The 113,836-nt window shown below is 37.9% G+C and overlaps 2 protein-coding genes and 2 pseudogenes across 4 annotated transcripts in view; 3 read left to right on the top strand and 1 right to left on the bottom strand.

Annotated features, from left to right (window-relative positions):
* Positions 1–8,609, top strand: part of LOC111150137 (G protein-coupled receptor 15) — a 9,097-nt gene extending 488 nt beyond the window's left edge. The window contains exon 2 of one of the 2 annotated variants that reach the window (XM_022507528.1): positions 7,445–8,609. In XM_022507528.1, the coding sequence (XP_022363236.1) occupies positions 7,495–8,415 (921 nt within the window). In that variant the 5' untranslated portion in view covers positions 7,445–7,494 and the 3' untranslated portion in view covers positions 8,416–8,609. Of the gene's footprint in view, positions 1–7,332 lie in introns of those variants that run through there. The other variant, XM_022507519.1, reaches the window with a different exon arrangement.
* A 43,831-nt stretch (positions 8,610–52,440) lies between these two features.
* LOC111148926 (coproporphyrinogen oxidase) lies at positions 52,441–66,288 on the bottom strand. Its single transcript, XM_022505729.1, has 7 exons — positions 65,757–66,288; positions 63,166–63,309; positions 62,804–62,914; positions 61,260–61,401; positions 58,824–59,042; positions 55,543–55,647; positions 52,441–54,456 (listed from the first exon to the last, which is right to left on the bottom strand). The coding sequence occupies exons 1-7, from the start codon at positions 66,286–66,288 to the stop codon at positions 54,369–54,371; spliced, it is 1,341 nt and encodes a 446-aa protein (XP_022361437.1). The 3' UTR covers positions 52,441–54,368.
* Positions 66,289–66,452: 164 nt separating this feature from the next.
* On the top strand, positions 66,453–97,277 carry LOC111146536 (annotated as a pseudogene).
* Positions 97,278–105,272: 7,995 nt separating this feature from the next.
* LOC111148196 lies at positions 105,273–106,355 on the top strand (annotated as a pseudogene). The gene has a single exon (XR_002640678.1). The product of XR_002640678.1 is annotated as an ATP synthase subunit gamma, mitochondrial-like (transcript).
* The last annotated feature ends 7,481 nt before the right edge of the window (positions 106,356–113,836 follow it).

The raw sequence follows: 113,836 nt of genomic DNA, 5'->3' as shown, positions 1-113,836 counted from the left end.
TTTTTTTTTTTTTACGGCAAGTGATACTAATTTTCTATTTATTGTGCTTAAAGTTTCATTTTAAAATCAATTTCAGTTAGTTAACCTATTATAATAATACTGAGGCTACAAGACATGTCAAAAAACATGAATTAAAAAAATCGTTTATGGAGTATGGAAAAGACTGAATTTGGGGAACATGGCCTTGAGCAAATAAGGTCACTGACAGCCTCAGAATTCGCAGATGGCCATGTGTTCACAGCAGTAACAGAATGACTCTAAGCCTTCAAGTATCACACAGAAATTCATTGATAGAAAACAGAGACATTTTTGCACACATGTGGATGCATGAACATAGCCTAGGACTAGTAAATGATAGGTTTCTCAACAGAGACCTACAGAGACCGCTAGCTCAAGGACTAGAAAAGCTCTCAAACTCTATGCCATCCCCAAATTGGAATTGGAATTTAGCTCAAAGTTGATATTAAGTTTTTACCACTCTGACAGATTGAAGGCATGGTATCTGTTTTTCTGTAGTTCTATGTCTTTTGCCTCAGTTGGCAAATGGATATTCATATCCAGTGCATAAATAAAATAAAGTAATAGCCAAAACAATATTCAAATATGACTGGATTTTCATGTAGAATACCTGATCAGAGGAGAACTTTGCCAGGCACCAACTAGAGAAACTGGTGGAAATACACAGACAAATTATTAAATTTACTAATACAATAATTACATATTATAATATATAATAATTATAAATTATTAATGTGCAATTTGACTCCTAAATTCATTCATGCAGCAGGAAATATCTTTATCCATTGGCCTTCTTTAGAAATCCCCTACCTCCAGAACTACCTCTGTGATGAAGTCACATGGTAAACAAACCCAGGTAAAAGGGAAGTCTGAAAGAGGAAGACAGCACCTTAATTCATAGTCAAGGAAGCTGAGGACAGAGTGAATAACTGACTTATCAAGCTTGAATAATAGGGTGCATTGACTAGTTTTGTTACATTGGACAACTTAGTTAACCTCTTAAATCTCGGATTTCTTTTCTCCAAAATATGTATGTTGAAAATATTTCCTATTCCAATTGACCACAGTGAGGATTAAATGAAAAAATGCACATAAAATGTCCAGCCCGGGGCCTGTGGCATATATTAAACAATCATTAAACTTTAGTATTTGCAAATATCTGTTGAATATCGATAATGTTTGGCTAGGGTCACTATAAACAGCATCTAAAAGCCTCTGATTCCCCTAGAAGCTGGAAGTAAGCCATTTATAGAGGTTGGTGTCCTGCTTTCTTCAGCAGGTTATCGAACCTCTGAACTAACTGCAGTTGACCAGGAAAGACTTGCAACAACCAGATTCCCAGACTGGCTTCAGAGGATGCATAAATCTTCATGACTCAGGAGGTCGGTGTTTCTCGGGAAACCTGTAAAGGAGGATGCCGCTTGGCATGCATCAAGTCTGCATAATGCATAGAAAACGCTCAAGACATATTTCACTTACAATTAGCATGGACTTGGACATGTCTGTGTGTTTGAGGTTGTGACAGTCTTGCCCACTCAGCACAGAGGGCGTGAACTGCCTCGTGACACCAGTACCACTTCTCATTTATCTCTGCATTGTGCATGTTTTCTATTTTGGGTGCTTGCTTGTGGTGTGGGCAAAACAAATCCTTAAAAATTAATGGAGTTAAATTCTGCTTCCTTTCCTTACTCTGCTCCTCGGGAAACAGTAGCTGGTCTGACACATTTTCACAAGTGTTAAGGATGATTTAGTGCAACCAAGTACAGATTATGAAATTTAGATTTAAAAATAAACTTGAACTAGATCTCTGGCTTAATTTGTTAATTATGGTTCTAGTTTCACCAGGAAGGTGTTAAATAAATCCAATAACTGAAAATCTAAATATGCAGGTATTGTAACTTGTTTATGTTATGTGTTTATGTGATGACTCCTTGTGTGAGAATTCCCTTCAATAACAAATTCCCTTATATACTTAAATATTATTTTTAATCACACCTTTTTTAGAAACTGAAAATTATCTTAAGAAAGATATATCTACATTATGTCTTTCTCCTGCAATTTTATCCTGGTTGTTTCCTTATAAACTTTGGAATGCAAAAAGGAGAAAAATAGAAATATATGCAAGCTGTGGGTTCCAATCAACAGCCTTCCTCAGGAAATGTCTCAATCTTTGAATTTCCTTGTGCTGATTCACTTTAGGACAATTGCGAAATTAAAGAAAAGGCAGATAGAAAAGTGCATCTAGAATGGCTTTCCTTTTAGCAATTCCTGTCAAATTCTGCACAGAGTAGTGAACTATAGTTTTTTAGATGTCCATGCTTCTGAAGGACAGTGAATTGACCAAATGTAGGTGAGAAGTTTAAATCATCCTCTATTTTAATATCATCAATGTGAGTCTTTAGCAAGTGACTCTTTCTGAGTCCCAGTGTTCTCGTTCATAAAATGGATATACTGGATGATCAGTAATATCACTTGAAACTCTAAAATTTTCTGATTCATAATTCCGGAAGAAGAATAACGTAACTCCAAAATGGGGTTGTCATAGAGCCACATGTTTAAGTTTCACTAGGAGATTCATGTATTCTATACCTCCAGCCTAGACAATGTACGAAAAGACAGAGAGAGTGGGAAATGCAGATGGATAAGGAAAACAAGGAAGTCTCTATGCTTCTGATTAGAAAAGATACAGCAACCCGGCCTTTGCTGTTCCAATGATAAACACTAATCATGGAAAATGGAAGCTGTCTAGGAAGTTTGTGAAAAGAAACCATTGGAAATAACTCAAGATTCAAGCATAATTCAGTCCAGATCTACAAATATTAATTGGCTCTCTGTCATATGCCAGACATTGTGCTGGATACGGGGAACACCAATGTAAATAAGCACAATTTTTGTGATGCACAACCTAAATCCAGATTATATCAACTGTTACAAAGAAGCCTAAAGTGTATGTGCCTAAAATAGGAACAGCACTTTTGTTTATGTCAATGTGGGGGACCAAAGGAAATAATCTAAGTGAAGTGGGGGAAGACCCTGGTAACAGCAAATAAATGCCATTTAGTCCTGCATGATATATTATTTTATATTACACAACAGTCACTAAGTGACTGTCCAAATAAAAAAAACAGACTCTTAGAAGATAAACAGATCTCTTAAACTGGTCTGTTTAAATGCTTATACCCTTTATGATACTCTAGTAAGAAATGGACAAGAGAATATTTCAAACGAATATATGATCACTCTGACCAATAAGATCAATGAAAAACAAATACTTTGCTTCATAATCTTTGTCACTTATTCAGGAACATATCAGTAGAGCATATGCATAGAGATTTCTTTCTGCTATGCTCTTTGCTCTATAATCTGATTAATCCCTACCTAATATGTGGGGAAAAGCAGAAGTAATATGCAATAATGCCAGTTATGGTTGGCTGTACTCACACAAAACCTTTAGCCAACTTGTGAAGCACAGTCTGCAAGTAACCACTAAGGCCGTGTGACAGATAATATATTCCCTTGAGCGGGTATCTCAGTGAACGACACCTTGCTCTTTCCCCATCTTCAACACTTGACCCAATTCTGCACGAATCTCAGGAATTGAAATGCAAAACAGGGAGGGCCCAGAAGTCTAAGTTAATTCTGAAAATTTTGTGAGAACCAGACTAGAAAATTGCTAAGAAGTTCAAGTTTAGGGGCACCTGGGTGGTTCAGAGGGTTAAGCCTCTGCCTTCGGCTCAGGTCATGATCTCGGGGTCCTGGGATCGAGCCCCGCATCGAGCTCTCTGCTCTGCGAGAAGCCTGCTTCCCCCCTTTCTTTCTGCCTGCCTCTCTGCCTACTTGTGATGTCTCTTTCTCTGTGTCAAATAAATAAATAAAATAAATAAAATCTTTAAAAAAAAGTTCAAGTTTATTTTTTATTTATAAATATATAATATTTATAATACATCATTCGTGTCATATATAGAGTTCAGTAATTCATCAGTCACATATAACACCCAGTGCTCATCCCATCATGTACCCCCCCTTAATGTCCATCACCCGATTACCCCATCCCTCCCACTAGAAGTTCAAGTTTAGAGATGATTTGAAGAAAAGCCAAAATAATAATGAAGCATAACATATAAAGTTGGTTAAGATATATAAATTAGAGCAGTGATTCTAAACTTTAGTGTAAGAATCATCTTGGAGGCTTATTAAATATAATGTCTTGGAGTCCACGGCAAATGATTCTGACTCAGTAGATCTGAGACAGGGTTCAGAAAGCTACAATTTGGGAGTCACCCCTGGTGATTCTAATGGGGGAAATGTGGCCTGGCATCAACTAGTTCAAAACAATGGCTTTGAGAATCCAAAAAACACTTCAGTTGGTAATTCCTATGCTAGAAACAATGCAGAGATAATGGATGGTCTCTCCCTTCAAGGGGCTCATGATCAGCTTAGGAGGTCAGACATCAAAACAATTAACCACGTGAAATGAGGTAATAAGAACTTAATAAGCAGTATTGTAAAAGTTCTTAAAGAACACAAAGGTGGAAGCAATTATCCCTGCCAGGGATGGAAAACATAACATATAAAGTTGAATATAAAGTATATATATGTACTTGTATGTAAAATAAGGAAGGTTAAGCATTTTTTTCTGGAAAAACAATTATTAAAAGTGAGCATGTGTGTTGTCATTCAGTTATTAATATTTACATCTTATTTTTTTTTTATCATCGCCTTGTTCTTGCTGACTTTTCGTAGGCTTATAATATCCAGTGTTGTTTCTGAATTTTGGTCTTGTCGACTTGCTTATTTGTTGTTAGTATCCTCATGTTTATTTAAAAAAAAAAAAAAACATTCAAAGTTCTAAAATGACCGTTGCACTAAGCTTATTTGGAACGATGACTTCCCCTACTTTATCTAGTTGGCTTTTATTGTGGGTTCTGTCTTATAATAGCTTTGCACACGGAGTTATTAAAAGCCCAGGACTATGCTATTTGTTCTGTTTTTGCTTCAAAACACTTAATCTGTTTTCTGACTTGGGTCCTAGGATAGTTTTGATACATGGTACATACTCTCACATTGCAACATTCTACCATTAACTATCATATTCCAAAGTAACTGTATTTATGATAAAGCAAAACATTTGGTCTATAGCTGCTTCAAAGTTTAGTGAAGAAGTCAGATTTATTTGAGATAGTTTACACCAAGCCAACAACTTTTGAATGCTGAAAGAAAATTTAAGGCTGACAGAATAAATATAGGCCAGACGTTTTCCTCCAGCGTATGAGCATAAACTTTTTTCCATTTTTTAACACATTTATGTGGAATTCTGGAGACACGAGAAAAATAGATATAGATATAGAGAGACATATATAGATGTAGTGTTTCAATAGTCTATGTTTACCCCATCAATCCTTGTCAAGTAAATATTGTCCTACTTCAAACTATTTGACAAAATGAATTTATTCTATTAACTATGTAAGGCTTACTCAGTGGGAAAGATTTCTATCCCAGAAATGTCAAAGCATTAATTAGTTTCTCTCATCTGCAGCCTATACTTAGGGAAGGATACGCCCCCCCTGAACAACACAGAGCTGGCAGGGACACAAAAGGAGGCAGAGCCAAGTCATAAATCAAAATCCAAGTGACTTTCTGGGACTGCCCCCAGATCAGGGGAGTCCTCATCCTTCCCTGCCCTACACACACTCACACATCTGAGACTGCGGTAACATTAGACACATCAGGAAAAAGAGCAGAATCACTCTTTTCAATATATTAATTATGGGATAAATAAAAATTCAGTAGAAAGGACTTACATGCTTATCAATGGTGTTTTTATCCACTGGCATACATTTTTCTATGCAATAGTGGTATCAACCTGAAACTGGAACTTTGGCAAAGAAATGAGGTGGAGGGAAAGAGAGAAGGAAAGAGCCTTGAGCTACGTTGGCCAGTAAAAATTGTAAGTGAATGGAGTCAGTTTCAGAATTTATATTTCACCATAGTTTTCCATGTAGAAAAAGGAATACGTGAGAGAAAAATAGGATAGGATCCTTCTGATGTTAGCCTGTTTCTCAAGTGTTTTGAAGCAACCCCAAATCTTTCTTTTATCATCCCTGTACCAGCAACTCCTTTATAATGTCACTTACTAGAGGTCTGTCTCTTGCTAGGTCAGTAATCCCCAATGTGAAGCTCACTGATGTGTGAAGGTACTTTAAAAAAAAGTCATAGTTCAAGAGCTAAAAAATCACTGCTACGATGTGTGAAGAAGAGAAGATCAGAAGGGACCTAGAGTCTGCTGAAGGATAACTATTTGAAGATTAGTAGTGAGCAAGTCTCCTAATCAAGGATTTTAAATCTAATAAAAGGAACTTCATTGGTTGAATTACAATAGCAGATAAGAGTGTAAAAATTGCAATTTTTAAACCTGTGCCTGTCAACTACGTAACTAACAAAAATGCCTACAGTTGAACCGAAGGAATACATACTTGCTAATTATACTGGATCATGAAACCCAGAGTTTTCCTAATTACTTCAAATAAACTAGCATTTCCAAAGCACCTACGATGTGTAAGGTACTGTGCTAATGGCTGTGGAAAATTTTTACACATTATAACAACAACAGCACAAGATATATTCCCAGTTTCTGGAGGACTTTTTAAACTTATTGAACAAAACAATATTAATTATGCATGAACCAAAAGAGCCAAATAAGTGTAAAGTATCTCATACCCTAATTGGAATCATTATGTTTGCTGCAGATGTGGATGTGTATGATTTAGGGAATTATTAATTCACTCTTTCTGCAGTGAAGAACTATTTTCCTCGCTTCGATGTAAATAAAAGGAGGATCTTTGTCACCATCACCTTTAAAAATCTAAAAGAAAGTACCTTGTGTGTGTAACAGAAAGTTAGATCAAAAGGACTGTCAGTGTCAGAAAAGCGAAGGATATGTTTAAAGTAGGTAGGAGGAAAACAGTTAATGTGTTTTTTTAATATCTGGATTTAGAGAAAAAAACAATATCTTCAAGACAGAAGTCAAAAAGCACCCCAGTCTCCTGGGCAAATGCAAATAAAGAAAACCACAACCACAACCACCAAACACCAATCAGGGTGGTGTTCCTTGTAGGCCCTTTCTGAGGATTGGTAGAAACTGCATTTTTTTCATCTCTGTTTTTATGCTTGTCCCAAGATCTTTTAAGGGGTGGGGTGGTGTGGGTGGTGGGGAAGAGGCAGCCGGTAGATAAAAGAAGCCACCTGTGATTTTGAAAATGTATATAAAAACTTCCTAGATAAAGAAATACCAGATTTGCCAGCCAATCTTTAGCAATGGGCCCAGAAGCAACCTCGGTTTATTTGGATTATTTCTACGCTACCAGCAAAAATCCTGATCTTGAGGACACCCACTCCCATGTTTCTTATATGTCGATCTTCCTTCCAGTCTTTTACACAGCTGTGTTCCTGACTGGAGTGTTGGGGAACCTCATCCTCATGAGCGCCTTGCATTTCAAACGGGGCAGCCGAAGACTGATTGACATCTTCATCATCAACCTGGCTGTGTCTGACTTCATTTTTCTTGTCACATTGCCTCTCTGGGTGGATAAAGAAGCTTCTCTAGGACTGTGGAGGACAGGCTCCTTCCTGTGCAAAGGCAGCTCCTACATGATCTCAGTCAACATGCACTGCAGTGTCTTCTTGCTCACCTGCATGAGTGTTGACCGCTACCTGGCCATCATGTGTCCAGCCATATCCAGGAAATTCAGGAGGAGAGACTGTGCATATGGAGTGTGTGCCAGCGTCTGGTTTATCTCCTGCCTGTTGGGTTTGCCTACTCTTCTGTCCAGGGAACTCACCCTGATTGATGATAAGCCATACTGTGCAGAGAAGAGGGCTACATCCACGAAACTGACTTGGGCCCTGGTGGCCTTAATTTTTACCTTCTTCGTCCCTTTGGTGAGCATTGTGACCTGCTACTGTTGCATAACAACGAAACTGTGTGCGCATTACCAACAGGCGGGAAAACATAGCAGAAAGCTGCGGAAATCCATAAAGATCATCTTTATTGTTGTGGCAGCCTTTGTCTTCTCCTGGCTGCCCTTCAATACTTTCAAGCTCCTGGCCATTGTCTCTGGGCTGCAACAAGAAGTCTACTTTTCATCAGCTTTTCTCCAGCTGGGCATGGAGGTGAGTGGGCCTCTGGCATTTGCCAACAGCTGCATCAACCCTTTCATTTACTATATCTTTGACAGCTACATCCGCCGGGCCATCGTGCACTGCTTGTGCCCTTGCGTGAAGAACTATGACTTTGGGAGCACCACAGAGACATCAGATAGTCACCTCACTAAGGTTTTCTCCAACTTCATTCATGCAGAGGATTTTGCCAGAAGAAGGAAGAGGTCTGTATCACTCTAAAACGGACTGTGACATTTCAATCTCTGTTCATAGACTGGAGAGTTAATTGGTGTCAGCAACAAAGAAAGAGGAAAAGTATTGCTGATACCATTCATAGTGCTTCATAAATACAAGAAGAGTTTATTTTTAAAGAGATGACTGAAAAGTCCCTGTGTTCATGGGTATGATTGTGTCATACGCTGGTTTGGGGGTTTGGGTTTTTTGTTTTTGCTTTTATTTTTCTTTTTGTTTTGGCTGAGTGGACTTCTTTGACTGTTGCCAATCAAGTTCACAAGGCAAAATACAACTCCTATGGTCCTTGAACTCTGACAGAAAGGTTCTGCTTGGATCAGTTCCTTTCTTCATGATTGCTTACGTACGTTCAGGACTTTTCCTCTCTCAAGAACCGTGGTACCTTGATCCACCCCACCCTTCATATTGGGCTCCAATTGGACTACATCTGAATGATTCTGCCCACTTTCATCTAGTGAGAAAAGTGGTAACAATGCAGGTAGCAAAACTTATACCTGTGCCCTGTAATTAATTGTTACTGAGTAATAAATTAAGAGTCTAGCCTTAATCTTTACAAGTTTGTTATAGTGATTCTTCACTGTTTTCCAATGTTATCTTTCACCTTTTGCCATTCACAATAACTTAGGAGTGGCAAAAAACTCGTGGGGGTAAATCATTCTGTATTGTATTTATGAATCAGGACTTATCACATGCTCTTTAGAATATCTTAACAAGGGAGCATCAGGCAAAGTTTGACCTTTGTTTTCCTTGTAAGGTATATTGGTAAAAATATATCTCATTATGATAGAACAGTAACTATTTTTCAATAGAGTTTTACTATGTTCTTTGTTTTCATTGACTTCATAAATTAGGATATGACTTTGCTTTAATTACATGTTTTTAATTACCCAGTTATTTAGTTATCAAATGAAAATGTTACTGCTAATATAATTGGAGATCATCAAATGCTTAGCTACAGCATCATGTGGATTATCGTTTTGTCTTTTAATTAAAATTATTAGTGCTACACATTCCCTGTGGCATCATTTGTGTGGTGTATATAATTTTTTGACTTGATTCAGTAATATAGGAAGATAGGATGCTCTGTATTCAGCTGAAGTTAAAAATCCATAATGAAGATACTACTGATATTTTATCTATATACACATTTTTCCAAGCCCGGAGACTTTCCTGAACTCTTTCACCTAAGAAATATTTATTAAGTCTACTTGTACCTGTATTCCTTTTAAAGACTTTGAAGTGAAAAACATGTAATTAGCAGCAACCACAAAAGGGTTTGCTGCAGAAAACATACTATTGTAAACATCTTTTGATTCAAGAGAAAATGGGTTATGTTTTGACCTTCAGTGGTGACTCAAATGAATTACTATGTACCTCTAAATATTAGGTTTGAATATCAGAGAAAGCTTAGAATCTTTTCAGAGATCAAGTAATTCAAGCTCATCCTATGTATCTTTCACATTAAGAGAAATCTCAAATATTGGGCATATTCTTATAATCTATTTGGAAGTTAAAAATATAGTTTTTGGTTTTATAAATCAGTTAATTTGTTAATTTCTCTTAAACTTTTATCAAATAAAAATATAATTTCCTTATATATGTATAATATCATATTAATTTCATCAACACATTACTATTGATATTATAACAGTCTTTTAATACTTTTTCATAAATACAGAAAAAAGGACTATAAATCATAAGAAAGAAGTTTTCTTGGAAAACTTCAAAACTGAATTCAAAACAATTAAATATATCTCCAAATGTTAAATAAAAACAAAATACAGAAGGTAGAAGACATCTGCTTTTTATTTTTTATTTTTTTTTAAAGATTTTATTTATTTATTTGACAGAGAGAGATCACAGTAGACAGAGAGGCAGGCAGAGAGAGAGAGAGAGAGAGAGAGAGAGAGAGGGAAGCAGGCTCCCTGCTGAGCAGAGAGCCCGATGCGGGACTCGATCCCAGGACCCTGAGATCATGACCTGAGCCGAAGGCAGCGGCTTAACCCACTGAGCCACCCAGGCGCCCCAACATCTGCTTTTTCAAAACAAATCAGCAAAAGCACTATAACCAATCAGGAAAATAAGTGTCCTTGAGAAATGCTACTTTAAAAAAATAGCTCAATCAATCAGGTAAAGTGTTAGGAAAAGAAAAAAAAAAATGGGTTATTAGAAATGTTGGGTCACTGAACAAATGATTTTAATCTTTCATATCTAAGGGTAGTTGGTAATATCTAAGTCTATAGAATTCTCAAGGATATTATAAGACTCATAAATATAAAAGTTTTTTAAAATCTTGAGTTAAAAATTATTATATAAAGCTATTGGGTTTCTAAAGTGTTGCTTTAAATTTTTCAAACTAAAAGGGCTCCTGGACATCTCAGTTGGTTGAGTGTCTGCCTTCGGCTCAGGTCATGATCCTAGGGGTCCTGGGATCAAGTCCAGGTTGGGCTTCCTGCTCAGAGGGGAGCTCTCTTCTCCCTCTGCCCCCTCTTACCCATCCCCGTGTCCCCTGCTTCTGTGTGCACACTCTCTCTCTCTCTCAAATAAATAAATAAAATCTTCAAAATAAAATTAAATAAAGTTTCCAAACTGGAATATCAAGTGACAATCACTCTCATTTAACAAAGATTAAGAATCTGCCTTACTTCTGTTTCATCCCTTTAGTTTTTTCTGGGAATATATAAAATAACATGGAAGAAAAATATATTATTATACTTCTTAATATCTTAAGTAGATACGCTAATTTTGTACATTAGAAAATCTTGCATATTGTATATTCATAATGTTCCAATGATGGAAGGAGAAATGGACATAACTTTACAGATAGAATAACTCCGATAGTAAAAAGTTCGAAACTTGATAAAGTTGGTATGTCATACATGAATTCCTCTGGTAGGAAATGTAATTTGCATTATAATAGCCTTAAAAGGTTTATTATAAATTATATGATTATAATTTATAAATCATTGTAAATCATATATTATAAAATACATGGTTGTAATTTATATTATAAATTACATATATCTCATTTTACAGATTTTTAAGCCATAATATTTCCACATTTTTAATACAAATTTATTTATATGCATATATACATACAGATACATGTAGAAACATAGCTTATCAAGATTTTTATTCTCTCGAATTACTCTGAGGGCTACTTGGTGGTAATTTCATGTCACTATTAAAACAAATCAATACACATTGCCATGAATTTTTCTAGAAAGTTAATCTGACAGCCTAACAATAGTGCCTTGCGAGTTATATCTAAAGTTAGGAAAACAAAACAAACCTTAATAAGAGTAAATATATGAGGAAATCACTGCAGAGTCATTTATTGTCATTTGTCTAAGTGGTCCAAATCCAGGACTTTAACAACAAATATAAAAGCACAGTCATCTCCCAAGCATTTCTCAAGCAATTTTTCTTGAACTTACCACAGAAAAGCTCTCCACGAAAGTCTGTACGAGAGGTCATCAAATAACTTATAATTAATTTTAAAATCGACGTACTCAAGGCGCACACAGTCACAAGCACACATTTACTCCATTTGGGCCATCCTGAGAGACCAACCAACCTGACGCTTCTGGAAGGCCCATGATTTGCGCACTGTAACAAGTCAAAATCACCTCTGAGTGAGAGTAACACTAGTGAGAGTAACGGTCTTAAAAGGAAATCTATGTGCGTGACTGAAGGTGGAATATTACTAGGGGTCACAAGTTAGTTTTTAAATAGATGCAGAAATGTACAGGATGGTGGTGAGCTGAGTGAAAGAACTCCTCTATGATTCATCTCAACTCCTTCAATCATTCTCTATACCCCCTGGCAATCTCAAAAGTGAGAAATGACTTGTCAGTCGTGCGTGCCACAATGAACAGTAAGCATCAGTTTTCCTGCAGAGTTCATTCAGAGAAGTTAAGCCATATTAAAATAATAACAAATTTTCCTGCAAAAGAGCCACTGGTATAGCCAGGGAGCGAGATGATGGCATTCAGTACCAGACAGAAGTGCCAGGAAAAAAAGCAGGAGGATAATTCCAACCATCCGAGTATCTGTAAACGGTTATTGGATTTTGCCTTCCACAGAGATTGGTATGGATAAGACTGTCTGTTGCAAATGCTGCATCTTATTTTAAATTCTTTCCTTTGAGTCAGACTTTGTTTTTATCAAGTCTATGAGTAAACAGTTATGACTAGACTTTACGTAAGTGTACAGGGAAAAACTGTAGTACTGCTTACCTGATTGTACACTGCAGATATAAAAATCCACCTGAGAATGAGCTAACTCTTATCGCTTCTTGTTGTCTTTGTCATTTGCTTAGTAGAGTTACATTTCTGAAGTATAAAAATGGGAATTGCATCCTAAGACTGCATCCTGCAGCACTGAAAAGAAAACAAACAAACCTACTTTTAAATACCCATTGTGCCAAATTGTTAATGAAGTGAAGGCTCTTATGACGAGTTAAGTCACAGTAAAATATAAACTCACATGAAATGTCTATTTACTAATCTCCAAGTAGGGGGAAGTATTCTGTTAGTTGACTGATCTTATTAAATTAAAAGGTTCTTGGTTTAAGTATGTGAGTAACAACTTTCTAATATCCAAAGGTAACTTTTAAATTACCGTGGAACTTTTTAAATTTGACTATATGTTATTAAGTTAAATTATGGTTAACTTAGGCAAGTCGCCGATTTAAAGAATTTATGATACAATGTTCATAATATTTTTATAATGCTCTACAGACCTAGTAAAAGATATCATCAATTTGACATCATTCAGAGACTCTCTTATTTGCTACTTGATTTACTAATTAGCTAGTTTCCTATCACTGCCATGTTAATAAGTGTTAGGCTTCATATACGAGTACTTCATATGTCAACACTGATGGGACAAGACATTTTTATCTGCTGGCTCCTATGAGTTCTGATTGGAAAGATTCCACTTCCGTATTACCAATAGTTCTAAATGAAATATGAATGGTTCTCCCTGCTAGAATACTTTATGATCTATACTGTATAAATTCACTCTTCCATTTGCTCTTAATCATATACAAGGCAGAAGACATAAATATTCTTGTGATGTTCTTAGATCAAATAGAATGTTATGCATCAAACAATATGTGACTAAAGACTATTTTTAATTTTTAAAAAATTTCCTGTGGGAGAGTCTTCAACAAGCAGCTTTGCTCTTTTCCTTTCTGGAGGAAATCAAGTATTTAAGAACTTTGTATTACAAAACCTTTACAAATCTCTAAATTTGCAAATTCTAGAATAGCATACCATTTACTTCATATAAATTTAAGACAGCATAAACTGTTCAGAGCTACGGTATGACGTGTAAAACATAAAGCAGAATTGAAAGGTCAATTCTGCATGTTTGACCTCACCCACCAGGTCATTTATTGCTCATCACATCATAGGTCAGTGGTTTAAATTTATGGCTTTTATGCCATAGACTTGTGGAGTTCCTTTAAAATAGTCAATAACTCAAAAATTACTCTGTTCTTGCAAAGTGTCTGTTGTACACAATGTACTATGATAGCCCAAAATTTGTTGTTATAACTGAGGGATTCATAAATGTGCCTAGAGCTGTCACTTACAATACTCCTCTCTCTTTCTCTCTCTCTCTCTCTCATACACACACACACGCAAATACACAAACACATGCTGTACAAATGCAGTTGATAAGTACCTATTGAATCTTGTTGCTAATATTGTCTAAAGTACTTGACAGAGTGCAAGAAAGAAGAAAATAAAGAGAAGAAAACATATAGTAAATAGGAAATATAAAGAAAAATGGATTATGTAAATATATCAACAATCCAAATGAAATTATAAATGGATTATAATTCCCTGTTAAAAGGTGCAATAAATAGCCTGTTCCCACAGTCATGTACTATATACATACATAACTAATAGACTATAGGATTTAAAGAGGTAACAGTAGAACTTGTTTCTTCATGAAATTCATAATCCCCACAGTTACCTGTTTTTTTGAACCAAGGAATGAAGTACTGACACCCAAGAGGAGCTTGTTAGACCAGGGGAAAAAAAAAAAGGTGAAGTCAAATTGCTTTCTTTGATCTTTTCCAGTGTTTAGGGAAAGGCCCATGAACAGTCTTATATAAGTTACTTCATGTAACTGCCATTTTGTATATGGTTGTTTCTAAAAGAGTGTCACATTTCCTTAAAGAAATGTTCATATTGGTATCCCCAAATAAAAATACCTTTGTTGTTTTTAAAGGCTCTCAGGTATAAATGATTATTTTAAACACGAGAATGCATATTAAATATTATTATGTTTAAAATTTATTTTCAAATGACAAACTAAAATAAGATATGCAAAGTAGATAACTGTACAAATCTTGCCCAAAGACATTGATTTAATGAGATGCCCTCTCACTTACCCTTCCTTTTAGACCAAAAACAAAACTGACAACTCAGGGGGAGAAGTGGCAACTGAGAAATGAAACTTGACCCATGGTTTCACGTTTAAAGCAAAAGGAAAAAAGAAAAAAAAAAAGAAAAAAAACAGATTCAGGCCAGTGAAAGGTAGATGGAGGTGGCTACTCTATTTTAATGAAAAAGATGTCATTCAGTGCAGACCTGACTCATGTGCATTAATAAAAATGTTTAAAATTAGAAAATTAGTAAAGAATTGGAAAAAAGTAAATGCAAAGCTGCATAACTTATACAGTGTTTAGGATTATAAAAAACAGCAATTTCAATTCTATAATTCAAACATAGAAAAAAATACTACCAATAAACCTATGAAAATATTTAGCATGATAATTAAAGACAGCCAAATTAGAATAACAAAATACAGTTTTTACCTAGTCAATTGGCAAAGACTTAAATGTTAAGTACTGAGTTGACCAGGTTTGGAGGTGTGAGGTATGGGTAAGATTCCCTGGACTGTCGACGGAGTATAAGTTGACTAAGCTAGAGAAAATTTAGAAACATGCGTAAAAAGCAATTCTGCTTCTAGGATTTTCATGTAATCATGGAATATAATTGTGTATGTAATTATGGCTCTGTGCAAAAATATATGTGCATGCATTTTTATTTCAGCATTGTCTGCAAAAGTAGAAAAGTGAAAATAACCTAAATGTCCACTGAGAATTGACTGAATAATTAAGGTTCTTATACATCCTTATAATGGAAGACTACATAGCCTTTAAAAGTACTGTACCATGTACTGACATGAAAAAGATCTTCATAATAAATTAAATGAAATTAAGTTAAAAAAAAAAGAGCAGGCTACAAAACAGTACTTACAGAATAATCACATGGTTGCAACTATATCATTTACATTAGAATACAGCAATTTCAGAACCCTATAGAGCAAAATGTTAGCTTCGTTCCTCACTATGTAGTAAGGTAAAGGGGGATTTTTATTTGTGTTATTCCTTGTATTTTCTAAAAAGAATATGCATTAATTTTGCAGTAAGAAAATAAAGCTGAAGTGTGCCTGGGTGGCTCAGGTGGTTAAGCAACTGCCTTTGGCTCAGGTCATGATCCTGGAGTCCCAGGATCGAGTCCCGAATTGGGTACCCAGCTCCACTGAGAGTTTGCTTCTTCCTCTGACCTTCTCCCCTCTCATGCTCTCTCTCACTCTCTCTCAAATAAATAAAGAAAATCTTTAATAAATAAATAAATAAATAATAAAAATAAAGCTGAATTTAGTTCAAGGGTTTTTTTGTTTGTTTGTTTTGTTTTTATTTATTTGAGAGAGAAAGAGAGCACGAGAAGGGGAGAGGGGCAGAGGAGAAAGCAGACGCTCCACTGAGCAGGGAGCCTGATGCGGGGCTCAATCCCAGGAACCTGGGATTATGACCTGAGCCAAAGGCAGATGCCCAACCATCTAAGCCACCCAGGCACCCCTAGTTCAAGTTTTTTAAATGAAGTACACAAGTAAAAATAGTAGCTAAAAGTAAAACACTAATTCTGCATCAATGGTCCTCCAATTCTTCACTGTACTGTATTTCTGATTTCTGAGTGAGTATAACCCCTACATTGGCCTTGAAACTTTCCCTAATAATTTAATGATTCTTTTCAACAGGGCCTTTCTGTTACCTGTACAAGTACCTGATTCCTTAAGAGTAACAATTTCAGAGTTGTAATACATTTAAAATTTTTAAATGGTGATCAAGGCTTGACCATTCCAACATTCATTCCCCGTTTCCCAGTGCCCTCCCATAGCACAGCAGAACTGCGACCTGCCTATGGAGTCACTGGTGGTCTGTCCCCTGGCTAAGGAGAAGGGAAGAGACATTCTTCATTCGTGTATATCTATATCCTTGTTCCAAATCAGGCCCTCATGATTGTTGAACTAAGTTGACCATTCTAGGAATATCACACCTTTGGCTAACATTAAGATAAAGAATTTTTACAAATATTAAATATTCCAGTTTTTAATATTACTTCTTTTGCTTCTAATATGTTGTAACTATGAGGGCCTGGAAACCTGTACCCAGTTACACTTCATTTAGGAACACACATCTTGCCATTCTCCTTTAACTTTTTAGGTCATTCTAGTTGTATTATGATTAGAGAAATAAGTGGTATAGTAATTTTTACTTAATTCCTACTCAGTTCTTTCTCTCTGGACATTGATTTCCTATTTAAGTGGAAAACTTTTCTTTGGTGCAAATCCAATGCTATTTGTAATAAAAAAAAATAGTGATTAGCAGTTATAATCATGCAATAGTCAAGAGTTCCTCCAGCCATTGCCAGGATACTGTAAGCCTTTTCACAAACTCCAAGCCTATATTTCATATTAGACAGTAACTAATGTATATGACTCTGCACTTTTGAGATGAAATGAGGAAATGGGTCAAGTAATTGGAAGATAAACTCTATAAAAACTAAGAAAATGCCAGAGCAGTTAATAGTCTCTTTCTGGCACTACCTGGGAAGAGCAGAGCTAACTTAACTCAAACACCATGATATAAAACATTTAAATCATTAGCTTATAATATTCATCATGATATAGCTATGACCACAGGGAGAGTGATATAGCATTGTGGCTAAAGAACACAGATCCAAATTTGCTATCTATTCTCTATAAAGGTGAGCAAGTTTCTTAGCATTCCTGTGTCTATTTCTCTCCATAAAATGAGGACAGTTATACTTGCCTTAGATGATGTCTACTCTAATTAATTAAAGTGAGAATGTAAGGAATTTGGCACAGTATCTGGTACACATTAAGAGCTGGATGAGGGGTGCCTGGGTGGCTCAGTCGGTTAAGTGTCTGCCTTCCACTCGGGTTATGATTCCAGGATCCATCCCCATGGGCTCCCTGCTCAGCGGGGACTCGGCTTCTCCCTCTGCACGACCCCCCGACTCGTGCTTTCTTTCTCTCTTGCTCTCTCTCAAATAAATAAAACCTGAAGAAAAAAAAAAAGAGCTTGATAAATGACCATTGAGAAACAGCACCATTTTATAGATGAAGGAAATTGGATTCAAAGAAATCAGATTTCACATCATTCTTAATGAACTGTACCAAAAACAAAACTTTGATTTCAATGAAACCCAGGGCTACCTATGTGATTGCAAAACTTATGCTTTTTCCACTTCATATTTTTTTCCCCTCTGATTCCCAGATTCTTTAATGGATTCTGTTAATACCACAACCTTCCCTTGTTTTAGTTTATTCTTTCTATCTTTAATTACTTTCCAAATTCAAACTCTATTTCCTATTTTTTTCTAATGCAAATATCTCAAATCACCAAACCCTTTACCTATTTATGGCTAACATAATGAAGATACTGTTCAAGGGAAGAGGAAGTCCACTTTATTGAAAATACAATCTCAAAAGAATATTTTCTTGTAACACATTTCCCTGAATGTGATCCCTTAATTGTGATTCATCAGAAATGACATCTTCTGGGGCGCCTGGGTGGCTCAGTGGGTTAAGCGTCTGCCTTCAGCTCAGACCAGGATCCTAGGGTCCCAGGGTCCAGCATCAGGCTTCTTACTCAGTGGAGAGGCTGCCTCTCCCTCTGTCTGCCTCTCCCCCAGCTTGTTTTCTCTGTCTCTCTCTTAAAATAAATAAAATCTTAAAAAAGCAAGCAAGCAAGAAAGAAAGGAAAGAAAAGAAAATGACATCTTCTATCCCTTCCAGTGGTCACTAAAAATCTGATATAGACAATCCAACATATGCTGCATGTAAGGAAGGGACAGCTGTTTCTTTTTCTCCCTCTCACACCCAACCCCACATTAAAGGACAGTAGCATCTAAGACAGTGACCTCACAGGAAAACATTTTCTTTTTTTACAGAGCATACACATACTAGGTAAGAATTATAGTCTCACATACTAGGTAAGAATTATAGTCTCATATTCTTTTTCAAACTTTTTCTAGCCACTGATTTCTTATGATATTCCCAAAGCAAGAAGAAAAGAGAAATCCAGTGCCAAAGTCCCACCATAGACTGTGTGTCTATGGACTATGTCCCCAGAACTAGTATCAGACGCTGAAAGGTTCACCATCTGATGAAATGCTGTTTGTTATGACAAGAAGCTGCACTCGCTGCTCTACGTGCAGAAAAATAGATAAGACTTGTCCTCCAGAAACCTCATTTATACTTTTTAGAAAACATGTATAAATTTGCATAAATGACTCCTGAATATTAGTAAGGATTTCCAAGTGGAGCTTTAAAAAAGAAAGGGGTTTTTCAAATTAGGAACATTATATGCTGCCCCAAACATGTAAAATCTTGATTTAAAATTTATTTTAAATAAGAAATAATATTTACTTTAAATAAGAAATAGTATTTTTCCATGCAGCATTTTTAAGAGGGTCAGTTAAGAATGTTCTGAAGTAAGATAACAATAAGGTCAGTAATCCAATGACCACAATCTAGGAGAAAGGAGACATAATTTCTTAAGAATGAGAGAGCATAGTATTCAAGTATTAAACCTGCTATTTATTTTATAAGTATACATGTTTTTTGAGAATAATTATCTCAGCTTGCTTTATTTTGGAAATATATTAAAACGTTAACAATAGTTGTTTTAGGTAGTAGAATCAAGGACAATTTTATTTTTATTTTTAAATATTTTTATGCATGCTTCTAATGAATATGAATTTCTTAAACTGTAAAATAAAGGATGCTGAAATAAATGTCATATGTGGTATAAAGCATGCATTAATGTTTCAGCCCAATTTTGTCTCTTCCTCTAAAGTCAAAGCAGGATTTTTTTTAAAATATCATGTTCAATTTTAAATTTAATATCCATAACTTTGGGATTTTTTAACTTTGGACAAAGCCTTAATAAAACTCAACCAAATCATATTTGTTCTCATATCAAGTGCAGCAAGTCATTGTTCAAAGCTTTCAATTTACTTTTACATTAAATTCGCTTGCTCATTAAGTCAAAGGTGAGCTAGTTTGTGTGTATAGATGCAGTTTTTTAATCTTATTTTAAAATACCTCAACTTTCCAATTAAGTGCAAATTAGAATTGATTGGATAATAGTTGACTATGAGCTTTACCATTTAGTCCAAATGATCTATTTTAAAGTATTTGCAAACAACATACTTCTCAAAAAGTGTAAATATTTCCAACTGAAAGATTTCTAAAATATAAGAAACTAATTTCTTAAATTGAGCAATCAATGAGGGAAAATGTTGACTTTTAAAGCTTTTCTCTGTCACTTCGACTCTCCTGGAAACTTTTCTAGCTTTCAGGATGCCTAAACATTGTTCACTAAGCACTCAAGGAAAGAAAACCACTGGCTTGACATCCATTTTCCATTGTAACAGTACAGCTCTGTTACCAAAAAAAATGCACAGGGCAGATGAGTTGTAACAAGTATCTGCAGTTCTTGGGGTGCCTGGGTGGCTCAGTCAGTTAAGCATCTGCCTTCAGTTCATGCCGTGATCCCAGGGTCTTGGGATCCAGGCCAGCCTGAGGCTCCCTGCTCAGCAGGGAGTCTGCTTATTCCCTCTTCCTCTGCCCCTCCCACGAACTCATGCTCTCACTCATTCTCTCTCTCAAATAAATAAGCAAAATTAAAAAAAAAAAAAGTATCTACAGTTCTCATTTCAATGATTTTTAAAAACAGAGATTAAAGAACAAGACCTATGTTTACGGAGTATTCATTTAGTACCAAGGAACTGCTGAATAGTTCGCATATGTTATTATGCTTAATCCAACCTGTGAGAAAACCTATCCAGTCCTCCTTCCTTTTCTTTTTCTTTTTCCGCAGTGGTCAGAGCTCTTTTTCAATCTGAACCTTTCTCCCCAGCTTCTCTACCTTCTTCTCTCAATAAATGTCTTTCACACTCCATGGGGTCTGCTTCTCTGCAAACTTGAACTAACATATAAAGAAAAAAATTCTGAGAGAAAATATGAATTTCTAGGGTTAAAGAAGCCTTTCGGAAAACAGTTTCTTTCAGACATGTCAAAGATGGAGCATGTTGTACAGTATAATAACAAATGTTTTGTGCATTTTTATACTGTTAAAGTCATATGTTAAGCAGAGAATTATAAATATGTGCCTCTGAGAAGTATTTTGATTAGCTGTCTTAAGAAAAGTCCTCGATGACACCTCAGGTAATAGGTTATAATTCTCAGCTTTATAGTGATGGCTGTTATTGTAGTCATCGTTAGAGTTTATCTATTTGCACTTTTCTACTCTTTTCAACCTTTCACCCACATACCTAGAAAATTAAAATGAAGAATGCCTTCAAATAATGGAGTATAAAAAAACATGGTGTGATGTAGTAGAAAACATAAAGGCTTTAGAATCAGCAAAATATGAGTTGGAAACCACAACAACAAACCACTAAAGAAGTCTGTGTAAACTTGAACAAGTTATTAACATTCTCTGGCTCAGTTTTCTCACCTGTAAAATGTGGGTAACGTTGTTCCTTGGCGGTTATTGAAAACTAAATGAGCAAACTTACGTAGGTGATGGGAGTAATTTTTGTTTTGTTTTTAAATTCTGTATGAATCCTGTATGCCCAAACGCAGTTACATATATTTCAAAAACAAATTTTAATTTAAAATAATTTAACTGTGGAGACTTAAGGTTTATCAAGTTGCTGTTAGAGTATATATTAACTATATGTAACATTAAAGATAAGGCAGACTATATACATAAATGAATATGTTTGGATATGTACATATCCAAACATGAAGATACGTTTGAATATGTATATAGCCAAAGATGCAGACCCAATAAAACAGGGTCCTCATTCATGGTTAATAAATTTATTACAGTGTCTGGGTGGCAAATTTTATAAATTATATTTGAGAACTATTTTGTTCAAAACATTATAATACATTTATTATTTATGTCTAGCTAGGCCTGTAAGAGAAAACACCTCTAAAGGGATAAGATGATCAGTCCTTACTCCTGTGGCTTATGTGTTTTCTTGGAAGTCTCTAAGGTTTTTCAACTGGATTAATCAATGCAGATGTGTGCATGCCTATAACTCTATCAGAAATTATGTATAAAGAAGGAGAGAAGGACCTATGGATCTACCAAATCAGGATAGCTTTTTGCTCTGAAGATAGGAGAAAATATTGGCTATAGTCAAAAAGTTCTCTCTTAGAAAATCAAAACCTTTCTTGGCTTTGACATTTTGATGACTTAAAATACAGAAAAAAATCTACAAAAATAGATCTGCAAATATTTTAAATGCTCCTCAGACTGAAAATTGAAAATATCACAAACATTTTATGCATATCTCTATGTAGAAAAAAAATAGGAAATACGTAATAATATTCTTCCCACCTGTAATTCTGGTGCCGACAAACAACACTACCTTCTGGAATAATTAACTCTGTTTGGGGACAAGGGATGGGTGGGGAGGTAGAAGGGACAAGGAAGAGGATGGGAAATAGGGAAAAGATTTGTCACTGTTACTGATTTTCCATTTATTTTAGGAAAAAATTTATTTCCCTGTGTTTTTATGTATCTGAGAAGACTAGACAATTGAGGACCTAAGAAGTTGAGAAGCCTTCTCAGGGAGTGAGAAAGCAGGCAGGCAAAGCCCTTGAGAAAAATTCATGTTCTCCAAATTGCACATCAGCTCTGCCCTGTGGGCCTTGACCCAGTGGGAGAGGAAATGGCCTGTGGCTTCTACTCCCTCTACCCCTCCACCCTTCGGTAACCCTACTAATAGTGGCCATGAATGAATTACTTCAGCCACTGAACCATCTTAATGTGAAAGCATGGCTTCCATCTTAACTCTAGCCATTTCTCTGCTTTCTGTTAAGGTCAAAACAACATTAATGGTTTTTAACATGTTAAATGGTTGTTCCCCCCCCTTGTTTTACTGTAAAACATAGAAAATGAAAAACAAGAGAAAGACCCTCATGGTCTTTAGAAATAGTGCATTCGAAAATTTCAGCATAAAGATCTAGTTAAATTCAGACTTAATTCAGTTAAATTTAATGTGCCAAGTTTAAATGCAAATTTGGTTCTCTGCATTTAAAGATACATAACTGTTTACTATGTTCTATTTAATGCAGACATATCACAATGTGCATGATAGATAAAATTAAAGGCTTATTTATATAAATTTTATAGAATACAGCACAAACATTGCTGTCAAAGGAGTTGTAAAATCATCTAATTTAACCCACTCATTTTTCAAATAAGGAATTAAGTGAAGAATTTTATTCATAATCCTAATTTTCTTTTTAATTTTTTTAAAAAATCATTGAACTAGGTGTGTCTGGGTGGCTCAGTCGTTAAGCATCTGCTTTCAGATCAGGTCATGATCCCAGGTCCTGGGTTCGAGCCCCGAGTCAGGCTCTCTGATCAGCAGGGAGCCTGCTTCTCCATCTCCCTCTGCCACTCCTCCTCCTTGTTCTATCTTTCTCTCTCTCTCTCTAATAAGTAAATGAATTTTTTAAAAAAATAATTGAGCTAGTATACATGGGTACAATTATAAATGCTGTTAAATTAAGACAATGTTGTATTTCTGTTTCAGCTGTTAAATAGCTACTGCTCTGAGTCCTCTGGGTGCCCACCTATCATAGCCTTCTGTCACCTTCCTCAGGAGCTCCTGGACCCTTCAATATCAAGCAACTAAAGGGTTAAAGTCACTCTGCAAGCAAGAGGCCTTTGGGCACCAGCCTCCCTCCTAATGAGAGGAGAGTATCTTTTCAGACTGGCTGGTGCCCAAGAGGGTACAGACTGTTGACAGTTTTTGTTTGTTTGTTTTGTTTTTTTAAGATTTTATTTATTTGATAGAGACAGCGAGAGAGGTAACACAAGCATGGGGAGTGGGAGAGGGAGAAGCAGGCTCCCCGCGGAGCAGGGAACCCTTTGGGGGGCTGGATCCCAGGACCCTGGGATCATGACCTGAGCTGAAGGCAGATGCCCAACAACTGAGCCACCCAGGTGCCCTGACTGTTGACAGCTGTGAGTATCACCCCTGCATGCAGTCAATGGTAGCAACACAAATTCCCAGCTGTATTGGACATTTGTTGTTTGACCCAGCATCCATTCTCACACTCCACCCCCCTCCCTGGCAATCATCTATCTGTTCTTTCCCACACAGCTCCTATGTTTTGGTAAAATTAGAACCCACTCTCAGCCCCCTGGAAAAGCCTGGATAAACTTCAGGGTCTCGGTAACTTCCATCCTCTGGCTACAGGAAGCACAGGGCCAGCAGGCGACCGTCCCACCAGGCTATCCAGAATGCCAGGACAACACTGCTCTCTCCCTTCCCAGGCCCTGTTGAAATTTGTAACCACCTTATTAAGAGCAAGGGACCCAGTCTTGGAATAAAATTAACATTGTTGACAGTAAAGAGATAAGACAGAAAAACAAAGCAACACAAAACAGAAGAAACTGTGTCCTTAGTGGCATGGCTGAGCTGCTAGTTCAACCAATCCTGAAGTCCTCCCTAATTTGGACTTTCCAGTCACCTGAACCTAAGCATTTCTTTTGTTGTATAAAGCCCTTCTGAATTGGGTTGTTGTTTTTTTAATCTGAAAGCTTATGGGACCTCATATGCTAATACCGTGGCCTCCCATCTAAGTTTAGCTAAAATTCTCCAGGACAGCCCTTTTGTTAAATTATACCACAAAGTTACAAAACAAAGCAGAATTTCTCAAAATGTGTTCTGAAGAATGGTTTAAAATAAAAAATGCAAGAAACAAGTGTTGGCTAGTGTATGGAGACAAAAGAAACTTCTTGCACTGTTGGTGGGAATGTAAATTGGTGCAGTCACTGTGGAAAACTGTATGGAGGTCCCTCAAACAATAGAACTCTATGACTTAGCAATTACACTACTAGTCATTTGCCCCCAAAATACAAAAACACTAATTCAAAGGGATACACGCACCCCTATGTTTATAAAAACATTATTTGCCATGGCAAACTATGGAAGCAGTCCAAGTATTCATCAACAGATGAATGAATAAAGACTATATATATATATATATATATATATGTGTGTGTGTGTGTGTGTGTGTGTGTGTATACATATATATATCAAATATTACTTGGCCATAGAAAGGATGAGATTTTGTCATTTTCAATAACATGGTTGGAGTTAGAGCATATTATTCTGAACAAAATAAGTCAGTCAGAGAAAAACAAATATCATATGATCTTACTCATATGTGAAATTTAAGAAACAAAACAAATGAGCAAAGAAAAAAAAAGAAAGTGACAAACCAAAAAACAGCCTCTTAACTATAGAGAACAAACCGATGTTTACTAGAGGGGGGAGGTCTGTGGGGGATGGGAGAAATAAGGGATGGAGATTAAAGAATACATTTATCATGATGAAATAAACTAAAATAAAATACAATGATTAAAAAAAAAGTATCCTGAAGAGCACAACTTCCAAGAGAAGTTGATAGTTACGGTCCTGGAGAGGAACAGCTCAACACACAAAGTCAAGAAGGTAGACCTGAATCATCTAACCAAGAAGATTTGTGATATACTCAAAATACAATTTAATTTTTTTTAATTTTTTTTTATTTTATTTATTTGTTTGACAGACAGATTACAAGTAGGCAGAGAGGCAGGCAGAGAGAGAGAGAGGAGGAAGCAGGCTCCCTGCAGGGAGCCTGATACGGGGTTTGATCCCAGGACCCCGGGACCATGACCTGAGCCGAAGGTAGAGGCTTTAACCCACTGAGCCACCCAGGTGCCCCACAATTTAATTTTTTATTCTCATTCAATTCTTTTCAAATTTATTTAGTAGTACAATAATTCCCTGCCCATGCTTACTGACCTTAGCAGATCTATTGACTTTTCTACTTACTCTTTGGGGAAGATCTTTAAATCTCTTTAAATAGTTTTAATTCAGAAAACAGAACAACTTCTGTTCTTTCCTGCCCCTCACCATTCACCTACTCACCAGCTGCTAGGGGAAAGGTGGGGAGGGAGTAAGTTTGCCAGATTTCGTAGATAAAAACATAGGATGCCTAGTTAATTTAAATTTTAGATGAATAACAAGTAATTTTTAATATAAGTATGTCCCAAATATTGGATAGGATATACTTATAATAAAAATTGTTCAACATTCATCTGCAATTCTAAATTAACTGAACATCTTGTATTTTATCTGGCTGCCCTAGGTGAGCACAGGAAAAAGAGGTGAGGAGGTTTATAGTGCTTACTTTCCTGAGTGACTTCACGTTCCTTGGGCATGGCAGATGGTGAAGGTGACTCATATGTGCCAATTTGGAGGGTTCTTTGGACATCGCATCCAAGGAGATCTCTCTAGCATCAACTGTCAAGACGTAAGGGGTACTCCTCATTCCCTCCTGACATCCATCCCAGTTAGCCCCTAGTCCACCAGCTGTGGGGCCCCACAGTGATTACCACCCTCTGCATTGTCTTATGGGAAGCAGTGAGACATCTTTGCCCCTTTGCAGCAGGAAGCTCCCAGATTGGCCACCAAAATGCTAATAAGTCAACTTTTGCATCAACCTCAGTCTGCAGTGTCCCTGACATACGGGAACACACATTTATCTCTTAACTAGTCCCACTGAAGCCACTGGGCTTGGTGTAAGAGGCAGCAACTTTCCCAAGGGTTAAAAGTGGGGACCCCATGGCACAGTGACCAGCCTTTCCCAAGAAAATCTCACAAAAACCTCTCAATTCTCTGAAAGGATCCAAGAATTGTGGAATAGGTCCCCAGATATTATGCTTGTAGCGTCTGCACATGGTGACTTAGCAACTCACTTGGGAATTTAGCATTTATTTTATCTTGATGCCTAGCTGAAATTTCAATTTTACATTCTGTTATATAGGTTTCTTTTCTGGGAAAATTCTCACAACTTTTAATATAGCATACATTATGAGTCTACATGAAGCGGTGGTAGTTTGCAGTAGTTCCCAAATGTATTTAATTACATAAACTTTTTTTCCTTTTTTTTCTTTTTTTCGGGAGATTTGAACAAAATGGGTGTTCTGTGGCACAGACTTTGGAATGTATTGTTCTAGAATATTTTTTGTTTGGTGATTGAAAACAAGTTTAAGAGGTCTGAGTCCAGATTTTAATTCTGGCTCTGCCACTTAGCGTATAAATTTAGGCTCTGTGCCTCAGTTTCTTTAATTAATTAAAGAGAATGGTATCTACCTCTCTGAGTTGTTGTGGAAGTGAAATTAGTCAAAACATGGCAAATAAGTTGGAACAGTGCTTGGCACAGAACATGTACTCAATAACTTCAGCTGCTATTAGTAGTAATAGCATTGGTAGCGGTCAAAGTAGGAGTCGTGGGGCTGCTTAGGTGATCATTATGAAACGGCAGTCTTAAACACATTGGGACACCGTGTTGGTTTGCAAATCCACCTGTTTCTACTTTTACAGATTTGAAAAGCAAATGTTTCCGTACACTGGAATATAGCTAAGTGAATCAAAATGCCCCAGGAGTCCTTTAAATAATACCATAATTTTTTAATCCTCTCATGTTTAGGAACAAAAAACTTTTTTGAAATGTTGGACTTCATTTTCACAGAGTTAGAAGATTCTATAATTGGGAATTACCCTTGCTGTTATCATTAGGTAATTTTTAGAGAAAGGAGAGAACTTCCTCTCAAAGAAAAAAGAACATCCTTAGCAACTTTGGGTAAAAATAATAACAGCAAAACACAGAGTGGTCTAGTTCATAACCAAACTTCTAAAACATGCAACCATTTCTGCCATGTGATTTTTCATCACTCGCAGCTCTGCCTGAAGCCCCCGACCCCCGACTGAGAGAACCAGCCACGCACACCACTGTCGTTGCTTTTTGAGCAATGTCTCCCTTTCATGTGAAACTCAGCGAGGGTAGAGGGAAAACACCAAAAACACAAGCCCCAAAAGCACACACCCCAGGACCACTTGCTGGAGACGTATGGTTGTGTCCTAACTTGCTGTAAGCAGCACACGCCAAGCCAGGGGGGACGCTAGAGACGCCGGGGAGAAGTCACAGTCAGGATGTTTGGTTCTGAGTAGCACGGAAAGCTTGAGTAGCCATGTAGATATTTCATTCCCAATATTAACAGACTGTATTCTTATGGGATGAACTGTGCCCCTGCCCCCAAATAAAAAAGGGTGTGTTGAAGTCCTAACTGCTAGACCCTTAGAATGTGACCTTATTTGAAGACAGGGATTTCCCAGAGGTAATCAAGTTAAAATGAGGTCCTTAGAGTGGGCTCTACTCCAACAGGACTGATGCTCTTATCCAATGGGGAAATCTGGACACAGACATACACAGAGGGAACATGATGGGAAGAGAGGGAGAAGATGGCATTTACAAGCTACCAGAAATTGGAAGAGAGAACAGAGCAAATCCTTCCTTAGAGGCTTTAGGGCAAGCATGGCCCTGCTGACACTTAGCTCTCAGACTTCTGTCCCCCAGAATTATGAGAGGACACATTTCCATTGTCCTAAGCCATGCAGTGCAGAGCACAGCTGCAGCAGCTCTGGGAAACTAATAAATTATCTGAAAGTAGATCTCTCCCAACATGCCAATTCCTAAAAGCTGCCGTCCTATCCTTCTTCCTGCCCACTTTCAATAGCTCCTCGAAATCCAGGAGCTCTCCAATGACGGTAGAAATTCTACATAGGAGAAGCCCACATCATGAAGATACAGAGGAGATGAGATTAAACTGACGAGAATGCTGTTTTCTTATTCTCAATTTTTATTTCAAATGGTTAAGAAACCATCTCTTTTACTGAAGGGGTAACAGGTATATTCTTCTGAGGTTGCCACATTTAAAAAGAAAACATTTGTGTTAGAGGCCAACCAAGTTGCATTAAGAATACAGACACACCTGGAAATGCTGCTAGTTTGTTTCCAAACACTGAAACAGCATGGATGGCAATAGAGCCAAATATATTTCTGGTTTCTCAGTGCATGTACAAGTTACGTTTACACTACACTGTAGTTTATTAAGTGCTCAATATGTCTAAAAAAAACAAGGTACATAACCAGAATAAGAAAATAATTCATTACTAAAAAAAATGTGAAACATCATCTCAACTTTCAGTGATGCATAATCACCAATCACAAATCATGATAACCCATACAATAATAATGAAAAACTTTGAAATGTTGCGAGAATTACCAAGACGTGACACAGAGACATGAAGTGAACAAATGCTTTTGGAAAACAGCGCTGAGAGAGACTTGCTTGCCACAGAGTTGTCAGAAACCTTCAAATTGTAAAAAGAAAATGCAGTATCTGTGAAGCACAATAAAATGGCACACAATGAAATGAAGTGTGCCTGTAAATTTTAATTTTAATAGATAAACCCTGGGATTCAGCCAATGATAGAAAAGCTGCAGCACTTACTGGCTCTACTCCATTCCCTATAACTAGCAGGGGGAAGCCTGAGCCCAGCTCAGCCCTGCCCATGCCAGCCCGTGAGCCACCCCAGTGCCCTCATGTAGGGGGCACAACTGAAACAAAGTTGGGGGAGGAGGAAGTGGGCTAATTAGCTCATGTATGCCCTGACCACTGACTATTTGCTGAAAATGTCTTCCCTATTAAAAAAAAAAAAATGACAGAAATTTTTGTTGGCTCAATCACCATAAGCTTCCTGGTAAAGCATATGCTTCAAAGCATACCTTAGAAAATGTTCACAGGACTTAAAAACGTTTTCCCTTTTTTCTATTGTTCTCTTTCTTCATCCTTCCTGCAAAACACCCTATGGAGGCCTTTACTCCTCAGGTCTCTAATCTGAATAGTGGCACATCAAGTCCAAAGTTTCTGGAGAGAAAGATTAGACAAATGAAAATAGAGCTAGAAATTTCATGGGATTGGACACCCCCAATAAACACTAGCTATGGGGCTTGGCATGAGGACCTTCTCCATCTGGTTACGGAGACCTATTTCTCTGCATGAAGGGAGGAAGTTGTACTGCATGGCTTCAAATGACCCTTGCAACATGAAAATCCTATGACTTTGATTCTCTATTCACAAGAGAGGAGGGTATGGATCCTGTAATCTTCTATCTCTGGTTAATATTAAAAAGAACAAAAAGAAGAAGTATCACTGAAAACATGGAAACATTACTGAAGCACAGTAGAGGGGTTTTATGGTAGATGCCTATGGCAAGTGTTACAGCGTCAGATGATCCTATAGGGAAATAGAGAAGTAAGTCTTGCAACTGGAAAAGACCAAGCCATTCCCAGGCTGTGGGCAAGCAGAGACCTCGGCCCCCTTTCTGTGCTTCATGTTCCACCATTTCTGAGTCCAAAGCCCCAAAGAGATCAGGGGAAGATCTTTGTCTCTCCCTGTCTTTTTCTCTGTCTCACTCTCAGATTATACAAACTCTTACTTCACATTGAAGATACCTCTTCTATTCTCTCATTTTATCAGTAATAAAGATAATAATTCAGGACGTCTTAATAAATAATTCAAGGCGGCTTAATAAAGAGGGTTAATAAAGGATAGCACAGTAGCCCGAGATTGGTAACAGCAGAGCTTGAATCTGTGTTCAAAAGGAAGTAGAGGGGGAGCAAGCAACCGCCACACTGAAAGAGGAGTCGTGCCCCACCCGCAAGCATCACTGAAGGGGGCTGCCGACTTGAAGCAACCCCACAGACAAGGAGCCAAAGGAATGAATACCCTTGAAACCAATACAAGGCATTTGAAAAACATTTCAGGCCTTGCTAGTTAAAGTACTTCCTGAAATAATTCCCACAATGTCCCCGATCAGGTAAAACTGTATCCTTACAGAGGAAAAAGCCAGAGGCAGAAAATTGTTGTGCCAATGCATTCTCTAAGCAATGCAGAATTTTTGGTGGGATAGATGTAAATCTGGAATGCTTCCTTACGCCCAGAATAAGCACTTCTAGAGAGAACAAGGTTGTCCAAAAAAAAAAAAAAAGAAAAAAAGGTCTAAAATTTTGCTACTTGTCATTCTTTGTAATTAAATATACAAGAGACTGGGTTTTGTTTGGATACACTCAGTGTGAATCCAGGGAACCAGTGACCACACTCCTATACTTAACACTGGGGGAAGTCACTCTGGAGCCCTCTCTTAGATGTCCAGCATTTGTTTCAGAAGGCCATTGGAATCACACTTCTACGATCTTATCCTAAAGCTATTTCAATCTGAGAATCTTATACTATGTCCTGTTTTAATCCCGTGTCCCCTCCATGTTGGATCTATTTTAATTACATTCCAATGCCCCAAAGCATAAGCCAAATAAATTCTCTACAATGTCTCATCAGGGGTAGCCCATAATATTGCAAATGTTTTCCACTTTTCGCTCCCATACTCACAAGAGATGTGACTAATCAACTGTTTCTAGTTCCTGGAAATTGTGAAATATGGTAGTGTCTCTGTCAACAAATTCTCTTGTTAACCAAAGGAATTATCTTCTGTATCCTTCTTCTTTTAGTCCCTCCAGGCCTTTCCAAATGGTGTTCATATATACTACAAAACCTTATTAGAGTCTATTGCAGTAAGTCATTACCACATAATAATTGCTCATTCCCCTGCAATTAACCTTCAGTTGGCATTGCTTATAAATTATGCTCCTCTTTCTTATCTGCTCCTATTGATCTTGTAACATCCCTGGTGTTAAGGAGTAATCATAACTAATTAACATTTAACCTCACGGTGGCCATGCTATAAATACTCTGGTCAACAGTTTGTTTTCTTAAAGGTTTGTCATATACAACCTAAACCAGAATTCCTCCATTTCTGAATGAAACCGGAATTTAACTGAGGCAGGGAGAACATCAGTTAGGGGGATATAACATTTCCTCTCTGTCTTATGCTTTAAGATAAATCAAATGAAATCCTGGAATATCAAGTTGGGAGAAAAAAAAAAACTTTCTTGATGCTGAAGACAGGTAATTTTTAAGATAATGCAAGACACTTAAAGAACTTGTCATATCCAATAAGGAATATAAAAGAAGATTAGCTTCAAGGGAATATAGATAATTATAAGATAGTTTACTTCTCAGTCCATTCATTTGCTCAACAAATATTTAGCATCACCAAGCCAAATATTTGCCAGTTGTTGGCAACTGGCATTGTTCACAGGCTCTTCCCAAACTTTAGATGTTGCCCGGAGGGTAACTACCAGGTCATCCCACCTACTACCCCTGGATCGGTCTGAAACAGGTGGGATTAAGGAGGATGGATCATAGATCCGGCCCACTTTGTCATTTCCTACAGTCTTTCAGCATTTTTATTATAGATATTGATTTATTCCAATGCATAAGAATAATACTACCTAATCCAAACCCTTCGATCAGAGTGATTATAAGAACATGTATAAATAGACAAAAATACACATTCCAACCGAAGTCCCGTTTGTTCATCTGATTAGAATTTTATTTTATTTTTCTAAAGACAGATGTTTTGGTCAAATAGTTGACTTTTTCTATCCTGTGTATGGGGTTAAATCAGCTTCTCTAATATCAAAGTTTCCTTTCACACCAACTTTATTCACTGTCCTGCTGCCCAAAGTCCTTGTGTCTAATGATACCAGGCTGACACTACCCATTCTGATAACACACTGAATTCTTGCCAACAAGAAAGAATGCTCATGGGATGCAATGAATAGTTAGGGACTAAACCATTTTAAAACGTTATTGGTTTGCTTACTTTCTAGAGGATATACATACAGGAACAATAATAAAAGTTCAGAGGAGCCAAAATCTTTCTTCCCCCTTTCACCACATAAATTACCTCCTCCTTTACAAACAAGTGGTTATTTACAAAGCTGGTTCAAAAGTAGTTTAAACTTATGATTCATTTTGAATTTCTCAGCCACATATTTTGTTTTTCCCCAATTATTTAAGAATTATTTTACTGCACGTATCATTCCAAGTAATTCAACATTGTTGTGATTTTTTTAAAAACATAGAAAAACAAGGGGGGAAAAACATGGTACTCGTTTTGAAAATGTCATTAAAATCAAATTTATCTCAGGAAGAAAAGGAAACCAAGAATGCAGCTTAAGCAAAAGATTTTTCTAGTGTTGTACTTGTTGACTCGGAGGTGACTGATGATTAGGAGAATAAACGCACCCACCCTTTTCTGCTATTCAAAATACATAAACATGTATCTTTACACATAAACATGCAGAATCTTACCTTAAAGGGGACCATCAAGGCTACTCTATCTCTGCTCTTTTATTCCAACTAAAGATCATTCCTTGGTGTTTTTAAAAAGTTAAATGAAATCCGGAAAGCCAAATAGAGACAAATAGAGGGAGGAAAAAAAAAAAAAAGAGGAAACCAGATGTGCACTTGTATTTCAGGAAGAAGGGTTTCTGAAGGCTTTTTGTGAAACATCTTTGGTCTAGCGAAGGTGGAGTTTGCCCTGAGCATCGCGTGCCATTCTTGAAGGGCCCTGGGGCTGACTCATTTGCTCTATCATTTCTTGCGAAAATGAGAGGTGAGAGCTATCACTGGAGAGCAAAGGGTGACTTGGTGACTGATCTCTTTACTAAAATGAGTAAAGCAATCACACGCGATGTTCAGAGTCTCCCCGCTCCCAGAGAAACTGAGCAGCTTTAGAGAAAGGAAGTTATTTCTATCTAAGAAGACAGGTGGCAACTAAAAATACAAATGAAGAAAAGAAGAATAAACATCTTTTTCAGATATGTATCAGCAGTTACAAATAATGAGTGTTACTCCAGTTCTCTTCTTAACTGCATATTGCAAGTTAAAATAGAATTGATTATCGTGTTAGTAAAGTTGTCTTTTTAAAGTTCTCTGCGTTTCTAAATGTGTCACTTCACTTTTAACTGTCCAAAGAACCCTTTAAAGTTTACTTCCTCTAAAACAGGAGCAATTTTAATAGAACGTTGGGGCAAAAGCCATACACCCACCCAAAGTGTTGAGGAAGGAGCATGGGAGCAGTGCGTGGAGGGAGGTAGGAAGTAATAAATGCCCTAAGAGAAGTCATGGGACGGTCAGAGTTCCTTCCCTCCTGGGGCAAAGGGGCTGGACTTTTGATTGAGCTGAATTTCAGGGACAGACTCTAATGCCTTTTCCTGTGGATCTAGGGAGGAAACAGTAACTACAACAACAACAACCCTTGTGAAGCACTTAACTTGAGTGGAAGGAGGGAGAGACAGACACTTTTCTAAATACTTCACAAGCCTATCTATTTTAGTCCTTCAAACAATCTGGAGAAGTAAATATTGTTATCCCAATTTTAGAGATGAGGAAGTTGAGACACAGGGTTTAAGAAGGAGAGTAAAACTGATGAAATCAAGGCAGACTGATCCGTTTGCCATTTTGGAGTCTAGATGTTTCTAAAGCAGATCTACGTTCTATGTGACTGGACAGCATTTTTGTATTACTTCAATTAATGAAGCATGTTCTCTTATATGATCTCAATTTATCTTCATTAAAGCACTGATAGGGGTGCACGGTGGCCCAGTTGGTTAAGTGACTGACTCTTGGTTTCAGCTCAGGTTGTGATCTCAGGGTTGGGAGACAGAGCCCCGCTTTGGGCTTCGCACTCCGCAGGGAGTCTTCTTAAGGCTCTCTCCCTCCCTCTGCCTCTCCCCCACCACCATGCTCACTCTCTCCAAAATAAGTAAATAAATCTTAAAAACAAAACAAAAAGCACCGATAGGATGCTCTTGCTGTTAAGCTTCTTACTCAGGTAAGAAAAACGAGTCTTGGGAACACTCATCCAGGAAATGATAAAGCCTCAACTAGAACACAAATCCTGTGCCTTTAATTCTTCAGCTTTTTCAGTTTTACCTCCTGCCTTTCATCTCTGCTCCCCCTCCTTTCCTTATGATTCATGAGAAGACTGTGATGTCTGTAAATTCTCACATCCACCTGCGGTCAGAACTGAAGTGTTAGTCCATCAGCTCTACAGCTTTGTTCCCTGTTAAAACATGGAAACCCTTAAGAGAAGGGGCACCTCAAATCTTTCATTTGCACTTCAGTGTGACAAAGGGTCTGAGACCAGGTTTTCTTTAATAAACTTTACTTTTTAGAGCAGTTTTGGGTTCACAGGAAAATTGAAGGGGTGGTACAGAGGTTTCCCACACACCCCTGAATGAATGGGTTTGCCCCACACATGCACAGCCTTCCCCATCATCATCAATTTGATGAATGTACAGTAATGCATCATTACCACCCAAAATTCATTGTTTATGCTAGGAATCACTCTTGGTGTTGCATATTTTGGGGGTTTGGATGAATGCATAATGACATGTGTCCACTATTACTTTATCACACAGAGTCGTTTCACTGCCTTAAAAATCCTTTATGTTCTGCCTATTCATCCCTACCTCCACCCTAACTCCTGGTGACCACTGATCTTTTTATTTACGTTTCTAAATGTAAATAGTTTTTTCAGTTTGGGGGGTGCCTGGGTGGCTCAGTGGGTTGGGCCTCTGCCTTTGGCTCAGGTCATGATCTCAGGGTCCTGGGATGGAGCCCTGGATCTGGCTCTCTGCTCAGCAGGGAGCCTGCTTCCCCCTCTCTCTCTGCCTGACTCTCTGCCTACTTGTGATCTCTGTCTGTTAAATAAATAAATAATAAAAAATCTTTAAAATCATTTTTTGATGGGGGTAGATGAATATTAGAACAACAAACAAAAAAAAAACATAGAAGATGAAGGCATTTCATTCCTAAGGTATATGGGGTGATGTGGGTTGGGGAACTGAATATCGAAAGATAAACTCTAGCAACTTTTTACAATTGAGTTAAGAGACACAACTCTCTGCCCCAGCCATCCCTACATCTTGCTGAAGGCTCAGCTCATGGATTTCAAACATTTTTAACAGTGAAAACCTATGTTGAAATAAAAGCTTACATTTGTGTCTATATATATATACATATATATATACACATATACATGTGTGTGTATATATATATGTATATATATATATATATATATAATATTAACTAAAAATGTAATTGGTAAAATTTTATGTTAAAATGAAAATTTAGTTACTTCAATGAAAGTTATAGTCTTATACACACCTCAGCATCTACTTCTGCTGGCAGCCTCCAATCTATTCGTTTAAAATTTTTCTTTAGTTGTATGGCATTGAAAAAATCTAATTTATAATAATAAATAATATACAAATAGTTCCTTAAAAGAACTCACCTAGCTGTCTTGGACTACTTCCAATAAACTGAATCAAAACTTCTTGAGGGCACTACTTTCTTTCATTCCCTCGTATAAATATTAAAGTCTGACATGTATCTAAGACATAAAGTTAGCATTAACACTATCTATATAAAAATATCAAAATGCAACCAAGTTATGTGCTCAATTGCTTTTATCTGAGTGTTGACATATGACAAAAACATTCACCAAAAGGTATTCTTGGGTCTTGCCGGGAACACGATCACACAACCATTATGATGGTATATGTTTAGTGGTGTGCCTTTATAAGCTTAAATTTTGCAAGTGTCAAGCTATAAGGTTTTCTAAATCGATCACTTATCTATAAAAGCAATCTCTGAACAGAGCTACGGTAAATGCTGGAAGAGAAGACTATTGAAGAGGACTAGCCTTGCCGGATAGTCTAAGATATTATAAAACTCTAGTAATTAAACTATTTGTGTGTTGGAATAGATAGACAATCAATAAAAGAGAGAAGGTACAGAAATAGACCCAAATATATGTAAGAGATATGAATATGATAAAGTTGAGCACTTCAGTACAAAAAAAAGTGAATTTACCATTTTTGGGGGGGAAAAGCCATATGGAAAACAACAAAAAAAGAACCTGGATCTCTCTCATCCCTTATGTCAAACTACATTTCTGGTGCAGGGATGTGCTAGACCTGCCATATACCAACTCACAGGAGCCAATTGTGGGCATCTTTTCCTAGTTCACTCTGTGTTCGGTTCACATTGATAGCTTATAATTGGGCATGGTGGGAGTGTTTACACTTCAGTAATTGGCAAATACTACAAATCAGGACTCTTGCTGTTGTTTTTGTTTTGAGACCTAATTTTCCAGTCGCCTCTTGGTAGAAAAAAATATATACATGATATGAACCAGAAGATAATATGAAGACTTCTTTTAGTAATTTTAGAGGTGATAAAGATTTTTACAAAATCCAAAATATTTTTTAAAAGATACCCTACAAAGACTAAAAATCTTCTTCTCGGAAAAAGCTCTACAAGTAATGTTAAAATTAAAATGTCAAAATGGGGGGAAATATGTACACATATAAAAAGAGGGCTAATTTTTCTTATACAAAGAGCTCTAACAAATTAATGGGAAGAAGCTGAGCAATTTAATATAAAGGTGAGTAAAAGACAGCAGTTGATAGTTAACAGAAATATAACAGGCTAATAAATCTATGAAAAACATGCTCTACCTCATCCATAAGTAAGAAATCCAAATTGAAAAAAAAAATACGTTTTTAAATTTATAAAATGGCAAAAATCTAGTGTAGGCTGTGATGCTGGGGTGGATGTCAGGAAACCACTCATTCATTGCTGTTGTAGGTCATTATTAAATTAAACTTAACATTATTAAGTGAAATTTACAATTCACATTCTTTCCACCTCAGTAATTCTAAAACTAGGAATTTGTTGTATAAGCTTTCATGTTTTCACAAAAATGAGCAGACCAAGATGATTGTTATGGAACTGTTTGTGTTGTAGTTATCTATTACTGCATAAGAAATTACCCCACGACTTAAAAGCTTCAAGTCATAATAAACCTCATTATCTTATACAGTTTATGTGTCTCAGGAGAGGTTCTCAGGCGAGACTGTAGGCGAGGTGTGGGTGGAGGCATCTGAAGGTCTGACTGAGGCTGGGAGATCAGGTTCCAGTGTGACTCACTCATATGGCTGACAAGCTGAAGGATGCGCCGTTCCTCACCCCACAGACTTCTCAGTCAGCGGAAGGCTGGAGGGTCCCCATGACATGGTAACTGGCTTCTACCAGACAGAGCGACCCAAAGGAGAGCAAGGCAGAAGTCCCAATGCTTTTTTATGACCTAATCCTAGAAGTTCCACATCACTGTATCCATATTTCCTTCTTGTTACACAGATCAGCCCCATTCAGTGAGGGATGGGGATTCCCAAGGGCAATTAAAGGGCACATGAGACTCACTGGAGGGCATCCTTTGAGGTTGGCTACCGCAGTCTAAAGTAACAATGACAAAAAAAGGAATCTCAGTATCCATTAACAAATAAGGTGCTGGTTAAATAAATTTCTTAAATGAAATGTTGTAGAGCCTTTGGAAAGAAGGCAGCAGAAGCATCCTATATGTGCTGCCACAGAAAACATGACCCAAATTTGGAGCATACGTTTATATGTTTATAGTAAGAATCCCTGAGTATTCTCATAAAAATAGGCATATATGCATAATTGCATAATGATATACATAAGAGTATACCATTTCTGCAACAACTTATAAGGAATTTTATTAGTGGGTGGAATTGAAGGTGATAGTGGTTAGGGATATGCAACTTTTTGTTTTATGCTGTATACCTATGCGGGTGAGGTTTGAGAAAAATGTTACTATGCACATATATTACATTTATAATTTTTAAAGCTAGTTTAAAAATATGCTTCATAAAAAAAATATGCTTCATAGATATTTATAGGACAGATAAAGAAAGGGGGATATTATTTTAGCCAAGCTCAGACTTCCTCCTTACTCTAGCTCCTGCTCAGAGCTGCAAGGAGAAACTTAAGAGGATTTTCTGAATTGGAAGATTGAGTGCTATGAAGTCTCCCTAATCTCCAGGTCTCTAGACTCTGCAAAACCGGATTCACATGGGACGGGAGTTATCCCAAAGTGAAAAGCCACAGTGGTGGATTTCCCCCTATTCTGAGGCCACAGAGTCCTATGGAGGGTCTGGCAGCTGAAAACGTGCAGGAATGGCAGGATTCACAGTGGGGAGCAGTTACACAGGGTCACTCAACCACCACAGAAAGCCTCTCGACACTGCAGTGTGATTTAAACTCAGCTCCCCTGGATTTCCAAGGCATCCGCTACCAGGAGAATGGGGAATGTGAACATCGTTCCTGGAAGATCCTCAGGGATAGCAAGAGTGATCACTTAATGATGGATTATCAGGCTGGGGATGTGGGCCCAGCTCAGTGTATTACAAGGTCAAGTTTGTATTACAAACTTCTATGACAAATCCAAGAAGACCTCCGCTGGGTTGAGGAAGAGGACAGTTGAGGACTGTCTACAGCAAGCATGAGCAAGCTAGAGTTATAGGTTTTTAAGGTCTCCTCCTAATAGTTCGTATCAAAATGCCACAAATACAATGATAATAACTATGTAAAGATGCAGCTGACATTTATTGAATGCTGATTATTCATTTACTAATTATGCCCATTTTACAGATTAAAATGAGAATAGGAGAAGCTAAGCAATCTTCCCAGGGATATTAAATAACATTTTTTTTTGAAATTTCAGTTTTAACAAATAATTCAAAACAAATAATTAAAAAAAATAATAAAATTTGAATCAAACATTTTAAAAACTCCCAAAGCACTTCTGCCTAAGAAATCAGAAAACCACTGCTTTGCTGATCCAACATTTGAACCAGTGAGTAGAATTTACAGAAGGATAAATTTCTTTTCAGTATAAAGTATAAACGTATTCATAATTAAACTGTCAATCATGGAAGGACATTGCCTGAGATAGTAAACTTCCCATCACTGGAAATGTTCAAGGGAAATTGCGACTGCCACCTGTTAGGTGCATAGTAGAGAAGTGTGAACAGCGTATCCTGGGGTTCCTTTCACATCTAGTCTCTAATGTTGCTGTGAGAATAGAGGCTTCCATTCTGTTATCCTTCAGGTTGAACTGAGTTGAAGCTGCTGACTGCAGAAGGCATAATTAAGTGTGTCTCCTAGATTGTGGGGTTTTAGTAATAGTGAACAGATATAAAGTACTTAATTATGTGTTTTGTGCTGTTTTAAGTGTGTTACATATATTAACATAAGTAATCCTTTCAACCACCCTAATGAGACAAGTATTATTTACACCGAATTATCTAAGGTCCAAACCTCAATATCTTGCTACCAAATCCATGCTCTTCCATACTGTGATATTGTGATGAGATAGCCGCAATTATAGGACCCTACCGGAGGAGAAGAGTTTAGCTAAAATACTGCAGATAAATGAATAAACAGACACAGGAAGTGGTTTGTTGCATAATAGGGAGTTTCTGTCCATGTTTCTAGTTATGTCTCCAAAGCACAGGTTGATACTTTGAAAAAAAATCAGTGCCAGAAAAGCCTCCGTATCATTAACATTCTTCGTTTCTGAATTGAGTACAAGTCGGCTTAATCTAAAATGTTTAATTTAATGAAGAAAAAAAAACATACGGAGAAAACCATAAAAATAACATTAGCAGAGCGTAAATTCCCTGGCCTTTTTTTTTTTTCTTTATTTTTTCCATAATGATAGGCTTTGTTTTCACTGAAGAACTACCACGCACAGTTACAGGTCCCTTATTGAATGCAAATCATGATGACTTGCTGAAAGGTACCCAGCTGTCAGGGGAAGTCTTGACTCCAAAGGAGCTTTCCTAACTCAGACAACCTGTGGCTGGGAATACTTACCCGACCCCCACACCTCAGCTTTACTCATACTTGCAATGCGGATAATGGTATCCGTCTCATAGGAATATTTCTAATATTGAATACATTAACTCATATAATTTTAGAACAGTGCCAGCCACGTAGTAAATCCCCAGTTAGGGTAGCTATTAATATTAGCTAGTGTGAGGAGGAATAGAGCATTTAAGTGTAAATCTAAATTTGCAAAAAGGTAAATGATACTGCTAAGCAGTGAATGAGAATCAGAAAAGAGTTACAGATATCAAATATTCCTGGGTTCAACGTGGGGTGAGATGGATATGGTGGGGGCACTAGGGCCGACTGTAAGGGGTACGAGGCTTTTGCGGGACCAGGGAGCAAATTCTTCTGGCCATCTTTGATGTGGCATACTTTCAAATACTGTCCCCAGTCTGTGATGTGCACTTGGCCATAAAGGAACAAAACAGAAAAATAAAGAAGAGAATTAAAATGTTAAATAATACATGGGAAACAGTGCTAAAAAAAAGAATTAGATACACAGAGGTAACATGTTACTTCCTTCCCCCAATAAATATATATATTAAAATGTGTTTAATATTTTGATAGATGTTAAGTACCTATCACTGAATTGTTTTCCACTTTTCCAGATAAATTTCTCCATTGGATGTCTCAAATTTCTTATTTTATTTTATTTATTTGTTTGTCGGAGAGAAGGGGAGGCACACAATCAGGGGAAGAAGCAGGCAGAGAGAGGAAGAAGCAGGTTCTCCCCGCCGGACCCGGTTCCAGGACCGTGGGATCATGACCTGAGCCAAAGCTGGACGCTTAATGGACTGAGGCACCCAGGCATCCCTCAAATTTTTTAGCTTTAAAAGTAATGATTATTTCTTACATTGACCAGAACAAGTGAAAAGCAGTTTAATTTTGATTTTTAAATTAAATTAATTTTTTTTTTCACGCCAAAAGGGTTTTTTATTTAAGACCCCACAGACTGAAGCCCTGGAATTGGTAAGGTCACTTTTGATGGCCACTGCTGCCCGGCCAGGTGGAAAGCTCCCGGCAGGTAGCACAGGTGTTTATGTGTAAGGCAGAAAAATCCAGCTTTCCCCATACAGGAAAACATACAGGTACATTTATAATTCCTACCTGGAGGGGAGTAAGCATAATGCAAATAACTGAACTTTTCTTCCTGACAAGTTTCATCTACTCCTTACTTTTAAAGTGAGCCTGGTGGTGGGTACTAAGGAGGGCACATATTGCATGGAGCAATGGGTGTTGAACATAAACAACGAAACTTGGAACATTGCATCAAGAACTAATGATGTATTTTATGGTGACTAACATAGCACAATAAATAAATAAATAAATAAATAAATAAATAAATAAATAAATCTAGTGACAATAAATAAATAAAGTGACCACTACCCATTTGTCCATTTTTCTGATCGCTTGTTTTAATGTCTTCGGGATGATTTTAACTGATTTACTAAATACCTAATGTTCAGACAACACTTACGAGGTTACAGAACTCTTTCTCACACATTATCTCACAGTAATTTGGAGAAGTTCACATTACTCATTCTAGTTTCCAAATGAGGTAACTTAAGAGAAGAGTCTGTGTGACTTTCCCTAGATCACAGAGGGATGACTGGTCCATCTGCTGCTGGATAGAATGGGAATATTGTAAAACATTTCAGAAATGATCAGTATGCATTTAAGGGACCCCTGGTGTCTGGTTGAAAAAGGAAAATTTGGGGGAAGGACAGACGATACAGACTTATATTTGAGTCTCTGCCTATATTTTTTTGTGTGTGTTGCCCTCTATTGGTCTTACTTTCATTTCATTTTTGTTTTTGTTTTCCCTCTGAAAGAAAACTAGAGGATTATTTTTCCTCACAAGCTTCACAACCCTGCCGGGGAGAGCAACTAATTCCCACTACTTCCTGAGTGTGGCCTGGGGCCCCTATTCAGAGAAACAAGAGAGAGAATGATAGCACAAGATGCCCCTCCAGCAGCAGAGACACATCTGAAGGCTGGGTCCCAGGAAGCTTTTCCCAGAACTGTCCCATTGCTTCATCCTCATTGGGACTAAAGTCAATTGTTAAAGCCACAACCCTGTGTACTGTCTTCATGAGCACCTAGAAAATATGGCCTGGATTAGCAAAGCTACTTCCTACTGTGAAATGCTTTAACAGAAGTGGTGGTTCAAGACAGGCCTGGAGCAACATAAAGAGTTTTTTCAAGAGAGAGGGGGGCAGGGCCATTGGAGGACAGGTTATCAGGAGCCCAAGATGCCCCAAGAGCCTACTGATAAGCGGTTCTTGGCCACCAAAAAAGGTGAGAAGTTGCACCCAATCCTAGAAATATGAACTTGTGGCCTGATGGCACCTTTGGAGTCTCTTTAGTTTTAGTGTAAGATGTAAGAAAAAAAAGGATGAAGAGAAGTTTCAAAGATTAGGAAAAATGGAAAGGGAGCACATACAGAGGAAAAGAAAGGTAAGTGGAGGGTAAAGGCAAAGGTAAAAGATAAAGGTAAAGAGAGGGCTTTAGCAGTGTGACACTTTGTTTTATATGTCAACTTGGCTGTGCTACTGTGCCCAGATAGGTGGTCAAAAATTATTCTTGATGTTTCTGTGAGGGTATTTTTCAATAAGATTAACATTGAAATCAGTGAACTTTGAGCAAAGCAGATTGCCTTCCGTGATGTGGGTGGGCCTTCTCCAATCTTCTGAAGGCCCAAAGAGAACAAAATACCCACCGGCCCCAAGCAAGAGGAAAATCTGCAGTCGTTGGCCTTTGTTTGGACTTGTAACTGTAGCATTGTCTCCTTCCTAGGTCTCCAGTCTGTGGGATTAAGATTTTGGACTTGCCAGCCTCCATAACCACATGAGGCTATTCCTTAAAATAGATCTCTGTGTACATATATATACCTTGATGGATGGAAATATATCTATATCTATACCTATCTATCTATCTATCCATCCCACATACATCCTACTGGTTTGATTTCTCTGGCAACCCCTGACTAATACAAGTGAGTTGTAATCCTCAGACTACAAGAAAGAAAATTAAAGCTGGTGAACAAAAACCAGGGATCCAACTTAAGAAGACAAACTGTGGCTCTGGCAACATACAGTTACAGAATGCAGTCTTGCCTTCTTAATTTTTTAGCATTAGTGCTAACTTTCTTACTTCTAATTGAATTCATCCCATCCTATATTATGTGTGATTATAAATCACCTTAATTCTTTTTTAGGATACATTAGAAGTATCATAAGTAAACAGATTGTCATTATTTGAAGCAATTATGTAAGGCTAGATTTTGATTTCCACATATAAGGAAGGGATACATGAATTATCCAAATCAAAGAAGAAATGATGAAGAGATACAGGTGATAAATCCCCAGAACTTAAAAAGATGTTCAATGAAAGCCCAAGTGTGTGTGCAAGGGAAAATATTGTAATAACAGAAAAGAAAGTATTGAAATTAATCCAGAGGATAAAACATCAAGTCACAGAGATACGATAATGAACTAAAAACTCTACATTAAAAAAAATAAAAGATGAGTTACAAAAAAGGGAAAATGAGTTTGTTTTGGGATATCCACCTACATTTTTACGAGATTTATGTAAGTAAAAATATTTTATAATGAGAGAAAATTGAAGGGTTCAAGGAAAAGACATATGTGTAGAGAAGACAGTGTCAAACAATGAAAACATTTGCTATGTTGTCTTTGTACATACGCATTTCAAATGTGTATACTCTAACATATTTTTCTGAATTGATAATAACTGATGTACAATTTCATCCTATGCCAATAAGAGGAGTCTGAGGCATATATGGCTTTATGTAAAATGATAGCAAGGCACTGAAAAATTATGAGGAACAAATAACAGTGAAAGAATGTCCCACCGCAGAAGTATAATAAGAATGAGAGGACTCTACCCCAACTGTTCACATAAGAACCTGGCCAGGGTGTAAACCTAACCATGAATCAACACTGAAAAAAAGCCTAAAGACTTCGGGAAGATGTGTTCTTCAGCTTCTAACTCATTTTTCCTCAACAGAAAATATCCTTCAATCTCATCTCTTTGCTCACCTGTGCTGTATCTCATACCAGTCTGACCATGAAGTAACAATATTGTGGTGGCTTCCCACAGATTGTGTGACCATCTGGGGAGGAGGCCAGATATTTTCTCTAATACTTGGGTTGGCTTATCCCCTCCACAGAGCTTCCTCTAATTTGGTGGGAATCAAAGGGGAGCATGAAGGGTTGTGGGTTTTTGTTCTTTAATTGGGTAACTTTCCTTTCATTTCCCCATTCTAAGGATTGCCAAGGAAACCATGTTGAGGTTTTGCAGCCATTGGTAACAGGTCCTTCAAGTGTCACTAAAATATAATTTGAAGAAAACAAGAAGGAAAGCTATAAAATCTGGAATTTTTTTAAGTTTCTTTCTTTACAAACACAATATGCTCAAGTTTCTCTACAACTCATGAGATGTCTCTGTGGTTGAACCAGAAAGCTATTGCCTTTAGAAAACATAACCCAGAAACTGTGGTCAACTTGGTAGTCGGTCATTAATTTCAGTGTAACTGCTAAACGCCCAAGCTAAAACCCTAAAGAGGTCACATATCTGGGTCATTGTCCAGCACCCACCCTCTGAAATAACCTTCCCCATATACCTTGTTGGGTGTGAAAGCTGTGACTATACAGTTTGAATTTTACGAACAGTGGTTTTACTTACTAGCATGTATAGAAAAGATACTTGAGTGCTGCACAGAAAGTTCTACAAATCCTGAAGAGTTATTAGAATCTGTGAGATAATTCTTTCTTCTACCACATCTGATCTCTTAAAGAACTATTTAGAACATAACATGAATTTATCTTAACAGGGAGGGTAAAAACAGGAAGAGCTCTTTAAAAACATTAAGTAATGACAACTCATGATAAAAAATTAATGTAACAGAATGGAAAGTTCTTTCTGATAAGAAACACCTACATGATGGAAAAATACGCATGAAGAAAATAATGTTTTGGGGCACCTGGGTGGCTCAGTCATTAAGTGTCTGCCTTCAGCTCCGGTCATGATCCCAGAGTCCTGGGATCAAGCCTTGCATCAGGCTCCCCACTCAGTTGGAAGCCTGCTTCTCCCTCTCCCACTACCCCTGCTTGTGTTCCCTCTTTCACTGTTTCTCTCTCTGTCAAATAAATAAAATCTTTTTAAAAATTTAAAAAAAAAAGAAAAAAGAAAATGATGTCTTGAGACCCTAAAAAATCCATGTTTTTTTAAATATTTGTATTAGTCAAATAAATGCCTGCAGTTAAAAAAAATCAAATATAAATAAGGCTTATAATGAAAAGCAACCATTTTCTATCCCATTTCTATTTACCCCAGTCCTGCTCTCCAAAAGCAATGACTTTTAAATCTTTTAGGTCCATCTTCTTTTACCTCCATATTTCTAAATAATAAATTTAATCTCTTACCTGTATGAAGACATTAATACTAGAGGTCTGTTGGTTTGTTGTCTCTGCTTATTTCTATCTCTCTCTTTCTCATATTTGGAGATTTTCCCAAAAGTCTGATGATTCATTCCTCTAAAGAGGCACTAAAAACTGGGTTGGGTGCTCTGGGGGTGAAGAGATGGGTGTGCAGAAATGGGGGCATGCAAAGGAAAGAGCTAATAATTTTGTGGTAAAACGCCAAAGCTCCCACTGGTATTTTTTTTTTTTTTCCTTTAGATCTGTTCCAGAAAATAGTTTTCTAGAAAACGGCCCTTGAATATCCTGCCCAGCTGGAAGCCGAACTCCCTTGGAGAAAGAGAGTGAGCAATGGTTTTGAGTCCGCAGTTAGTAGCCCACTTTCCAAAAACCCATTTTCAGCCCCAGCCTGTCCCCTGCCTTTGAAAGTCTTCAATACTAGGGAGAAATGCTTACAACATAAAATTAAAGGGGAAATATCAGTATACAAAATTATATACCCAGTATGATTTACCTATATTCAAACATGCATGAAATAACTAGAGAGAAATACACCAAAATGTTGAGTAGTTTTGACTATTTCTGAGTAGTGTATAAAATGTGATGGTTATTTGCTTCTTGATACTTTTGTTTATTTTCCAAAATGTCCACCAAGTATAGACATTAATTTAAATATTAGGGAAAAAAATATTCAGTTTTTTTAAAAAACACATTATCAAGATGTGAACAAGAAATCCCACCAAATTGCATGTTGATATCAGAGTAAAAAGTTTCTCAGCTCCTAGCTTAAAAGATTTACAACTAAATTTTTAATATTTCTTTACATTTAGAAAATCTGAGTAGTATGCTAAGAAATATTCTACGGATATGTTGAAATATTGAAATGGCCATTTGAGAACTTGGAAGCCCTGTTAAGTCCTGACTCTATCTTTCTCCCCATTCCCCACTCACAATTTGTGTAGTCATTGGGTTTTCATTAGTTTTATCACCTAAAAACAGCCTAGGTGAAAATCACAGCCTGGGGAGTATACGCAATAGTATCGTAATAATGTTACATGGTGAAAGATGGGGACTATGCTTTGTGTTGAGCACTAAATAACGTACAGAACTATTGAATCAGTGTGCTGTACACCTGAAACTAACATTGTATGTCAACTACACTTCAATAATAAAAAAAAGTCTACAGTCTAGCTTTGTAGCTTCTGAATTTTATACAAATGAAATCATACCATATGTCTTAATCTACAGGGTTGTTTTTTTTCTTTTTTCGCTCCATATTATGTTTGTGGGTTTTGTGGGTAATTCTGGTATTTATATTTCTATTCTAGTGAATACCTGTATTATTACATCTTTATTTAGCACCTTAGTTCTTCATTTCTTTAGACGGTATCCATTAGTTTCCTCTAAAATCAGTGAGAAATTAGCATATTTACATTTCCTCCCCTTTAACTCCAGCCGGAAGTTAAGCAGTATCGTTTGTAAGTTTTCTTCTTTTGATTTATCCATATAGTCTGCTTTCTGATTTCTCCACATTCATTTTTAGTCCTTAAAAGTAAAATTGTACACCATTTATATGGACAAGCAAATTTTGAAATTTTTTGATCATGTGCTACTAACTTTGTACCCTTGAAATATCCTTGCTTATTTGTAAATTAAATATATGCATCAATGTACTCATTTATTATGGACAAATGATTAGACACAAAAGTAGAACTTTTGAAAGGATAAAAATGTTATCCTTCTTCACTAAATTCCCATGCACATACCCTGGAGTAGAGACACTCTCCTGATTTAGATGAACAGTCTTCAGTCCTTTCAGGGTAACGTATCCTTTTAGGAGTCAAATTAGCATTACGAACTCTAAGAAAAATGCACACATTTCAACGTGATGTCAGGCAAATCACAACTCAGGAACTTCCTAGGAATTCAACGTTATTGGGATTACTGACATTGCCCACTCCAGAATCTCTGTAATGAAGAGGAAAATGAAACATAGTGGGGCCATTTGTCAAGATATAAGCACGATAGTCAGAATAACCCTGCTTGATTAAACATGTAATAACGTGTTTAGTTAATCTCTCCAACAGTACCATAGTTGAACGAAGGAGAGATCCCAAGCAGTTCTCTTCTCTCCTTCCTCCCTCTCCCTTTCTGTCATGTCTTCCCTCTCTCATGTCCCTCCTCTTCCCCTCCCTTGTCTCACCCTCCTTGTTCACTTCTCATTTTCTCTTCCCTCTCCTCCTGCCTTTCAAAAAGCCCCCAAAACCCAGGATTAGATTTTCTTCAACAAATGTGCTCCACCTACTGGTACCTTAAAGAGTTTCATATTTAAACACAATTTGAGAAACTAGAAACACTATCAGATATGTAGATGGAAATGATTTTATTACCTAACTTTTAATACCTCAGAAGATCTTGGTAATTTATGGACTAAGATCCTTTCTAAAAATCTAAACTTAATACCTGATTTATCAAACATATTCATACAGAGCATGTGTTATTTTAATATCCTCTCATGTAGAAGCTCAGCTATTGTAATGTTTTGGGTTTTGGGTTTTTTTTTTTTTAATTTTTATTTATTTGAGAGAGAGAGAAATCACAAGTAGGCAGAAGTAGGCAGAGAGAGGGGGGAAAGCTGGCTCCCTACCGAGCTGAGAGCCCGAAATGGGGCTTGATCCCAGGACCCCGAGATCATGACCTGAGCCGAAGGCAGAGGCTTAACCCTCTGAGCCACCCAGGCACCCCAGCTATTGTAATGTTTTAAAACTTATCACAATCATATCCAACTTGTCTCTTTAAAAAAAAAAAAAAAAGATTTATTTATTTATTTTAGAGAGGGAGAATGTGAGCAGGGAGAGGGGCAAAAGAAGTGGGAAAGGGACGGAATCTCAAACAGCCCCTTTGCTGAACATGGAGTTGGATGAGGGGTTCAGTCCCAGGACCCTGAGATCACGAGCTGACCTGAAATCAAGAGTTGGTTGCATAATGGACTCAGGCTCCCAGGCACCTCCCCCAACTTGTCCCTTTTGATGTCCTGCTTCTCTATTCCATTGGCTCAGGGAGATGCTTCTCATCCTCCTTCTCTGACCCCTCTTCCCAAGCTAATTTTTCTGCCCCCAGTTCAGTCTCTGACTTTCCTTTCTTACTACACTGCATGAACATCCTTGCATGACTCACCTTCTTTCACTTGTTCAGTTATTGCCTTTACACCAATAATTGGTAAATATTTGTTTCTAGATTGAACTTCTCTCCTGAGCCTTAGACTCACATCTCTAAATACCAGCTTGCAGGCACGTCAAGCTCATCCAAACTGTTCTCCTCTCTTTTGTTCAGGACATCGAGCCTTGTCCACTTATCCACTGCGATTGAACAAGTCACCCCAAATTTAATGACCTAAAACAGCAACCATTTTATTATGTTCACAGCTTCTCTGAGTCAAAGATTATGACACAGCAGGGCTGGCTTGTCTCTGCTCCACATACAAGGGCGTCAGCTGAGAAGACTATCTTGCTGTTAAAAGATATTGTATTTGCCTCACATTACCAAAACGGTGGAGGAGGAGAGGGAGGTAAAGATGAAAAGAGGTTCTTGTTCTTTGTTTCCTAGAAACATTCACATTATTTTTAAGTATCACATTCATGTTCAATAGCATATAAGATCAAGTTCATAACAAAGAATAAAAACTACTTCCTGCAGAAGTTAATCTGTACTGATATAATTTAAAATGTTCTTTTGAACACACTTAAAAATTTTTAAGATTTTATTTACTTGTCAGAGAGAGAGAATATGTACTGAAATCTTTATCTTAATTTTTAAATATTTCATGTATTTGTCAGAGAGAGAGAGCACAAGCAGGGGGAGCAGCAGGAAGAAGGAGAAGCAGGCTCCCTGCTGAGCAGGAAGCCCCATGAGGAACTCCTTCCCAGACCCTGGGATCATAATCTGAGCCAAAGGCAGACACTTAACCAACTGAGCCACCCAAGCATCCCTCTACTGAAGTTTTTAAAGAAACTACAACTTTAGCTATAAGCAACTGATAAGTTAGCTTGAAATTTTGCATATTAAACTTATTTGAAGGATGTAAAACAGCAGACATGGAACATTCTGAAAGCCTCAGGCTGCCTCATTAAATCAGAAAAGGAAAGCAACTTGACCAACCTGCATTTTTAATTTATAGATGCATTATTCCCTTGCTGTTAAACAGGCATCCAACTGGTGCAACTTTATTTATAAACTTTAGTTTGATACTTCCCCCCATTCATAAGCAAATGTGTCCATGACAGAGTTGATGTTGCAACTCTAAAGGAGGACAAAGCCAATCTGCTTTCCCCGATGACTGTATTTCTGTCAACTCCTTGAAACCATGATGGATTAAACTGTGTCAATTTCTAAATTCAAGCATACTTTGAAGTATGAATGGAATTAATAGGTGAAGCATTCTTTATTTTTTTTTATTTTTTTTTATTAACATATATTATTAGCCCCAAGGGTACAGGTCTGTGAATCTCAAGGTTTACACTTCACAGCACTCACCATAGCACATACCTTCCCCAATGTCCATAATAATAGGTGAAGCATTCTTTAAAATGCTGATTACTGATTCATGAGTTTAACTTCCAGACTCAAAACCAAGTACATTGACTGGAAGGTGAAATGTAGTTTAATTACCTTGCTCTGCTGGTCTGCTAGTGTGTATCTGGTATTAACCGACCCTTAGAAACAGGTCTGTGAGGTTTTTTCCTTGTATAGCCTATGACTTGGTTTCAGGTAACAATACTAGATTTAGTCAACTATTTGTAAATGTCTAAGCTTCACTAGCTTAAAGGTGTTAATTTAGGTTTATTATGAAATTGGAATTTTACAAGTATGTTTCTTTAGGAAGGAGGATCAACTTTTTAAAATGTGGAATTTCAAATACACAGTACTTATGTCAGGGATAATACAATACAACCCTGAAAACCATTTCTAAACAGGTTTTAAGAGATGTATACTCTCTTAAGGGGAACTTCTGTCTTCACAGACTAGGAATAAGACAGTTATATAGAAAGCCAAACAATACTAAGCTTGATCACACAATATACTGCAGAACAGTGTTGGAAGACACAAGGGTTAACAAGTCATTCACAAGAGAGCTGGCATTATAAATAAAGACCCACCTTGGGTATTCTGGAGTAACCGTAGTGTACATTAAATGATTAAGTACATACAGACTGTGATGAGAGCAATACAAAAGATGAACGTGCAGAGGGATAGAAGAGATTGACTCCAAGGAGCGTTTCTTGGAAATCTGAACTGGGCATGGAAGGATGGACAGAAGCATAAGAGATTCTAAGCAGAGGTGGCAGCAGCCTGACCACAGGCCGGATGGGAGAGGGTTAGGAAATGTTCAGCAACATGATGAGTGGTGGTCATGAGGTCTGAATGTAGAAGGAAGGGCAGAAAAGCAAGGGCAGAGTCAAATGGTAGACTGCTTTGAATGTTGGGTTGAGTTTAGCATCTTTTCTGTAGAAGGGGGGATTCTTAGAATACTTGAGGAGGGCAGTGATAATGGGAATTAGGGAAGTTCTTCTGAAGGAGAGAATGGAGTCAAAATGACCAGAAACAGGTAGGACATTGAAGAAGTCCAAGTAAGAGGGAATGTGGGACCAAGGTAGAGTGGTGGCAATGGACAGAAGATTGGGAAATCAAGAAACATTGCAAAGGTATACTCAACAGGATCTGACTAGGGCCATGAAAGAGGGAAAGAATCGGATTTATTTTGTGGTTCTGGGATCTATTTCCCTTCCCTTTGAATCTGGAGCTGGTCTTAGTGATTCACTGGGAACCAATGAAGTTTGGAGGAAGTGATACTACATAACCTCTCTGGGACTACATCAGAAGGCAACCGTGACACCTCTGCCTTGTTTGCTGGAATACGTGTTCTGAGCCACCTGAAGGCACTGTGGTCCACAGTCCTGAGTCCCGAGCTGAACCTAGCCTCCGAGTTGTCCTAGCCTGGGCATAGAGGTGTCAGATGATTCCTGGCTTGATGAACTGTAACAGGAAAAGACACATAGAAGGATAAACCATAAAGGAACAGATTATTAGGCCTTCTTATATGGCGCTCTTTAGCATACAGAAGTTTTTATCTCATTTAACACTCAGCTGTGTGGGTGGGTAAGCTGAGTACAGTGATAATATAAAGCAGTGGTTAGAAATTTGCTCCAAAGCATTAAATGCTATCCCCCAAATCCCCACCCCTATGACCACTAATATGCATGTATAAGACACGGGCAGTAAGGTGTTCAGGACATTAGGAGGTATACCCTGGGCGTCTAGTAGACTCAGAATAAACATCAATATGAATTTAAAAGAGAAATTCATTCTGAGTAAGAGTAGAATGATCTTTTCTCCAATAGTTATTCAACTCTTTTCTTTTTCCCCATAGTTCTCACCTGAAAGAGAAATACATGGTTACTGAGAGTATGAAAAACTGATACTCTGAAATTCTGAAATTTCATCTCAGTCCAATGCCCAGACCTGACAGCCCTAAACACAATTAAATATACTAGCAGAACTATAAACCAAGAGACTTTTTATTGTAAAAACTGAGGTTTATTTGAACATTTGTTCCTATATGCCTGTATTTTTTCATTTAATCAGCTTTATTGAAGTATAAATGACATATACAATAAAATTCCATGATTTTAAGTGCCAAGGTCAAAGAGTTTTGATATATGTAAACAATCTGGTAACCACCACCACAATCAATATATAGAATATTTCTATCCCCTCAAAATATTCTTTCATTTCCTTCCACAATCAATTCCCAGTCCTAGCCCTAGCAACCACAGACTTGCTTTCTCTTATTTGAATTTTGGCTTTTCTAGGTTTTCACATAGCATAGTCATACAGGAAGTCCTCTTTTGTGTTTGGCTTCTTTCACTTGGCATAATGCCATTTTGCTATTTGCCCAAGTACTTGTTCCTTTTCACTAATAAGTAGTATTTTCACATACTAATATATCATCACCTGTTTATCCATTCATCTGTTAATGGGCATTTCTGTTGTTTCTAAGTTTCAGCTACTGTCAGTAAAGCTGCTATGGAAATCTGAGTGCAAAACTTATATTTTTTGTGGGTAAAATGCCTAGAAATGAGGAACGATGGTTTTAGTCCTAAAAAATATTTATTTTCTCTATATCAATTATCCTTTAAAAAATGAAAAATACAAACATTTCTTAGCCATATTTCATAATAAAATTTACCAGCAGATCTATGGTAAGACAGTTGAAGAGTTCATACATTTTCCAGCCCTAAAGAGTCACACACAATCACATACATTTAACATATTCCAAGATAAGGCTTAATAATATGTAGGAAGATACTAATCCTTACAAACTTCAATATATTATATCAAATAAAATACACTCAAAATAATAAAATAAAGAAATACATTCACACTATTATGTGAACAAAGAAGCCACACTAAGGATTCTGTTGTGATTTTTCTCTTAAGGGTAAAGAGCTGCAGAATCTCTAATTTAACGAGAGAACAATTTTAATTAGTCCACCTTCCAAAGAAATACATTTATAAAATGCCTACATGCTTCTCACACTAGTTATGTTGACTTTAATTAATGAAGGAAAATATTTCTCATTTGCCAAATGAGAAATATTTCCTAACCCTGGATTGTTCTTAGTCTAAACTTCCATATAGAAAAGTCTGGAATAGGAAATTTTAAATATCAGACTCCAAGGTTATAAGCTTTCACATTCAAAAGTGCAGAGAATCCAACATTAAGAAATTATAGTTCTTCAAAAATCAGAACCACATCTTAGAAGCCCCTTAGTTAAGCAACAGGGATGTCACTTCAGAGTTAACAACTACAGGGAATCATTGAATTGTAACACATGCAGAGATTAAGAAAGCTTCAAGTGTTCCTAAATATCATTATAAAATGAACATTTTACAATATTATGATCTCTAGAGAAAGACATATAAAGATTATGATCAACGAAACTGCAGTCACAACAAAATAAAAATTTTACCTTCCTTTCAAGCTGATTTCTAAAACATATTAAGCCTTAACCTCACTGAATTAATGAAAATAAAATTTATCCAACAGATTTTTGTGGCAGACACTAAAACTTTAACAAATACATGAAACGAAAATAGCATGAGAAGTTTCCTGACACAAACTATAATTAGATTCCCTTAGCTCAACACTGGGAAACTCAATTTCATATTTTGTAAACGAGTCATATGAAATGATTCTAAAAGTATAAATGAGTTTTATATCAACCAATTGACGCTGACAAGCTGCCACATCACCACCTGTCACCCGCAGCTTCCAATGGAAACTTGTAGTACTTGAAATACACGTCAGCATCTGCCAAGGAAGCAGGCTGTGGAGTGGAGACTGGAGCTCTAAGACACAGGTTACGAACCACCACACAGTGGCAAGGCCGCCAGCCCAGGGAACGGGGCACACAGTCTGTGTCCTCCCCAAGCCCCGGGAAGGCCGCTCGTGTGCATCAGCGCACCCAGTCTCTCGGATGGCGCAGAACTTCCAGAATTTCTGCTTCTTTGGAGTTCTCTGGGGGTGAATGCATGTATTCCCACCTACAAAGGTCCAAAACAAAAGCAAAACATGTAATAATAAAAACTATAATGAACAATACACATGCCTCTACTTAAAACAGATGAAAAATGAAATTCTAAGAGTAAAAAATGTCTTATACCTCCTTGTCTCCAATGCACCTAATATGCCTTTTACCCACTAGCCTTTTTAAAAATAGGTGCTGCTATAACAAATAACATGGAGGACAAGGGGAGATGGAGAGGAGAAGGGAGTTGAGGGAAATTGGAAGGGGAGGTGAACCATGAGAGACTATGGACTCTGAAAAACAACCTGAGGGTCTTATAAAACAAGCACATAATTTTTCTTTTTTTATGGTCTTTTCTATTTCAGTCTGGGCACACATCATTTTCACTTTCTTACAGCCAAAAAGTCAACCTAACTGCACCAACATAAATATATCTGTCTTTAAAACTCCCCCCATAGGGGTGCCTGGGTGGCTCAGTCAGTTAAGCATCTGACTCTTGATCTCAGTTCAGGTCTTGATTTCAGGGTTGTGAGTTCAAGGCCTCTGTTGGGCTCCATGCTGGGCTAGGAGCCTACTAAAAAAACTCCCCCACCCCGGCCACAGATCCAATTAACCTTTATGGAAGCTCACCACAGCAACATACAGAGCAAAAAGAGAATGCCAAGCACCGGCAATAATCCCTCATCTTTCAAACAAGCTTGATACTTCATACTGGACAGTAAGACTTTTCCTCACAAATGCTAACAATTTCTAACAAAATTAAGTTGAAAAACCTGATATGCTCAAATAAATTTCCTTTGCCCATAAATCTTCCTAGAAAATCACCAAGTAGGCAAGGATGTCACCATCCACTGTATCTTCTCACTCCCTCTATCCTTTTCCAGCTGTTACCTACAAAGCCATGTCAATCATCCAGTCATTCATTCTTTAACAATAACAAAAAAAATTAAAATTACTTTCCTTATTTGACTGTGACTTTATTATAAAATCAGCGAAGTCAAAACCAATGAAATCTTAGGTAAGACATCTGCCGTGTTCACATTCATGTTTTGTAGGGGTTAGTAGACCGAGTGGAGGGATAATTATGATGGGTTACTCTTACCGAGCAGTTAGAGGTAAAGACATCAAGATGCTTTCAATCCTGGATCCTGGAGTGAAGAGGCCAAACTTTGTACCCCGATCATATAGCAGGTTAAATTCTACATACCTGACATAAAGACAACATTAAAGGCAAGTTGAATAAAATATTTCCTAAGATTAGCCCATAATGAATACTCCAAGGGGGAGTGGGGGGATCCTTCCTGCCCACTGCCCCCACCCCCAATCAGCTGGAACAGGCACAGGGAACACCAGTCTACAGCCAGTTGAGTCTTCTCCATCTGGACACACATAAATAAAAGGGTATTCTACCCAACAAACAATAGGATATAGATTCGGCCCCAACACAGGGCAGTTAGCAAAACAAGGTTATGTTGTCCAATAAATAAACAGAATGGACACAAAGCTGAGGATTTTAAGGCACAGAAACAATTAAGAAAAAGAAATGGCACCCTTTATCAGGATAGAACAGTTCTTTCTGTCCTTCCCCTGTAGTCTGAGATGTTTCAGAAGACTTCATTTCACCACCTGTAATTTCCACATGCTAAGATATAAAACTTTCGTTATTGAAAGGCAACTAAGCTAATGGCCATCTATTCATAATTACTAATATATTCTAGATATTTCCTTTTCTTAAAGTAGTTAATAGCACTGATAAGCAGTCATACAATTCAGTCTTCCTGCAGATTAGTGGCAATCATGATAATAAGCAGTGGCTGAACTGCAGTGCTCAATTTTATTCTGCTAAGAAAAATATCCTTAGCATCAATTAAAACTTGGTTCAAATATATTTGTTTTCCATTAACTGCCCCAGCGTCAGATCTAAACTCTGTCTAGCTTAAAAATCTCTGCCTTTAACATCATGGGATCTTTTGTAAAAGGTTGTTTAAACTTCAAAGATAATTTTTACTACTCAACTAAAATTAGAATGACCCATAAAGCTGAAAATTCAATGAACAGTCCCCCTTTTAGACCATTTCCCAGCTCATTCAGAAACTATTCTCTCGGTCTAAACTTCCCTCACATAGTCTTGTTTACCCACTGATTCATCTTTCATCACACCTGGTGAAAGATATCCTCTAGAATCGCACAGCACTTGAATTTTTAGAAAACACCCTTCTGTGTGCAAACTTGCCAAAATCCCTGAGAAAATTTAAATAAATGATATCCATGGATCCCTTTCTAGTCCTCTGTATTGATTCATCACAAATTGAATTTTGTGTATTAGTAACTATTTAAGACCTTCTTATACCTGTTCCAAAAGATAATACAAAGCAAAACTTCTCAATTTCTTCCTGAGACCATAGGAAAGAATTTCAGCCTCAGCCATCTTTTTACCCCTGATGCTGCCTTTCTAAAACATATTTAAGGGATGGCTGTGATTCTCCAGTTCGTATGGATATCTCTTTCAAAGGCCCTTGTATGGAACTCCCTGAATAAAATTTTCTTTAAGGATCCCTGTACCGCTTTCCTTTTCTGAGTGAAGAATGCCTCTCTGACTCCTACCAGGTTTTACTTAGATCTGATCTTCCTGTTCCTTCTCATACATTTATCCTCTCCGAGGTGCCTGCAAACCATGAACCTTAGTCATTCCCTTCAATTTAACAGATGCCTAAATTTTATCCTGTTTCCCTTTCCTAAAATACAACAAAGGGACAATAAGTTAAAGATCTTTAGTTTCTGGGGTGCCTGACTGGCTTACTTGGTAGAGCATGCGATTCTTGATCTAGTGGTTGTGAGTTTGAGCCCCACGTTGGCTGTAGAGAGTACTAACATACATGCTCTATACACACACACAATACATAAATACATAGGATCCATCAATCCATCACTCAATCAGGGAATCTCCTATTTGGGGTGGAAGGAATGCAGCCAAGTTTAACCTGTGAAGGGTACAGGTAGGATAACGAGTGCCGTGTGTAAGAAGGTAAAGACAATGCTGACAACAGTAGTGAAGAACTGCGGTTATCTGAAGTCCCAGAGTTTAATGCCATCTTAAGGCCCAGAGATAAGGGTGGGAGAAGGAGGTTCTCTGTGAGAAACAGTCATAAAAACCAAAACCAATACAAAAAACAAACACCAAAGAGAACACAAAACATGATTCTGCTGTCTAAGAAGTCTTAAGGTTTCACCTAATTCATATTCACAAAACCTGTCAGCTTTGCATATAAAATCCTACGCAACACTAGGAACACTGCCCTTTCTAGAGTTTTTTTTTTTTTTAATATAAATTTTCACTGGATATTTTTTTACTTTATTGACATATAACTGTTATATTAGTTTCAGGTGTACAACATAATGATTCAACAATGCTGTACATCACTTCATGCTCATCACCGAAAGTGGACTCTTAATCCCCTTCAGCCTATTTCACCCATCCCCCACACCTCCCCAATGGTAACCACGAGTTTGTTCTCTGTATTTGAGTCTAGGTTTGTTTGTTTGTTTCTGGCTCAGTAGGTAAAACATGAGACTCTTGAACCAGGGGTTGTGAGTTTGAGCCCCACTTCAGGTTTAGAGAGTTCTAACATACATACATACACACATATACACAGTAAGTAAACTCTTATTTCGGGCAGAAGGAAGTGTCTAACATATTGGCCGGCACACAGTAAGGACTTCATAAATAGTTAACATTGTCATTAAGTATAAATAATTTCTGAAGTGATTATGTCCATTATAATGACTTCCATGAAATCTTAAAGATGGATGGAAAAGCGTGGGATTCCAAATTTATAAAGCAGCAAAAACATTAAATAATGCCCATATCTTGGCATAAGGCTGGAAGGCACTGCTAGAAGACTAAAAGAAATCAGCCCAATTAAATCAGCAAGTACCACAACATGGCTGCTATGAGTCTCTAATGTACAGACAGATGAAATAAATTTTGCTTTTTTTTTTTAAAGGTTTTCCTTTATTTGAGAGAGAGAGCATGGGGGTGGGGGGAGCGGGGAAAAGGCAGAGGGAGCTGGAGAAGCAGACTCCCCACTGAGCGGGGAGCCCAATGCAGGGCTCGATGCCAGGACCCGGAGATCATGACCGAGCCCAAGACACACGCTTACCCACCTAGGAGCCCCAACTTTGCTCTTTTTACAATACTATTTTGCACAATTTTTAACATTCATTTAATATTCATCTAGTTATACAAAGCAGCTCAGGATAGTATTAACACAACTCTAAGAAAATATCTGCCCAAGACAACACACCACCCACAATTACTCCAACTGCCCCACTTCCCCCACCAGTTATGCAATGAGATGATCTAGTCTCCTGCTGCTCACTCACCGTCCTCTCCGGAGCTGCTGCCACAGCTTCTCCTGGGGCGTGAATGAGTCATCATGGTGCTTTTTCACAAGAGGAATGTAAGAAGGAACAACGGCCTGGGCGCAGCTCTGTACAAAGCGAAACACTTCCTCCTTGGATGGAGAGTCAAGGTCATCAAAAAAGATGCCCCCAATGCCCCTCCTCTCCCCACGATGGACGATAAAGAAGTAATCATCACACCTGGAAAACACAGCAAGGCCATAACAAGGATCAAAGGGGGGAAAAAAAGGACATGAGAATCAATGTGAGCATTTCAGCTTAGAGTGCTATCCTTGACTAAGGCCAACACGGTGTCCTTACTTTCTGTCCAACTATGAAAATAAAACTACGGTTTTAGACAGATTTCCTACAATTAGCACCCATGTAGAAAATGCTTATGCTTTTATCTGCAAAGCAAGTAAGGAATTTAACACATGTCTATAGAAAGGACTCTAAAAACTTTAATGAAAAAGGAACAAAGAGCCCAGTATTAATAGTATATTTCTTAAAACAAGGGGATATTGCTGCCCTTGGCAACACTGGTGCTTTTGCAAGAGGCAAGATGGGAATCCTCTACCAAGAACACCAACCAGGTCTGTGTCTGGGCACTGACCCTTCAGCTCTTCAGCAGTTCTTTATTCACCAAGAAAAGGTATTGTAAATAATCTCTAAGGTCCCTTTCAGCAATAAAATGGGAAGGCTCTAGAACATGCAGGACTGAGGGAGGGGTTGGTGGAAGGAGATGTTCAGAGAACACCTAGAGACATAGGAAAGGTTCCCTGTGAACCAGCACATCAAACTAGCCATCTGGTCTTGAGTCTTCCCCCTCTCTGTGCCTACTAGCGCAGGTTTCTAAAATGCTAGATTTGTAAGAATAGTTTACATTGTAGAAATAGCTTGTTAGAGGATCTCTAGAAGAATAAGGATATGTAAAGAGAAAAACCTGTGCAAGCAAAAATAAAAGTTATTCAAAAGGTTCTATTAAAAATTGCCTTAATAAAAAATATAGCCTTAATAGCTTAAAATTAAAAAAAAAAAAAGGCAGCAGCTGCAAATCCCTAGAGCTGATGCACTGGCCTAATTCACCTTGACTGTGACTTGTTACTTTCCTTCACATGCGCATTTTATTAACACAGTTTAAGGACATCCTGAGCAAGGCTGTGAAGTTAGCTTTAACCAAATCACACTGTTTCAAAAAAGCTCCATGAAATTACAAAATTAAGAAATGTGCTAAATACTTATACTGGAAACTTCTCTTTAATTAGTCTGGTTCCTAAATATCACAGTAACTAATGTCCCTCAGATGGAGTCATCTCAATAATAGCAGTAAGAGAAAACAAACAAAAAAAGACAATGTCACCCATACCAGTCCTCTTCCTGGAAGGATCCTGATTTGTGAGAGAAAAAAAAAAACCATCCTCACACATCCAAGCTTTCATGTCTATATAGTTTTCAGTGGTAATATCAATCAGGAGAATGGGTCTTTCCTTTTAAAGCTGAACTCCAAATCTTACATAAATTATCAAGATTCCACAGTTATTAGCTCTAAAAGCAAAGCAAAACCATCTCCCCCCCCCCCCAAAAAACACCAAAACCTCTACTGTCTTTCCTTTTTTAAGAATGCCAATTAGCTCTAAGCAGAGTTGGGTACTTTACTCTTATTCCAAACAACTATGCCTAGACTCCATTTCACATCTACCAAATATCCTGGATCTCCTCACAACTCATTTGTTTCCCTCTCCTTTATCATTAGAGTTTCTTTAACAGAGTTTCCAATCCCACTCTTCTCCTTGTCCAAAGCATCTGGTGTATTTGCATATTTCCCTAATAGTTCTCCAACCCTTCCCATATCCTAATATTCCCATGGCAACCACAGTTCTCATCTGGGATGAGAAGTTAATATCCCAAAGGAGGATTAAAAAGTTTCTAATTCTGAGGTATAGATCATGTTGAAATTTATATCCTAAATCATTTGGGGTCAAAAAAGATGCTACTACCCAATTTTTACTACAGATATCCAAGTATTTCTAACTAAATAACTTCATAAAACCATTTCAAACTGGTATCCCATTTCCAGTGGGCAAAAAAAAAAAAAAAACAGATGAAACTTCTGGGGCACCTGGGTGGCTCAGTGGGTTAAGCCTCTGCCTTCAGCTCAGGTCCTGATCTCAGGGTCCCGGGATCGAGCCCTGCATTGGGCTTTCTGCACAGTGGGGAGCCTGCTTCCCCCCTCTTTCTCTGCCTGCCTCTCTGCCTACTTGTGATCCCTCTCTCTGTCAAATAAACAAAATCTTTAAAAAAAAAAAAAAACAAAAAAACAGATGAACCTTCAAAGCTAAAAAAGTATTTAGATCCCTTCGGGATCTACAGAAGGAAGCAATGAAATATATGAGGTGTCATGACAATATTTTTACCCACCATTTCTTAAATTTAGGGTAGAGATCGGGACCATGCTTGTCACAAGCCTCCTTTAGAGTTCTGTGAAAATGGATAGCATCCTCTTGGTTCAAGTATGTTGGAGTAAGGTCACATCCACCACCAAACCACCACTGCTTGTTACCTACAAAATCAAGACATGAGACTCTCACGCAGGCTTTGGACTCCGAGATGTAGCACACTACTCACTGTATTTGCAAACCAAATTGATCAGCTTAGTTTGTTAAACATGAAATGGGTGACAACCAAAAAATATTTAACTAAATCTAGCTCTAGATGGCCAGTAAAGCCTAGGCAGGAAAGAAAAGGTAAAAGCAGAAAGAAAAAGAAGTAGGAAATTAAAAAGTGAGAGTAGAACCGGGAGGAAAAGGACATGCATGGCAGTAAATGATGGAACATCACGTGAGTGGACTCCGGCTACGTATCAAATTTTCTAAGGAGTGTAAGATGCCTCTGCTAGGGCACAATTTAAAAAACAAAGGCAAGACAAGCAAAACTCTGGCCCAAGCATTGACAGTTTATAAAACTGCCCAGGAGATTCTGATGTTCCCTGTAATAAAAACCACTGTCCCCCTCCCCTTAGCCCAGAAAGGGTAAAAGCACTTGCAGAGGGACACTCCCTACCACCTGAGACTATTTCACGTGCTTAGTTGGGTCTGTAAGTTGTCAGGACCAGTTACCAACTTGTAATATTAAAAGGCTGAACCACACCAAATGTCTTCAAGATGCAAGTTAAATACACGGACTTCAAATGCCATCACCTGCAGAGATTCCCACAGGCCCAGAGAGGTCCTGCACAGATGCTCTGCCAGGTGGGAACACCTGGCCCGGCTAACTGCAGACAGGGGCTGGAACCACACGTCCATAAAGAGGCACAATCAACTCCACTCTATCTTAAGCCCACTGACAATGTGCCATGTGCCGGTGACCAGTGAAGCAATTACTTTGGAAGATGTTTTCCAAGAGCAAGTTCTCCATTTCAATGTAACCTTGTACATAGGTTTTCCTGTGGATTTCCTAAGGATTCCCTTTCCTGTGCAAAGAACCCTGAGTGCACTCTGAGTCTGAGATTCACTAAATCATTCCCTCTGTGTGGAGGAAATACGGGGATGTCAGAGCCCAGTCAATACTGTTTTCTCCTTTCACCTCTAGAGCATAATCCATTGTGCCTGCCAAGGAATCAGGCTTCATCTGCCTCCTGAAAAACCTAGTTAAGATTTATAAAATCTGGGGCGCCTGGGTGGCTCAGTGGGTTAAAGCCTCTGCCTTTGGCTCAGGTCATGATCCCAGGGTGCTGGGATCGAGCCCCACATCGGGCTCTCTGCTCAGCAGGGAGCCTGCTTCCTCCTCTCCCTCTCTCTGCCTGCCTCTCTGCCTACTTGTGATCTCTATCTATCAAATAAATAAATAAAACCTTAAAAAAAAAAAGATTTATAAAATCTTTCTCATTTAGATGATACGCTCTAGCTTGTTTTAAGATACATATTCTGCACAACAGTATTTTGCACAGCTCCAAGGATGCTTACCATCAGCTTCTTCTATTTCAAAGTATCTGTAGTTGAAATGGATAGTAGGAGCATGAGGATTCTTGGGGTGGATCACAGAGCTCACACCCATAGCAGAAAATGGCAATTTACCTGGAAAGTAAAACACAGAGTGAGCATCAATCAGCCGGCTTGATTAACTTCAAGACAGTTTCGGGATCGATTGTCAAAAGCTGCTTTTTGTCTCTTAAAAAATTTTTTTTTAAAAAAGGGAATGTGAACATGCTTCTCTGGCACATGCGCCCAAATGGGTTTTTACAGCAGCACTATTTATTTTACAAATAAAACTTGTAGGGGCAAGATCTGCAAGGACTGTGACAGGCTGTGGATACTGTCAGATTTACCATCTTTAGTCTTCAGAACTTTTCCTCGGCTTCTCATTTGTTTCGCTGCTTCCTCAGAAAGATTCCCATGAACAACAGAAATGCTCACCCCAGCCTTTTCAAAAACATGCCCATCTTGAAGTACACAGCTGATGCCGCCGCCTCCTGTTTACAGAAACAGAAAATGAGGAGAGTATAAGGGTCGATGCAATATCCAAAAGAACCCTCATGTGAAGGTGTGGGGTTAGGAGTAATTTTCTCCCTGTATTTTCCAAATCTTCTACATTATCGGTATATTTGTAATTTTTAAGTACAATAACATTAGATAATCAGCTTAGCTTGATGACATTGCTACTGATAGTGGGCAAATACTGTATTTCCCCCACATCGCTAAACTGAGGATTTCTTCCTCATCTAAAATAAATCACACGAATATTTTCCCTTCAACTACTGTTCAGAATGGCATCCACTCATTATGATATATGAGAGAAGGCTGAGGTTAAAAACAGGTACGGGTATGTCTGAGGAATGTTCTATTATTATGAATTTAAGAGCTCCATATCATTTCAATTGTTTTTTCTGTGTGTTGTTTACCATTTAATTTTGTTCACAGGCAATTAAAAAAAAAAGTAGATAGTCGAACTCTTCAGGGATTTGGAAGCTTAAACTGAGTAAGACACACATTAATATTTACATATCTGAGCTTTATTATTCATAGTTTGTTTTTAAGACACTAGAGTTACCACCAAAGCAACTGTTTCTCAGAAGTACCTATTTGTCTTGTTTTATTCCTAAGAATTTTTAGAGCTGGATGGGAAGTAAGATGATCCAGAGCAAACCCTGCCCCCACACCCCACCCACCTCCCCGCACATTTCAAATGAGAAAAGGAGGCCCAGAAAGATAAGACAACTTATCCACGATTACACTGCTGGCAAGGCTTTCTTGCCACAATTTGTCTATGTATCAGACAATATTTTAAGCACTTCATTCTTCACCCTCATGTATTATTTCTAATCTCATTTCACAGATGAGGAAACAGGCACACAAAATATTAAGTAACTTCTGAAGGTCACACTAGCTATTCTAGTACTTGAGGTTGTGGTCCGGCTCAATGGTCTTCACCTGAAAACATGACAAGATGGAAAACACTTCAAAGACCATATTTAACTTCATTTCGTATAGATGTGGTGGTATCAAAGCTCAAAATCTGCTGATGAGAGCTGCTACAGTAGGCCTACCTAAGAAGTTAGCAATTCTTCAAGTTTATGACCAAGATGTGGAGTTTCACTCCATAGGCAATAAGATGGTCATGAAGAGGGGCACCTGGGTGGCTCAGTGGGTTAAGCCTCTGCTTTCGGCTCAGGTCATGATCCCAGGGTCCTAGGATAGAGTCCCGTGTCGGGCTCTCTGCTCATCAGGGAGCCTGCTTTCTCCTCTCTCTCTGCCTGCCTCTCTGCCTACTTGTGATCTCTCTCTGTCAAATAAATAAATAAAATCTTAAAAAAAAAAAAAAAGATGGTCATGAATACATGACTCTATAAAAACAGGGTTTTTCATTATTGAAGTATTATTGACATATAATATATTAGTTTCAGGTGTACAATGCAATGATTCATTATTTGTATAATTGCAAAATAAGTCTAGTTACCACCATCACAGTTACAAAATTCTTTTTACAATGAGAATTTTCAAGATCTATTCTCTTAGCAACCTTAAAACATGCAATACAATATTTTTGACTATAGTCACCATGCTGTACATTACATCCTCATGACATCTTTATTTTGTAACTGGAGTTTGTACCTCTTGATCCCCTTCACTCATTTTGCCCATTCCTCTCACCCCCTCCTTCTGACAATCACCGATCTGAAGAAATTTTGTTTGTTTGTTTGTTTTTTCTAGACAGAGAGAGCATGAGAGAGAAGGTCAGAGGGAGAAGCAGACTCCCCGTGGAACCGGGAGCGCGATGCGGAACTCGATCCCTGGACTCTGGGACCATGACCCAACCTGAAGGCAGTTGCTTAACCAACTGAGCCACCCAGGTGCCCCAAGAAATGGGTTTTAATACTTAAGTTTTTTGCCATTGAAAAGAAAGATTTTCCTAGCAGGAAATCTGATGCATGCATTTGGAAGAATTACTGACAAGTCCAATATTTCTTGTGCAACTTGACAAAAAGACACACTAACACAATTATACCCGCTGGAGGAATCTGGCCAGATATTTAGCAAATAGGAGGCAAGTTCATTTTTCCATCTCTACAGGAAGAGAAAGGGTAAATGCACCCAAAGAAACAGATGAAATGTGGGTAAGATCGATGCTCAGTTACAACTTTGGACATCCAAGCTTGCTGGCTAAATATAACCGTAGGACTTCTAGAAAAATGCCATTATAAAAATCTCATAGATTTTGAAATGTACAGTTTTAGAGTGATCAAAGATCTGCATCCAGACGTCTGATGACCCTTTTAGTATCCATCTTTCTAAAGGTGTCCCTTCTAACCTAGCAGCCGCTCTTGTAGGTACCTCTTTCCTACTCTATTCTCATTTTCTGCCAGCAACCTGAAGTCGACCTCTAATTCCCATCTCCACCTCCTCCTAGGGACCTCCTCACCTTCCTTCCTCTCCCACCGGTCCACGGAGAAGCGCGCGCCCCCGTCTACCTGTGCCAGCGCCTGGCACACCTGGGCCTGGGTCTCCAGGATCAGCAACTCCATCTTGGTCTTCATGTCGCTCGGCCTCCCCCGCAGCTCGCGCAGGTCGGTCACCGGTGGGGCCATGAAGCAGCTGCAGCGGCGGGTCAGCTCATCGTCGTCCTCCTCCGGCCTCCCGGACGAAGGGCTCCGCGCCCCCGTGCTCCTGGGCACCATCTCCGCCCGTTCTACGTGCCCGAAGGCGGCGGCGGCCAGTCCCGCCAGCCCGGCCAGCCCCGCCAGCGCCGTGGTCAGCCTAGTCCCCAGCCGGGGGCCTCCACCCGCCGTCGGGATGTGCCCCAAACCCCGGCACTGCTCGGTGCCAGCCGCACCCGGGGGCCGGCAGATGCGTGCGGCCGCACAGCGCCCGGGCCAAGAGCACAGACCTCTGCGACCGCCCCGCGACGCTCGCCAGCAGGAGCCCGCGCTCAGCCTGCCCAAGTGCAAAGCCATGCTCCCGCGCTGTCACCCCGGCGATGCTTACGTCCCGGAGACCGGCCCCTGAGCTCCCTGGAAGTCCCAAGCCGGCGAACCGCTCCGGGAGGGGGAGCCTTTGGTGAAGAAGAGCTACTACCGGGTCGGCTCCCGGGCGGCCTGCAGGAGGCGGGAGGCGGGGGATGCCGGGAGCTGTAGTCCGGTTCCTATCGCCGCCTGCAGGGGCGCGCCAGGGAGATAAAGAATCCCTCGTCCCCAGAAGGGCGCGTCCCAAAATTGGGGAACTGGGTGCGGGGGAAGCGAAAGAGCAGTGGAAGAGAAGGCAGAGATAAGAGAGGCTTTCTAGTCACGCACAACTTCTGGTGAGCTGTCCAGTAAACCACAGGGTTAAGAGTAGGGCTGAACGCTGAGGACTAACGGGGCAGGAAAATGGCCGGAGACCCCCGCCCCAATTTACATTTTCAAACAGGGTTGCAAATCATGGTTCAGAATCAACAGAAAGCCCCCTGGAGCCTGGTTCCAGTCCCGCAGACCCTGGAGAGCTTCCAGGATTGGCTGGGGGCGGAGCGTGGGAGACTCCTTACTCCCAGCAGTTTCTAAGCGGAGTAGGCAAGGGCAAGGTAGTACAGGGCACTTAAGGAAAGTCCCACTAAAAGACTTTCTGGGATCAATTCATATCACAGTTCACCATTAAAATCTTCCCAGGTCTTGCTCCTACACTGCCCACTTGATTATTTTAGAAATAGGAAAAGCAAAGTGATTGTTTTACTAAACCAGCCTAAAACTAATATGACCTGGTGTGTTTGGGAGACCAAGGAATATGAGATTTAAAAATACTTAAAATCTGGGATGCCTGGGTGGCTCAGTCGGTTAAGTGTTTGCCTCCAGCTCAGGTCATCATCCCAGGGTCCTCCCATAGAGTTCTCCCTCTGCCTACTACTCCCCCTGCTTGTGTGTGCGTGCCCTCTCTCTGACAAATAAATAAATCAGATTTTTTTTTAAATAAAAATAAATAAATAAAAATACTTAAATTTTTACAATTGTGGGGGCTGCCAGGTATAGTTCACCTGTAGGGCTTTCAACAACTCCTATAAATTTGGCCTGGCAAGCATTCACACTGCTTCCCCCCTACCACCCCCCTCCACACACACACATACTCTCTTTTCAAAAAAGAGGAAAGAAGCTAACATAGATTTGACAGATCTTTTTTGTTGTTGTTATTCCTATAACCACACCACAGTTCTATGTTGTCTGGACATAAAAGTTTTAGAATGACTATCATGGAAATTATTTTAATTTCTAATGGTAGATTATTTAAGCCTCTGGTGGTGGTCTCTACAGATATTTCCTTAGTGGCTAGATGCAGCGATGGGACTTCCACGGCTTTGGGTTAGACCCGCTGATCAAGCCAGTGTGTCTTATCCAACCACAATTGCATCTGGCAACTCTCACCCTGGGACACAGTGTTAGCTGGGTAGGCACGCTTGACTTGCTAGCAGATTCAATGAAAGGTAAAGGCTTGAATTGAGAAGTGAATAAACTACTTCGGGGGGAGAAAACCAATGGCTTTTAGCTATAGTGTAACTTGCTGCCAGGCTGAGTTGCAAGAGGAAAGGGAAGATAAGAACCACCACTTCAGAAAGGGTTGTTTGCTTCTCTTAGATGCCTGTGATAGGGTTTGGCTGGGCCTGGGGGTAGTAATTGAATCTCATTAATGGAAAGAACCTCTCTAGCCCATCTTTCTATAAGAACCCCCTTTCATTATCGCTCTGATTCTGAGACTACTCACAAAGCTAGGAAAAGATAAGCAGGCACAGGCCATTTTGAACATATGCCCAGTCAGATAGTCTGGTCTTGAGCCAATTGTGTACTAGTTTGCAGGTTTCCATCCTTCCCGGTCCTTAACCTCTCTGTGAAAAGGGCTGCCCTCCTTTCCTCTGATAACCAGAGCCCTCCCTACGCTTACCTAATTATACTATGCTTAAGAAAGGCCTTTACAACTAACAACCTTAAAAATAAAGTAGTCAGAAAAATAAATAAAGTAGTCAGTTATTTAATCAACAAAGATGAGTTTATCTGGGAATAGCAGAGGAATTACAACTCAGGACGTGCAGACTCCAGCACACCAGAGGCAAGAACAATAGAGAGGAACAAAGAACAGAGGAGAGAGACTTGCTTTTATAGAGGAAAGGAGGGAGTTGGGAAGGGTTGTTTTGGAAGAAAGTTCATAGGAGGAGAAGGAGAGTTCCAAGTTATGGTGGCTTCTAATTGGCTGGGTTGTTGCTGGGTGAGGAGAAAATCTTCCTTCTCCTTTCAGGGTTACATAAAGTAAGCTGTGATGAATACTGACTAAGCACCATCCCTTCATTGCTCCTGACCCTATTTTGAACTGGGTTTCCTTTATCCATTTTCACATAGACTGATTAGTGTGAGTTTAAATCATCTTGTGGATACAAATTGTCTCCAAAGGATTTGAGCCCTATTTTTCAGTGTGGAATTACAAAAAAAAAAAAAAATCCCCTATTCAAACAATTTCAAGCTTCAGAAACGTAGTGGGAGCAAATAATAAGTTTACAATACCTTATAAAGCATAAGAGATATGGTAAGGGCTCTCATCCTTTTTTGAGCTTAGTTGCCTATACTGCTTTATGTTCTATATGACCCTACCAAGCAAAAAGATTCTGAATAACCTTACACAAACTCATGAATTTTTGGAACTCCACATGTTTCTCAGAATCCTTATGAATTTTTCCTCTTCCTTATTCCCCAAACCACAACTGATTTTAGGCCTGCCCTTTTCTAGAGAGAGTCAGAAGGGACTCTGACTTCATCCCCCCGACAGCTTTACTGCCTTTTAACAACACACACACACACACACACACACACACACACTCTTATGAGTCCTACTAACTTTACTAAATTATACCATTTTCACCAATTACCCAATTTTGAGATCCAAACTTAGGAAATGCATGATCAAAGTGACTCAGTTCTGCTACTCCCAGATAGATAATTAGACTCAGGCTACTTATTAACAAAGTATTGCCAAACATATATATTTACCTTGGTGCCCTTTTGCCAATCTATTAAAAACTCTAACAGGGATGTTGGTGGGGTAGTCGTAGTGAAATTAGCAAAGAAATGGACTTTTTGATATTTTTATTCTATTTTTTTACAATTTATTTTTTAAGTGTTTAGGTCTTTAGAAACAAGTATTTACATACTTTATTAAAACAATTGGTTCTTAAAGTTAAATGTAGGTTAAATATCCAATGCAATGTGGTGTTGCTGCCTTGCTTTTTCTTTAACTGAAGTAATTTTAAAATTACTTTCTCAGAGAGGTATAGATACCACCCAAATATTCCAGAAAAGTTTTATGAAAGGGAGGGGTCATAGTGCACGTCCCTTAGTCCTTCACCTTTTGCATTTAGCCCCTCCATATTTTTTTCTCTACACTAATATGCATATATCTAGAGTTGCAGCAACCATTTGTGGTGGAGATAATAAAAGTCACATAAAAAAGTTTGCAGAGCAGTAAGATAGATGGAGCCTGGGTCCTGATATATCCTTGAGCAGATGTCATAGCCCTGGGTTGGAGTTCTTGTTAAATGAGAAAAAAAATAAAATAAGATGCTGTTTGTCATCTTAAGTCTTTCTAACATCCTATTATTACCTCTCGATTTGGATGTCCACCCTAGAGTCAACCAACAATGGCCAGGGGTAGAGGATGGAATCACGTTAGAACATGATGATCTTCCACTATAACTGGGGGAATGATAAGTGTAGGATATCATTTCTAGAAAAAAAGGGAAATATGATAAGCAGACAATACAATTGATGCCCACTATGGTGAGAAATTTTTGAAGATATTTCTGGGGTATTGAGCTTGTGAATCTAAGATGAACAAAAATATGGAATTCAGAAAGAACCAACAAGTTTAGGTGTATAGGAGGTAATAGGTTTAATCTAGACAATTATTAAAAGTTATTTCTACCAGGGCACCTGGGTGGATTAGTTGGTTAGGCTGTCAACTCTTGATTTTGGCTCAGGTAATGGTTTCAGGGTCCTGGGATTCAGCCCCACATCAGGCGACATGCTCAGGGTGGAGTCTGCTTGGGGAATCTCTCTCTCTCCCCCCCAACCGGGCCCCCTTCAAATAAATAAATAAATCCTTTAAAAAATGTTATTTCTACCAGTTCAGCCAAAGTCTCCAGCTGTTCCATTTGCTATGTACAGGAGCTTCCTGATTACCCCACCCCTTCACTATACAGTGCTCTCAACAACCATTCTGAGGCTTAAGAATGTCATAGGCTAACTGAAAGGAAGAGTTGTCTGGGAAGATGTTGGGAAAAAGTGTTGGGGGTCTATGCAGGTATCCTTTATATTTTGGCAATCAAGGAACAATGGGCATGAGGCAATGAGACATCCAACAGCTATAAGACATTCAACATTGCTCACGTGCATCTGCATCCATGGTGATTTCATGGCCCTTGCAAATGGTGGTATTTGCTCAAGAGATGCAAAGTTGCTTTCGCTCATGACATGGTGAGTTCATCTCATCCCGTGAACTAGAATGCTCTCTTGGAAAATAAAAAGTCTAAGACTTTTTAGCTTAATCCCATGCCAACATCTTTTTAAATTTATGAGTCCAGAATCAATTCCCTAAGTTCTCTGTACCTATTCACAGCAACATTTTCTTCTATGTCTAACTGTTGATCTAGGACAAGGACCTGCTTCTAGAAATGATGAGGTCGAATGAAAGCAGAGGGAGAGGGGTGCCTGGGTGGCTCAGTGAGTTAAGTGTCTGCCTTCAGCTCAGATCATGATCCCAGGGTCCTGGGATCAAGTCCAGCATCAGGCTCCTTGCTCAGTGGGGAGCCTGCTTCTCCCTCTGCCTACTGCTCCCTCTGCTTGCAGCTCCCCCTGCTAGTTCGCTCTCTCTTTCTCTGTCTCTAATAAAGAAATAAAATCTAAAAATAAAATAATAAAATAATAAAAGTAAAAATAAATCTAAAGAAGAAGAAGGAGGAGGAGGAGGAGAAGGAGGAGGAGAAGAAAAAGAAGAAGAAGAAGAAGAAAGCAGAGGGAGAAAAAGGCACATTTGAAGTAGTCTCTTTTACTGCAAGACATGCTGGGATGTTGGTAGATTACAAATGGAAATGCAGGTCCAGAGAAGGGAGGACTGGAAAAGTGAAGATTTGTGAGATACCCACAGCTCTGGAATGATGAAAAGTTCATGGGAGAACTTTCAAAGTAAAAGAATAAAGTGCTCCAAGTCAGAACACATGGAAAGAGTCACATTTAGGGATGAGGGAAACAAGAAGTCGTAGGGCCTTTGGTGCCATATCTCAGCATCATGGAGGGGAGAAGTCATCAAGGAGGAGAGTGTGGGCAGAGGGCAGAAAGCTGCCCTCTCTGCTCAGAGAACACAAGTGGTGAGTGCCAGATACTGGATATTACAAAGTCACCAACTGCCTCGGAGACAGAGCTTCAGAAACCCAAAGAGGCGGCTGCTAAATTGAAAGAACGCATAGAACAATAGTAATTCAGGGTGGACAGTTATTAGACTGATCTTTTGTTTGAGGTGGAAAACTAGAGCAGGCTTTATGTTTGTTTTTTGCTGAAAGGAGTGGGGCAACAGAGAGAAACTAAAAATGCAAGAATATACACCACTAGGAGACTCCATGGCCAGAATCCACGTTTGTTTTCTCTGCTCCTTTTCCTAGATTGAACCATGCTGCCTCCATTGAGATAGCATAGGGGAATGGGAATGAGGACTGGGGCAAAGGATTAAACCCTCTTGGTCCTAACATATGTACCTTCAAGGGACCTGGCTTCTTGCTCCAAATGTCTGCCCACCCACCGTCACTCCCACCCTAACCTGCACCCAGGCAGCCTTAATGTTCTAGCCTCAACTATAATTGAAGGGTTATGAGAACTTTGTAGGGTAACTACTCTTGGTCAGACTAAGTGCTGGATCATTCATTTTTCTCTGTAGACATTTATTTAACATTTTCATGTGCGATGTTCAAAAGCACCCCATAAGGTAGATGGAAACACTGTTTCTGCCCCTATGTGACGGATCAGGAAACTGAAGCTTAGGTTTAGGCACAGACCAAGCGTGGCTCTTGTTTCTTATGCCTTCTTATGTTACTCCGGGGTTCTTCATCTGACCCAGAAGTATTTTCAACTAAAACGATGAAACCAGTATTTTCTAAACATCTGTATCTTACTAGGGACATGAGAGTACACAAAGAAGTTGCCACCCTTCTCTTATCCTTCCAGAAACAGAGATTCCATTTGAACAACCAGATAATCTCTTTCGATAAAATATTATACAGGCAGTCCCCACTTTGCATGGTTCTTCAGGAACATAAAAATCACAGTGCAAAGGGGCACCTGGGTAGCTCAGTCGGTTTAATGTCCCACTCTTGATTTTGGCTCAGGTCATGATCTCAGGGTTGTGAGATGGAGCCCCACCTTAGGCTCCTGGGTGTGGAGCCCCTCTCTTTCTGCCCCTGCTCCCACTTCAAAAAAAAAAAAAAAAAATCACCATGCAAGCAGAAGCCAGACAAATCAATCTTAATAATCAATGTGGAAAAAAAAAATGATGATTGTTCTGTAGTCTTTAAAACTTTTTGTCAAAACATTAAAAACTCAATTACTATGCAGGGCACCTGGGTATCTCAGTTGGTTGAGCATCTGTCTTAGGCTCAGGTCACGATCCCAGGGTCCTGGGATTGAGCCCTGCCTCAGGTTCCCTGTTTGGTGGGGAGCTTGCTTCTCCCTCTGCCTCCCTTTCTGTATGCCACTTCCCCGGCTTGTGCTCATGCTCTCTGTCTGTCAAATAAATGGATAAAATCTCAAAAAAAAAAAAAAAAAAAAAAACCCAAAACCCTCAGTTATTGTAGATTGTAAATGAAAAATATAAAAATGAATATTTATTTAGTGCACTACAATTTAAAGACTTAGAAGCATTCAGAATTAAAGTGTCTTATTTTTCTGTACTTATCAAGAATAGTTTGAAAAGTGCTGGCCTTCCCTTCTTATTCTGTAACTTCAGACATAGCATGAGCATCTTTTCTATACCTGGGTGAACTGTCATACTCTTTCTAAGTTCACATTATCTTCCAACATTTTGTTCTTTGTACTTTCAATGTCATGGAATATCCCAAGAGTTGCTTTAATCTTTTATTTATTTAAGTGATTTCTACACCCAACATGAGGCTTGAACTCCTGACTTCAGGATCAAGAGTCACACGCTACTGGGACTGAGCCAGCCAGGCTCCCAGTCCTGCCAAGAGTTCTTTCCCCCCGCCCCCAAGAGTTCCTTTAATGTGAAGTTTTGCTGTTTTATTAGCATCAATTCTGGCTTGTCATAACTACTTTATTCATTTATATTAATAAGTTTGCCTTCACCATGTTCCCATGATTCTTAATTTTCTGTCTCAATTTGGCTGGGCCGTGGTGCCCACATATTTGGTCAAACCTTGAACTACAGCATCAGCTTTTCCCTGGGTCTTCAGCCTATGGGCTCACTCTGCAGATTTTGGACTTGCTAGCCTCCATGAGCCAGTTCCTTAAAATAAATCTCTCTCTCTCTACACACACACACACACACGCACACACACACACACACATGTCTCTGTTTCTCTGGAGAACCCTAAGAGTTTCTGTGGCTGAATATGTCTTAAAATGTGGCAAAATTTCCATGGTCCACTCTTTCTTCTATAATTCCAAGTACATTCAATAGCACTTCACTTCTAGTGTTACCAGAAATTTCTTCACTTTTTTTTCTTTACTACACTTTCATCTTTACTTTTTGTTTTGTTTTGTTTCTTTACTACACTTTCATCTTTGTTGGCCAATTATCTCTTTCCTGTATCCATTTTTGTGAAACATCATGTGGACTGATCACTGAGAGACAAGAAGCAACATAGCTCCACTCTTTGCTTCTGGGCATAAACTGAATACCATGAGTGCAGTGACCAACGACCGATGGACTTTGAAAGAAATAATATGATTGGTCAGTGAACCCTACACACACCTATTATTTATGTTGTTATTTGTGGACTGAAGAGCTAGCGTGAAGTTTATACTTTGTGCAATTATCCACAGTTATATAATATGGTAACTGAAATTTGAACAGTGTTGTTGGGGGAACTGGTAATGTTTGACTAAGCCATGGTAGCGAACTGTAATTTGTGCACACTGAAACCATGCAGTGCGAGGACTGCCTGTATTTACTTTGAAACCAGGTGTCTAGATCTATAATTTAGAAGTCTCTACCATGAAGGACCCAAAGGCTAAGCAAAAAGGTTCTCAGCTCGCAGCATCTCTGTAAAAATTCTCTCATTTTATTAACTGGCATTCTTGAAATACTTGAGACTTATTTTCTTAACTATTTTCTGTAAATAACTGGCTGCTTAGAGAATCCCATAAGAAATGTCCAAATAGAGGCAGTGGTTTGTGGTAGAGACAACTGCTAAGAATTCACGTTCCCTTTCTTCCTCTAATGATGGTACTCCAGGTTTCGTGGGTCAGGCAGCTGCCTGAGTACCACATTCCCACCCTCTCTTAAAGCTTATGACCAAATTCTGGCCAGTGGGGTTGTAAGTAAAGCAGTTGCCGGCCACTTCTGGGTTTGACCTTAAAAGGAATGGGTGTGCTCTTCCCTGGCCTCTTCTCTGCTGGATGGGATACAGATGCAAGGGCAGGAAGTGGAGCCAATATTTTGAACAGAGAAATGGAATGTGTGTGTTGAGCGTGTGTCAGAGTTCACTATATGGACCACTATCTCTGGACAGTTATCTCAGAGAGAATAAAAGTCGATCTTGTTTTAGCTATTACATTTTAGGGTCTTTTGGTTACAGACACTTAACTCTAACCTAGAAAATACATGGATGGCTTCCTGTTTGGGAATAAGCAATAGCCTAACATAGTAAATGGGATTTTTACAAGTCATACTACATAGAGGATTCTCCTCCCTTCCAATTTATTTTAAAGAGGACAAGGGAAAAGTGGAAGGGCCCGAGTCTAATCCTTTTCCGACCTAATAAGCTGAGTAGGACCTACTGAGAACAATTAATGATATAATGAAGATACCACAAATAGGATGAGAAAATCTGCCCCTTGCACAGAGTGAATTTGGTGTTTCTCATTTAGCACATACTGTGAACTAAGGGTATGAGCCTTCATTCCCAACAGACTTGTTGGATTGGAGGCTTCCAATATTTAAATTAAATTCTCAGGAGCTGTTGTGGTCTGTTGAGAGAGACAATTATCTGGCAATATTTTAGAATACTTTTGTGACAAAAATCAATTTTAGGTAGTATTCATAAGTTAAGACATTGACACGGAAATGATTTATCCTAATATAGCCCTTAAAATTTGTACATCATGAAATTTGGCTCTTTTGTACAAAATGGTAAAAGATGATTCAGCAGCAACAAATGTGTAATGCTCATGTGTATACACTAGAGGGCACTCGTCTACTATTTTCTATTTGAACAAAATTTACAGTAATGGTTTTTAAACCAGTGCACAGAAGAATCACAGTAGGATCTTGTTTAAAATGTATAACTTTGGCTGTGGATGGGCCAATGAATCTGCATTTTTGGTGAGAGACTATATGGAAGCATGGTAAAGAGGATGGCTTGTGGAGCCTGATTGCCAGGACTTGAAACCCGATTTTGCTGCTGTGAAAGTGAATAATTATTTAACCTCTGCGCTGTTTCTCATCCATCAGATGAAGTTAGAAGTAGCACTTAAAGAAAGAGAGAAAGAAAGACAGAAAGAACGTACCTTTTAGGGTTACTATAATGTATGATTAAATGAGTGAACTGAGAACATACAACCTAGTGCCTGGCAGTAAATATTCGTTCTATTATTATAAGCATTCTTTTCTCCTTTTTTTTATTTTTTAATTTTTTAAAAAGATTTTATTTATTTATTTGACAGAGAGACAGTGAGAGAGGGAACACAAGTGGGGGAAGCAGGAGAGAGAGAAGCAGGCTTCCCACAGAGCAGGGAACCTGATGTGGGGCTCAGTCCCATGCTGGGATCATGACCTGAACCGAAAGCACATGCTTAACAACTGAGCCACCCAGGCAAGCTTTTTTCCTTTTTAAAAAAAAAAATATTTTATTTATTTATTTGACAGAAAGAGACGCAGCAAGAGAGGGAACACAAGCATCAGGAGTGGGAGAGGGAGAAGCAGGCTTCCTGCTGAACAGGGAGCCCAATGCGGGACTCATCCCAGGACCCTGAGATCATGACCTGAGCCTAAGGCAGACACTAAAAGACTGAGCCACCCAGGCACCCCTACGAGCATTATTTATAATAAAGACATTCATTGATTTTGTTGTGGGAAGATTTGAGGAACACATGACTACTCCTAAAAGAAAAATATATATTCTCCTGACACTGTGCAGCCAGGCTAAGCCTTCAGGTCCTGACCCTCCGCTGAGTGGTAATGGAATGGCAGGAACCAAAGGTACAGGATGAACGGAGCCAAGTAAGACTGGTCTTCGCATGCTCTTTAAAGAACTTGTACTTTATTCTGAAGTCAGTGGAAATCCTCTGAAGGCACCGAGGCCGAAAGTGGCAGGATTAGATTCACATTTGCCATGGATCCGCTCTGCAAGCAGAGTGGGGGATGGAATGTGAGGCGTGAGGCTGGAGGCACGTGGATAGAGGACCTCAGGCAGTTGTAAGGTTGTACCGGCTCCTTTCCATCCTAAGGAAGAGACTTCAGAAAGCATTAGGATTATTCACATTAGTGACTCTAATAACAACAATTTGAACCTTATAAATCCTTTCTTCTTAGGAGTTCAAAATAGAGTCAAGTTTGTAATAAAACTCTCTCTCTCCACTCCACCCTTTGATTTCCTCCACTAGATGGTATATACAGGACCCAGTCAGCATGCTCCCTAGGTTTTGAGCCAGATCCTCCAAATAGGACTCCTTTGAGCTATGCAGTCCCCAAGGAAAAACTGGACTGCTCTCCACGGCACCAGAAGCTGAGAAGGGAGATGGTTTTGCATCTCACTCGGCGATCCTATAGATGGTGGGGTAGATTTCCAGGAACCATGGCAACTTTGAAGTGACTGACCGAAGAGAAACAAACTTCTGCTCTATCACCACCCAGCCAGAATGGGAGGAGCTGCCAGGCAAGCAGAAGGGAGGGAGGTTGGGAGAGCTAAGGTCACGGTCTCCCGCCTTGACTCTGCCTGGAAATCACCAACACTGTTTGGTTACCAGCTACCATCAAATTAGCAGTGCCAGGGAAAAATAGCTACCTGAGTCTTGTCTTTAATACCTGAGGAGTGACTGGATAATTTCATGAGAAAAGAATTTATTCCTGGGGGCTGCCAGCTTGTGGACTCAGCCAAGCTTTATATCTAGTCTCTAAGTCTCTTAAAAATATACTTGGTTTTAAGTCTCTGAAAACATGTAAAATATGAATAGGTAAAATAGCTCTTCCCCCTTTTAGAGTTGTTAAGATTGAAGAATCCTAGAGTATTATCTTAGACTGCCTGAGATAGAACCTAATCCAATGGTTTTCAAATTTGTTTTAGTATCAGATCCCTTGAAATGAAATCCTATTTTTTTAAAAAAAAGTTCAATGAATATGTGGACAGAAAGCAAACCTGCTTCTATTGAAGGAAGTTTCTGGTTGGCAGTGTCGCCCACATCCTATCGTATGACTGAATGCTTTGAACCCCTAGGACCTAGACAAGCAGAGATAATGATTAAATCAAGTCTTCCACTTTACAGAGGAGAAAAGTGAGTCCCAGAGAAGCACCAATTATTTGAGTAGAGTGCAAAGGCAATGAGGGGAGGCACAGAAAGAAAATTGAAGGTACCAAACGAATTCATGATAGAGAATGGAGTTTGGTTAATGTTTTCTTTGGAGTTGGATCAGTGAGTCAAGAAGAAAGGCAAATTGGAATGGGTGGGGGTGAGATGAAGGTTTAACTTAGATCCAGAGAAGGATTTACAAGAAGAAGGGATACAAACTTTGGAACTTTGATGTCTCCTGCCTGGAATTTATTTAATGTAGCAAAGTTGGTTCTCTGTCTAGAGAGAATCAAAGCAAGCTTTAAATTATAGTCCTGCATTAAAGTGGAGACCTTCAGCCCTCCCAGCCATTAGTCATCGTCATCCTTGGCGTTATCAAACATCCATTAAAAGTCAATACCAGTTAGGGGTGCCTGGGTGGCTCAGTGGGCTAAAGCCTCTGCCTTCGGCTCAGGTCATGATCCCAGGGTCCTGGGATCGAGCCCCACATCGGGATCTCTGCTCAGTGGGGAGCCTGCTTCTTCCTCTCTCTCTGCCTGCCTCTCTGCCTACTTGTGATCTCTGTCAAATAAATAAATAAAATCTTTAAAAAAAAAGAAAAAGTCAATACCAGTTAAACACAGAGGCACATTTCCCGCCGGACACTGTGAAGGTCAGTGGTTTAGACAGAAAACAACATGGCAATTTCCTGATAATTCATGGGAGAAACATTACCCAGTTCCAATCTGTGGAGGCTGCGTTTAGGCAATAGGCTTAAGCAATGGAAACCAAAACAAGGCAAAAGGACCCACAGTGACCCCTGAGGGGAATATAAACAGGGCTCAGGGAGTGACCCACCTCAAAATAGTCATAGACTCTAACCAGCCAATTGCAACAAGGCACAGTTCTTAAGATCAAAAAAAGAGGAAAATTCCATATACCCCATACTCCTTTACTCTGCCCTGTAACTGTAGCCTCTCCCCACTGCCTTGTGATAGACAGTCTCTCCTTTGCTGTCCTGCCTGCCACTCCCTTGCAGTGTTGTATTCAATAAACTTCTCTTTTGTTCAACCTTGGATGAATTCTTTCACGGTCCCCAGCACACCTCCCCCCCAACTGGAGCACTCCACACAATCTTTCTTACCTTCTTTTCTAGGTTAAAAATCAAAATCAAAATTTACCTGGTCCAGGGAATGTGTGTGTGCCCACCTGATTCAGTTAATTATTAGGCTTAGCAACTTCTATTCTTAATTTGCCTCACTGAACCTCTGTTCTTCACCTATAAAGTACAGATAATAAGAAAGATTTCTCAGTGTTTTTATATGAATAAAAGGAAATAAGATATGTTAGCTATATAGCACAGTGCCTGATAGCAATTATTTGAAAATGGCTAGTTTCTTCTCTGGCTTGGATCTCTGAAAGACCAAATGAATAAAAAATTGAGAGAGGTTAAATTTTTCTTTAATATCTTTCCATCTTTTCTTTTAGAATCTACTCTAATTCTGGACTCTCTTATTTTTTATTTCTTTCCATCTCCTCTGCCTTTCTTTTAATTCTGGAATAATTATGATAAACTTTCATTAATGTGGAAGTTAACTGATTTGTTAAGAATCAAAGTGGAGAATGAATCAGATACTAATATCCAGTACAGTAGTTTGCTTTTAGTAACAAAATTTTCAAAATTTCCCCCTTAGACATTCACACAGAGATGTTTGTTTCTCATGACTATTTTACCTCTAGATGGTTAAAGAACATCTTTTATCTGTACATAATAAATTCTATACCATTGACCAAGGGTGTCTTTGCAGATCAGCATTTGGTCAATTCAGACCAGCTGAAATTAACACATGTTATTCAAATGGAAATGGTAGAACTGGAAAGTGCAATATCTGAAATAAAAAAGTTCAATGGATGGGCTTAACAACTGACTGCTGATTTAGAAAAAAATTTATTGGGGCGCCTGGGTGGTTTGGTGGGTTGAGCCTCTGCCTTCAGCTCAGGTCATGATCTCAGGGTCCTGGAATTGAGCCCCATATCAGGCTCTCTGCTCAGCGGGAGCCTGCTTCCCCCTTTCTCTCTGCCTACCTTTCTGCCTACTTGTGATCTCTCTCTGTCAAATAAATAAATAAAATCTTTTAAAAAAATTCATTAACTTGAAGACAAAATTAACTGTATAATTAACTGTATAATTCAAATTCAATAGAAACTGAACAATGATGAAAAAATGACTGATATAAGGCTGGACAGAACCTCAGTGAGGATCAGTTTGTGAGGCAATATCAAGAAGTTACTATCTTTGTAGTCAGAGAGAGAGAAGGGGGAGGGAGAAAGGAGGAAAGGGGCAGAAAAAAATATTTGAGGATATAATGGCCCATATTTCCCAAATTTGGTCAAAAACATCAGTTCACAAATATAAGAAGCTCAGTAAATATCAAGTAGGATAAATACAAGGCAAACCACACCTTGGAATATTATAGTCAAACTAATGAGCATCAAATAAAGAGAAAGTCTCCAAAGACAAAAGACATATTTCATACAAAAAGAGAAATATATGAAAAATGGCTGACTTCTAATGAAGACTATAAGACAATGAAATTGCATACTAAAGTTCCTAAAGAAAAAAAATCTATCAACCCACAAGTCTTTATCCAATGAAAATCTTCCTTAAAAATGAGGGTAAAATAAAAACATTTTCAGATAAGTAAAAGCTAAAAGAATTAATCACTATTAGACTATCAAAGACTACTTTTATTTCTTAATTTAAAAAACAAACTGCTTAAAGCAAAAATAACATTGAACTATCATCAGTTTTTAACATATGTATGTACGAAACTTATGACAACAATAGCACAAAGGATGAGAGAGGAAGTATATGGGATTCTGCTGTTGCAGTCTTCTTAATTTTACACGAAGTGTTGTGATATTAACTCCAACTAGATTGTGATGATTTAAGGATGAATAATGTGATCTCTAGAATACCACTTAAAAAAATAAAAAAGTACAGCAACAACAGAGAAATTAAGATAAAATACTTAATATTTTTTATTAATCAAGAGAAGGGAACAAAGGAGAAAAAGAGAAATAAAAACAGATGAGAAAAATAGAAAACAAACTGCAAGATGGATGTACCTGTTTATCTTGAATAGAAGAGAAATGTCCCTTTCTGTGGACATTCTAATCATTGTCACAGAATTTTTTCACATTACAGCTTGCACCATAGTTACATGTTTATAATTTTTTCCCTCTTACTAGACAACAAACTCTTTGAGGATGAGAACCATGGCCAAATGGAAGAAGAGATGAAAACCATGCAGACCTTTAAGTTCACTAAAGATTCAGTTTAAGTGTCTTCCATGTGACTAGCTTGCTTTCATGTAAACTTAAAAAAAAAAAATGAGTCGTAAAGGGTAGGTTTGAGCAATCTTTACACATACTTGTCATACTTTCAAATAAACTTTTTGCCCACTGGCCAGTTGGCTTAATCATTTCTACATGGTGCCAGCTGATCAAGAGATCACAATTACTTCTAAACTAGATGGTGAAGAGGTTTCTTATTGATTAGGGCCAACTCCAGCTAACTGATGGTGTGGCCAAATCACACTGAGCAGTGAAGAATGTCACAATTACATTAATGTCAGCCATGGGTACAGGTGGGAGAGGTAACAGCACACCCGGTATATAGGTATATAGCACTGATTTGGGGTGTCATAATGTTCATGTTTACTGTGACTATAAGCCTGGATTTTCCAGAATGATCTCATAAATACACTCTAAATTATCAGATAGTGTGTTCAAGTTTGAGGTTCGGAGTATATGATCCTCATATTTATGACAATATTATTTATATGAATTAACATAGAGTTTCCTAAAACACTCTATAAAGCTCATTAATTCTTATTCTTCCCATTGCCACTCTGCAAATGATGTGATGAACTTGCTAATTTTGGTTCAAGAGTATTCTTCCAATCCATAAGCATGGAAGGTTTTTCCATGTTTTTGTGTCTTCTTCAATTTATTTCATAAGTGTATTGTAATTTCTAGGGTATAGATGTTTCATTTCTTTAGTTAGGATTTTTCCAAGTATCTTATGGTTTTGGTGCTACTGTAAATGGAATCAATTCCCTAATTTCTCTTTCTACAGTTACACTGGTAGTGTATAGGAGAGCAACCAATTTCTGTGTATTGATTTTGTATCCTGCCACATTACTGAATTGCTGTATGAGTTCTAGTAATTTAGGGGTGGAGTCTTTTGGGTTTTCCACATAGAGTATCATGTCATCTGCAAAGAAAGAGAGTTTGACTTCTTCTTTGCCAATCTAAATACCTTTTATTTCTTTCTGTTGTCTGATTGCTATTGCTAGGACTTCTAGTACTATGTTGAACAATAGTACAACAGAACAACAGTGAGAGGGCATTTTTGTCATGTTCCTGATCTTAAGAGAAAGGCTCTCAGCTTTTCCCCATTGAGAGTGTTATTCACTGTGAGCTTTTCATAGATGTTTTTTATGAAATTGAGGAATGTTCCCTCTATTCCTATGCTCTGAAGAGTTTTAATCAAGAAAGGATGCTGTATTTTGTCAAGTGCTTTTTCTGCATCAATTGACAGGATCACATGGTTCTTCTTTCTCCTCTTATTAATGTGTTCTATCACACTCTTATTAATGTGTTCTATCACACTGATTGATTTGTGAATGTTGAACACCTTTGCATCCCAGAGATAAATCCCACCTGGTTGTGATGGATAATCCTTTTAATGCACTGTTGGATCCTATCAGCTAGGATCTTGTTGAGAATTTTGACATCCATTTTCATCAGGGTATGGTCTGAAATTCTCCTTTTTGATGGGGTCTTTGCCTGGTTTGGGGATCAAGGTAGTGCTGGACTCATAGAATGGGTCTGGAAGAAACAGAGGGAACTCTGTTTCTGTTTTTTGAAATAGCTTCAGGAGAATACATATTATTTCTTCTTTGAATGTTTGGTAGAATTCCCCAGGGTATCCATCAGGTCCTAGACTCTTGTTTTTTGGGAGGTTTTGGATCACTGCTTCAATCTTGTTACTGGTTATTGGTCTATTAAGGTCGTCACCTTCTTCCTGTTTCAGTCTTGGCAGTTTATAGGTTCCCAGGAATGCATCCATTTCTTCCAGGTTGCTTAATTTATTGGCATATAGTTGTTGATAATAATTTCTGGTGATTATTTCTATTTCCTTGGTATTAGTCGTGATCTCTCCCCTTTCATTCATAATTTTATTATTTTGGGTCCTTTCTTTTTTCCTTTGAATAAGTCTGGCCAGTGGTTTATCAATCTTATTACTTCTTTCAAAGAACCAGCTTCTAGTTTCGTTGATCTGCTCTACTATATTTCTGGTTTCTAATTCATTAATCTCTGCTGTATTTTTAATTATTTCTCTTCTCATGCTTTGCTTAGGGTTCATTTGTTGCTTTTTCTCCAGTTCTTTAAGGTGTAAAGTTGGTGAATTCAGGATTTTTCTATTTTTTTGAGTGAGGCTTAGATGGCTATGTATTTTCCCCCTTAGGACCACCTTTACTATATCCCATAGGTTTTAGACTGATGTGTTTTCATTCTCATTGGTTTCCATGAATTAAATTCTTGATTTCCTGGTTGACCAAACTTTCTTAAGCAGGATGGCCTTTAGCTTCCAAGTGTTTGAATTTCTTCCAAATTTTTTCTTGTGATTGAGTTCAAGTTTCAAAGCATTGTGGTCTGAGAATATGCAGAGAATAATCTCAATCTTTTGGTATCAGTTGGGCCCTGATTTGTGACCCAGTATGTGGTCTATTCTGGAGAAAATTCCATGTGTGCTCAAGAAGAATGAGTATTCTGTTGTTTTAGGGTGGAATGTTCTGTATATATCTATGAGGTCCATGTAGTCCAGTGTGTCATTCAAAGTTCTTATTTCTTTGTTGATTTTCTACTTAGATGATCTGTCTATTGTCTACTCTATTGAGAGTAAAGTGTTGAGGTACCATACTATTAATGTATATTATCTATATGTCTCTTTATTTTGGTTAAGAGTTGGCTTAGGTAGTTGGCTGCTCCCATGTTGGTAAATAGATATTTATAATTGTTAGATCCTCTTGTTGGATATACCCTTTAAGAATGATATAGTGTCTTTCTGTATCACTAACTACAGTATTTAGGTTAAAATCTAGTTTGTCTGATATGAGAATTGCTACCCTAGCTTTCTTTTGAGATCTGTTGGCATGAAAAATAGTTCTCCATCCCTTCACTTTCAGTCTGATGTATCTTTAGGTTCAAAATTAGTCTCCTATAGACAGCTTATGGTTGGGTCCTGCCTTTTTATCAGAAGAATAAACATTATAAAAATGTCTATACTGCCCAGAACAATGTATACTTTCAAGGCCATCCTGATCAAAACACCAATGACATTTTTCAAAGTGTTAGAACAAATGATCCTAAAATTTGTATGAAACCATAAAAGACCCTGAGTCACCATGGAAATGTTGAAACAGAAAAACAAAGCTGGAGGCATCACATTGCCTGATTTGAAGCTATATTACAAAGTTGTGATCACTAAGACAGCATGGTACTGGCACAAAAACAGACACATAGATCAATGAAACAGAATAGACCAGATATGGACCCTCAACTTTATGGTCAACTGATCTTTGACAAAGCAGGAAAAAATATCCAATGGGAAAAAGACAATCTCTTCAATAAATGGTTCAATAAATAATGAACCATTCTCTTTCACCATACACAAAGATCAACTCTAAATGGATGAAAGACCTCAATGTGAGACAGGAATCCATCAAAATCCTAGAGAAGAACATAGGAAGTAACCTCTTCAACATCAGCCACAACAGCTTCTTTCAAGACAGGTCTCCAAAGGCAAGGGAAACAAATGTGAAAATGAACTTTTGGGACTTCATCAAGATATAAAGTTTCTGCCCATCAAAGGAAACACTCAAAAAAACAAACAGGCAACCCACAGAATGGGAGAAGAAAGTTACAAATGACACTACAGAGAAAGGGCTGATATCCAAGATCTATAAAGAACTCCTCAAACTCAACGTTCAAAAAACAGACAATCACGTCAAAAAAAAAAAAAAAATGGGCAGAAGACATGAACAGACACTTCTCCAAAGAAAACATTACAAATGGCCAACAGACATATGAAAAATCTTCATCATCATTAGCCAACAGGGAAATTTGAATCAAAACCACATTGAGATACTGCCTTACAAAATGACAGTTAGAATGACAAAAATTGACAAGGCAAGAAGCAACAAATGTTAGAGAGGTTATGGAGAAAGGGGAATCCTCTTACACTTTGGGAGGGAATGCAAGTTGGTGCAGCCACTTTGGAAAACATTGTGGAGTTACTCAAAAAGTTAAAAATAGAGTTACCCTAGGACCCAACAATTGCATGGCTGGGTATTTACCCCAAAGTTACAGATGTAGTGAAAATAAGGGCACATGCACCCCAATGTTCATAGCAACAATGTCTACAATAGCCAAACTGTGGAAAGAACTGAGATGCCCTTCAACAGATGAACAAAGACGATGTCTTCCATATATAAAATGGAATATTATTTGGCCATCAGAAAGGATGAATACCCAACTTTTGCATCAACATGGATGGAACTAGAGGAGATTATGCTAAGTGAAGTAAGTTAAGCAGAGAAAGTCAATTATCATATGGTTTCACTTATTTGTGGAACATAAGGAATAGCACGGAGGACATTAGGAGGAAGGAAAAAAATGAAGGGGAAAACATCAGAGAGGGAGAGGAACCATGAGAGACTAGGGACCCCAGGAAACAAACTGAGGGTTTTGGAAGGGTGGGGGGGTAGGCTAGCCCAGTGATGGGTATTAAGGAAGGCACATATTGCTTGGGGCACATATTGCTTGGACCACTGGGTGTTATACACAAACAATGAATCATGGAATACTACATCAAAAACTAATGATGTAATGTATGGTGACTAATATAACACAAAAAAAAAAAGAGTAAATGAATTCACTTCATTCTTACTATTGTTCTTATGAAGGCTCCCAGAGCAGTAATTTGGAAATAAATACATAAATAAATAAACATAAATAAAATGTTTTTATATGTAAGATTTGATGATCTAGGTACAGGTATACTGAATGCACTTTCAGCATTTATGAGTGGACATTCTTTTTTAGTCCCTTAATTTTCACATCACATATGAAAAGACAAAAGAAGTGAATTTGCCATTAACTACACACAATTTTTTGAAATGGGCTGATTTTCCCTAAAGCTTACTAAAAGGAAAAGCTAAGCTTCAAGTTATAACCAAATGTTTTACAGTAAGAGGAAATTAGAATACCCAGGAAATGAGCACTTATTCTAGTTCTCTTTTAGTCAGTGTGTAGTCTCATTACACATTTTAAAATTCTACCACAGAAGCAACCAGTAACTCTATCAATTTTCTTCAGACAGCTTTGGTCAGAAGAGCATCAAGGAGTCATTTGGCTAACATTTCATAAGGAAAGTTTACATCAAATATTTCTCCTTGAAATTTAATTTACTTTTAGGAGTCTATTCATGGGCATTTTCAAATGATACTTAAAATCATATAAACAAATGATTCAATGTTAAAATCTGAAATCATCCAAATCACCTTCCCTCCAGAAGTATAAAAAGGATAGATAAAAATGAGAAAAACAACTCATTTTCACCAACAGAAGAAAGACTATTGAATGCAGTGTGGATTTGAGCTTTCTCTTTCTTTCTTTTTTTTTTTTTTTAAGATTTATTTATTTATTTTAGAGAGAGAAAGTGGGGAGGGGCAGAAGGAGTGGGAAAGAAAATCCTCAGACAGACTCCCTGCTGAGCATCGGGCTACATCCCAGGACCTGAGATCATGACCTGAGCTGAAACCAAGAGTCAGACGCTTAACTGACTGAGCCACCAGGGTGCCCAGCTTTTTTTTTTTTTTTTTAATACCAACATCACAATTCTCATACTTTTTGAAATCCTTTTGCAGTTGGAGTCAATAGTACAGATTATAACTTACTTGTGTTCTTTGTATATAACCAACCTATTGAGATATAATTCACGTACCACACAATTCACTCATTTAAAGGTAAGTTTATTCACAGAGTGGTGCAATCATTGTAACAATCAATTTTAGAATGTTTCATTATCCTAAAAAGAAGCTTTGTACCCATTACAATAACTCCTCATTCTCCTCAACCCCCTCAGACCTAGGCAACCACTAATCTAATTTCTGTTTTTAAATATTTTCCTATTCTGACCAGTTTATATAAATGGAATCATAAAATATGTGGTCCTTCGTGACTGGCTTTTTTCATTCAGCATAAAATTTTCCAGATTTACCATGTTGTAGTATGTCTAGTACTTCATTGTTTTTTATTGCTGAATAATATTCCCTTGTGTAGCTATACCACATTTTATCTATTCATCATTGATGGCTATTTGTGTTGTTTCCACTGTTGGACCATTATAAATAATGCTACTTCAAACACCCATGTAAAGGGTTTTTTAAGGACATAAATTTTCATTTCTCTTAGGTATATATCTAGGAGTAGAATTGCTGACCCATATGGTAACACTATATTTAACCTTCTGAGGAACAGCCAGCCTGCTTTGCAAAGCCCAAACAGTGAATAAGCATTTTTATTTCCTCACATCTTTGTGGACACTTTTTAATTATACATATCCTAATGGGGTGATGTAATACCTCATTGTATTGAACTTTTTTTTTTGTTTCCTGTTTTGTACAGACCTATTAGCATGAAATCAGTCTAAGATTTCACCTATTTTCAGTAAGACCTTACCTAAATGACATATTCTAAGTGACCAATGAATTCTTTAAAATTAGATTAACATTGATTAAATGTTCGTTAAAACATCTAAGAATCTAACACACTTGCTGGGAACTGATTTAAAAACCAGTAGTCTACAATAGGGACCACAATAAGTTGAAAGACAGCTGCAGGGTATATGTTTTAAAATCCATAATGAAATTTCAACTTCTGGTAATGGCAGACAGAATAATTTTGACCAGTTGCGCCCAGAAAATCTCAACAAACTTTTTTCAAAAAATCTACCTGTAGGTATCGCAAAGCTAACACGGCAGTGAAGATCATTAGGGCTAAGATTGAGGAAAGGAAGGAAAAGAATTAGGGTGGAACAATACAGGAGAGCCTACAGGTTTGGTTACTTTTGTCCTAAAAGTATATACCAACTATGGAAGAGATGAATGAAAAGTTGAGCAGAGTTTTTAATACCTTCATTTGGATGGAGGACAAAAACTGGATAATGGGGCTAATCAAGGAATGTGGGTGGGGAGTAGGGAGGTTCTAGTAAATACCCCAAAGGCTAAACCATAAGAGTATAGAGATTAAGATTTAGCCTAGTCCTATGACATCTTAATCCTGGATACTATATCAAAGTGAACTTGCATTGCTAGTAGTTCTAGATACTCCTCAGACAAATATAAATCCATTTAAGAAGAATTCAAAAGCCCTATGTGTCCTCTGCAGGATTAAAGAAAAAAAAAATCTAGGCACATCAAAGTAAATTGATGAAAATGTAAGAGAAATTCTTTAAAAAGAATAAGAATTATTGAGATTATCTTTAGAAAGGCAATAATTCAGCTGGAAGCTGCCTTAGTCATATAAATAATGACAACCCAAACACACCCGAATGATTTACAGAGTTCTGAAAAATAAATATTGCCAATCTAAAATTCTTTATCCAGCAAAATACCCTTCAAATATGAAGGAGAATGCATTACTTTCTATTGCTATATAACAAATTACCAAAAATTTAATGGCTTAAAACAAAGCCATTTATTGTATCCCAGCTTCTATAGGTCAGAAGTCTGGGTATAGCTTAACTAATAGAACATTAAATGAAACAATAATAATAATAAAATCAATCCAAAAGAATGCAGGAAAGAGAAAATAAATGGGTATGGCATATAAAAACTGAACATTAATACAGTATATTTAAACTCAAATATATCGGTACTCACATTAAATATAAATGCCCCACGGAAAAAAATAATTTTCACACCAGATTTTTTTTTAATTTTAAGTAAGCGCCACACCAAATGTGAAGCCTGAACTTACAACCCCAAGGTCAAGAGTCACACGCTCTATAAATTAAGCCAACCAGCTGCTCCTCAGACTGGATTTTAAAAACAAAACACAGCACCTATAGGCTGCCAATAGTAGGTAGATCTTAATAATAAATATAGAGAGAAGTTAAAAGATGGGGGCACCTGGGTGGTGTAGTGGGTTAAGTGTCTGCCTTCAACTCAGGTCATGATTTTGGGGTCCTGGGATTCACCTGAGACCTGAGCTCTCTGCTCAGTGGGGAGTCTGCTTCTTCCTCTCACTCTCACTCTCCCTCTGTGCTATTTCTCTCTCAAATAAATATATAAAATCTTTTTAAAAAGTTAAAAGATGGACAAAATCATAACATACAAATGCTTATGTAGCTAAATTGGTATCAAACAAAATAATATTAAGGCAAAAATATTACTAGAGTTAAAAAGGGAATCTTCATAATGATGAAACAGTTTACAATGAAGATGTAGCAGTATGCACTTAAAATATATAATCACATTTTATAAAACAAAAATAGACTCTCAAGTGAAAATAATGTTTCTATAGAGAGGGAGTTGTTGATATTTCTCCCGGTTACTGATAGAACAAACATCAAACTTTGTAAAGTTAAAGAATATTTAAACAATACAACTAATAAAATGATTTAATTCACACATACAAAACATGTAATTTAACAATAGAAAAGCCAATGAACAAAAGTTGATCTTACCTTGGGTCATAAAAGCAAGTCTCCATAAGCTTTCAAATGATTGGCGTTGTACAGAATATGCGGCCCAAATGCAACTGGGCTGGAAATTAATAACAAGCAATGACGACTTTCCAAATATGACAAAAGAATAAAAAATAGGAATAAATCTCTAATTACTTAGTCCAAAATTTAAAACCTTTCCACAAAATACTCCAGGCCCAGTAGACTTCAGCAGTAAATATTATCAAATAGTTAAGAAACAGCAACACGGATCTCACACAAATTCATTCATACGATATTTCAAAAAGTGGAAATATTTCTTAACTTCTCTGAGGCAGCATAACCCTGATACCAAAACCCTACAAGGATGTCATGAGAAAGGAAAATTTCCAGACAACTACACTAATTAACACAGAGGCAAAAATTATGAGCAAAATATTAAAAAGTCAAAAAGTACATAGGAAAAATAATCCGTCCCAGGGATGCCTGGGTAGCTCAGTAAGTTAAGTGTCTGACTTTGGTTCAGGTCATGATCCCCAAGTTTTGGGATCAATTCCCATAAGCTCCTTGCTCAACAGGGCACCTGCTTCTCTCTCACCCTCTACCCCTCCCCTCAACTAGTGCTATTTCTTTCTCTCTCTGACTCAAATAAATAAATAAATAAAATCTTTAAAAAAAAAAAGAAAAGAAAGGATAACCCATCCTGAACAAGTTACATTTAGCTGAGAATGTAAGGTTCTTTTAAATTCAAAGATTAAGCAACATAATTCATCACAGTAACAGAATAAAGGAGAAAAATCATAGATCATCTAAACAGAGGACGATGAAGGCATTTGATGAACTTTAACATTTATTCCTGACTTAAAAACAAACAAACAAACAAACAAACCTCTTTGGTACTGCTACACTGAGAAATAGTTTGGCACTTTCTTATAAAACTAGACATAAAGGCTCCAGAGGATCCAGTAATTGCACTCATGGAAATTCATCCCAGAGAAATGAGAACGTACATTCACACGAAAATCTATACATACATGTTCATAGCAGCCTTATTCATGATAACCAAAAATTGAAACAATCCAGGGGTCCTTCAATGTGAACAAAATGTGATATATCTGTACTGTGGAATATTACTCAGCAACAAAAAGGAATGAATTACTATATTTATATACAAAACAATTTGGATGAATCTCCAAGGAATTATGCTGAGTGAAAAAGCCAATCCTATTCATTACTGTATGACTTATTGGATTTATATAAAATTGTCCAAAAATAAAAATTTTAGAAATAGGGAATAAATCAGTGCTTACTAAATGTTAGGGATAGTAAGGAAGAAAAGGATGGAAGGGAAAAACATTTGCTTATAAAAGGCAACAGGAGGAATTTTTGTAGTGATGCAATTGTTCTGTATTTTGAGTTTGGTGGTAGATATAGGAACTACACATGAGATAAAATTGAACAGAACTAAATACACATGAGTACAAGTAAAACTAGGGAAATCTGAATAAGATTGGTGGATTGTAATATAAAGTCCTGATTATAATATTATACTATAGCTCTGCAAGGTGTTATCATCGAAAGGAACTGGGTAAAGAATACATAGAATCTTTCTATGTTACTTCTTACAACTTTGTGTTAATCTACAAATTATCTCATCAAAACTCCAATGAGATACCACCTCACACCAGTCAGAATGGCTGAAATTAACAACACAGAAAACAACAGATGTTGGTAAGGATATGGAGAAAGGGGAACCCTCTTATGCTGTTGGTGGGAATGCAAACTGGTGTAGCCATTCTGGAAAATAGTATGGAGGTTCCTCAAAAAGTTAAAAATAGAACTACCCTATAATCCAGCAATTGTACTATTAGGTATTTACCCAAAGGATACAAAAATACAGACGTGAAGAGGAACATGCACCCTAATGTTTATTGTAGCATTATCAACAGTGAAACTATGGGAACAACTCAAGTGTTCACCGACATGAATGGATAAAGAAGATGGGAGAGAGATATATATATTATATATATAGATATATAGGTATATAGATATATAGATATGATATCTCCAACAGAATATTACCCAGCCATCAAAAAGAATGAAATCTTGCCATTTGTAATGATGTGGGTGAAGCTAAAATGTATTATCCTAAGTGAAATAAGTCAGTCAGAGAAAGATAAATACCATAGGATTTCACTCATGTGTGGAATTTAGGAAACAAAACAGGTGAACATACAGGAAGGGGGAAAAAGAAAAGAGGGAAGCAAACCATTAGAGCCTCTTAATGATAAAGAACAAACTGAAGACTGATGGAGGAAAATGGGTAGAGGATGGGCTAAACGGGTGATGGGTATTAAGAAGGGCACTTGTTATGATGAGCACTGGGTGTTGTATGTCAGAGATGGATCACTAAATTCTACTCCTGAAACCAATATGATACCATGTTAGCTGACTAGAATTTAAAAAAATATATGGGGAAAAAAATCTACAAATTATCTCAAAATAAAAAGTGTGATCACAAAATAACTCCTAATAAACTGGTAATAGTTGAGAATTTTCAAATCTAATCAAAAGTATTTCTTAAAAAATACAACAAATATCATACTTCTTGAGGAAATATTGAAACTTTTTTTTAATATCAAGAACAGAATAAATACCTGCTGTCCTCACTTTTATTCACCACTGTGTTAGAGGTTCTAGCTTTGGAATAAAGCAAAATATAAAATAAAAATTGTAAGGACAGGAAAAGAAAACTGTCATTATTCACAGATCATATGATTGTATAAGTAGATTCCCAAAAGACTACAGGTAAATTTTGATATTAATAAATATATTAATGAAGCTACTGGAAAAATCAATGTACAAAAACTATATATATATAATACACAAAAATAAATTGTATACATTAGTAAAAAAAGGAAAAAATATAAAACACATTGTTTACAATAAAATAAGATTAAATGCTGAAGAATAAATCTAACAAAAGTTTTGTAAGTCCTCTGCATTGAAAAATATAAGCATTACTAAGAAAAATTAAGGAAGATCAAATAAATGACAAAAATGTCATCAATGAGTTTTTCAAAATCATGAGGTATTATGAAGTATTATTAAGTATTATGAAGACATTAACTTCTTGAATTGATCTATGGAGGAAGTACTATACCAATCAAGATCCCAGCAAGTTTTTGTTATTATTGTTGAGGAAACTGACAAGGTGATTATATAATTTATATTGAAATATAAAGAAGGAGAACTAAATCACTGTTAAAGAACACCATGGGAAACTTTGCCCTACTGAAAATTATTTACATGAATTATTAAATTATGTCTAAAATATTAAAAAGCAATATAAGCTAAGGGAGAACAGTACTTGCACAAAAACAGACAAAAAGCCCACTGACACAAAATAAAAAATGCAGAAACAGATACTGCTTGGTTGGACACACAATTATGACAAAAGTAGAACTGCAGAAAAGTGGGTAAAAGATTATCTTTTCCATAAATAGTGCTGGGCCCATGCATTAATCTTGTATAGCTGTCATAACAGATAACCACAGACTTATCTTAAAATAACAGAACTTTATTAACTTACAGTTCTTTCTGTCAGAAATCCAACACAAGTCGCAATGAGATAAATCAAAGTACTGACAGGGCTGTGTTACTCTCTAGAGACTCTAAGAGAAAATCCATTCCCTTGCCATGCTCAGATTCTAGAAGCTTCCAGGGTTCCCAATTCACTGTTCCACATTGACTCATGGCCCCCTTGCTCCATTTTCAAAGCCAGCAATGTTTCATTTCTCTGATAATTCTTCCCTACTCACATCTCTCTCTGACCACAGCCTGGAAAGGTTCTCCTGTTTTAGGGACCCATTTGATTAAATGTGGTCCGATCAGAAAACCCAGGATAGTCTCCCATCTTGAAGTCACATCTGCAAAGTTCCCTTTGCCATGGAGATCTCTGTGATTAGGACATGGACATCTTTGCAAGGCCATCATTCTGCCTACCACAGTCAACTAAGCATTCCAATGTAAAAAAGGAGAAACTTCCTATATCTCTTACCATACACAAAATTGATTCCAGATAGACTGTAACTCCAAAAACAAGTAGAAGTTTGGAGAAAAATATAGAAGATTCTTATCTTCATGATAATAGGGTGGTGAAGAATTTCATAATTAAGACACAAAAACATTTGACATAGGATTGAGAAATTGGTCTACATTAAAATTAAGAACTTCTTTTCATTAAAAAGTCCCATTAAAAAAGTGAAATGCAAGCAACTGAGTGGGAGAAGATATGAGGAACACACACCACCAATGAAGGGCTGTGTCAGTTTGGGTTCCCCCGAAAGCCGAGCCTGAAAAGGGAACCCAGGTACAAGAGTGTGTGTTACACTTCACAAGAATACAAGTCAACAGCATCCCCCCTCAACTGAAAAAAAGGTGTTAAATGTAATATTTAACATTTATGAAATGTTTTTGATGGCTAACCTCTGGACTAAGGATTTTGTATATATTAACTCAGTGAAGGCTTAAAACATGCTCAAGAGGTAGATGCCTTTATAGTTGCCATTGAGGAGGAAGCTGAATTACAGAGTAATGTCCTAAAGCTACTAAATATTGTTCCTGATAGTGGAGATTTTGTCTTTTTTTACTGCTACGTTCCCAGTGCCTAGAAAAGTGCCTCTTAACAGAATCAGTGGCAAAAACAGGATTCAAACCCATGCTGCTTCTGGTAAAGACTGCATTCTTCACCAGAGCACAAGACAACTCATAATATTTCTCATCAATTTCAAACCTCCTACTCCAGCCCAGGCTATGAGAATAAAGACAATAAAAGTAGAGGAAAGTGAAAATTTAAAAATTTCATTCTTTAATCTAGATGCTTTAGAGAAAAGGCAGATGAGAGAAACCAAAGGCCTGAAGAATGTTTTAAAATACTTCTCTTCCCCACTGGGTTTAAGATTGTATTTCTGTCATTGCCAGTCACCATGTTAGCCCTTACCAATGAACTTCACGGATTTTAAAAACTTAACTTCCATAACCATTGTCTCAACATCCCAGCCTAATCCTTCATGACACTCTCTCTGCTAAAAGACATGCTGGGGCTGGCTGTTGGGTCAGCGATGGTGTTACAGCCAGAGTCATCGGAAGCCGAAATCATGTTCTGAAAAACAAATGTTCCTCTAAGAAATAGACAGCTGGGGCTTTCACATTAAATACAGAGCATTTTCCCCCCAGCAGTGTGGGAGCCCTAACAGTTCAGGGATGCTGATCAAGAAACATGTTGTCCAAACTACAGATCTCCCTTTAGAAGTTTTTATTGCTGGTGTTGATGGTGGGGTGTTGGTGGTGTTGGTGATAGTGTGTGTGTGTGTGTGTGTGTGTGTGTGTGTGTGTATAAATTCATGCAATGGTGCACTCTCCTTTTAAAAGAAGTGATTAAAGTGTAATTTCATATAAGTCCCCGAAGTCTCTTCTAAGATATCACATTTTCCCTTCCATTGGAAGATGGCCAGGTTGTTTTATGTGGGTAAGGGGAATTATCTCAAAGTATTATTCATATTTTTTCACTGAAATATGCACTTAAGGATCACTAATCAAAATTTGTCAGTCAAAGCTACTGATGTGGTTATTACCATGACTGTACATACAAATTTTTGGCACTAGTGATTATGTCTCTAGGGAAAATGAGTAGTTTAAAATATTAATGTATTTCTATTACTTATGCATTTTATTTTCTATGAAGTATATTTATGTATATATCCATTACCATATCAAACCACAATACTATTAACTGAGCCTACTGAAAACAGATGATTTATATTTTCATTACAATAAGTTTCTATATAGTGACTCACTCAGTCAATAAAACTTACTTATTTTGAAAACTATAATTTTATGTACCCTAACTTGAATTATATGTAATAAAGTTGCAGCCTGAAGGGAAAAGTTTAGAGAAAAAAATAGCATATCTGGAGGGTTATAGAAAAAATTGTAAATATATGATATGCAGGATTATTTATTATTTCTCAAATATTATATCAACCCCCTAAAAAAAAAAAATCATCATCATGACCAGTGTCAAGGAGCTTACTGCCTATTTTCTACTAGACTTCAGGTCTGATGTTCAAATCCTAATCCATTTTTAATTAATTTTTGTATATGATGTCAAATAGTGGCCCAGCTTTATTCTTTTTCATGTGGCTGTCCAGTTTTCCCAACACTATTTATTGAAGAGACTGTCCTTTTCCCATTGTATATTCCTGGCTCCTTTGTTGTAAGTTAATTGACCATACATGTATTTCTGGGCTCTGAGTTTGTAAGTCTTTTACTATTCTTACATCAATAAATCAGAAAAAGAAAGCATTTATTTTTAATACAATGGTATGAATAGCACATTAGAAAAAGCATGGATTTTTGGAGTCAAACGAAAATGAATTCAAACCGACTCTGCCACTAATTAGTGGTGTTACTATAGGCAGGTTACTTGACCTCTCTTAGACTTTGTTTTTCATTTTCGTAAGAAGGAATAAAACATGTGCTTGGCAGGATTGTTGCGAAGAATTTTTATCCATCAATTTCATCAACATTTAAGCATTTATAAATACTATAATAACTTAACACAAATATTTAAATAAATAAAACTCTCCTGCATCCAGTTAAGGTATAGTTCATCGATATCTCAAAAATGTGGCACCAGAACTCAGCCCAAATATGATAAAACATCAGCCAAAAAACCCCTCAAGTCCTTGATTATCTCTATTACCATGCAGCACTGACCAGCTAGCTATTTCTGGGAGGTGCTGAGTAAGTGTGTGTTGCATGGGTGGAGCCTGAGAATATGAATCAGTACATAGTAAGAGCAGGACTGGTTATCTTCTCTGATCTGCTTCCTAGAACTGCTTATTGAAAACTGAACAGCAGCCTTGAGGTTTCAAAAAAGGCTCACTTATAGTATCCTTCTCTGTGGTAAAAAGGTCTGGTTGGAACCCAATGAGGCAAATGAAATCACCCACACCAACTCCTATCAGTGGAATTGGAGGCTAATCAAAGATGGACTGATCATTCAGAAAACATTCACTGCCCATTCCCACACTCAGTGCTGAATAAACACCTTGCCCTGCTGTAAAGGCAGGTATAACAGGCACAAGTATGCAAAGGGCACTGCCAAATGCCTGAGAAGTAACCTGCATGAGAAGTTCAGAGCTGGCTGCTCGGGAGATAAAGTGAGTATAAGAAGACTGACAACTGCATGTATCACAGCCTGTACTTGAAGGTGAAGGAGAATGTGTTTAAAAACAAGCTGATTTTTATGGAACACATCCATAAGCTGGAGGCCAACAAGGGCAGCAAGAAAATGCTGGCTGACCAGGCTGAGACACACGGGTCTAAGGTCAAGGAAGCACATAAGTGCTGGGAGGAATAGGTCCAGGTCAAGGAAGAGAACAGGACTGAGACCACGAACTAAGGCTCCCCTCTTTTGTCTGTACATAATGGCCTCCATCATTATTCAATAAAATAAGCCTTTATTTGCCTGGGTGGGGTGGATGAATTACATTTGTTTTTCTGCCAACTATGTGGTCATAGTGAGCATTTGACCAATTGAAAATCTAGGTCTTTTTTCATATCAACTGCTGTTCAATAAGCTCTCCCTGTTTATGGATGATTGAATTACTGAATGGAAATACAGGATTTTTTATTAATCTTCAGTTACATTTTATCATATTAACTTCAGCCAATTTGATTTTACCTGTTAAGTTCTGTTGGCCCTTAATCTATCATTATGCATGCTAATTATGCCTTCTAGACTTATGGTGTATACATCTGATTAAAGTGTAAAACTGTATTCATTCAATGCAACAAGCCCCTGCCCCAGAAGAACAGCAAGAATATCCAGCTAAGATCAAGTTTACCAATCATAGAGAACTGCAAAACTCCAGTGCTAGGGGAAAATAATATATAGATTTCATGTGGTTTTTTTCCCTACAATTCTTTAGTCTTTCAATTTTAATTTTTTTCTCTTTTCTTTTCCAATCAATTTCTTATCTTATCAACTCTCTTAAAAATCATTTTTCATTTTCATTTTTTACAGTTATATTCTATCTTTTCATTATATTTAATTTTATTTTTATGTATATACAAGTTTTTCTTTCTTTACAATTTTGAGATCTAGTTTCCTAACGAGGAAACCAAAATACACACAGGATTCAGTGTATTGCTCTATTCTGTTCACCTGTTAGATTATATTCTTTCTTCTTTAATTTTTACCATTTTTTTTCTTTTGGTTCGGGTCTCTTCTGATTTGTTTAGTGTATATTTCTCTAGGGTCATTGTTGTCATTTCAGTATTTTGTTCTCTTGTTCATCTATTCTTCTCTGGACAGAATGACAAGACAGAAAAACTCACCATAAAAAAGAGAACAAGAGGGAGTACTGACTGCCATGGACCTGATCAGTATGGATGTAAGTAAGATGTCAGAACTAGATTTCAGAATAACAATTATAAAGATACTAGCTGGGCTTGAAAAAAGCATAGGAGACACTAGGAAATCCCTTTCTGGAGAAATAAAAGAACTAAAATCCAGTCAAGTCAAAATAAAAAAAGACTATTAATGAGGTACAATAAAAAAGAGAGGCTCTAATTGCTAGAATAAATGAAGCACAAGACAGAGCTAGTGATATAGATGACAAAATGATGAAGAATAAGGAAACTGAGAAAAAGAGAGATAAACGACTACTGGATCACGAAGGGAGAATTCGAGAGACAAATGATACATAAAGTGAAACAATATTAGAATAATTAGGATCCCAGAAGAAGTGGAAAGCGAGAGAGACAGGGAGGGGCAGAAGGCATGTTGGAGAATATAATAGCAGAGAATTTCCTTAATCTGGGGAAGGAAACAGACATTTAAATTTAAGCCCAGAAGGGACAGAGAATTCCCCTCAAAAATCAATAAAAATAGTTCAACACAAGACATATAATAGTGAAACTTGTAAATCTCAGAGACAAAAACAAAATCCTGAAAGCAGCTCGAGACAAGAGGTCTGTAAACTACAAGGTTAGAATCATAAGATTGGCAGCAGACCTAACCACGAGAGTTGGCAGACCAGAAAGGACTGACATGAAATATTCAGGGTGCTAAGTGAGAAAAATATGCAACCAAGAATATTTTATCCAGAAAGTCTGTCAATCAAAATAGGAGAGATAAAATCTTCCAGGAAAAACAAACTAAAAGAACTTGTGATCACTGAACCAGCCCTGCAAGAAATATTAAAGGGGATATTTAAAGCAAAGAGAGAGCCCAAAAGTAACATTGACCAGAAGGAACAAATACAATATACAGAAACAGAGATTTTACAGGTAATACAATGGCACTTAATTAATATCTTTCAATAGTTATTCTGAATGTAAATGGGCCAAATGCTCCAATCCAAAAACACAGGGTATCAGATTGGATAAAAAAGCAAGACCCATTGATATGCTGTCTGCAAGATACTCATTTTAGACCCCAAAACACCTCCAGATTGGAAGTGAGTGGGTGGAAAACGATTTGTCATGCTAATGGACCTCAAAAGAAAGCTGGGGAGGCAATCCTTATAAGAGACAAATTAGATTTTAAACCAAAGACTGTAATAAGAGATGAGGAAGGACACTATATGATAATTAAAGGGTCTATCCAATAAGAAGCTCTAACAATTGTAAATATTTATGTCCCTAACATGGGAGCAGCCAATTATATAAACCAATTAATAAAAACATTTAAAGAAACCCATTGATAATAATACTGTAATAGTAGGAGATTTTAACACCCTCCTCGCTGTAATGAACAGATCATCTAAGCAGAAGATCAAGAAGGAAACAAGGGCTTTAATGACACACTGGACCAGAGGGACTTCATAGATATATTCAGAACATTCTGTCCTAAAGCAACAGAAGACACATTCTTAGGGAGTGCACATGGAACAATCTTCAGAACTGATCACATATCAGGTCACAACCAGTACCAAAGGATGGGCCACAAATCAGGTCTCAACCAGTACCAAAGGATGAGTATCATTCCTTGCATATTTTCAGACCATAGTGCTTTGTAATTGCAAGTCAATCACAAGAGGAAATTTAGAAAAATCTCACATACATGGAGGCTAATGGGCATCCTACTAAAGAATGAATGGGTCAACTAGGAAATTAAAGAAGAATTTTAAAAATTCAGGGAAACACAGGCACCTGGGTGGCTCAGTCATTAAGTGTCTGTCTTTGGCTCAGGTCATGATCCCAGGGTCCTGGGATCGAGCCCTACATCAGGCTCCTTGCTCAGCAGGAAGCCTGCTTTCCCTCTCCCACTCCTCTGCTCATGTTCCTGTCTCGTTGTCCCTCTCTTGCTGTCAAAGAAATAAAATCTTTAAAAAGAAATTCAGGGAAACAAATTAAATGAAAATACAACTGCTGAAATCTTTGGGATGCAGCAAAGGCAGTCCTAAGAGGGAAGTATATAGCACTACAAGTTTTCCTCAAGAAACATGAAAGTCCTCAAATACACAACCTAACCTTACTCCTAAAGAAGCTGGAGAAAGACTGGCAAATAAGGTCTAAATCAGAAGAAGAGAATTAATAAAGATTTGAGTGGAAATCAATGAAATAGAAACCAAAATAATAGTACAACAGATAAATGAAACTAGGAGTTGGTTCTTCAAAAGAATTAACAAGATCCATAAACCCCTGGCCAGACTTATGTAAAAAAAAGAGAATAGACCCAAATAAATAAAATCATGAATGAGAGAGGAGAGATCACAACCAACACCACAGAAATACAAATAACTATAAGAACATATTATGAGTAACTATATGCTGACACATTAGGCAATCTGGAAGAAGTAGGTGCATTCCCAGAGATGTATAAATTACCAAAACTGAAACAGGAAGAAATAGAAAACCCGAACCGACACATAACCAGCAAGAAAATTAAAGTAGTAACCAAAAATCTCCCAACAAACTAGAGTTCAGGGTCAGATGGCTTCCCAGGGGAATTTTACCAAACATCTAAAGAAGAATACATATTCCTCTCAAGATGCTTCAAAAAACAGAAATGGAAGGAAAATTTCCAAACTCTTTCTATGAGAACAACATTACTTTAATCCCAAAACCAGACAAAGACCGCACCAAAAAGGAGAATTACAGACCAATATCCCTAATGAACATGGATGTCAAAATTCTTACCAAGATCCTAGCCAATATGTTCTAACAGTACATTAAAAAGATTATTCACCACGACCAAGTGAGATTTATTCCAGGACTGCGAGGTTGGTTCAACATCCACAAATCAATCAATGTGATACACTCCATAATAAAAAAAAGGACAAGAACAATATGATCCTCTCAGTAGATGGAGAAAAAGCATTTGACAAAGCACAGCATTCTTTCTTGATTAAAACTCTTCACAGCATAGGGATAGAGAGAATATATCTTAACATCATAAAAGCAATATATGAAAAGCCCACAGTGACTATCATTCTCAATGCAGAAAAACTAAGAGCTTTTCCCCTAAGGTCAGGAACATGTCAGGGCTGTCTAGTATCACCGCTGTTGTTCAACATAGTACTAGAAGTTCTAGTCTCACCTATCAGACAACAGAAAGAAATAAAAGGCATCCAAATGGGCAAAGAAGAAGTCAAACTCTCACTCTTCACATATGACATGATACCCTATGTGGAAAACCCAAAAGACTCCACCCCAAGGTTGCTAGAACTCATACAGGAATTCGGCAATGTGGCAGGATATAAAATCAATGCACAGAAATCAGTTGCATTTCTATACACTAACAATGAGACTTCCAATGAGAAATTCCACATATGAGTGAGGTCGCGTGATAATTGTCTTTCTCTGATTGACTTACTTCTCAGTGCCTGAGACTATTTAATATCATCCTTTCTTTTGAAGATACGACATAGAAATCCCTGTTTTCTCCCTCCCCTATGATTTTTGGGAACTTTTGAAATCTGCTTTTCCAAAATGCAAAGTACTCATTTCTCTCTGTCAATTGTCCCTTTCTTAAAAAGTAACAACTTTAAACTTTTAGGTTCCTTTTTGCTTTCTAACTTTTCAGTCAGTATAATTCACTGACTGCTTTCTATGTGCAAGGCACTCATTAAGTGCTCTGGGAGATACAAAGGTGACTGAGATGTAGGCTCTGTCTTTATGAGGTTTATAAACTAATAGGGGAAATAAGGGAAACACATGCACAAAGAACAAAATAAAGAGCATAATAAGTGCTCCACTAAAAACATTTTTATTTATTTTTAAAGATAAAAATTTCTTGATTGGAATTAAGTCCAGAAGAGAGATCCTTGCTTCTTCCTTAATCATTAGTGAGACAGTAAGGTGAAATAACACCATACGGACAGAAGTTTGGATCAGGTTGAAGAAAATTTAAGAGGAGCTATATAAGTAATAAAAAAAAAAATGCCTTTGTATTTTCAACACATTCTAGAGGAGAAGGTACATCAGACCAAGCTGATCATATTCCATAATTCAAAAGTCAATTCATAAGATTACCAAAATTTAATAGTGGTATTATGGATCAAATTTGATTTAAAAGTACATAAGAACTATGGCATTACCCACGGGCTTTCACTTTCTACATTATATATTGCTGAAACTTTGGAACACTTTGTAATAATTATATACTACATTCATAATTAGAAAACAAACAATATATTCATAAATATGTATGTGAAGTTTCCATTAGAGAAAAGCATTGTGTTAATTCTCTAGAAAGGTTTTATTGGGTTCTTTTTCAAAATGAAAATAGATAAATAGATTATAAGAGTTTGAAAAAATATGACAAATAGAAAAAAAAGAAAAAAATCACCTATAAAATTCCCATACTCATACAACTAACTGTTACTAACATGCTAAAGGGGTCATATTAGTAGTTACTAGTCCAGATTCTATGGTCACTTTTCCCCACTTGCTCACACAGGACCCTAATCTGAAAAGTTCCCCCAAATTCTTTTGGGAGTTCAGGTAATGTTTTATGCAGACTCCAAGCACAACCAGTTAACCATCTAGTCAGCTCTCATTTCTTTCCTCTTCCCCAGCTCTAACCTTGGTAGTGCCTGCTGCCTTCGCAGACAGTGGCCATGGAGGGTTTGCAAGCACTGACAAGACAAAGCGGCACAGCTGTGTGGAGAAGCCACATGGAAGGCTCCCTTCTCTCCCAGTAGAGGGCTCCCTGGCAGGGCCATTTGTGTTCCATGTCTTGGCACTCCTGCTCTTCAAAACGTGGATAAGCAGCGTTTGGTAGACTTATCAGAATTGTAGAATCTCAGTTATCTTATGGTTCTTGGTGTTATAGTAAATGGAATTGATTCTCTAATTTCCCTTTCTTTATTTTCATTGTTTGTGTATAAGAAAGCAACTGATTTCTGTACATTGATTTTGTATCCTGCCACATTGCTGAATTGCTGTATGAGTTCTAGTAGTTTGGGGGTGGAGTCTTTTGGGTTTTCCATATAAAGTATCATGTCATCTGTGAAGAGACAGAGTTTGATTTCTTCATTGCCAATTCGAATACCTATTATTTCTCTTTGTTGTCTGATTGCTGTTGCTAGGACTTCTAATACTATGTTGAACAAGAGTGGTGAGAGTGGGCATCTTTGTCGTGTTCCTGATCTCAAAGGGAAGGCTGAGAGGTAAAGGATCTGTACTCGAGGAACTACAGGACATTCATGAAAGAAATTGAAGAAGACACAAAAAGATGGAAGACCATTCCATGCTCATGGATTAGAAGAATAAACACTGTTAAAATGTCTATACTGCCTAGAGCAATCTATACTTTCAATGCCATTCTGATCAAAATACCACCAGTATTTTTCAAAGAGCCAGAGCAATCAATCCTTAAATTTGTATGGAATCAAAAGAGACCCCAAATTGCTAAGGAAATGTTGAAAAAGAAAAACAAAACTGGGAGCATCACATTGCCTGATTTCAAGCTTTACTACAAAGCTATGATCACCAAGACAACATGGTCCTGGCACAAAAACAGACACATAGACCAGTGGAACAGAGTAGAGAGCCCAGATATGGACCCTCAACTCTATGGTCAAATAATCTTTGACAAAGTAGGAAAAAATATACAGTGGAAAAAGTCTCTTCAATAAATGGTGCTGGGAAAACTGGACAGCTATGTGTAAAGAATGAAACTTGACCATTCCCTTACACCATACACAAAGATAAACTCGAAATGGATAAAAGACCTCAACCTGAAGCAGGAATCCATCAGAATCCTAGAGGAGAACATAGGCAGTAACCTCTTCGACACTGGCCACAGTAACTTCCTTCAAGACATGTCTCCAAAGGCAAAGGAAACAAAAGCAAAAATGAATTTTTGGGGCTTTATCAAGAGCAAAAGCTTCTGCACAGCAAAGGAAACAGTCAACAAAACAAAGAGGGAACCCACAGAATGGGAGAAGATATTCGCAAAGGGCTGCTATCCAGGATCTATAAAGAACTCCTCAAACTCAACACACACAAAACAGATAATCATGTCAAAAAATGGGCAGAAGACATGAACAGACACTTCTCCAATGAAGACATACAAAGGGCTAACAGATGCATGAAAAAATGTTCATCATCACTAGCCATCAGGGAGATTCAAATCAAAACCACATTGAGATACCACCTCACACCAGTTAGAATGGCCAAAATCAATGAGACAGTAAACAACAAGTGTTGGAGAGGATGTGGAGAAGGGGGAACCCTCTTACACTGTTGGTGGGAATGCAAGTTGGTGCAGCCACTTTGGAGAACAGTGTGGAGATTCCTCAAGAAATTAAAAATAGAGCTTCCCTATGATCCTGCCATTACACTACTGGGTATTTACCCCAAAGATACAGATGTAGTGAAAAGAAGGGCCATCTGTACCCCAATGTTTATAGCAGCAATGGCCACAGTCGCCAAACTGTGGAAAGAACCAAGATGCCCTTCAATGGAAGAATGGCTAAAGAAGATGTGGTCCATATATACTATGGAGTACTATACCTCCATCAGAAAGGATGAATACCCAACTTTTGTATCAACATGGACGGGACTGGAAGAGATTATGCTGAGTGAAATAATTCAAGCAGAGAGAGTCACTTATCATATGGTTTTGCTTATTTGTGGAGCATAAGGAATAACATGGAGGACATGGAGAGATGGAGAGGAGAAGTGAGTTGGGGGAAATTGGAGGGGGAGACGAACCCTGAGAGACTGTGGACTCAGAAACAATCTGAGGGTTGTGGAGAGGAGGGGAGTGGGGGGTTGGGTGAGCCTGGTGGTGGGTATTATGGAGGGCATGTGTTTCATGGAGCACTGGGTGTGGTGCATAAACAATGAATTCTGGAACACTGAAAAGAAATTAAAAAAAAAAAAATTAAAGACCACCATGTTCTCTCAGGTGGGTGTCGCTGTGCTCTCGGGCTGGACAGTGCAGCCGCAATGGATCCAAGTTCGAAATATGGCAACTTTAAAAGATATTACCAGATGACTAAAGTCAATCAAAAACATCCAGAAAATCACCAAGTCTATGAAAATGGTAGCAGCAGCAAAATATGCCCGAGCTGAGAGGGAGCGGAAACCAGCTCCAGTGTACAGGATAGGATCTTTAGCTCTGTATGAAAAAGCTGATATTAAGGTGCCTGAAGACAAGAAGAAGCACCTGCTTATCAGTGTGTCCTCAGATTGAGGGCTCTGTGGTGCTATTCATCCCTCGGTTGCTAAACAGATGAAAAATGAGGTGGCCACTGCTCACAGCAGCCAGGAAGGAAGTCATGCTTGTTGGAATTGGTGATAAAATCAGGGGTATACTTCATAGGACTCACTCGGACCAGTTTCTGGTGTCCTTCAAAGAAGTGGGAAGAAAACCTCCTACTTTTGGCGATGCATCTGTCATTGTCCTTGAACTGCTAAATTCTGGATATGAATTTGATGAAGGGTCTATCATCTTTAATTGGTTCAGGTCTGTTATCTCATACAAGACAGAAGAAAAGCCCATATTTTCCCTTGAAACCGTTGCAAGTGCTGAGAGCATGAGCATCTATGATGATGTCGATGCCGACGTGCTGCAGAATTACCAAGAATACAATTTGGCCAACATCATCTACTATTTGCTGAAGGAGTCCACCACGAGTGAGCAAAGTGCCAGGATGACAGCTATGGACAACGCCAGCAAGAACGCTTCCGAGATGATTGACAAACTGACTTTGACGTTCAATCGCACCTGCCAGGCTGTCATCACGAAGGAGTTGATTGAAATCATCTCTGGTGCAGCAGCTCTGGATTAATGAAAACCAAGTTTCATCCTCAGACAAGAGGTAAAGAAGAAAAATTCAGCCAGCTGACTTTATTTTTAGCTTACTGCTGTCCTTGTCAGAAGAAATTTTTGCCATTGTTTAACCAATAAAGACAGTAAGATGTTTGTAAATTATCTTACAATAAACAACTTACCATAAAAAAAATAAAAAATAAATGCAGAATCTCAGGTCCCTACATCAGAATCTGAATTTTAACAAGAATCCCAGGTGATTCATATTCAAATAACAGTTTGAGAGGCAACTACTTAAATCCCCTCCCTGGGATTAAAGCCTGAACTCCCTGGGAGGCAAGGACAATATTGGGTCAAGTAAGAAAGCTGACAAATAATAGGACTTTTGATAATGATGCCATCGCTTTGATGACCTTACCTTTGTGACTGGGCCCAACTGGGAATGCTTGGGTACTTTCTCTAAGGAAGAGCTCTCCCTTAGGAGAGGCCCTCCCTCCTCACTGAGTCGGAGATACTAACTTTTGGTGACCTGTCACTTCTATTTCAGTTCAACAAACCATGGCTGAGGCTCAAACTAAGAATCCACCAGACTATAGGAAATTTTACACTGCTACACATGTAAATTATATGTATTTCACATATATTTATATATATTTATATTTATATTTCATATATTTTACATATATTTTACATACATCCATAACTGTAAACATACACTTATTAAAAATAAATGTAAAATATATTTTTATTTAGTCAATGTTGATTTAGTACCTATTACTTACAAAATACTCCATGATGGGCTATGGGAATACCAAAGTAAGTAAAACAAGTCTCTGCCCTCAAAGGAAGCAAATGGGACAAGTAGGGATCTTTCCAGGACAGTTTGAGGAAAGAGTCAAAAGATTCCCAAACAAAGCAGTCTTCCTGCAGTTTGGAGAAGCCACTATTAAATCTTGTCCCTACAGCCTCCGCATGCCTATTCTCCAGGTGGAACGGCCTGCTTCCATTTCCATTCTTCTACATTCTTACCCACCCTCCAAGACCAAGTTCAAATGCAAACTGAGGAGTAAAATCTGCCCCAATCCTCTCAGCTAAATATGCTTTAGACACTTTAGAACTCCCTACATATCCTGCCTTGAGACAGATTATGTATGTTGAGGCCTTATGGGTGGGGGATGAATCATTTGTAGGCAAAGAATGTATTGTAGTCAGTCTTCTTGGATTCCCCCTAGGGTCTAGCTTGATGTGCCATAAATAGTTTTTGAAGAAAGAAACAACACTATTAATGTTTCCCTATTCAGGAAATGTATCAGCTTTCTCAAATCATTGTCAGAGTGAACATGAGGGAGAATACTGAACACTGCTAGGGTAGTTAGGAGGATTAGGCACCTCCCCCCGCAACCCCGCAACCCCGCAACCCCACCACCACCATTTTTCTATGGTCAGATTGGTTCTTTCGCACAGAAACAACACCCTCATTAGTGATTAGTAATTGTTAATTCCAGCTGAATGGAATTTCATCAAGTTGTCAGCTGGATAGAAGTGGGCTGGCTATACTGCCTGATAGTATTTAAGAAGACTCCTACCTTAATGGATAGCACTTTCTATGCCTGGTTTTCCCTAAAGCTGAGATGGCATCCCAGGCTCAGAAACCTCTCTGTGAGGAGTGTAGGATTGCTGTTAATTTTGTAGCATCTTATCAGCTGAATGTCAGTGATGCTTATTTTACTATGGTTAGTATGTGTTCTCGAGGCATCGTGAGGGAGGTTTCGTCTCTGGTTTGGGTGATGACATATCTTCTATATCCTTAGTAATGGTGGTTATGGCTGTGTTTGTGATTTCATACTAGATGACACCGTAACTTAGTAGCTAGAGTTTTGCTGTGCTATGACCCAATGATTCAGAGCTGCGATTGCAAACTATGGGAGATAATAGGGAGAATCTCAGTTCTTTCCTGTGGTTTCCCAATGCAATATGGGCCTCAACTATGTGGGAAGACTGAATAAACAATTTTTCATCCATAGAGTACTTTAGAGTTAATGTAGATTATTAAGATTGATGAAGTAGATGGATATTTAAAATGTCAATTTATACTGAACTTCTGCCAGGAGTCCACATGATTACTGGAAATAAGTATGTCAGGTTCACAAGTCTGACCCCTAAAAAGGCCATAATGGCCTAAGATTAGGCACCAGCATATTAAAATCTGGGTACCTTCTCTTTGAGATAGCCTGGGCCTTCTGGAATTCAAAGGACAAACTAAGGAAAGAACAACGAAGGCCCCTTTCAGACAACCACAGAAATAATGAAGTGAGCATCTGTAAAATTTCCAGTCTTGAAATTCAGCTTCTCTGACCTCCATTCTGTTCCCATTCTCACCCCCTGTTCCAGACCTGTTACTATGATGAAGATTCTGATGCGCCTGTTTATGTGCCCTTTTTCCAAGACCAAGCAGTGGTGAAGCGAGAACATGCAAAGCAGTTCATAAAATATCTAAAAGACCGTCAAAGTAGAGTCTGCCTTCCGGTGACTAAGGTGACTATGTAACTTTGTTATAATGATCTCCACATGGCCTTTGCTGCTGGGTCTAGAAAAGTCAATGATTAGTTACCACCTAACTTCTAAGGTTACTTGTTTTCTCTGTTTCTTTCTTTGCTTTCTTTTCTTTCTAAGATTATTTATTTGAGAGAGGGGGAGAGGGAGAATGATCAGGGGAAAAAGCAGAGGAGGAAGGAGAGAGAATCTGGAGCAAATTCTGTGCTGTGCGTGGAGCCTGACATGAGGCTCAATCCCAAGACCCTGAGATCATGATCTGAGCTGAAACCAGGACTTAGATGCCTAACTGAGCCATGCAGGCGTTCCTGGTTACTTATTTTCTTACATGGAATTATAGCCACTGACTTTAAGGGCAAGAATGTATCTCTGTAAACTCTTCATATTATTGTGAGTAAATCATAACCACCAAATGCTTGTTTGATTTTTCTTTTGTTTTGTTTGGGTTTTCTTTTCTTTTTAAATTTTTGTTTATTTCAGTAATCTCTACATCCAGTGCGGGGTTCGAACTCATGACCCCAAGATCAAGAGTGGCATGGTCTTCAGACTGAGCCAGGCGGGCGCCTCTTGTTTTGTCTTGTTTTGTTTTTTTAATGGGCCAGCAGCACTAGCATCACCTGGGAACTTAATAGAAATTCAAATTCATGGGCCCAGTGGGACAAACTGATTCAGATTCTCTATGCAGTGGAGCCCAAGGAATAGTGGCTTAACAACTTTCCAGGTGATTCTAATGCTCTGCATAGTTTGAGAAGCTCTCCCCTAATGGCCTCTTCCTAAATGTGTTAGCATTTATAATAGATCTTTAGTCTAATTCAGATACATGTTCAGGTATTTAATATGGCTAAGTCTTCAAAACAGTAAAACAAATTCTTTTTCATTAGGACATATACTCCAAAGAAACAGTCTAAACTTTATTTGGGGGTATTACATGTAGAAACATCCCTAGTTACCTGATGGGTTCTTTTAGTTCCAGCTTTGTAAAGAGAACTAAATGTCTGCTAGTAACAGAACAGAACCACCATCACAGAATTCCAAAGCTAATGTAACAGTGCATGTAAGTGTGCTGATGGTAACCATGCTTTGCAACACATTAAAATTACCTGGTGAGCTTTTGAAAGTCTTGATTCTGAGTTTGACTCCATATCCATTAAGCCTGAATTATTCATGTCTGAAAGCCAGACATGAGTATTTAAGATGCCTTGCTGAATCCATTGTGCCACAAAGCTTGGAAACTATTAGCCTGTGTAAACCTAGTCATAATCTAACCCAGGATACAGGGTGTAACAAGGCTGAGGTAGAAAAGTGACTCCCTTGTTCTCCTCAACAGAGGCCTGACACAGAGTACTGGGGAACCGACCGGGAAGCTATCGTGATTGCTCTGGAGGTGGAAAGGAACTTATACAAGCACCTGCAAGAGCTGAAGAACTTGGCTTCTAAGAATCGTGAAATTGATGTAAGTAGTTAATTGGTTCTGAAAGCAGGGTTATCTTTCACTTCGAATTGTGACCTACTTCTAAGACATGGGTCTGAAACAGTGGATCCCCCAGTATGTGCTTATTTCTCCCCGAAGTAATTAACTTATTTCTGGAAGTTGGTTGAGGGGGAGCAAAAGTGTGCTGGAGAAGTGCAACTGAATTCAAGATCGAGAAGACTTTCCAGGAATAATACGCTCAGATAATTAAACAAAACAACTTCTGTTGCTGGCTTAAAAATCTCCTAGACCAAAAGGGCTTAAATTTTAATGAATAACAGAATCACCTGGAGGATAAGTGAAATAAACTGCTGGGCCCTATCCCCAGAGTTCAATTCAATTGGTTTTATGTGGTATCCAAAAAATTACATTTCTAACAAGTTCCCAGGTGATGATGTTACTGGCCAGGGACCACATTTTGAGAACCACTATCTTTGAGTGTCCTTGAAAAACTGAATATTAATGGTGACTTCTTGTCCTATAAACTTTTCTGAAGTCTTCTTGATTAATGATGAACACTCCACCTTGTAGTGGTAATTTTCTTACCAATCCCCTACCTTCTCTGGGTCGGCGGGAAAAAAGTGTCCTAAAATGAACGTTATCGACCCTAAATGATATTGGATTCACTGAAGAGTCCTGAAGAGATACCTATGACCTAAGCCTTACACCAGACCACTTAAATCTAAAACTTAGGGAATGGGGTCTGGGTGCCTACTCAAAACCTCCATGTGATTCAAATAAACAGGGTGGGAAAGCCATTACACCAGGAGCTCATTACTTAACCTGTACTTTTGATGAGATGCCCTAACACTCATATTCATTAAAAGTGGATATTTGTTTTCACCTGGAGGTCTTGAATGTCTTAGATCAGTGCTCTTTGAATTTCAAGGTGCATACGAATAGCTTAGCACTGTCTTAAAATCTGGTTTCATAGGTCTGGGTGAGACTTGAGAATCTGCATTTCTGACAAGATCCCAGGACTACTGGTCCATGTACCAACTATAAGTTGGTAGCAAGATCTTGGGTCATCTCCCATTGCAGATAAGGTCTTTAATGAGTCCTCCCCTATCTTTTTTTTTTTTTTTTTTTTTTTTTTGTATTGTAGCTCTTAGAATTCGTGAAAATTTTCTTGAATAAACAGAAAAGGAACATAAGATATCTGCAATACCAGCATAGCTATCAGGAGGAATTAGAAAGGCTGTCTGGGAGGGAAAGCACACCTGAACGGTTTTTGGAAACATGGGGTCAAGAGGCTTCAACATCTGCAGGCCGCACAACAAGTCTTCCATAGCAGTAGCTCTCGAAGGCAGCTACTTAAGAATCTTGATCTGTTTGACAGAAGACTGCTTTCCTTTTAATCTAGTATCCCAATCTTCACTGTTGTACATGGAAATAAATTTGGTTTTGCATTACAATTTTGTGTTAAAGAGATTGCTATTGGAGTACAAGAGGGTTATTTCCATCATTGAGAGTTTGGTGAAAGTTTCTCAAGGACAGGGGGTGCGTTAGACTTGAAGGAAAACAAAACAAAACAAAAACAATAAAAAAATTTAAAAAAAAACCCTTCCCTTATTGTCCCAAGGACACCCAGATGCCCAGTCAGGATTTGATCAATTCAACCAGTCCAAGTGGATGTAGTAGAAATTAATTTCCTTAGGTCTTATTAAAGCTTCCCTCCCCCTTAGCTTATATACGTATTTTAAGTTTACAAAATAGTAGGGTTTTCTTCTAATTAAATATAAAGCTAAACTTGAAAACAAGAGCTCTTGGGTTAGAAAAGGTGGCTCCTACCTAAAAGTGGACAGTGGACAGGCAGCTGCAATCCAAATGCCCTTTCACAGCTGGAGGTAGACTTAGGAAATAGGAGATTGGTACACAGGAAATTAAGGCACTGAAGACAGTATGTGGATACCCTTACTCACACAATTATGGGCCCAACACATACTAGGATAATTGCTTTAGGAGCAAATAATGAGCGTGTAAGCTTGGGTCAGAGCCAAGGACCTCATGTAATTAGTATGACCTGAGAAGAAAGGTGGCTCTATAGGATTGTGTAGTTGCTCCAAAACTTACTATATTCATGGCCTTGAATATGTTTTTACCTCACTCATTGACTCAGTTTAGTTGTCTGTAAAGTGGAGTTAATTGTATTTAGTTCATGGTTAATGAGATTAAACTGTAAAATATCTAGAAAAGTGCCTACTCTGATTATGTATTCCAGAAGTTTGTAAAACAGTGCTAATTCTTAAACTTGAGGAAAGCCACGACATGATAGAAGCAATTACAATGAACAATCAGTGAGATTGATGCAGAATCTTAAAACATTTAATCTTAGACAAAAAGGAGTCTGAAGCAAGAAAAAGTGGTCATAAGAACCAATTAGATACCATGAGGTAAAAAGAAATAAAGTTAACAAATAGACTTATATTCAAACATAGCCAATCAAACAAGTGATTTAAAAGTAAGCTAAGAAATTCTCAGCCAAAAGAATAAAGAAATTTAAGATATTAAGACATACAGTTCTAACAAAAGCTCTAATTAGAGCTCCAGGAGGAAAGAGAAATTAAAGTGGTGGGGCAGGGGAAGATCCATGGTAATGAAATTTTAGAGTATCAAGGATTAAAAAGTCTCCCACAAAAGGATATCACTTAGAATGAAAACTGACATATTAATAACAGCTTTCTCATCAATATTAGATGAAAAGAAAAAAATTGGAGAAATCCTCAAAATGCTGATGAGGAAAATAAAAGTTCAGGCTGAAATAGACCTATTCAGATATAAAAATATTGAGTTCACGGAAGCTTCTAACCTAAAGTAGGCCTTCACTGTGAGTGATATTGTTTTAATGGCAGAAAAGAAAGGCATACAGGTCCAATGTAATCTGGCTGATAATTAATTTTATATAGTACTTTATGCTTTAGTAATTCCAGTGAGGAAGAGAATGTTCCCTGGCAATAATGAACCACATAATAGATTTTGTTACCTACCTTTTCACACTTTTTCTACAACTTCCTCTTTTTGAGAGCCACTGCCATGATTAGCTTGTCACTGTTGGAGAATTACCTGTTCACAAAGCATTCTTGAATAAATTACTACTTTTATAATTATTACTAACTTATATAAAATTTATACCTATTAATATTGCATATTCACATTAAAATCAGGACTAAGACAAGATTGCTTTAACCTCAACGCTACTTTGTATATTGCTGGAAGTTCTCAACCAGGGTTTCTTAATCTCCGCACTGTTGACATTTTGAGCCAAATGACTTTTTGTTGTGGGGAGATGTCCTACACATTGTGAGATGTCTTGCAGTATCGCTGGCCTTGACTTACCAGATAGTTGAGACAATCAAAACTGTTTCCAGTCATGGCCAAATGTCTTCTGAGCAAGCAAATTACTCTGCTTGAGAACCACTATTCCAGATAATGCAATAGAAAAACTAAAGGAAAAGAAGCTATATATGTGTAAAAAGACTTACTTAATATGATATGATTATAACTAGAACTGAAAAACCATTATAACTTATAAGAAAGTTTAATAATGTTGCTGGATAGAGGATAAATATCTACAACACAACCTTTCCCATATATAATCAGTAAACAGAAAATATTAAAAATATATTTTGTGTTTATAATATCCACAAATACTTAAAATATC

The sequence above is a fragment of the Enhydra lutris genome, unplaced genomic scaffold, assembly GCF_002288905.1.
Source record: "Enhydra lutris kenyoni isolate GAN:26980312 unplaced genomic scaffold, ASM228890v2 scaffoldscaffold2, whole genome shotgun sequence".
NCBI classification, from domain to species: Eukaryota; Metazoa; Chordata; class Mammalia; order Carnivora; family Mustelidae; genus Enhydra; species Enhydra lutris.
This window is presented reverse-complemented; position numbering and strand designations above follow the sequence as displayed.

Coding starts and splice junctions, on each gene's coding strand:
- LOC111148926 (XM_022505729.1), bottom strand. CDS start 66,288: ATGGCTTTGCACTTGGGCAGGCTGAGCGCGGGCTCCTGCTGGCGAGCG. Junction 55,648..58,823: donor CAGCAGCTCCGGAGAGGACG/GTGAGTGAGCAG, acceptor TCTTTATGTCAG/GTATGTAGAATTTAACCTGC. Junction 54,457..55,542: donor TCTTTACCTCTAACTGCTCG/GTAAGAGTAACC, acceptor GGACCTTTGTAG/GTGGGAATACATGCATTCAC.